The sequence below is a fragment of the Natator depressus genome, chromosome 8 (assembly GCF_965152275.1).
Source record: "Natator depressus isolate rNatDep1 chromosome 8, rNatDep2.hap1, whole genome shotgun sequence".
Lineage (NCBI taxonomy): Eukaryota > Metazoa > Chordata > Testudines > Cheloniidae > Natator > Natator depressus.
The window spans coordinates 100,319,681-100,449,442 of record NC_134241.1 but is presented as its reverse complement, the minus strand read 5'-3'; the positions used below and the strand labels follow the sequence as shown (position 1 = coordinate 100,449,442).

The 129,762-nt window shown below is 42.7% G+C and overlaps 3 protein-coding genes across 6 annotated transcripts; 1 reads left to right on the top strand and 2 right to left on the bottom strand.

Moving 5' to 3' along the window:
• Window positions 1–14,413: 14,413 nt before the first annotated feature.
• TAL1 (TAL bHLH transcription factor 1, erythroid differentiation factor) lies at window positions 14,414–33,131 on the bottom strand. Of its 2 annotated transcripts, none has more exons than XM_074961781.1 (4): window positions 32,780–33,131; window positions 26,001–26,420; window positions 24,550–24,641; window positions 14,414–17,672 (listed from the first exon to the last, which is right to left on the bottom strand). In XM_074961781.1, exons 1-4 carry the CDS (start codon window positions 32,791–32,793, stop codon window positions 17,254–17,256), a joined length of 945 nt encoding a protein of 314 aa, XP_074817882.1. In that variant the 5' UTR covers window positions 32,794–33,131; the 3' UTR covers window positions 14,414–17,253. The 2 variants fall into 2 exon arrangements, with proteins under 2 accessions (XP_074817882.1, XP_074817883.1); XM_074961782.1 differs by lacking the exon at window positions 32,780–33,131 and adding an exon at window positions 29,951–30,448.
• Window positions 33,132–40,419: 7,288 nt separating this feature from the next.
• On the bottom strand, window positions 40,420–77,757 carry STIL (STIL centriolar assembly protein). 3 transcript variants are annotated; one of them, XM_074961778.1, is made up of 17 exons: window positions 77,710–77,757; window positions 72,813–72,875; window positions 67,213–67,320; window positions 65,164–65,279; window positions 64,797–64,984; window positions 62,331–62,578; window positions 61,302–61,385; window positions 61,081–61,167; window positions 58,868–59,015; window positions 56,168–56,277; window positions 55,122–55,236; window positions 51,927–53,012; window positions 50,233–50,398; window positions 49,105–49,330; window positions 45,699–45,891; window positions 44,679–44,935; window positions 40,420–42,333 (listed from the first exon to the last, which is right to left on the bottom strand). In XM_074961778.1, coding segments are annotated over exons 1-17 (4,029 nt in total). In that variant the 5' UTR covers window positions 77,712–77,757; the 3' UTR covers window positions 40,420–41,501. The 3 variants fall into 3 exon arrangements, with proteins under 3 accessions (XP_074817879.1, XP_074817880.1, XP_074817881.1); XM_074961779.1 differs by lacking the exon at window positions 77,710–77,757 and adding an exon at window positions 73,408–73,484; XM_074961780.1 differs by lacking the exon at window positions 77,710–77,757 and having other exon boundaries at window positions 72,813–73,114.
• Window positions 77,758–79,141: 1,384 nt separating this feature from the next.
• CMPK1 (cytidine/uridine monophosphate kinase 1) lies at window positions 79,142–96,326 on the top strand. Its single transcript, XM_074961776.1, has 6 exons — window positions 79,142–79,423; window positions 88,790–88,936; window positions 90,035–90,187; window positions 92,163–92,239; window positions 92,318–92,414; window positions 93,997–96,326. Exons 1-6 carry the CDS (start codon window positions 79,253–79,255, stop codon window positions 94,036–94,038), a joined length of 687 nt encoding a protein of 228 aa, XP_074817877.1. The 5' UTR covers window positions 79,142–79,252; the 3' UTR covers window positions 94,039–96,326.
• Window positions 96,327–129,762: the final 33,436 nt, after the last annotated feature.

Here is a 129,762-nt window from a genome sequence, read left to right as displayed (position 1 = left end):
GCGGACGGGGGAAGGGTCGAGCACCCCCCACCCCCCAGCTAGAGGGGAAGTTGACACCTATGCTGAGGCAGACACCTTGCATGGGAAACCTGAGCCCAAACAATTAAAGTTTGGCAAAGTTATAAGCTACTGAAAACTGCATCTCATCATGGGACGTGTCAGGCCACCTTAGCCAATGGCAGTGCGGCTCTATTCTGGGCACTGCTGTAATGTAGTCAGACACTGAAAACAATGGTAGCTCCCCAGCAAATTGCCACTTCCCAATGCTATTCCTATTGCAGCCGTCAGAATCCAATTAAAACCAGCGGTCATACCAGGTTCCTATCCCCAGTGGTTTGACATAGTCTGACCTATAAAGACAATAACAGCTCAGACGTCTTAGGGCATGAAGATCAAGACCAGCGAATGAGCGTTTTCCTGTATGTGCGCACACAAAATCAGGAGTGAAACTGCCAGCTGGGATCATTTATAGCTGGTAAAACAATAGCCCAGGCTCTGTGCCAGGTTACTAGAGTTGCTATTTTTGTGCATGTTCAATTTGTTTTACGAAAACCTCAATAGTGGTTCCAAGTTCTTTTGAATTTCTTTAGTGTGAGAGACATGACTGGAGGGCCGACAGCACATAGATAAGGGGCGATAGCACGGTGGCTATTATACAGTACACTGTGTTGTTAGTTACCATGCATTGGGTTAGTATTTTCTATTATTAGTATTTTCAGTCTTTGGCTCCCTTTGTTATGCACCCGTTGGTATGCGTGTAGAATCATAGAAGATCAGGGTTGGCAGGGACCTCAGGAGGTCATCTTGTCCCAACCCCCTGCTCAAAGCAGGACCAGTCCCCAACTAAATCATCCCAGCCAGGGCTTTGTCAAGCCTGACCTTGCAATAGTACTGGGCCATACCGCGTCGGTTCATAAGCAGAAGTCCACACGGACTGCGTGGCTTAAAAGTTTCTGCTTAAAACTGAAAACCCTAAAGGTTGTGTTTACATTTGGAAGGATTCGATTTTTATCAGTAAACGTCGATTTCACTGTGCACCCCAAAAAGTAACCCCCCAAAATTATTTCTAGAGATAAGAACTGAAATGTACAGAGAGGCAAAGAAAGAAAAATGCTACTTGAGAACTTATTACAGTTTGATTTAAGGACATTTACTGTGTATATTTGACCTGCGATGTTGACAATTTGTGGTTGAACGGCTGAAAAACTTTAACTTTGTGACTCTCAATGCCTACCGGCATTAAATAATTATTGTCCGACACCTCCCACCCCCACCATAATCTCACGCAACTGTGAATAAAAATCTAAAAAAAACGCTTAAAAATAAACATCGATGTTATCCGCTGAAATTATAAAAAAACTAAAAATCTAGTCAGCCACATTGTATTATGCGCCTCACATAATATTTGCAGCCCAAATCTAGCCAGTCTCCTCTCTTTATCAGGAAGCCAGTGTTGTCTAGTGGATAGGACAGCGGAGAGCGAGTCAGGAGACCAGTTTCTACTCCTGGCTGTGGCAATGAGCTGCACTGGGCTAATCATTTCCCTTCCCCCTGCTATTTCCCCTCTCACCCATTGTGTGTCTTTTCTATTATACGCTTTTCAGGGCAGGGGCTGTTTCTTACCATGTGTTTGTACAGAACCTAGCACAACAGAGCCTGTTGGAGTCTCTCGGTGCTAGCAAAATAATGTAATTAACAATAGGGACTTCTGTGGCTCTCCTCCCTATAGTACGTCCGTGCCAGTGATAGCATAATGTCCGGTTGCATACGAAGAGCTGTGGGAAGCCATGTTTCTCTCTACAAGCCTGCAGTTTTGGTTTGGAGGGCAGGTATGAAATCGGAAATGCAGACCGCTGATTTGCAAACCAGATGTACAGCAAAGGGGAGTCATTTCAAGTCTCCATGTGCGTTTCCTGATCCCAAGCGGGGCTTGCCCATCCCTGCCCAGAACATCTGCGATAGCAAGTCGCTAACAAGATACAATGTGGCCCCGAAGGAAACTTCATACAACTATTCTCTGTATTTCCAGATCCCCTTTCCCTCTTCCTTGAGGAGAACGCAGACTTGGCACGCTGGAGAGAGTTGACACCACGTTGTGTGCTAGTTGCTATAACCGCTGGTTTTGGGTGTTAACGTTTTTCATTTCTGCTCCAGTGCCCTGCATTTGAATGTATTTCTAGAAGCATTAAATACCTATGCTCCAGAATGGTCATACCGGCTCTCAAAGACTCTTACATTCATGCGCATGCCATAGCACCAGATGCTATCAACTACCCTGTCTGAGGAGGCAGGACAGCATGTGAAAAGTGGCTTGCTCTGAAGCCCACTGAAGCTAATGGGAATCTTTCCACTGACTTCAACGGGCTTTGGATCAGTCCCAAAGCCCGCCATGTGTCATAGCAGATAATTGAAGGCTTTGATTAGATTGTGGGTCATGACTGAGGCTGAAAGGTGCATAAGAGCTGCAAATATCAGGCCGGAATCTGCTCACATTTGTACCAGTCATTTAGTCCCAGTGACTTTAGTTGAGCTGTACCTGATTTACATCTTGGTTGTTTCATAGCGGGTACATACGCTGTCTGTTTGGAGAGCCAGCTGTTACTGCTTAAGGGAAGTGTATATAAGATTGACTGGCAAGATCCGAATTCTAACTAACTAGTGGCAGGACTAGTTACATACAACCTGGGCCCTTTGAGTGGGAGGAGAGGGTAGGGTATCTAACCGGTCAGTTTGTGCACTGATTTGAAGCAGGGACAACCACCCTTGGGCCCAGAATTAGAATATCAGGATAAAGGTGCATTGGCAGAGCTGAGTGGCTGAGCCCAGAACTGAAAGAGCAGAGGTCGTGCAGATTCAGAGCATCCTCCGTCGGCAGGGCTGTAGAAGACATAGCAGGTTTGTAGCGCTGGCATAGTAAGGCTGTTGTAGGTCAGGAATGGGTTGGATTGGCAGAGCTATAGGGCAGGGAGGGGCTCAGTATGCAGAAAACCTTCTTGCATCATGCCAGCAGTACCTAAGGATTTTAGTGCTTATACTTTCCAGAGCACCCAGGTCAGAAGCTAAAAAAGAAATCATGTTAGAAAGGTGAGGGCAGTGTACAAAGTAACTTGAATAGGCATATATTGTTCCTTTGTATATTAATGAGGAAGTGCTGTCCAGCAGGAGGCACCCAGGATGCCTGGGTTCTATTTCCCAGTGCTGCCATGTAACTTCACTGTGACGCAAGCTAGTCATCTTTAAATCAAGTATGACAAATAACACCACCAAAAGAAGGTCAACGTGTGGCCATGCCGAGATGCGTCTTGAGAAGGGGAGTTCATAAGCAACTAAACAGAAAAGCTGGTTAGAGAAGCTGTTTTAAAGAGAAAAGTTAGCCCTGTGGTTAAAGTACTGGACTGAGACTAAAGGCATATAGGTCTAATTCCTGGCTCTACCACAAAACGTCCTTTATGACCTTAGGCAAGTCACTTAATCCATCAGTGGCTCATTTTCTCCATCTGTAAAATGGGGTTAATGATCCTTGCTTTGTCTTGTCTCTAGATTGTAAGATCTTTAAGGCAGACTCTGTCTCATGCTGTGTGCCTGGCCTCTAGTCACTGCTGTAATACAAGTAATAACAAAGCATCTTCAGTAAGCGTGGCCTGGAAAAACTTTAATGACATGAATAGTGTCATGATGTCAATGGGACAACCCATGAGCATGCCTCATCAGTGGGAGTGAGGGTTTTCAGGAGGCACCCTTTTGTGTGCTGGGAGTGACAATTCCTGGCACGAGGAATCAGCAGACCTCGCCACTGCGAGCCCAGCAATTGCACTGGAGCCTCGTCTAGACAAAAAGAAAAGGAGTACTTGGGGCACCTTAGAGACTAACACAAGTCCTCCTTTCCTTTTTGCGAATACAGACTAACACGGCTGTTACTCTGAAACCTGTCATCTAGACAAATCTCCCACAAACAGATCATAGTTCCCAGACACTTCTAACAGAGCTGCAGCCACTCCCTCCTCTTAACTGCTAGATTCCCAAGGGATTCCCTTTCCCCATATCAGCAAAACAGAGTGTAAAAATAGAGGCAAGTCTGCACAAAAACAATGGCAAATTGTTCCCCGGAAAGGTCACGGTGACTTCTTAGAACAACTCTCCATCACTAGCTCTGCAAGAAGCTAAACAAACAAACAAACAAACAAAACAGCGACAAACTTGAAAACGCCTCTCAAGGCCTCTATAGCTGTATTTCCCCTCCCGAAGTCAAAGGGAGCATTATGAACCTTTGGTTACATTTGATAATAAGGTTCCATTTCTAAATGGCTTTCAGAGACTTTACAGGCATGAGTAGCCTGTGTCCGTTACTCTGTGGTTGTACTAGGCCTACCACAGTGGGGCCACGATCTGGGCTGGTCGCTAGGCACTCCCATAATAAATATGATTAAGTGTTACAAATGGTTATAAGCATATCAGTACGAGGTGTTAAGGATCGTTATAATCCACGCTTATAAGCAACCTATTGCCCTGTTAGACGCCATAACTACCAGTAGCAATTGCTGAACCATTTATTATTATATATTGGGGGGCGGGGGAATAAGGAAATGAAGGACGCAGAGGAGAACCGGTGAAGATCCAGGGAGATGGCCCAATCCTGCATTCCAAGTGCAATTTTGGGGTGCTCGAGGATCGTAGAGCTTTGGAACATGTATCATGAAAACAGACCAGTCCTGCATCCCTAATTCATGCAACAAGGCCCGTTGAGGTCAGGGGGACACTCATGGGAGCCAGAACAAATGAGGTAAGTGAAGGTTGCAGGATTGGCCCCAGGGTTTCAGCACCCTCTGTTAGCGTTTTGCGGTAGCGTCTACATTAGATCAGTGGTTTTCAATCAGGGGTCCGGGGTTCCCTGGGGGGCCACAGGTAGTTTCAGGGTGTCCACCAAGCAGGGCCAGCATTAGACTCACTGGGGCCCAGGGCAGAAAGCTGAACCCCCACTGCACGGGGCTGAGCCCTGGGCCCCACCACCCGGGGCTGAAGCCAAACCCTGAGCAGCTTAGTTTCCCGGGGGCTCCTGTGGCCTGGGGCCCCAGGCAATTGCCCTGCTTGCTACCTCTAACACCGGCCCTGGCTTTTATATGCAGAAAAACCATTATTGTGTCACAGGTGGGCCATGGAGTTTTTCTGGCATGGGGGAGCCTCAGAAAGGGAAAGGTTGAGAACCCCTGACTTATATCATGGGCTTGATTCTCGGTTAGGGGATGTCCACGCAGCAAGGGAAAGGTGCGACTGTAGCACAGAGAGGCATATCCAGGCCCGCTTTAATCTAGCTAGCGCCGATCACAATAGTGGTGACGACATGGCCAGAAGCCCATGCTGCCACAGCTTCGCTGCTTTTGTTACCTGGGGTAGCTAATTAAAGCTGGCACATTTCAATCAGCCCATACAGCAATCACACCTTGTGATGGGGTGTACAAACCCCACACTGGGCAACAAGGGGTGAAGGGATTGTTCTGGGCTCAGCCAGCCCCACCCCGTCACACCTGCAGGAAATGCTCCATCTGCCGGAGGAATTAAAAGACAGGGGATTAGCTCACTGGGTGGTGGAGCTGGAGGTGAGCAGATCTGCAGCCCACAGCTCCAGCGGAGCGGAGCCGAGCCGAGCCGAGCCGAGCCGAGCCTAAGACTCCGACACAGCTGCCCAAAGGGGCCCTCCCTGAAGGAAGGGAGGACCCACCCTGGAGAAAACCACTAAGGTCATCAGGATACTTCCCTCTCTGGTTGTCTCCAGGGTGGGTCCTCCCTTCCTTCAGGAAGGGCCCCTTTGGGCAGCTGTGTCGGTTACACTGGTAACCCCCTCTTACTTATTGTGGTTTGGGTTTCCCTACCAGGGAAAGGGAGTGGAAGGGCCCGGGCTCCCCACCCCACAACCCTCCCCCCGGCAGTAAGGCGTTGTAGCTGTGACCACTAGGCCATGCTCCTCAAGTGAGGATTGTTACACACTTTCACTTGCAGGGCAGAGATACCCTCAGATGCACTCACTTTAAAGCCCCTTTACACATGCAATTATAACCATTTTAAGGCCTTAGTTTAACTGAGATTCAATGAGGAAAAGGCTCAAAACATTTTTTTCTTTTTTTTTTAAACTTGCATTTCCCTCACTGGCCGCCACCACCTTTATTAGCCATGCCCCAGTTCTTGAATGAGAGCTGATAGGATACTGATCTCTGCTTACTCCGGGGTCATCTAGTAAATACATCTGATATGGCCACTTCTTCTCCCCTGGGTCCAGTTAGTTTGATGCAGCTTTTGTCCTGCACTAGGAATATTGAGGCAAGGCAGATAACTAGCTGAGCTCTGTCAAGCGCATGGGAAAAGGGACATACTGAGTCGTTTCAGAGAGCAATAAATTACTCGGTCCCATTGCTGATTCTGTATAATAATGAGGAGGTAAAGCTTTCTCATCACTCTCGAGGCTGGGAGTGTAGGGATCCTGGGTTTCAGCATATTTTAATTTATGACTGTGGGAATCCCATTAACAATACAGGTACATGAAAAAAGCACTGAATGGCAGTTTAGACTGTCTTGTAACATGATCATTCCAGAAAGCCTGTCTTTTTTTTCCCTAATTGTATGCAGATAATCAAGCTTAAAGATGAAATCTTCAAAAGTCAGAGTGACCTTATTGTGGTTTTGCTTTTCTTTTGTCTGAACTAAGTATATTTACCAACTTCTCCTTTGTATTTATTTATTTTTTTAATCTAACCCCCATCCCAGTTACTTTGACAGTTGCAAGTACTAAATAAGAACATGGCACTGGGGATTAAATTGACAAAACCAATGGATTGTGAGGAAGGGCTTGAATATTTCTGGTTGGTTACACTGTGTATTCTGGTGCAACGCGAGACCTTTCTGAAAACGCCCAGCTGGCGTTCTATCACTGAGCTTTTAGGGCATTACATGGTAGACACTTGAATGAACAAACAAAAACAGAATGCATTTTTCATGCCTTTGAATTTTTGGGCTTAGAGTTTATGAAACAAGACGAGAACCACCGTTTGCCAAGACATTTCCCATGGTGAAAGCATGCCAAAATGCTGATCACCTTTGGAAAGGATGCACGTAGCCAGTTAATTTGTCCTGACACTGTTATTTGTGAAGGTTCATCTCACAGCCTCTTCAGAGAAGTCCCTCCCTCCCCATTGGAAACATTTACTCTACAAGTTGAAACTCAATATGTTTCCACACTGCCGTGTGGTTTATTCCCTTGTAGGGGAGACTGATGCCCTAAGATTCTATCTACAGGTCTCTAATCTGTTTCACGTAAGTAAGCATCAAAAAGAACAGTGATGCACATTGGGCCTGTGAATACATGTCAATTCTCCAAGCCCTGTAGTTCAAAAACCAAACAAATACAGCTGGTCAAAAGCTGCATTATTTTCAGTGGGAAATTTTGAAGTATTTGGGTGAGGTTTTTTCAGAATCCCCTGTGAAAACATTTTGCAAAAAACCCCAAAAACAAACAGAAAAAAACCACAACACCCTGCACACTTTTTGGTGTTCTAAATACCAAAACAAAAATGGTAAAAAAAAAAATTGGGGATTTTATTTTTCATCAAAATGCAGAAAATTTTGGCCACTATGACCATCTTCCATGAAGGTTTTCATTGAGCTGTTTTGAGTGAAAAATGTCTCCGCTCTCCAACACTAGACAAAGGTTTGTCAATAGCCAATGGCTGGAAGTTGAAGCTAGACAAATTCAAGCTGGAAATAAGGCATACATTTCTAGCAGTGAGGGCGATTGATCATTAGAGCAGTTTACCAAGGGTTATGGGCAATTTTTATATTAAGATTGGATGTTTTTTCTAAAAGATCTGCTGTCGTTCCAACAGGAAATAGGTCAGGGAAGTTTCGATAGCCTGTGTTATACGGGAAGTCAGGTAATATGGAACTAATATGGAACTCATGGGCCAAGCACACGTCTTAGGGGCCATGGTGATCAAGCTGGACAGTTGACAGCAAGCACCTGCGCTCACCACAAGCCCCACCTCTGTATTAAAGATGTGGACAGCTGCAATCTGTTCTTCTTTATACAAATAATGGGATTGAGCCTGTGTTCTCTGTGCATCCAAATTTCACATGGATTCCCACTGGGGGATTTGGGTGTGTACGGAATGTCAGACTGGACGCTTTGGAGCGTTTGGTAAGCAGCCAACGCAGCCTCGATAGGAGCCTGACCCTTGATTTCAGTGGGCTTTGGATCAGGACCTATGGAAACATTTGGAGGGCATTCTGTAGGGGCTCACTCATTTTCCACATGGGTTATTTCCAGCAGAGTGGGCTCTTCAGGCATTAGAGAATGTGGCACAATCAGCCAAGGCCCAGTAAAGAACTCCTGCCCCAGGGCACACCTTGCCACCCATGCTGACAATACACATTGGTTCTATAAGGCTGAATTCTTCCACTTTTGAGTAAACAGCTGCTGCAGACGTTTTGGGCTACCTCTACGTTGCAGGTGATTGAATTAAAGTAAAATCTGAATGATTCCCCAGTGTCCTGTTTTTAAACATGGCTTTACTCAGCAGTGCCACTCTGAACAGCAGCTAGGAAACCATCACAAATAAGAACATATTTGATTCTTTTTATAATGTCACTCATTTACGAGGAAGATGGATCCAATAGAGATGGGCCTGAACCAGTACCCAGAACGGAAAACTACCCCTTCCTTTGGGAACATTCTGTTACAAGCATGGTGCTGAATGTTGCTTCTCTGTCTTTCTCTAGATATGCAGGGAGGATTTGGACTGGCCCATTATAAACATCATCATACTTCTGGATCTGATTTTGCAGCTAGCCTCCTGGAACCAGATCATCCTATAGCCTGGCTTTGATCCTGTTATTCTAGAGTCGTAGGTTTTAAGGCCAGAAAGACGCACTAGGCTCATTTAGTATCTCATACTAAGCCTCCTGCATAACACAGGCCACAGAATTTCACTCAGTTCTAAAGTGCAGGGAATTATTCTCCCCTAGTATTTCTTCATTTCTAGTCACACTCCAGTTATGGGCTATCAGTGGGTTGAATTCTTCTCCTGGATGCATTCAGGATAAGATTCTGCAGAAGGGCGGCACAGGGTCTATGCGGGCACTACCTAAGCAGACAAGCTCCCATTAAAGTCCATGAGAGCCTCATATGCAGAATTTCTTCCCATCTATTTATATTTTTCTTTAGGCACTCATTTTATGCACATATCCTGGCCCTCTCTTATTTTCACATGTTCACCTGAGGTAGATACTCCTTCTCTTTAATGCAGTATTGCATCTGTAACCTGGATGTATATGAATTAAGATCTACTGCACTGGCATTTGTAGATTTGATCAAATCCTTTTTAAGGTCCTAATCCGGCAAAGCACTGAAGCACACACTTAGCTTTAAGCATGTGAGTAGCTGCTTTGAAAAATATGGAACTAGTCACATGCTTAAAGTGAAACACGTGTTCAGGAGCTTTTCTGGATTGGGCTCTGTCCTGGTCTGACTATCCCAGAGCACCCTCTCATGGCATGACACAGCATTTCATGTTGCTAATCATACCAGGAGATCAACACATCTGTGTCCGCTGGCCTTCTGATGACATTCGTTGTGTTAGTCAATAACACGCCACGGGAGCACCATCTGAATGCTGTTGTCTTGTCCCCATGTCTGAAATCTGGCAAGTCTTTTGGGGGTTGGGCTAGTGCTCTGAACGCATGCTCGTGAAATCCTGACTCACCCTGGAAAGAATTCTGGGATAAGGTGAAAGTCCCAAACAAACACCTGATTGCTGACCCCACGAAACAACGTACAGGCTTCACCCATCCCCAGAAACAACAGTCCACACTGAGCCATTTTAGAACATTGCAAAGCAGCCGCTGTCACCTCCCTTTCACCTTTGGAAGATGAGAGACAAGGCACAATGCGACTCTGGCCGCCAGTCGCAAACTATGGACCCCACTGTAAATCAGTGCCCACTTCGATCATTTGCCAGAGTTCTAACAAGCCACGCCCAAAGCTACCCACCAACTCTCTGATCTGGACTTCTCTTGCCATACAAAAAAGGACAGCACTTCGAGCCTCTACCTCTCTTTCCCCGGGACTTCAGTGGTGGTGACTCGGCCTGCCAGCCAGGTCACCCTTTAGTTCCATCCCTTCCAGGGTGTCAATGTCCCAAACAAATAATGGCCCACAAAACAATGGCAAACACCACTTCTTCAATGCCTCCTTTTCAGCCTCACTCTTCTTCCAGAGCAGCAGCTCCCAGCACTGCCCCCTGGAGTCCCTCAGCAACTCTCAGAACACAGACACGAATACAAGCTATGCAACTTCTACTTAGCCTGGGCTTGAGTTTTGAGGCCATCTTAGGTTCTCCCTCCACCCAGCTTCTGTCAAGCCCTTCTCACAGAGCAAGAACTCCAGCGTCCCTCACTCCTGGATCTCCTTCCCCTCACTGCACTGATCTCCTTCCTTTGCACTCCTCCCTAAGCCTGCTGATGTAAGGAGGTGAGGCTAATTAGAGCTCTAGGGATCTAGTTAATCCCTTCTTGGTTGGTGTGGGATTTATACATCCCACCATGGCATGTTAAATTCAGATCCTCACAGGGATTTAGGTGCCTAACTCTCATTGATTTCAATGGGAGATGGGTACCTAAACAACTCGGAGGATCTGGACCTTAGTCTGTTCATGGACTATTTTGTATGGGTTGAACTTAAACTGCTTTGCTAAGGTCCTGATCCCAACCCCACTGAAATCAGTGGGAGTCTTTCCATTGGCATTAGTGGGTTTGGGGTCAGGCCCGTTGTCCCAATGTTCTGATGGTGTCTTGCTGGTGCTTTTAATTCCTCGGTCTGATTATTTGCAAAACCAACAGCCCGTTCTCAAGCGCACGCAAAACAAAATGAGCAAAGGAGAACGGGATCCTGAAGGCAGTTAAGTTTAACAGAAATACACCGGGGAGGGTGAAGTTTTCCTGGCGATGAAGAGGGATGGGGTGAGGTGTCAGGGAGAGAGAGATAAAGTACATGCAAACTGTCAGCTCTTTTCCCCGCTGGTGTGGGATGACAGCATAGGAAAGGGCAGGGTGATAAGCAGCTGTGAGGCAGCGATCAACCATGCTACCGATAAACACGCAATGGGTGTTTGCGCCATGTTACTCACAGGCCAACGTCTCCTCCGCAGGCCAGTGAGCTCTCATACCAAAAAAAAACCAACTTGGACAACTGTTTAAAGTGAAGAGGAGAACATGAACACCGCCTGGCCCAGCTCCTCAGGGTGTTGCCAGCTGATCTCAGAAGGTGAAGATCAGCATATTCAGAGTGCTGTGCTCTGTTTCAGTCCCAACTGTGCCCTATTTTGGATGCTTAAGGGGTGCATAGACCTCTTGCTGCTAAATGGTGAATTTCACCGAGAAAAACTAAAATTAGGTATCCTTTTTTAAAATGAGCTTTCTGGAAAGTATACAAATCCAGGGAGCCTGTTTAGATAATTTGCTGCAAATGGCTAATAGAAGAATACTATTTTTAATCAAACAAATTATTATAGGATCATAGAAAGTGGAAGTGGAAAAGACATATCGCTAGTCCAGTCCATGTCACTGCAAGATTACACCACAGAATGCATGTGATACTAGCCATTATAAAATGAGCTGTGCTGTAAATGCAACAAAAATGATTAGGGGTATGGAATGACTTCAATACGAGGAAAGACTGGGACTGTTCGATTTAGGAAAGAGACGCATAAGGAGAATATGATTGAGCTCTACAAAAGTGTGAATGGTGTGGAGAATGTGTATAAGGAAATGTTATTGATCCCTTCATATAACACAAGAACCAAGGATCACCCCATGAAATTAATAGGCAGCAGGTTTAAAACCATCAAAAGGAAGCATTTCTTCACACAACAGACAGTCAACCTGTGGAACTCCTCGCCAGGGGGTGGTGTGAAGGCCAAAAGAGTTAGGTAAGTCCATGGAGGATAGGTCCATTAGTGGATATTCCAAGATGGTCAGGAATATAACTCTGTGCTCTGGGTGTCCTTAAATTTCCACCTGCCAGAAGCTGGGACTGGATGACAGAGGTGTATCACTATAAATTGCCCTGTTCTGTTAATTCTCTACAAAGCCTCTGGCACTGGCCACACTTAGATGACAGGATACTGGGCTAGATGGATTATTGATCTGACCCAGTATGGCTGTTTTTATACACACACACACACACACACCTAGAGTTAATAATTGTATGTAGCTTAGTTTGTAAGTGCTTTATATCAAGTGCTGTAGGCTCACCCATTTAAAAAGTATTTATTTCTACACATCACTTGATAATGATATATTTTAAAAAGCAATTACCCTCCTCATGTATTAAAGCATTTCTAAAGGCTGACTTTGTTTAAATGGAAGTTCAGTTCATTATGCAAAGTAATGCACTTTGGAAAACATAATCCCAACGATACTAATAAAATGATGGGGTCTAAATTAGCTGTTACCACTCAAGAAAGAGATCTTGGAGTCATTGTGGATAGCTCTCTGAAAACATCCACGCAATGTGCAGCGGCAGTCAAAAAAGCGAACAGAATGTTGGGAATCATTAAGAAAGGGATAGATACTGAGACAGAAAATATCATATTGCCTCTATATAAATCCATGGTACGTCCACATCTTGAATATTGTGTGCAGATGTGGTCGCCCATCTCAAAAAATATATATTGGACTTGGAAAAGGTAGAGAGAAGGGCAACAAAAATGATTAGGGGTATGAAATGGCTGCCATATGAGGAGAGATTAATCAGACTGGGACTTTTCAGCATGGAAAAGAGACGACACCAAGGGGGATATGATTGAGGTCTATAAAATCATGACTGGTGAGGAGAAAGTAAATAAGGAAGTGTTATTTACTCCTTCTCATAACACAAGAATTAGGGGTCACCAAATGAAATTAATAGGCAGCAGGTTTAAAATAAACAAAAGGAAGTATTTTTTCACACAACGCACCATCAGGCTGTGGGACTCTTTGCCAGAGGATGTTGTGAAGGCCAAGACCATAACAGGGTTCAAAAAAGAACTAGATACATTCATGGAGAATAGGTCCATCAATGGCTATTAGCCAGGATGGGCAGAGATGGTGTCCCTAGCCTCTGTTTGCCAGAAGCTGGGAATGAGCGACAGGGGATGGATCACTTGATGATTCCCTGTTCTGTTCATTCCCTCTGGGGCACCTGGCATTGGCCACTGTCGGAAGACAGGATACTGGGCTAGATGGACCTTTGGTCTGACCCAGTATGGCCGTTCTTATGTTCTCTCCACTGAGCCCTCATCGCAGAGACTCAAGAATAGGATGGCAACGCCATTTTCTCCATTGTTAAAATAATGTCAGTTTGTTTCATAAATAAGAGGTGAGGACACATGTGAAGGGGGAGTTTTTTTCTCCAATGGGAACTTTTAGCAGTCAAGCAACGCAGCTAATTTGCTCTCGATCACAATGGACACGTTCGAAATGAGCACATTAAAACAGGAGGGGTCCCTTAACACCTTCCCCCCTTCCTATTATCCTTCTTTCCTTCGCTTTTAATTTAATTCTTTCTCTATGTGTAGGATTTCTCCCCTTCTCTGCTCATGCTAAGAGACACAAAATATTTATCATCGGAGTTGGCTGAATCATGGAAGTTGGAAATAGAACAATAATAACTACAACTTATATAGCACTTTTCATCTTCAGATATCAAAGCACAGTACAAAGAAAGTCACTATTGTTAGTTCCTGATGGGGAAACTGAGGCACGGGAGGCACATGACAGAGCTGGGATTTGAACCCAAATCTCCTCAAGCCCAGGTCAGTGTCAGAGCCACTGGTGTCCAACATGTTGCACTTAAATGTAGCATGATGACCACCACAACTAATCGCATGAGTCTCCATGTTGCCAACTTTTGTGTGTCTCACGCTATTCGGTGTTTTTCTTAAATCCCCAGCTCTTGGAATCAAGAGGTGGCAAGAGAATCTCAGCTTTTATTTTTGAAAATAAGTGAAATTCTAGCCCTCCTGGTTGCAGAGAAGAGCTGGAAAAGGCAGAGAAAAGGAACAGGTTTTATTATTGTTAAAAGGATCTCATGATTTTTAAGTCAATCTTGCCTTTTATTTTTTTAAAGCTACACTCATGCTTGAGGTTGGCAGTACTGGACTCCCTACAGCTTGAGCTAAAGAGACTGCAGTTGACTCCCATCATCAGTTATAACACCCACTGACATCAGGTTGCAGTTACAGCTCCTGAAAATGGAGGGGAAAAAAATACTGAATGACAAGCATTAAGAAAAAAGAGCAGAGGCTGATTTGTAAAACTTTATTTAGAAATATTCTCGATATATTCATTATATATATATTTATATATACACACACATTACAACAAATGTGTTTTCTAAATAGCACATCCACAGTGGGTTGCCTAATCGGCTTTACAAAGATAATAAGGGTACCAGGTCTGGTTACTTAACTTCTGCAGAAAAATGCAGAAACCAAAGGAATTTTAAAAAAAGAAAAGAAAAGAATTCATCACAGAGTACAACACTGACCGAAAGTGCTGATTCCAAACATAAATGGGATGATGTTATATACACCAAGACATAGAGCAGGCAGAAGAAGAGCCGGAGAAATAGGAGATGTACCATTCAAATCACAATTAAAGTACAACTATACATACCTCAGCTATACTTAAGTTGTATTCTGCTAAGAGGCTACAAATATATGTGTTTTGTAAAAGGGTTATAAATTGTACCATTTTGTCTTCCTTTCAAAAAAAAAAGGGGGGGGAGGATTTCTAACATTTTAAATGACTTGTCTTGGAATATCTGCCCAAAAAGGGGTAAAATATCATTATTATTTCAATCCCTTTAAAAATGTAATAACACTTTATCTTTGTAACAAAATTTCTCTCCCTCCTCCCCCAGAGACTACGGATCCCCGGATCTTGCAAAGTGATGGGCGCCCCCTGCAGGAGCTGAGAGTCCTCAGCATCTCTCAGGCTCAAGTTCCAATTTCTTACTCCCCTATGTATTCCCCCCATCACAGAACGCATCCTCTGCCAGTGTCTGAGTTTTGAGGTCTAGCCCCTATTCCCATTGAAGTCAGTGACACCTCCCTTTGGAGCAAGATCTGGCCTTTAGATAATACCAGACGGTGAAACTGACCCTGTAATGCCCCACATAATGTAAGTCTCACCTGAGCCCCATTTGAGGACTTTATAGGTGCAATGTACTGGCCCTCTGCATAGGGGTGAATTCTGAGACCATTTACTTAAAATATCAATGGGGAACTCACAGCAAGGTGGTACACCCTCTTAATATTCCCACACACAACACTGAGAGAACCCAGCCTCGCTCATATTACTTCCAAGATAGTATCGACCCATTCTCATAAACGGGCATAAAAAAAAGAAGTGACGGTACCCTACAATAAAAATAGGGTCAACCTGGCTTTCCAACAGGCAAACTAATGGCTCTAAATGCTCACACACGGACGTCTCTGCATTACCTTGTACCTCAACACCTATAATAAATAAGAGACAGGGTTGTATAAAGTGTACTCATTCTAATTATTTTCCCTTACAAAGAATGGGGCTTTCTCGCATCATGTGGATTTTTCTGAATCTCTGCCGAGCAAGTGGATAATGAGATAGTTTGTTCTGGTGCGATTGCTCTGTCAATCATTAGCAAGTGGGAAAAAGAGAGAGTCCTATGTAGGTTCTGCTGTTCATGGGATATGCAGGGCCTAGCTCCTCAGTCTGTGTAAACAGGCATAGTATGGGAGTCAATGGAATGACCCTGGTTTACACCAGCTGAGAATCTGGCCCACGTTTTTTAAGTACTCTGCTTTTTTTAAAGTGTCCTTCAGTGGACATCTCCAGATGGAGGACAATTTCTGTTTCAAAGTGATCTGGTTGTATGTGGCCACCAACCTACAGTACGTCTGCATGCCTGGGAATTGCTGTATGTGTCACTAATAGCACTGACTCTCAGTGTAAATCTACACAACAAGAACAAAACCGCGGCTGTGAGTCTCAGAGCCCAGGGTGACTGCTTTGCTTCTGAGAACTCTAGAGATATCCACAACCTTGTGCAGACCAGGCTCCGGCGGAAGTCTTAAGTAGACAAAGAGGTAAGATCAAATCGGGGGGCTAATGAACAGACGGGGGGTGGGGAGGAGTTAAATAACCATCCTTTCCAGATGGGTAAAACCCAACAATCCAAAGCACATAATTAAATCTCTTTTATATCCCTTCTACACACACACACACAATTTGTTATTCCATCACTGCCTTTGTTTTTAACTAAAATACCAGGATGATAATTGCAAGGAAAATTCCCACTCACACATACTGAAATGTGTAATCCCTGGGTGACGTCATGTCCCCACTGAAGCCAATGATGAGATACCCATAGACTTCAACGGGGCCACGATTTCAGCCATTGCACAGTAGTTGGGAGGGAAGAAAGAAGAAAACATCTATGTACCTTTTCATTCAGTGGATACTGCATGACGGTTATTAAACAGAAGTAATTCCACATCATAAATACAACACCTCAAACAATCCAAAGTTAGGCTACAGTTTTGGGCTTTTTTGAAAAAAAAAAGTCTCGTTCCTTGTAATAGTTCTTTAGCGGGAGGCATTTTTCAGCTCTTTAAAAAGGTACAGTCAAAAGCTCTTGGACAACAAGAAGGCATTGCCCTAGCTTCCACACCAACAAGTTGCATATACGTCATCAGAATGGTTTGGAGAGATGCTGCAGAACTGTTAAGAGATTTTGGTCGTTTCCAAGTGCCACATGCAAATGGAAAGGACATGTAGCTTCCATTGGCAGTGAAAGAGGGAGTTGCTGCCTGTTTCTGATCCATGATTATTCTGCTTCAAGAGATCATCATCAAATCACTTGATATTGAAGAGGTGTCAGCAATGTTCCCTCCCCCCACCCAGCATTACATCCATGAACAATATGTACAATAAGATGACTTTTGTCTCCATCCAATCAAGTACCTAAATGTTGAATGTCCACTTGATTTGGTCTTGTTCTCCATCAACTCACTGTCATTTTAGTTCAGGGATTGTGACCTTTAGAAATATTGGCGTGAGAACTTGACGAGCTCAAGTTCCTGTTTTCTTTTTGGAGATGTACAGTTGGGAAAATAGGGTGTAATTCCAAGACCCAGAGACTGAGGGTTTACTTTCCCCTCTGTGTTTTAGGAGTGATCTGTAAGGTCATCATCGCTGGGCATTGCCTTCTACAGGAAGAATGGAGTGATGGAGACTCCTTGTATGCTTTGTATCTAATGTTTCATGTTCTTCTGTGAAGCTATCCGGGCTACCTGCTCCATCTAAAGAGCTTCCACAGCTAGAGTTTGGAGACAACATGTCCTGCAGGAGATCCTCTTGGACTATCCCAGTGTCTTTGTTCACTTTGCCCCTTTGGTTTCCTTCTTCTTCCTGGTCATTAAGCAGTTTGGCCAGGAAGTTGATGTATTTCATAGCCAGACGTAAAATTTCATTCTTGCTCAGTTTTTTGTCAGGTGGGTGGGTCGGAATGAGTTTACGAAGCTCTGCGAACGCACCATTGACATTCTGTTGTCTCCACCTTTCCCGGCTATTGGTAAAAATGCGGCGGACCACTTTTGTATGGGGACCTGAAATTACAATAGGGCATGATTAGGGGTAACATTAAACAGATTATTTATCATTTCACTTAATGGTCAAAATTTCCCAATGTGACTGACTAACTTTTGGCACCTACTTCCCTAGGTAGGTATCTCAACAGAAGTGGTCTGGTTTTTAGAACCGTTCAAGCCAATGGGAGCTGAAAATCAGGTCATTTCTATTTAGGCGTCTAACTTTAAGTCAGCTAAGTTTGAAAGCTTAGGCCATATATGTGATTAGCAGGCTGTATGCTTTCATCATATCCCAGTGATAAAGGACTGGTACAAGGGTAGCTCATGCAACTGCCTTATATTTTATACTCTATTAACTTCTCTTAACATTGGCCAGAACAGATATGACAAGAGACAACGTGAGAGAGCAGAGGTTTTAGTGGTTCTATGGTCAGGATGCAGACACTCGTCTAAATCATCTATTTGATACACACCCAAAGCTGGTAGGGAGCTTAAAACTGTTACGTGTCCATTGGATGGCCTATGTGAAATGAGTTGCTGGTACTCAGCCCAATTCCTTGGGAACAGGTAGCCACATTACAAAACCAGCCCCCCTCCCACGAAAAAAGAAACCCAACACCAAAACCAACCAAACAAAAATGAGTGCCTTTGTTGGAATTCTGAATGGAGACCAGGAATCAAATCATCCCAGAACTGCCCTATCAGCTTTAGAAGCTGTCTCTTCAGGTCAGCATTGTGGAATGTTGGCAGAGCAGCTGGAGAGCCCGACAATGATGCTGTGGTTGAGCATGCTTTTCCTGTCCTGTAGATACCCTCAACCTGATTCTATTTTGATTTATTTTTGTAGGAGGGGAAACGACAACAAAATACTGATGTTAATTTAGCCGGGCAAGCAGTGAAGTCCATTTAAAATTGCTAGAGTTTTACCCCATGGCCAGTTTTAGAATGAATGTGTTGAGGTAAAACAGGTGACGTCCTGGAAGACCAGATAGATACCAACATTGACTGTGTCTTCTCCTTTCCATGTGTGATCATAACGCCTACTGGTGTGGGGTTGTACGCATGGAGAGGAAGGATTTATGAGCAGGTCCTGCCATGCATAAGATCCAGGTCGGAGTGCAACCTCAGAATCCCATTTCCCTGGACCAGTGGAAGTATGTACAAGCGGGTACTCATTCCAACTATTGGACAGTGCAATATCTATCCAAATAGGACTCACAGAGTATATTATTATTACTATATATTTTGCTTTCATAAATTGTTATTGAAGGGACCTAGCAGGAGACCTCACGAGCCTCTGGAAGGGTTGCCATGGCAAAAACCACTATAAAGATGAGAGACATTGTGCATGCCTGGAAAAGCACAACACCAAGGGCCAATGTAGGTATAATATCTATGGGGGTGACATTGAATGACAGATCACATGGCCTTGTATAGCACATGACCACACGCTATACTCTTACATTCTGAAACCCCTTGTCTGATTACTGCATCATGGTGGGAATAAGTCACTGATCAACATGCACCTGCCTGTGGTCAGTTGTTTAGATTGCCCAGTGTTCCATCATCACCCAATGCTTGTGCCCACCAGTGGGATGCTTTGGCTCTAACCATGTGCCCACTTAATCATAGAATCATAGAATATCAGGGTTGGAAGGGACCTCAGGTCATCTAGTCCAACCCCTTGCTCAAAGCAGGACCAAGCCCCAATTTTTGCCCCAGATCCCAAATGGCCCCCTCAAGGACTGAGGTCACAACCCTGGGTTTAGCAGGCCAATGTTCAAACCACTGAGCTATCCCTCTCCCCCAACCAAACCACTGGGCGTGTTTTGGTTGTTAACATACACTTGGACTCCTTGGGTGGGGAGTTCAGCTATAGCAAATGGATAATAGACCACGTGCTCTGAAGCTCGCTTATAATATTGTTGCAACATACTAGTACAATGCGGCTGCCTCCTGATAAATCCACCCTCAAGATCAGAGAAGACAGAAATCCCAAACGCTAGGAAATGAAATGCTGGCTGGGGAAAAGAAAACACTGACACATGATGTGTTGCGAGAAAAATCCATTCCATGGGCTTTGCAACTGGAAACACTTCTAAGCAACCACAGTCATTGCTGCGACAGATTCAAGCTACTGTCCGCTCCAAACCAAATCAGCCACGTATAAGCAACAGACACATCTCACTCACATTACCAGGAGCTGCACAGTTCCAATGCACAATAGTCCCTTTCCCCTCTCCACCGTTAAAAATAAATCCACCCAAAATAACAACAAGAACAACCACAGAAAATGGGAAGGACTGAGGTCCACCACTGCCCACCCCAGATTCCCCCCTCCCCTGCATATGCAGGAAGTTGATCATGTGGGATACGCCCACCTGATCCTAACAGATGATCCCTGCTCAATGCTCCAGAGGAAGGCGAAAAAGCCAAGGTGTCTGCCAATGCGCTGTGGGGGGAAAATGTCCTTCCCGAACCCAAATCTGGTGATCAGTTCAACCCTGTGCATGAGAGCAAGAATCACCATGATTAAGTAAAAATTTTATTCTGCAACTTTCAGTTTCCTTTGGGGATCTAGCTATCTGGCAAGTTATTGGAGCCCCATCCCTGGAGCATCTAAGCATGAATGAATGAATTTACTCTCATGATTGCCCTGTAAGGTCAGAAGCACTCTCCTCCCCATTTTATAGATGGGAACAAGAGGCTCAGAGAGATGAAAGTGACCTGCCCAAGGTCACAATGGGAGTTGCTGGCAGAGCCAGGACTAGAACCCCCATCTTCACAATCCCAGTCAAGTCCCTAAGCCATGAGGCCATTCTTCCACTCCCAAAGAGCACCATAACTGAGCATTCAAATGCAGTTGTAAGGTCTTAAAGCCAGGGGTTGTTTCTTACACTGGATTTGTACAGCACCCTGAACTCAGAGTCCCCAGTGCTAAGTGGGGCATCCAGGCAATTCCACAACACGAGTAATGACAACAGTAGAGCTATTTGCACTGCTAGCCTATCATTAAAGATCTCTCCGGGTATGTTTACGCTGCACATTAAGCCCAGGCTCTGACTCAGGTTTGAGCCCACGCCCCTTTTCCATCCACATGCAAATGAGTCTGACTCGGGTCAGCAAGCACTCAGAAGCTGGGTCCTAGGACCCTGCTAGGGGGGTGGATCAGAGCCCGAGTCCTGCTGGGACTCAGGTCCAAGCCTTATCATTTTGCAGTGTGGACGCAACTCAAGCTGCAGACCTTGCAGAATGTGTGCCCTAGCACAGCTGTGAGACCCAGGTCCAGCAATTGCAAACCCAGGATTACAATGCAGCATGAACACTCCAGCATGGGCTTGGAAACACCAAGTGCACAAGAGCAGGTCCCACAGACCTAGGTTTACAATGCAGTGTAGACATAACCTCTGTGCTCCTATTATAAAGCCCAATTCCAAGACTCAAACATACTCCTCTAAGCTTAAAAAAAATATCAAGAAACATGGAAATCAGATTCTCATGCAGAGAGGGTTTTGTTTAATTTTACAAAATCTCTTTTGCTGTTTTTGAATTTGAGTGGGAAAATATTAGAGATCACTAGCCTAAAAAAAATTTAAAATACCAACAGTGCAATCTTGCATGCACAGAATACCCATTGAGTTCACTGGGGGGCTGGTGGAATCCATTCATAAATTTTTTAAAATGCTGTGATCATCTAAGATGACATCAAGCATAACGCAGACCATAGAATTTCACCCCGATTCCTGCATTGACATCAGACACAATGCAGGTGTAGAAATCCTGATTCTTGCATCAAACCCAGTAACTATGGTTGAACTGAAGAAAGGTATCTTTTAGAAAAACAGTCATCCTCTCTTGATTTAAAGATTTGAAGTGATGGATAACACAGGATGCTTTGTGGATAGGTCGTGAAAAACTGAGGTATTCTTCTAAATGAAATTTGTCCAGTAATTAAACCAGAAGATTGAATCGGGTTTGCTACATAATTTGTTAAATATAATACAAATCAAAAAGAGAACTGGTAGAAATTTTTCAAAATCCCAACAGAATTTTTTTGCAATCAGTTTTCAAAACTTTTTGTGACCGTTATGTATGTATTTATTTTGCAGCTGGCTTGGAGAGCGGTCAAAAATTTTGTAACACTGCGACAAAACATTTTCATGAAAAGGGGTTTTGATTGGAGTCACTTTTGGGGCTTTACAACTGTTCCTCTCTGAAGCAGCTCAGCTTGTGCAGTTCAGAGCTGAGCCCTGCAGTTGGGAGAAAGCCATCAAGCCAGGTGGTTTGTTATTCATGATCCAATAAGCTGAGAGGAGCGGGCGCTGCAGGCGGGGGAGACAGTGAAGAATTTGCCCAGATGACATCAGGAGCTACTGAGACTCTGGTTGCAATATATATTGTTTTCTTAGAATCTTCAGACATATTTCTGGGTCAGTGACTGGCCCTTCTGCTATCAGTTTCTTCTAAGTGCAGGTTTTAAACATGCTAGATGAAGCCACTATTGTGGTTGGCAGAGGAAGCAACTGAGAGGCCTAAAAATGGCCACCATACTGGTCATTTCTGTATCTTACTTATGCGCTGTCCAGTCCCCTGCCCCTGTGAATGCCAATTCTCCGCCTGCTCATTCTGGTTTGATCATAAATCGAACTGACGGGCAAGGCTTAAGAGCTGCCATTGATCCAAAAACTGAAATTTGCATACCTACACTGCCCCTATTTAGGAGAACTAGTCCAGGCCTATTTTGCCATTCTATCTCCCAAAGAGCTCTCCTAGTTTAATGTCTCTGTTTTTTTCCCCAGATGCCCCATGTTGCAAATCTTGTCAGATATGAAATACTCCTTGACAGACAAACCATAACCGTTCTGAAGACATTACACTTTCTTGTATCAGCGGCAGTCCGGATTAGTAAAATCCCTAATAATGATCCAAATATGTTCACACAGGAACCATTGACATCAGTGGAAGTTGCCTGTTCATGTCTAGGGGCACACTTTTGCCCTATTTACCTGACTTGCTAAATATAAATTTGATCCAAAACCCCTTGGGATCTTTCCACTGACTTCAGTGGCCTTTGGAGCAGGCCCTCTGGGCCTGCAAACACTCACCCATGTAACTTTAAGGTTATTCACATGCATAAGTGTTTGCAGGCTCAGGGTCCTAGTCTGCTCCCTGAGATACACGCCCACAAAACTATCCTAGTTCAAAGGCCTGATCCTGCAAATACTTAATCAACTAATTTGGGATACGCAGGATCAAGCCCAGTGAATATATCTAATACATTATCTAGTAAATACATATTCAGTTTTCTTTCAAATACATTAATATATGTCCTGCTCATCTAAACAGTTATTGTGTGTATTATATATAAGTAAAACTTAACATCTAAGCTAAAAACAAGTAAACTCAGCGGGAAGGTTAAAACTCTTGCTCAGACTCTATGACACCGATACACACTTGTGTTTTTATTTTTCAGCCTTATTATTTATATTATGGTAGAACCTAAAGGCCCCAACCAAGATAAGGATCCCATTGTGCTAGGTGCTGTGCAGATACATGGTGAGAGAGAGTCCCTGCCCCAATCAGCTCACAATAGAAATGGACAAACAGACAGAGGATGGAGGGAAAGGGTAGCACATAAATGCAGTGAAACTGGAGTGATGTTTTGCAAGCATTATGTTAGCTTCACAATTTTCTTTTGAAGTGTGGAGGACTGGGGTTTTATCTGGACAGATTAGATAGATAGGTTAGCTAAAAAGAAAGACAAATGAAGGGAACTGAATTTTCTGGCTTTTGTGGATTTCAATGTTTTATCATTTAAAATGTATTTTCTTTTTATCATTTCATCTCATTTATATAGCCATCTGTCACTGTGGAGAGCTTTAGGCTTTGATTTAAAAACTAAGGACCTTTGACTGGAAACATATACTCCCATGGAGTGTTTACTCACACAGGCATTCCCACTGAAACCAATGCACAGGGGTAGGTAGTGAGATAATATCCTAGGCTTTTTAATTCCTTCCGTACTTTGAAAGATTTTTAAAAATATGTTTTAAACTCTGGGCCATCAGTCTGGAAGCAGAACTGGTCAATTTCAAAGGGCAACTCTGCTTCAGGGCTTCTAGCAGAAGGCAAACCTCTATCTGGTGACCTTCTGAACTGTCTTTGCAATTACGGCACATCAGAAGAGTGGCCCCAGTTCAGCAAAGCACTCAAGCATGTATATAAGTCTCTCTCACTACAATGGAACTTAGGCCTGGTCTACACTTAATGCTTATACTGGCATAGCTATGTCAGTCAGGGCGTGAAAAAACCACATTCCCTAGCCAATGTAGCCATGTTGATAAAACCCCCAGTGTGGGTGCAGCTATGCTGACAGAGGACCACTTCTGTCAGCATAGCTAACGTTGTTCAGGGAGGTGGCGTTCCTACCCTGGCAGAAAAACTCCTTCTGTCTTGTACACTGTATCTACACTAGGGGGCTACGCCAGCATGGGCTCTGTAGACATAGCCTTAAACAAGTGCTAAGTGGTTTGCAGAATAGGGATGGAATTAAACACCTGCTAGAGTGCATTGCTGAACTGGGGTAATATTATTAAGTCGTTCATCATCAGACTGGTTACCAGATGGAGTAGGAGATATTGGCTCCACTATCCAGGAGTCAAGACCAGGACAGAAGCAAGCTATCAGCCAGTAGGAGTGAGAATCATAGAATCTCAGGGTTGCCTCATCCTTTTATTGCTTTGTATTTTACCCCAACACATGTTGGTCTAAGCAACCTTCCCATGTCACCAAGGAGCGGCAGGGGCGGGGGGGGGAATGGGATGGGACATTAAGCACCGGCTAAATCCCTTTGCACTTGATATACACCATCAGGGGAAGAAGAAAAGATTCTCACCGTCACTGATCTCCACTTCATAAGGAGACGATCTTCTTTTCATTCTATTGTTGTTGTAGATTGAGAAGGTATCTGGCTCTCCAAAAAACCCACTGCAAACAAGGTGCAAAGGGAAGGTCAGAAAAAAACGAGGAGGAAAACACACAGACACACTTCATGAAGGGTACTCACTTGTCGCCGGGGTTCTTCGAGATGAACGCTGCACATTCCCACTCGTGGGGAGCACCTTGGGCACCTGTGCAGCGGCCACCTGAAGAAGAACTATTAGATATTATAGGCCAGATCCTCAGCTGGTGTAAATCAGCGTCGCTCCACTGACATCAAAGGGACTTTGAAATCTATCGAGCTATGTCAGCTGATACCAGTTGAGGATATAAGTAGGCATGTGTGAGAGTACATAAATAAAACACACACGCACACAAGCATGTATACACAAATTATACATACATTTACATATACAGCATAACAGACATCGGTCTTAAGTGACCAGGATAAAAATTTGCAGGTCCTCCAATCAATGTGATATAATTCTAATACAGGCATGTGTATTTTCTGGCAAGTCTTTTAAGACAGGAGGCTACCTGATCTCTAGAACAGGTTTCTCTAGATGATTTATAACACGCATATGCTGAACTATTATTAATTTGTATTGAATGAGAGAAAATGGAATTGAATGGTATGATATAAGTGCATTGTAGGGTGTAGGCATATTTATTTATACACACTGCATACAATGCATATTCTGAAGCAATTCCTTCCCACTGTCATGATTATTTGTAGGGTCACACACATCTCACCCCGTGCATACAGCTGAGAGATTTTTTCAAGGAAACAAAAAACTTGCCCACTAGATAAATATTGCATTGGCTACATTTACACCTTTGCATTTAAAATATTACATTTTAATATGATTTTAATGTATGCAATATATATATATAATATCACATACGTTAAAATCATATTAAAATGTAATATTATATCTCTCTCTATATATATATAATTACCCTTGTTCCAAGGGCTACAATAGATGTTTTGCTTTGCAAAATTACATGCATCCAAACTCTCCCACAATTATCCAGGCACAAGAATTACATCCCCAGACAGAGGAAGGTTCCTTTGCCAGACAACCTCCTGTCCTTATGAACTTAGGATAGATAGATAGATAGATAGATAGATAGATAGATAGATAGACACGTGCAGGACAGGAAGACAGAGGGAGGTCGGAGAGACACAAGAGGAGAAACAATCCAGCAGTTTTCTGCAGAAACGGTACTAAAGGCTTCATCTCAGGATAGGACAGGGCGTGGGTGCTGCTGTAGGGCGCTGAGTGGGGAGACAGACAGAAGAAGACGGACAGCCTCCCGGAGACAGACAGACAGACAGCCGGAGCGAGGGGCAGACAGGCGGACGGGCGGGGAGATCGGGCAGGAGGCGGCGGGCAGGGCACCGACCTGTTGATGGTGCCCAGCGGCTGGCCGATGTTGTAGAGCATGGCTCGGCCGGCCGCCGGCAGGGGAAGCGCCGTGGGGCTCAGCTGCACCATGCGGGCGTCGCAGGCGGCCTCGGCCGGGGCTCTGCACGGCTCGGCGCCCGGAGCTCTCTGCATCGCCTCGCCGGGCGCCTCGCGGCCTTTTATGTCCCTGCGCACCAGCTCGATCACCGGCACGGCGGCGGCGGGGGGCCCGGGGGAGGGCCGGCCGGTCTCCTTGGAAACCCCATTGAGCAGCAGCTGGGGCTCTCCTGGGACCTCCATCCCCCCGCGGCTGCTCTCCGGCTCGCTCGTGCCTTCCGCTCCCGGATCGTGCGGCTGGGGGGGCCGGGCATCCCGCGGGTCACTGCGGGGCAGCTCCGCCGGCGGCCTCTCCATCGTCCTGGGGGAGAGAGGAGAGGAGGTGAGCGGGGTGGGGGGAGCCGAAGGCACCCCTGCGAGACAGACTGACTGTCCAGCGGGGGGGGTGGGAGGGAAAGAAAGAAAGAAAGAAAGAAAGAAAGAAAGAAAGAAAGAAAGAAAGAAATTGGGGGAAGGATGGAAAGAAAGAAAAAGATTGGGGGAAGGATAGAAAGAAAGAAAGAAAGAAAGAAAGAAAGAAAGAAAGAAAGAAAGAAAGAAAGAAAGAAAGAAATTGGGGGAAGGATGGAAAGAAAGAAAGAAAGAAAGAAAGAAAGAAAGAAAGAAAGAAAGAAAGAAATTGGGGGAAGGATGGAAAGAAAGAAAGAAAGAAAGAAAGAAAGAAAGAAAGAAAGAAAGAAAGAAAGATTGCGGGAAGGATGGAAAGAAAGAAGAAGAAAAGTGGGGGAGGGAAAGAAAGAAAGAAAGAAGAGGGGAAAGAGGGGGGAAAGAGGGGGGGAAGGAAAAGGGGGTGAAGGAAAAAAGGAACAGAGAAGAGGTGACGGTGACAGATGTTGCTAGTTTGACAGCAGCGTCCAGGCAAACACACCTCGGCAGCGAAGGAGCCCATTGTCCCGGCCTGGGAGCCAGAATCCCGCTGCAATGATTTATTAGCAGGAGAATTAGCCAAACGAGGCTTTGTACCAGAAGAGGGGCGAGCTTAGCTATTTGTACTGAAGCGCCGGCGCACAATCCTGCCTTGGTGGCTTCTCCGCCAGTGCAGGACGAGAGATGAAATCCTGGCCCCATTACAGTCAATGGCAAAAGTCCCCTGGATCTCCGTGGGGCCAGGATTTCACCCAGTATTTAAAAAGATGAGGGTTCACCGGAGCCAGGTGTGGCCAAGAGATGGGCTTGGTGCAATCCCCCGAAGCCCAGGGATCACTATTTGTTTCACCATTCGCCTTAGCTTAATATCTCTCTGTTGCCTATTTAAGCCTCACATTTAATCTTCTCCTTGATCCAGCATTTGCTGTTCCACCGGCAGGTGACTTAGCCACGGCTGGAATCAGTTTCTTTTCCATTAATTTTTTTGCAGCCCAGATAAAGAGAATAAACTCCAGGGTCTGAAGACGTGGGCTTGATGGTGTTTAAAGAATAGAACATTTTTATCGAAGGGTAAACCAAGAGCTTCGGATTTTTCTTTTTATTACGGCTAATGTTGACAAAAGGACAGGGCTAAACAGGTGTTTATTGGCGAGATTTCCAACGGAAACACCGTTTTGTTGCTACCGCAGGTTACACTTTTGAACTCAACCACCCTTCGTGGAAACTATTGATTTGAAGATGAATTTATCACGGCTACCAGCTATAAAGAGCGTGAAATAGCGAGTCTATGTTTTAACATTCCAATTCGAGAACAGTTCAAAGGGGCATTATATTTCTCTCTGGACACATACACACACTGGATAGCAGAAAGAAAAGGAGGACTAGTGGCACCTTAGAGACTAACCAGTTTAGTCCTCCTTTTCTTTTTGCGAATACAGACTAACACGGCTGCTCCTCTGAAACACTGGATAGTAGTATTTGCATATATGTGTGTATACTATATTATATATATATAATGTAAATATATATTTATATATATATAAATATAATGCTATATATTTGTGTATAAAATTATTGTAATGCAATATAATCGCCACACTGGCCCTGCATTTTATAGTGTAATCATTTTATGGTTACACTATAAATCAGGTTACTCCCAGTGGCAAAGGAGCGGTCACTTACCCCAGGTCAACTGCACTTCAGATCTTACAAGACAACGCTAATAGGCAATCCTATAATAAATTAACTAATCAAAGAATGGTTTCAGAGTAAAAAGAAAAGGAGGACTTGTGGCACCTTAGAGACTAACCAATTTATCTGAGCATAAGCTTTAGTGAGCTACAGCTCACTTCATCGGATGCATAAAACTGAATAAAACGGTTTCAGAGTAACAGCCGTGTTAGTCTGTATTCGCAAAAAGAAAAGGAGGACTTGTGGCATCTTAGAGACTAACCAATTTATGTGAGCATGAGCTTTCGTGAGCTACATCGGATGAAGTGAGCTGTAGCTCACGAAAGCTCATGCTCAGATAAATTGGTTAGTCTCTGTGGTGCCACAAGTCCTCCTGTTCTTAATCAAAGAATGATTAACTAAGAAGAAGAAATATATAAAAATGATTACACTATAAAATGCAGGGCCAGTGTGGTGATTATATTGCATTACAATAATTTTATATACAAATATACAGCATTATACTATCGTACTTTGCTATAAACATTGTATGACATTTTATTGCTTTAACACGGGACCCTGGCATTCTGCTGTACACACACATCACGTGTATATTTCTCAGCAAAGTCATGGTGGTAATTATGTTGTTATACAGGGAGATGTAGTCGAAGTATTAAATTCTACTCGTGCAACATAGTGATCACCATGACTTTGCTGAGAAATATATACCGGGTGTGTATATTTTTATACACACACACACGTTATATATATATAACGTTGCATGAGGAGAATGTAATACTTAATCTATATACAATGATTGCAATGTTTTGCTGAGAAATATAAGAATGTCGTGTTTCTGTATTAACGTAGTAGAAGACAGATAGATAGATAGATAGATAGATAGATAGATAGATAGATAGATAGATAGATAGATAGATGTGTGTATGGGGATAGAGAGAGAGATAGATAGATAGATAGATGTGTGTGTATGGGGATGAATAGATAGATATAGATAGATGTGTGTGTATGGGGATGGATAGATAGATATAGATAGATGTGTGTGTATGGGGATGGATAGATAGATATAGATAGATGTGTGTGTATGGGGATGAATAGATAGATAGATAGATAGATAGATAGATAGATAGATAGATAGATAGATAGATAGATAGATGTGTGTATGGGGATAGAGAGAGAGATAGATAGATAGATAGATGTGTGTGTATGGGGATGAATAGATAGATATAGATAGATGTGTGTGTATGGGGATGGATAGATAGATATAGATAGATGTGTGTGTATGGGGATGGATAGATAGATATAGATAGATGTGTGTGTATGGGGATGGATAGATAGATATAGATAGATGTGTGTGTATGGGGATGGATAGATAGATATAGATAGATGTGTGTGTATGGGGATGAATAGATAGATAGATAGATAGATAGATAGATAGATAGATAGATAGATAGATAGATAGATAGATAGATAGATAGATAGATGTGTGTGTATGGGGATGGATAGATAGATTAGATAGATTTCCTATTCATTTCAAACGACTAGCTTTGTCTGTAACCAAGATGTGGAGTCTGATCAAGTGTGCCTAGCAATGGGAAGTAGTCATATTATTGCAAAACAAATGTCTAGTCCGGGGCCCCGTCTTGAGTAAGGAGAGCAGCATCGGGTTAATTTGATGTTTCCTATTTTGGGGACATATTATACCGTCGATTTTTGTTTTAAGCAGAATGGCCCGTGGCTTTGGGCCGAACGACCCACGTCCTGCAGCTATACTACCTGGTCGTATCCAAAATGTGTTCGGTACATTTGAAGTCACTTGTTTAAAAAGCAATCTGTAGGCGCCTTCTCTATCCATTAGCCCAGGCAGGCAGGCTACAGGAGCCGTCCGCTGGGCAAGGAGCGGGTTAGTGTCTCATCTGCCATCAAACACATGGATGTATCGTTACGGGAAACGCATTTAACGCTGAGGAATTATTATTTCCATTTTGTTTCCTCCCAAAGTTTGGTTTGTTCATTTCCTGGCTGGTGTAAATAAAGGAGGCCCGGTGCTTTGCCGAAAGCAGATCTGATCCCAGACTCAGCCTTTCTAACCTTAATTTCCTTGGCTCCTGCGGGGCTCAGTTAAGCAGATCGTTTGTAGGGAAGACCTGAAAAAATCCCAGGGCGCTGGCCCTTTCCCAGCCACCTCTCCGGGAAGGATTCTAACGGTCTGTCGGGATATTGCATCGTGAGCGACCATTCACATCTGTCTCCTCGAGTGTCCTGTTCCAGCAAAAGATCTCTCCGGCTCAGGGCTGCCTTCTCGCCTCCCACCTCTAGGATACTTAGGACTTGACAAGGAGAAAGGAAACCCATATCGAGATAATAATTCCTGGGGGCGGGGGGAGATTTCTTACCCCAGTTCCTTTAGATCAACTGCGCATTGGAGCCGGAGAGATCGACATCAAGATAGCAAACGCTGATAGAGAGGCGTGTGGCTAGGGATGCCCGCCGTACACCCCCCCGCCCCAGCCAATCACAACTAACGAACGGGGTGGCTGGACCCAAATATAACCCCCCTCATGCGTAAATTGGGCTTGGAAGTTGGATATCACATTAAAAATCTATATTGTTTAGTTTCAATGTATATAGGGGTGTTTATATTATTAATAGGGTATATAGACAGAAATAAACCCTATCTATGTACACTATATTTATTCCCTTTAATTAAATTATATATATATTTACATATATATTACATATATTATACATTTGTTATATATACACATAATTAAAACAAAGTATTTATAAACGTTTACAATTATATATACACACACACATATAATATATAGATATATAATTATAAACTTATTTAAAAACGTTAAATATATACTATATGTGTGTATGTATATATAATTATAAACGTTTATAAATACTTTGTTTTAATTATGTATATATAACAAATTTATAATATATGTAAATATCTTGTTCTTCATATTCATATATTTCTATTAATAAAGGGGTTTAACATGGATGCAAACCCCTTACTAATATAGATATATAAAGTAAAGATTTCTCTCTCCATATATCCCATCACACATATAGGTCGAAATAAAACAAACGATTTATTTGTATTACCGGACTAGAGCTGAAAACAGGGTGTTTGTTTTCAGCTGGCATTTCTCAAACTGATGCCTGCAGGTTTGCAGACATGCTATTAAAAGTGCAGGGCCTAAAAATTAAATCTAAAAGCCAGTCGGAGATGAATACACAGGTTGAAGCTTGTATCTAGTACAGTCTTTGTCCGAATTTCTCACTGAAAGTTTAAGATGGAATCCCATCCTCAACATCTGTTATTTTCAGTCCGACCCACACAATAGAAATGTTTCCCTCCTTTAGCATAACATTCATTATGAATCAGTATGATTTTTTTAAAATCCCGTATTTGTGACTGCTTAAGGGACGTAACCCTAAAGGAGATATAAACTACCTGTGTCGATATCTCTGCCTAATACGTCTGTCCATTCCACATCTCTCTCTCTCTAAAATTGCGGAGTGGAAATATTTCCTTTTGGGGTCACTTTCAACGAGTTAAGCCATAATACAATAAAACAAGAAAGAATCGGCAATTTTAAACACATCCTTCCTTTCCCCTTCACAGACACACAAGGCAAAGTAACAGCTAAACACACAGAAAATTATCAACAAGCCGTTAGCCAAAGCGCTCTCTTTTCTGATCATTTCACAGAGCATTTCTCTGCAAACCCCCCCCCACACACACACACACACATTTCCCGAGCCTATTCAAATGCAATCGCAGAAAAATAATAATCGTTTCATTTTCCGTAGAAAGATAAATAAGTAACCCGCCCCAACCGATTTCCCTCTTTGCCTTCATAATATTTCACACTTTTAAAACAGCAACAGAGAATCGGATTGAATTTGCTTCTTTCGGAGTGAATTTGTTACTAGAATAACATGGGGGTGTGTGTGTGTGTGTGAACCCTATAATTTTAATGTCTTAGATTCCACTCTTCCTACGTAATTTGTGCTGGTTCTAACCCCTGTCCTAGATTCTTTGTTTAAAACTGTGGATCTGACGGGAAATTTGTACCCATTAATCCAAGTATTAGTTCATTTCCCTCCAGGAACAGCTACAACAGCAAAAATAGAATGAAATAAAACATTATTTGGGAGTTGCTTCTGGCCAGCTAGATTCAAGCAGGGCCTTTCCGACGAACTGGCTCCATAGCGCAACCAGATCCCGATTAAACGGAACAAAACCAATCCTACCCAGACCTATACACCCATATTTATACTTCGCTTCTGCATCTGCCCCGAAGAAAGGGTTGTTAATCCTGCCTTCTCTCTGCAGCATCAAATATCCGGCTGCTTTTGGGATCAGTTTGCTCAACGAAATTTCCCCAAAAGAAAAAGAGCCGTCCCCTCCCCCGCGCCTCCCCCCATTGAACAACGGAGAATTGGTTTTAATTTTTGTTGCGCGTTTTCCCATATTGCGCAACAAACGGGAAACTGCTCGCGCTCTCTCCAAAAGGAAGCCCTGGAAACAATGCGCAAAAAATACAACGCTTTCCCCTTTATGTGTACATAGATCTCTATACTCACCATTTGCTTTTCATTGGTAAAAGTGAGTGGAGCCATTTTGTGGCCTATTCATTGCTGCTATGTATATTTTTTTCCTTCCTCTCTCTCTCTTACGGTAGCGCTGGTAGTTCACTGGAGCAGGATCTAATTCCACATCACGTCCAGTTTCCTATTTAGTATGGAGAACGGAACACTAGAGCAATGTGGCCAACAGAGATAAAGCCCCAGCAATGGCCCGCCTGCCCTGATAAGCTTCTAAACCCATTATTTATGAAATGATTCATTATTATTTGGCAATTTTATCGAAGGAAAGCGGGAACTTATTGCAGGGATATGCATAGGAATAACTTTGGAATGCATGCCTTATAGCTTTTGCTGTGTGTGTGTGCTTAGATGCTCTTAAAAAGACACTGTAGAAAAGAGTAATAAAAAATGCACCATGACTTCCCACATTTGAATAGCAATTCTTTATTTTAGTCCTCTTGGAGGTTATTATGCCCCTGCATTTTTTTGATTAAATATGGAACACCTACTCAGTTCTTAATTAAATTTAATGAGCCAAAATAAATTGCTGGAGATATTGAGAGAGGAGGGGGGCTGTCTAGGACAATAGGGTAAATAAAGCAAATTGACAGGGAACATTTAAGCAAGATTCTCCCCCCCCCCCATATTTCTTCACTGCAGGCATAAATGGGGGGGGGGATCTCTAGTTTTAATTTAATCTGATCAGGTTTAGGAGGGGGTGGTAAAAAACTCTGCAATCCATGTGGGGCTCGGGGATTTATCGTGGGGAAGGGGTGTGTGAGAGAAATAAAAGGTAAGTCCTCGAAAATAATCAGCTTGAAACTGGGAAAACACAAAAGCATCTCGGATCGTGCTCGGTCAATATAGCTGGGCTGTGAAACGTGTGGTGGAAGGGACTGGGGGAGGAAGACAATCTTATTATTTAAAACTATAAGACATGACTGACAGAGAATGATCTGCCAAGATAGCAAGTTAGTGCAATTTTACAAAATCGAAGATCAGGTGACAAATGATCCCTGTCCTTGAAAGCTGGAGTGCAGCAGGGATTTGGGGGGTATTTTTCCCTAGCATTGAGAAGTACGTTGGCTTTTTAAATTCTAAACCATCCAATGTGCGCTGTATCAAGGGGATTAACACAGGGTAAAAAATAAATCTGGATCCGTCGTGTGGGGGAAGGGTCCACACTAATTTTTACAAACGTGCTAAATACCTCGATTGAAATACCGATCTATTCACTTTAAGTGTTAAAATGTAGCGAAGACAAGCCCACAGGCATAGCTCCCACACAAACGCTAATGAACCAGAATAATAAAACAATCACCGTTACAATACTAAGCGTGACACACAAATACACACACAAAACCAAGAAATAACTAGGTGAATAACTCAATCAAGTACACTCTGTGAGGCCACCCTGGTTGGTTCATTATTGTACCGTGCTTTGGTTGCACACGTGGTACCTTTTACAGTTGCGGAATGGCCAAGCAACCAGGGAAATGACTGCGAAACAGACCGTGTAGTGCTGGGAGACTAAAACCCCAACTCTGATTCATTTATTTTCTCCCGTTGGAACAATGTTGATGGCCGCGTGTGTCTCAGGGCTTTTCTGGTTGATCAGCAAAGGCACGAGGGAGGGGATAGTTGGTGATTTAGGTCTCTGTGCTGGATCACCCTAGGTAGAGGCTGCCTGGGTTTCGCCGGCAGTTGTGGGGGGGGGGGGGGGGGAAATCAGCATTCATTTTCTCTCTCTTACCCATATGCGGCTACCTGGCTACCTTCTGCTGCCCAGTCCTGGCTCTTTGCAAGGGACCCCATCGTCCCTTTCCTGCAGCCAGCCTCGTCAATGGCGCCAGGCAGAGCGGGCCTTAGGCTGCACCCACGGTGCCCGGGGCCTTTCAGAACAAAGGCTTCCGAGGACACAGGGCCACTTAAAGCCCCCAGAATCCTGGTCCTTTCACCCCCCCCCCCCCCGGTCAGGTGAGGAACGAGGGAGAGAAAAGATCGGGCTTGGCGGGCGTTTCACAGGCACCTTTGGGGCCAGTTCTCCTTCCACCCAAAGGCCGGTGGCTCCAGTTCTGATCCTTATGCGCGGGGGGCGCAGAGAGCCCCCAAAACACGCACACCAGAAAGAGGGGGGATGCCAGGCCGTGCAGTTTAGCGGAACCTGGCAAGCCCCCCAAGTAACGAACAGCGATTCATTGGTTGCTAGCATTAGACCCCCACGGTAGGGAAAGGGAAGGGGCGTGAGGGAGAATATGAATGTGATCCTCTCTAAGGGGAGCCAGGAGACCTGCCAAGAAGCAGGTTCCGTCCCCAAGCTTTTTACTTGGCCTCCTGAGACCGGGGGAGGCGGGCTCACCCCTCCTGGGCCCGATCCCGCTAGGCACGACGCCCCCAGGCTCAACCACAAATTGGGTCTCATCTCCCCTCCCCCCCTTTCCCTTCGGGGGCCCCCCCGCTCGGGAGCTCGGTCTGCCGGCCCCGCATTGCGCTCCAGCTGTGGTCTCATAGGAACGGCCCCACCTCGGGGTGGCAATGTTTTACCCACGTGCCCCCCCAGTCCAAACTGCTGAGAGGGGAAGGGGAAAGAGCCCTCGAGCTTCCTTCGTTTCCACTTCCCCGCAGCGGCTTTCCGAGGCCCCCCCGTGGGAGCGACGGCCCGGGACTGGCTGGATCGATGGGTTTCCTGCCCTGCGTTTGATGTTGAGTGTGCAGCGGGGGGAGCGTGCATGGGGCGGTCACGACGAGCGGAGTCTTTGCCGTGCCGTGTTTCGAGCTCCAGCCAGGAAGCACGATCAGTTTCAGCTGGGCTCGTCTCAGCAACAGGAAGCGTTAAAGATAGAACAGACGGGGCTGGGGAGGTGAGATTAGGAAGTCAAGCCTCTTGTGTACCTCCAGATCCACATCGCCACGGCTAGGGCCCCAGCAGAATCCATTTTACATCATTTCTGTACCATACACTGCATAGACCGACAGGGTATATACACCGCCTTACCCCAGCTGCACAATCCCCGGGCAGAGTGAAGGGGACCCGAGACGTAGAGCTTCATACCAACGTTGCCTTTAGTTACAATTACGGAATTTATTCTCTGCAGGGATGGACACCGACGGTGAAAGCAAGGTGGGCTAAGGGGTAAGGTAAAGGACCCGCATTTAAGAGACCTGGGCTGTAGTCTGTACTCTGCCACTGAGCCAAAGCCCACTGGAATCAATGGGAGTGTTTCCACTGACTTATAATTGCCCGTGTTCTAGGGACCTAGGGCAACTATTTCATCTATTTGTGAGTATCTCCCCTCTTCCCCTTTTAATACATTGTCCTAGTTAGAAAATAATCTAGCTAGGGCAAGGACTGTCAGTGTGTTTGTCTAGTTAACTTCAGAACACCAGCGTGCTGATCTCAGGGGAGATGCCAAGTGGCTCTTGCATCAGAGAGAAATATTAACACCTCCCCCCAGTGTAGCACAGAGCCTGGATGGATACAACGGTTACTCACCTTCTCCTAACCGTTGTTCTGTGAGATGTGTTGATCATGTCCATTCCAATCAGGCGTGTGGGCGCTGCGTACAGGGTAGCCAGAAGATTTTTCCCCAAGCAGTATCCGTAGGGTTGGCCTGGGCACCCCCTGGAGTTGCACCCTCATGGTACTCACTGTAGGGCCCTGCCGGCCTGAGCCGACTCTCCTTCAATTCCTTCTTACTGGCTACTCAGACAAAGGAGTAGGAGGGTGGGTATTGGAATGGACATGAACACCACAGCTTGAAGAACAAGTTATGAGAAGGTGAGTAACCGTTTTCTCTTCTTCTTCGAGTGATTGAAAATGACATGAACAATCAGGTGCCTCCCAAGTCTAAATTACAGAGGCGGAGTTGTCCACAGATTGGAGCACGCTCTACCAAAGGCTGCATCGGCTCTGGCCTGCTAGGTAATCACATAATGTTGAATTCAATGTTGATAAATGCAAAGTAATGCACCCTGGAAAACATCATCCCAGCTGTACATATAAAATGATGGGGTCTAAATTAGCTGTTACCATTTCAAGCACGAAGTGTGCGGGTCACTTCTCGGCATAAACCTGCCGCAATCAGAGCACGGCTATAAGCCTAGGGATTGAGGCATACCGTGGAGTTGGGGAAACATGTGCCAGGGTGTGGGGGAACCCCCAAAGGAAACTTATGGGAGAAATCAAATCTAACTATACACACACACACACACACTAGTGCAAAGCACACGCTTGCCGAGGCATTAGGAACAGGAAGTTCCGGCCATTACAGGCAGTAAGAAGGAACTGAAGGGGGGAGGGGGAGGTCAGGTTGGCAGGGCACTATATTGAGCACCATGAGGGCATGACTCCAGGGGGTGGCCAGGCCGATCCTACAGCTACTGCTGAGGGGAAATCTTCCGGCAACCGTGTGCACATGACATACGCACACCTGATTGGAATGGACATGAAGAAGCACTCGAAGAACAACTTATTTGACTCGGATAAAATAACTGAGAAATCCTTCTCTTCTTCACACTTTCACAACCACTGGTAGAGCTTGCTTGCCCTCCATCTATAACAGAGTCTCAAACTGGGGGTTGCAAGTTTATTACATGGGGGGGGGGGGTCATGAGCTGTCAGCCTCCACCCCAAACCCCGCTTTGCCTCCAGTATTTGTAATGGTGTTAAATATATTAAAATGTTTTTAATTTATAAGGAAGGGGGTCACACTCCGAGCCTTGCTATGTGAAAGGGTTCACCAGTAAAAAAGTTTGAGAGCCATTGATCTATACAATCTTACTGAATTATGAGTGATAGGGAACTCAGACAAAGATACACATATACACAGATGTAAGCGATTCTCTCAGTCATCGTAAACAATTTGAACAGTCTAAAAAAAAAGCCAAGGGTGCAAACATTTCCCATTCACTAGGACTAAAACATGAAAATTAGAAGCAACCGGAAAATTTATGCAACATTAGCTCCAGCTACCATTCCAAGTACAGCACAATTCCTACGATTTGGGAGTAAAATCTAACTGGTCAGTTGAGTTTGATGGCCCTTATTACAACCGTCTGTTCAAATTCTAACCTAAACCTAAGAAGAGCTAATCCTATTTCCTCCCCCCCAAATCCTTGATCTGTTTTATTAAGTCTGCACCAACATTGTCACTGTAATTCTAGGTGCTCTAGTAACATAAGGAACACAAGAATTGCCAAATGGCCACATTGGGACAGACAAAGGATGTATCTTATTTCCAAGCTGAACTATAGACTAGTGGTTCTCAACCAGGGGGTCGGGCGCAGGCAGGTTTCAGGGCTGGGGGTCCATCAAGCAGGGCCAGCATCAGACTCACCAGGGCCCAGGGCAGAAGGCTGAAGTCCGGGCCCTGAGCCCCACCACCCTGAGCTGAAGCCAAAGCCTGAGCAACTGATCTTTGTGGCGGCCCCTGTGGTGTATGGCCCCAAGTAAGTGCCCTGCTTGCTACCCCCTAACGCCAGCCCTGGCTTTTATATGCAGAAAACCAGTTATGACACATGTGGGCCGTGGAGTTTTTATAGTGTGAGTGGGGGGGCCTCAGGAAGAAAAAGGTTAAGAACCCCTGCTATATACTTCAGAGGAAAGCGAATCCTCTTCAAATTATGCACTGCTGTACTATGCAAGGAGAGATGGTTTTAATGGGATATTTCCTCTATACTAATTAATGTTCCACTTATTCAGGGTCCTGTCTATCCCGATTCGACAGTTTGTGGGACTTGCCCTAGAGCCCAACCCCTGCTTCAAGATTGTGCTCTAGCAGTTGAGCTTTTGTTTTAAAATTATCTTTCTAGATATAAAAAAAAAAGGTCTTCAGCATGTTGACAAAGTCTAAACCAATGCAGCTGGCATCTTCTTGAGTTTTCAATGGGAAATACTGAACAAAAAAATAGCTCAGAGGTATGAATGGCCTCATCGATGTTAACTCTGAAACCTAGCAAAGACCGCTTAAGAACATTAACCATTTTATTATTTGAGCAAAAACATCCAGATAGCTAGTGGGATTTACCTGATTGTAAAGGTTTGTACAATCAAAAAGGTTCTGAAGTGGTTTCAAAATATGTAGGCAATAGGGAAAAAGGTCCTAAGAGCCAGCAAATATTATTGTTGATCATTAAACAATGCACTTTGACAAGACAACTGGTCATAACATGTACAGAAATATGTACGTCAAAGACCACTGGAGTCTAGCTGATGCAATTAAATTTTTTGCTTTAAATAGCTAACCCATATTCTTATTCTTCCCTTTAGCCCCACTTGTTGGAGTATAATGGAGGACAAGACTGTAGCTTTATTATAACAAATTGCACACAAAAAATAACCCTGCTAGCTCTAAAAAATACCAACCACATCCAGCAGGGCCAAAGGTCATGAGATAGGTGCTTACCTCTAGAGGGCAGAGGCAGAAGGCTACAGCTGGAAAGTGTATCTGATCTCTTTGTTGCACAGAAGAAGAAATTGAGATATAAAACCCATGAGGCCATCTATTCATTGCCCTAGGGCACAATGCAGGACTCATTAGAGCATAGTCTCAGTACTTTCTCCAGTTCTAATTATCACTGGGTCCCAGAGCTTGGGCTCCAGCCAGAGCCCAGAAGTCTACACAGCAATGAAACAGCTCAAGCCAGCTGGCACAGGCCAGATGCAGCTGTCTAGTTGTTGTGTAGACACACCCTCCGTGGACAGCTTGATGTTAACAAGCAGACATACGAACCTGTTGAAAGACAGCCCGCTCCCAGCTACCACCCCAATCCCCCCACCTTCGCCCAGCTCTTAGGTTGAGGAAAGTTGGACTCTGCTGAGAAAGGGTCTGATTTCTCTGCAATACCAGTATATTCCACTACAGATAAATACTTCAATAGTAATCATGGGGAGGTGTCCAGTTCCCTCATTCCAATCACTCTTTCGCTATTTATGCACAGTGGAACAGCTTCAACAGGAGAGATCCACATCAGAATATCCCTTAACTCAGTGGTTAGAGCATGCTCCTGAGAGGTGGGAAACCCCTGTCAAATCCTGCCCCCCCTTCTGCCAGAGGGGGCAATTTGAAGCTAGGTCTCCCACATCCCAGCTGAGTGCTCTAACCATTGGGCTAAAAGTTGAGGTGTGCACCTCCTCCAGCTGTTTTGTGTAGAGCAAGACAGACGCCTAATTTATTACGGCAAGAAACTGTAGGCTCCTAAGACGTCCGACTCCGGGGAGCTGGTTCCTGTTCATGGACTGCTAGCAGCAATAGGTGCCTATCTGTGAGTGGGGAGGGCTTAGCACACAGCCCTCTAATCAGTATCTTTCATTGGCTAGCTTCAGCAGCTATCCACCTAGCAAGCTGGCATTTGTGGATCTCATTCTTAGGCATCTCCCTTGGTTCCTATTGAACATGACAATTAATAGCTTCTGCTCAGGACTCCAAAAACAGCAATGCTGCAGGTCAGAATTAACAGAGCTCAGGAGGAACTGTTTTTACATGGCTGGACAGCACCTGCTAAAAAGGTAGGTAGAGAGGTTACCATTAAAGTCAGTACACAAAATGCCATTTTCTGTTATATTTAAGATTGTAAGTAATTTAGTAAGTGATGCTAGTGACAACAGCAAAAATATTGAACCAACCCCCCCCCCCCCAAAAAAAACCCCAACAACTAAAACCTCATTACAGAAATGGACCAAGTGAGAATGAATAATTTATTACAGATTCATGAACTCAACAAATGTATAAATCTTATAGGATTATAAAAAAAGGTTATTTCAGTAATGCACTCCAGAGCATTGATGACAGGTTAATTTACATATTAACACAGAACAACAAAGTAAACAAGTTAGTTTGCTTGTCTTTATTGAACTCAGAGTTGTTAAAAAGTTTGAACCATGTGAAACAGCATACTTGCAATAAGGTTAGTCACTCGTTTAACAATTAACTGTGATTGCTAGATTGTAAGTGTTTTAACAAGGATTAACCACCACATCAAACATAAATAAGCAACAGATCAATAGGCCAGTTTTGTATCTTATGGATTTGCTTGGCCTTTTATGATTAACATGTACTTTTCAAATAAATAGAAGACACTCATTCAGAAGAAAAAAAAATCATTAAGTGCTAATTTTACTGATGTCCTTGTTAGATTTTCATGATACATTTAATGTCTATTATATGTGCAACTGTGGCTGAATTTTAAATAATTTTATACTAATTAAAATCAAGGTTATGCTTTTCCACATACAGTAACCTGCCACATGCTTGAGTAGACTTTAAAGTCAGTAAGTTCATTCTATTTGACTTTAAACTCCCACCCACACATTATACCCTACAGCTCAATGTTGGCATAAATGTATAAAAACATCAATGATGCTTAAAAAAAATGCAATAATTGAAAAGTTAAGAAACAGGCATAGTTAAAAATATATTGGAGCACAGCTTATGTCCAGACTATTCTGAATTGATTGACCTTTTGGATATTAAAGATGTATCCAAATTGTAAACAAAAAAGTACATATGTACTTTAAAATCTGTCAGACAAATCCTGGTCAGCTGAGCACCTGGTGGACCAGCACTGTATCACATACTCAGTTTTGTTAGTCATTTGTTGACGAGAAAGCTAAGTGACCTATAAAGGCAACATAATCATTGGCTTCTTCTAATCTTGTTCAACCTTAAGAAGGCTTCAAATCCAAGAAATGCTCGTTGCCAGTCTCTCCCCCAAAAAAGGTTCAGAACAACTTTGGCAACTGTCTGAGGTGTTTTACATCAAGAAAGGTACCAACTGAACTCATGCTGTCTGTCTGATTTAATGTCTCCAGGGTGGGAGTTTGTAGATTTTCAGGGAAGAGACGAACATTTCCTAGGTTCTCCCTGTCAGGTTGCTGAGTGAACTCTACTTTCCCAGCTACAAGTTTGGGTTTTGGCTTTAAATCCTTCAGAATCTGCTGTGAGTTCTCATGAGGTTGATGTAGTATTTTTGGAGGAAAGACCTCATTTGTAATATTTCTCAACACAGGACCATCGGATTCTGACAAGGAATAACTTCCAGTTGACTCCTTGTAAGGTTTCTGGTTAATGGATAATCTTTCACAAACTCCTTCAGAAGATTCTTTCCCGAAGTTAAAGCCCTCCGACATTGGCTTAAAGTTAGTCTCTAACACATCTTCACACTTGCCAATACTAGAGATGCTGCAGTTCTGAGTTTGCAGCTCCTCTTCATCTTCACTATTGTCACTACTTTGTAGGAGCCCATATCTTTTCATGTACTTCTTGGTTGCAAAGGACATATTGTTTGGTGAAATTAAGCTAAGACCCATCATGCTCTTGTCCATGTTTGTATGCAAGAGGTTTTGGAAAGATGAATCTTGAGGGGTTTTTTCACTTGTGTGACTGAGAGAAAGCTGCGTCAGTTGACTTTCACTTAGATATTTGAGTGCTATTGCATTTGCTTCCATACTCAGATCAACTCCATTGGGAGTTAACCCACTCATGCCGACATTAACAAATGACATGTAGTTTAGTCCAGGGACCACTGCTTCAGGATTTATGCAGGCCAATATGCTAAAACACAAAGCACCGAAAATTAAGTTAATTTAGCTTTATACCGTGTGAATGTTCCATGGTCATTTCAGAATACCAACACAGTGAAGCGTATTCCCCACCTCTTAACCCACCCCAAATATCTGGCTTTTAAGCAGGCTATTTGTTCACATAATTAACACACACCTTACATAGGAAGATAGTGCGTCTTACCTAATAGTATCTGCATTACAGAAAAAGATCCACGAGTGGATTGAGAATAATCATCCCTGATCCAATGCTGATCATAACTTCGGTAGTGTCACATGGCGACAGGAAGCCTCAGGCAGGCTTTAGGGCTTTGTAAGTTAAGACCAACAGTTCAATATACCACCCAGAAACTAATTATTAATAGTTAGTTGATTCCTGCCCAGAGATGCAATGTGTCCTAGTGGTTAGAGCACTGGCCTAGGACTCAGAAGACCTCGGTTCTATTCCTAGCTTGGTCACTGACCTGCTGGGTGACCTAGGACAAGTTACAGCACTTCTGTGCCTCAGTTTCCCCACCTATAGAATGGGGATCACATTGGACTCTTTAGTGATCGCTTTGAGATCTACTGGTGAAAAGTGCTATGTGAGAGCTGGCTATTATTTATATATGGCTATGTAGCCCAATATTTTTATCCAGATGGAAGACAGCCTCTCTTGTGAGCCCAATAACTGGTTAAGGATTGCTTTTTTGTCTTCATGTCAAAATAATACCAGGCCATCTAGAGATTTTTCCAACATCCCTTTTCAGGCTTTTGGAAATGGGTAAGTTTTAAGAGACTTATTGTTACTCGGAAGGATATAGTTTTTCAAGACCTCTTTCAGTCTGTGAAGGAAATTCACTCTTTCCTGTCCTTGTTCCACTAAACTCTTGTAATGTCTAATTATAAAAATACACAGTCAAGACAAGCTCCAAGATACTGGTGCTCATTACTTCATCTATTACAGGCTACATGCGTCAGATTAATAAATCCAGTTTCCCCAATATCAAGAGAGACTAAAAGGCATCTACCCACGTACTCCAGCGAAAGACGGACTTGAGGAAAATTTTTGGCTCAAAAAAAATAGACCACCAAAAAAATAAGCAGGAGGGACCTTGTTCTTAGCTTGTTCCCTACTGTGTTGCAGACAATTGTGAAAGAAGGTCTCTTTGGTTAGCCACAAAGATGACAGAAGGAGGGGAGGATTTTTTTTTTTTTTTTAAAGAGGTATATCAAGAAAGGAGACCTCTAGTTTGTTTTATAGTTTCACCCCTATTAGCATGTTAATGGAACATATTAATAGAACACAAGCTTGAGAGTGATGGTGGGGAAAGTTTGATACAGCCAGTAATACAGGCTGTCTTAAATTTTGGTAAAAAGCACCTGCTGCAACGCAAGTTAGAACAATTCTCAAACTTTTTCCTACTGGGGATAAGTTCTTGAGACAGACATCTCCCCCCTGCCTGCCTGATACTATACCTTCTTTGCAGCAGCCAGAACTCTTAGTTTACATGAATCAAGAAACACGGTCTCACTAAAGATGCATAAAGATGAAAACAAAGCTTGCTTTAAGTGCAGCTGGGTTGGCTCCTTGGTAACCTTTATTTTCCCACCCTCCATTTTTAATTTATGCCCTCTCCATGGGTTCAGGCCTGGACCTCTTCTCATTGCCTCCAGTTCCCCACTGCTCTAAGCTCTCCACGTCTCTTTATTGATTGGTTCTGTCCTCATCTCATGTGTTTGCTGTCCCTCCAGTTTTGGTCTCATGCACAAGTCTGATGACAACTAAACTTACACCAGTGAAATACAAGACAAAGGAGGGCTCAAAACAGCCAGACAGCATACAGAGATGCTTGATTTTATTTTAAAAGTTTCATTGGCTAAGAAAGCCTCTAGCAATCCTCAGAGTTTTGCACTGGGATACACCTATCAGCAAACACCACTCCTTAAAGAACAATATGGTTTTTTAACCTGAGAGAGCAGGAACTCCGTGGTTTAGCTAGATGCACTCCCCAACCCAAGTTTGAGAACTGCCTTTAAATTTTTCTTATTTAAAAAAAAAAAAAAAAAAAAAAAGAAAAGAAAAGAAAAGAAGGACTATCCTGTATCTAGTGCCTGTGTAAATATCTGGATGGAGTCCAGCCTTTCCCATCATTCTCTTCTAAACAGCCTTAGTAGTGCCTAGCATGAACTAGACTGAAAAGATCAGACTAAGCGTGTGTTCCCTGTGGACAAGTATCAAAAACGTGGTCCTGGAGGTGATGCATTAGGCCCTTTCTGCATCACTTCTTGCCTGCTTTTGGTCCCTATTAATCTTTCTATCTGAAATAGAATGAGCAGTGAAGGCTAACACTTTACCTGGCATTCTCTACTTTGTGTGCATTTTTCTTCATTTTGTCGGGAGATTCAATTTTCACTCCAAGGTTCCTTAATTGCTTAAGGGTTGCACTAATCACGCAATCTTTATCTGTCAGGCCTGGGTCAGATACTGAACTCCTTTCTTTTGGGTTATTTATATTCCGACATGTGGTACTATCATTGCCGACCATTGTTTGTTTTGTAGATGGATAACCACTTTCTTCAGAGGGTGACTTTAAGAAGTGATTTACTTGACCCTACATAGGGAAAAAAGCATAAGCACATGTGGACCAACTAGTCAAAATCACAGGAACTTGACAAAGGTGTTTACTACAGAATCCTGTTGTGTGTTATCTATGGCATATTTACTCCAAATCAAACTATCTTACAGCTAGATCTGAAAAACTTATTCTGACAAACAAGCCAAGTTAACTCTTAGTATCACTAAACGTTGTGTATTACTTGGTGTGCAAAAAATAAAATACAACATTTATGCATAGAAGGGAGTGAATGGCAGAATGAGTATTTAAACCTCCACGAAAGGGAAGTCATAAGCTTGCCTCTCTTTTGCACCACAGAAAACATGGAGAAGAGCTGAGATGCATGTGACAACCATACACAGTTTCAGCCATGTGAAAGCCAAAGTAGTGTATTGCACAGAGCCTATTCTGGTTATGAGAAACACACTATGAAGGACAACGAGGAGTCCTTGTGGCACCGTAGAGGCTAACAAATTTATTTGAGCATAAGCTTTCATGGGCTAGAACCCACTTCATCAGATGCATGGAGTGGAAAATACCACTCCAAACATCTGATGAAGTGGGTTCTAGCCCATGAAAGCTTATGCCCAAATACATTTGTTAGCCTCTACGGTGCCACAAGGATTCCTCGTTGTTTTTGCCGATACAAACTAACACGGCTACCACTCTGAAACCTGTCACTCTGAATGACAAGTGGCAAATAACTGTAAGATATGAAAGACTGCCAGATATTAAAATGTTTGTTTTAAAATGCTGTTACCAATATATCCTGGTAAAACTTTTGATCATCGGATGGGTGGCTAGGCAGTGATGGACCAGCATGCTCAGTTTTTGGTTCATTTGGTGCCACCATGTGGTTGTTAGCCCCTTCTGTGGGTCCTGTCTGTAAATACATGCTAACGCTTTCTTCCAACAGTGAATTCGGAACACATGCTGGGGAAACTGGCTCATTTCTGAAGGAGACAGAACAATGAGTTAATACACCATTTATTTTTTACCTTGTTTGAAAGTAATTTATGAATCTAAATCTTGGAAAATGATATCATCTCTCAATTTCTCTTAATGTTCTCCAAGATGTTGAAAGATTGGAGTGGGTGGAGCAAAGAGCTACAAAAATGATTCAGGGGCTGGAAAAAAGTGCCTTACAGAGAGGCTGCAGGAGCTCAGTTTAGCTGGTCAAAAAGAAGATCAAGAGCTGACTTGATTACAGTATATAAGTACCTTCATTGGGAGGGATATACTGGTTACTAATCTACCAAAAAGAAGAGCACAAGAATCAACAGATAGAAAGTAAAGCAAGACAACTTCAAACTGGAAATAAAGGCACAATTTCTTTAAACAGCGAAGGTGATTAACAATTTGAACAAGACACCAAGGGAAGTGGTGGTTTCTTTGTCTCTTGAGGTCTTTACTCCTGGGGGAATTCTGCCCCCCAATTTAAAAATTCTGCACATATTTTAAAATTCTGCAAAATTCCACATATTTTATTTGTCAAAACACCACAATATAATCATGCTGGTTTCAATTATTTTGGTAATTTATTTAAACTACAGTACAATGGATGGAGAATGGGAGCTGGCCTAACAGTAACGTAGCTAGGTTTGACACTTTGTTTCTAGTTATTAATTAACAAATATATGCAGCCATATGCTCTGTGTTACATCATAAGCAACTAAAGAGCAAGTGAAGGCTGGGGGATGAAACTCACAATTTATATTGGCTACTGAGCCACTCCAGAAAGGTCAGTAGCAAAGAGTTCATGGAGCACATTTTGATAGGAATGTTTTTCAGTCCAAAAATTTAGACCAGGTCTAATCACAAAAGCACCATAAGCATTTTTAAGGCCACTGTCCTTTACATTGCCAGAGTGATGTAAAGGAGCCTTAAAACTTTTACACCTGTTTTATACTCCCGTGGGGAATTCACAAAGAAAATGGGAACAATTCACTAAGCAGGCAGGCTGCTACATTCTGTTCTGCCTGACGGGACAGAACCTGCCCCACTCCTCAGAAACACCCCAAAGCCCTGCCCCTCCACACCAAATACGCTTCAATAATGAGCAAGAGGGACAGAGTCTCTCTCTCACGACTTCCCAGCCTTCCTCTCCCCGGCGGTGATTTATGTCTCTACCGGCTGCTCCAGGCACCTGAACTGACCTGCCTGCAATGCCAGGGAGGGGAACGTGGACTGCTCTTGTGGCTTCCCTTTGCTTCCCTGTCAGAAGCCATTTTTCTCTGGAGAAGCAAAGACAGCTGCGGGGGACAAATTCTGTGCACGCGCAGTGATGAAGGATTCCCTCAGGAGTAAGTATTCAAAACAAGACTGAATGCTTGTCTGATAGATATACTTTCATTATGACAACATTGTGTTGCCTGTGTTACACAGGAGATCAGACTAGATGAACGAATGATGTCCCCTCTGGCCTTAATCTGTTTCACCTGCTGCATCAGAGTTTTCAAAACATCAGCAATTTTTTGCTTCTTCAAAGCCCTTGGGACTTTTTTGTTTTGCTTTTTAGTTCAACATGAAGTCATTTTAACACTAATATTAGTAACAAGAATTGTTACTATGTTTTACTGTTAACACATACCGATATTTTCGCATACTATAGTTTTAAAGAAAATATCAACCTGGCTGAACGGATGGCATGTTCACAGTGCTATGCACTCAGCTGGTTTCTACAATAAGATAAGTGAAGTCCAGACTGAAAAATTTCACTGTTACTGACATGAATAGGAGCTTCAGGAAAGAATCTGATTCCAAGTCTTCACACATCAGAAAGGCAGATATGCCAGAGTGAACTATCACAGGGCATGGGGAAACTACTGTATCTGGGTGTTATCTACAAATGTGTAACAGTTGAGGCTAGAAGGAACGATAATGCTGGGGTCCCAGATAGATCTCTGTGTGACCCCCAGAAACAAACATGAACGATAGCGAAAATATCGGAACCCAAACCAATCAACAGTGCATGTTGAAAGAGATAAGATTTAAATCATGTGCTGTGCCAGATAGTCAATGCAGGTTATCAATTACTGCAAGGAGAAGCAATTCATTATCCCCAGCAAAAACAAACAGGTAAAACCCAGTGCTACTGTGCATTCTTCCTATGAAGAATTCATCAAAGTACTTCACGTGTATAAAGCCAAGTTAGAGTTCTCTCTAAAACAAGCCATGTTAGAAAAGGACTGATTGAACCAATGCTCACATTTAACTAAAACTACATGCATATACTACTTCCCTAATTCTAATTCAGAGCCCCAAGTTAGTTTTAAATGTAAAGAAATCCACAGTTTATCAATTTAATGACTAATCTTTTTCTAGTATGACTATTTTTAGACATCTAATTTAATCTGACCTGAATGGTCTTCTTCACTTAGCTTTTTACATCTGTGAAATGTACTGGATCAGAATTTTATATTTATGTAGCTATCTGAAAATGAAAACACTTGATTCTTTATCAAGGGAAAAGACTGAGAATATCTATGCATGGAAAACTAATCTCATTCTAATACAAGAAGTGCTTTGAGTTAAATTTTCTTAACATCATTGTAAAATTGTGAATGGAGGTTTAAAAGTAATCAAAATGGCTTATTCTGGTGCCACATTAATAGATTCTATATTTTGACTTAGTACAGTGAGAACACAAGGGAAAAAAAAGTCAGTGATTAGGTGTGAAACATAGAAGAATCCAGGGAGATACTCAGGTCATATGACCTTCAACCCTTTAGTCCTGGGGATAAATCAGCCCCAGAGAACCATAAGCAATTTTAACGCTGGCAGCGCAGAGCTCATGTAGGAAAATGATAAGCAAGTATAGCAGTGTTTCCCCTGGTGATTTAAGGGGAGGATGAGAATATTGCTTGGAAGATCTCTGCAATTTTTTAAAAAAAAGTTACCTAAAGGGCTTTTGCTGCCACCAGCTACAGCTGCCACCAAAGGTGCCTGACTGCCAAGGGCAACTATATTTGGTACGCCTGCACAAACGATTTTGTAGACAGGGGATTAAAGGCAAAAGGAGGAAGGAATTATACAGAAGATTTAATTAAGTCAGATGCCAACTGACGAAGTTCTGTAAGAAAGTCAGTCGCTTCTACAGACATTACTTTAAACAGTAAACAAGTACTATCAACCCACAAACAAGATTTTTCAAATCAAATATTTACCTGAGTCCAGTCTGGTTAGTTCCTTCTTCTACAAGATGGCTACTTTCTACAAAGCTGGGTATGTCAACAGCCTTTAATGAGGAGGCAATACTTGTATTACTTGTATCTTGCTCAGTGTTCATAGAAATGCTTATATCTTCTTTAGATATTTCAGTGTCCTCTTGTTTAACTGGACACACAGAGTCGTCTTGCTTTTCACGCGGTGCGTTCCAAAATAAGCTAGCACCTAGCAGAGGAAAATTAATGCAGTTTGTGATTTTAACAGTTTTGAAAAGGTCATTTGGTTTTCAAATACATTTATTCTCTACAGTTACAGAAATTAAAGCCATTGCTGTGTTTGGTTTTATTTTCTCTAGTTTTATTTTGCTTTTGGTTTTAAAATGACAAGTTCTAAAACACTGTTCGGAAAAAAAATCTGAGAAACTTGCCTTTAGTTAATGAAATAACTGCCAAAATTAACATTGTTACTTTATGTACAATAGCAAATAATGCTGTGTTTTATTTAACAAACAAAATGACTAGATAGAGGTACACAAGACTAATTATATTCCTAAATTCATTTTGAAGAAAGGGATGTGCCCATCTCCCCCTCCAAACCAGCCACAACCTTGTAATAAAGGTTAATAGGACCAGATACATTAGTTTATGGCCTACTGGCTTCAGTTGTGTGACTCTGACATTAAAGGGAGTCAATTTTCCCCCGAAGATAGATATGACATCAGTACTTAGCATATAGTATTGGAGAAAAATGGAGAACCTTAAAGTTGTCCTGGATAAATATTTGATAGTACACCATACAGGATTCAAACTATTACACCTAAAGCAAGAGTAGGTACACGTATAGAGAAAGGGACCAAAGTTTTTGTGACCAAGTCACGGGTTGAACGCATAGCCTTCATTGCCTTGTCAAGAAGAACTCCTGTCTGACCTTGCATGACAATTCCCAAAGGACAGGCCTGATTTTCTGCGGTGCTTAGCCTCTAACAACGGATTGACTATGACTAGATGGGTGGGTGCTCAGCACTTCTGAAAATCAGGCTCAAGAGAGAAGTCTAAGCAATATTAAGAACAGGTTTATATCATTGTCATTCTGAAAAGGAATTAAAAAAAAAAAAAAGAGGGGGTTACCTGTGCTTACAGCAATGCTCACACTTTTTCTCATGTGTAAACCTTGGGAAGACTGTGTTTCCATGGCAACAAATTCCAACTGCTTCTCAGGCGGTAGGGCATTGTTACCTATAGTTGTTTTCGTAGAACAAGGCTGAAGAGTTTGTGCTTCCAACAAACGCTGGATCTGGAACAGTTATCAGGAGAGTATCACTTGCATGGCAAGTATAATAAACTCAAGACACTAGCTGACAGTGAGTTACCATACTAGACTTTCATTTCTGAAGATCTGGATTGAAATTCTGATTATGTTGCAATACAAGACTAGTTTAATGGTATTTTAGTTACCATCAGAGAGTTTGGCATGATTTAAAGGGTCTGTTTTCAGCTTGGAATAGCAGGCAAATGAAGGTCATGCCGGAAGAACTACACCAAAAAGCTTTCATGCACCTATTTCCACTATACCTTTGGTGCACCTCCCCCCTTTCCTGGGGAAAAACATTGTTTAGGTTGCAAAGCTAAGTACATGAAAGCTTGGAAAGGCCAGATTTACCCCCTTCTGCATCCATCCTGTTCACTGAAGGAGGCCGGGGTACTGGTGAAAAACAGTACATGATCATGTAATTAAATACTGTGTCATAATGCATATGCATAAGGGGGCAGACTTAAGGTTTCACGGGCAACCAAAAATCTAGCATCAACCTTGGAGGGCTTAACCTTTGCAACCTAAAGAATATTCTTTCAATGTCATTTCCTAGTTTTTTCTTAAAACAGACAAAAACCAGATAAGTTCTGTTATTGCTACAGTCCTTCCATTTTCCTCTTGCATCATCTATTGGGTTTGAACCCTGAAGCTTCAATTTGACGCTTGAACTACACTAGCTCGCAGAAGGAGGCGGCTATCATCCTGGAGGCCAGGCTGAGGGAGAGAATGGGCCATTGGTACCTCATGCTGAGTCCATGGTGGGGGAAAGGGGTGTAATCAGGAGGTGGAGGAGGAAGGGAACCTGGCTTGGCTCCACCTTCTGTTACTACAGCTGCTCTGTAAGCAGCCTGGCTCTTCAGAATGATCTTGTTCATTTTGGGAGGCTGACAATTTTCCAGAGGAATGCAAGTGACAGAAGGGAAATGAGCACTTAATTTATCCTGACTGGAATTCCATGGGACAACCGAAAGAAAAGCACAAGTCCATCCCCAGTGCTTTGACCCTGCTGAATTTCAATGGCATGTTGCAAACAATGGAGATATTCGTGCTTCTCAAAAAAAGGTCACACAAGTTTGTTATAAGCTATTAAGTTATGGGAGATGAAAACACATTAGATTGCACTGTGCTTTCACCATATATTTATATTAATTCCAAACTAGTTCATGGCTCATTAAACTGTGCAGTTAGCTGTCTCTACCCACCCAGAAAGTAATATCCTAGGAATACTAAACAGATTGCTGAAAGCAGAGCAAATATTTACCTGTGTTACTTGACTGTAATTCCAAAATAATTGAATGAGAAAAATCAAATCACTTTCAATTTTCTTTAACGGAGACCAATCAGCAGAGCTGCCTACTTAGAGAATTGGGTCCCAATTTGACAGGATCCCTTCTTCCAACCAAAAAGATAGCTATAATCAAGTTATTTCATTAGTGTTATTTTTAGAAAATATTTACCAGAAAGTGTATTTATCAGTAAGAGGGCAGAGGAGAAAACCTCCCAAACAAACCTGAGCTTGAAGTAATTTCAGTTGCCTGTCTTGTTCTGTAAGAATCCTGTAAGCATCTGGAGATAATCCCATCATTCCATTATCTGATCCCATTTTGGGGGCAGGTGCATATGTGCATGCTGAATGTGCTGCACCAGACTGAAGATGGCAAGGGCTTGGATGTGAAGCAAGTCTTGATCCAGGTGATAAGCTGCTACCAAGGGGAGAACAATTCCCCATTTTCCCATTGTACCCATGAGTTACAGAACTAGTTGGGGTATGTATTGGACTACAGCAAATATTTGGACAAGTGACATTTTGATGGAAAACCGAATATGTGCTCTCTTGAGGAACATCAGATTGGATTTCCGCATGATTGGTGCCCATTTTAACCAGTCCTTGCCAAGCATTTGTTGAACTGTATTGGATATGCCCATGAAGCTGACAACTACAGACACTGGCAGGACAGCAAGATGGCACTCGAGGGACAGGCACCTGCAGTTCTGTTGGTCTTCTTGAGTTCTGGGGTGAAAAAGCAAAGTTGTACTGGAGAGGCTGTGTGGCACCAGGAGGCTGCTTGGAATTAGATGTTGAGGGTCTCCTTGCTGGAGGTTCCCCTTTTCTTTGTGTGGCTCCATCAGGACTAGATACAAGTCTTTCAGATGGCATCCTGGGTTGATGCACAGACGTATCAGGAGAGGGACCACTGCGAGGTGTTGAAGGGGAAGGGGATGATGAAGAGGAAGAAGATCCAGAACTCTTTCTTGTTTGAAGGCCAACTCTCCTACAATTAGACTGGTGCTGTAGTGGCAGCTGCTTTCCTCTGCTAGGTTTTAAAGTTGGAATGATCTGGTTTAATTGGCTCGGTAACCTTCTCAATGAAGAATGTCTAGCGTGGGTGCTGATGCTTTGTTTATGGCTATCAGAGCATTGATTTTGGTATAATGGTCCTGTTGAATAGGTCTTTTTTTTATTAGGCTGAGGTACCAGCAGTGGTTGATTTTTGTTATTCATAGTCTCCATAGGCTGAGACATTGGTTTCGGTTCTATGAAACTGCCATCAAAGACAAGGGAGAGTTCAGGAACTGAAGGATGGATCTTAGTAACCTGAATAGGAGACAGTTATAAGAGTGAAGTCAAGCTAGCTTAGGAACCATCATGTCACCTTATCTGATCTACATGAAGCACAACTTCTCTGCCACTCCTAGCCAAAATAAATATGGGACAGATAAAAATGTTGCTTTTGGTCAATAAGACTTCTTCCCCACCCGCTCAAGGTATTATTAACATACGCAATAGGGAGCCAAGAGTGGGAAGACAGGAATCATGTAAAAGCCCTGTTTTGAGGCAAAATTTTAGCCATTAAGGAGGCCCGGATGTTGTGTCTAACAGAGTCAGTGTGTTACTCCGGGGGCTGGATGTTTGGGAGAGAAACAGCTGCAAGACTGCTCAAGTAGCGCGGTCCTTCCCTTTCAGGATGGAGTGCGCCCTTCACAGTATTCCCAGCCCAGGCAGCTAAAAAATCCCTAGAGTGGGGACTTTAAGTAAGTGTACTTAAGTCTAGAATGACTAGGTATTTCCTGATTTCTGGGTATTTCTTTAAGTTTATAAAATGCACCTATTCAAAAGCTTTAGGAACACAGAATAGAATTTAGAAAACAAACAAACAATCCTGTTAACAGGGGATGACTAAGGGGAGCGTTATATCTTCCCATCCAGAAATGTACTGTTTAGTCAGTTTTTCTGCTGCCTCTACCCTTGCCAAAGAGGAGAAGATACTGCTGTTCCCTAACAACTCTAGGGAGATATGGTTCAGCTGGCTTTATCCTGCAGGTTATAAGACTGCAGGTTCAAGTCTAACACTAGAGTTTCTAGTTTCTATTCACAAGTGTTAATGCATTTTACAGTTTTTCATCAGAAGGAACTTTATTACCAGCAATAAGGATTAGACTGAATTTGGAGTCAAGATTCTTGGGTCCTCCAGTTCTGCTACCAAGTAGATAGCTTAGAAAAAAAACCTCATGTCTACCTCCCCAAAAAGTGTGGTGAAACTTTATGTTTATCAAAGCATTTTGAGATCAGATACCAAGGCCAAAAGGTAACATTGCGATCATCTAGTCTGACGTGTATAACAGGCCATAGAACTTCCCCAAAATAATTCCTAGAGCACATCTGTTTACCCCTTTAAAAAAATTGTACAACATTAGCTTTCCTCCAGAACTTCCCCAGTGCTCCAAGACTTATTGAAAATCAACATTAATGGTCCACCGAGCTCCTCAGCTTGCCTCCAACAGTTTTAAAAGAGCTGGTTATCTGGGACTTGCCGATTTAAAATATCTAACTTTAGCTTCTTTAACCTCCAGAGCTACTAGTGGAATGGAAAGTGCGTTACCATAATATGATGAGATTATATTATCTGTTTTCCCTCCCAAACACAGAACAGAAACATTTATTGAACACTTCTGCCTTCTTTGCATTGTTATAGAGAATTCTACCATTTCTATCTAGTAATGGACCAATACTATTGTTGGGATTCTTTTTGTTCCGGGTATATTTAAAAAAAAACCAACCAAACAAAAAAAACCACACACACACACACACACACACACACAACCCCTCTTTACTATTCTTAACTCTGCTGGCCATAAATTTCTCCTGGTCTCCCTTTGCTTCCCTTATTTTCTCCAATTCCTAACTTTGGATTTATATTCATAACTACCAACTTCCCCTTTCTTCAATTATTTTTCAGTTATCTTCATTCTCCTTTAAATCAGGTTGGTTTTTGAAACAGAATGGTCTTCTTCCTCATTTGTGTGATTGTGACTTTTGGGGCATCTTGTAAGATGTTCTTATATGATTCTCAATTACTATTCACATTTTTCTGATTAAGTTTTTTCTCCAGCTGATCTGGCTCATAATTGTTTTCAGCTTTGTGAAACTGTCCCTAGTAAAGTACCAAGTTTATATATCACTGGTCTGGACTTGATCGCATTTGTATTGTACAAGTAGAATAAAGTCATGATCACTTAAACCAAACCTACCATTAATTTTTAGTTCTCTGATCACTTCCTCTTTATCTGTTAGAAGTATAATATAATATCTGTCAAATATAGAATTCCCCTGTTTTCCCTACCACACTTTTTGAGTTAGGAAATAGTCATCTATAGCGTTTATAAATTCCCAGGATGAGAGGCAGTATAGAAAAACTGAAGTTACCTGTTGACTCACTGGATGAGGACTTGGAATTGGTCTTGGAGATAAATCTTCATCTTCCACACCTGAGTCACGATCACTTATTGACAATTTGCTGGGGGAGGAGCCTTGAGGAGAACTAAAAAAAAAAAAAAAAAAAAAAAAAAAAAAAAAGAGACCTTTTTGTAACTTTTCTATTTTAAAATGATACGATTGACAGAGTGCATTAATCCTAACAACATTATCTATTTCTCACTTGTGGTCCATACCAGGAGATCTACAGAGCAGTACTGTTACCAGTTTGGAAGAACCACTGATAAACATGTCTCTCCTGACTGGCTAGGAAGTGTCAGATGGTAAAGAGATCTACGGATCACAAAAAAATGTGGAAAAAATAATTATCCCTTTCTGGATTATCATCCAGTTTTTAGTCAAAGAATCTTTGACAGATACAAATATTTCACATGACATTTTAAGCCAAGCCACTGATTTATCAGGCCCACTGTAAGATACCGATAGGGAAGAAAGAGTTGAGGAAAAAATACATAATATGGCTTTAAGCAGAATAAAGGCCATCTTATTGTTAGAGACTAGCTTTGATGACAAGGTAGAGTTATAAAATCCAAGATTCCTGCTATGCACATCTCCCAGCTTTGACAAATAAGGAAAAAGGCATTTTACTAATACAGGTAGTTTTCTGTTACAGATTTCCTCCTCGGACAACTGGAACTCACCAACACTAAGCGTCATACAGCACACAAGATGAGATACATATTTTAGGAAACATCCACTTAAGTGTGTAAAAAAGCCTTTAATGCCAATAATCTATCTAGTGTAAGTACTTGCAAGAGTTTCTCTAGAAACATATGGTCAACTTGTAGACCTTACTACATGAAAAGCCATTAAGTTAGGTAAGGTGCAAGTGATCCATAATTAATAGACTTTATGGCCAGATAAGACCATTTTATGGCCCTCTAGCCTGACCTGCGTAACACAGGTTAAAGAACTTCACCCAACAACAGATGTTGGAAATAGACTGTGTATAAATATGACACTTGAGAGATTTTCACCTTCTAATGGAAAGGTTCGTAGAAACTTTGCTGAAGAACTCAGTTTCTGCATTTTGTTTTTCCGCATTCAGCTCAAATTGAATAGGGTGCTTGTCTGAAGGTTCAACATTCTGAAATTAAATAATGGGTTGCATTAATGAAATTTGAAGCAAGTCAGTGGCATCCAACCTGCTGCCCCAATGTACTACATAATGGCTATCAAAAACGTAAGAACATTTGTATTTGGTTACCAACTGAAAGATAAGTTCTTTGTACAATGCCCTGCAAATCTGTCACTCAAGTGCATGATGCAGGATCATCACTACAGGGAGTCAGTAATGATGCCCCCCACCTGTCTCCCATTGCTTCCCCTGCAGCCCTAGAGGCAGATCTGGTGAGCCATGAATAGTGACAGGTTTCAGAGTAGTAGCCATGTCAGTCTGTATCCGCAAAAAGAAAAGCACCTTGTGGCACCTTGGAGGCTAACAGATATCACACAGGAGGCTCTGGATGACCTTGTAAACTGGAGTAATAGTAATAGGATGAAATTTAATAGTGAGAAGTGTAAGGTCATGCATTTAGGGATTAATAACAAGAAATTTAGTTATAAGCTGGGGACGCATCAATTAGAAGTAATAGAGGAGGAGAAGGACCTTGGAGTATTGGTTGATCATCGGATGACTATGAGCCGCCAATGTGATATGGCTGTGAAAAAAGCTAATGTGGTCTTGGGATGCATCAGGAGAGGTATTTCCAGTAGGGATAAGGAGGTTTTAGTACTGTTATACAAGGCACCGGTGAGACCTAATCTGGAATACTGCGTGCAGTTCTGGTCTCCCATGTTTAAGGAGGATGAATTCAAACTGGAACAGGTACAGAGAAGGGTTACTAGGATGATCCGAGGAACGGAAAACTTGTCTTATGAAAGGAGACTCAAGGAGCTTGGCTTGTTTAGCCTAACTAAAAGAAGGTTGAGGGGAGATATGATTGCTCTCTATAAATACATCAGAGGGATAAATACCGGAGAGGGAGAGGAATTATTTAAGCTCAGTACCAATGTGGACACAAGAACAAATGGATATAAACTGGCCACCAGGAAGTTTATACTTGAAATTAGACAAAGGCGTCTAACCATCAGAGGAGTGAAATTTTGGAATAGCCTTCCAAGGGAAGCAGTGGGGGCAAAAGATCTATCTGGCTTTAAGATTAAACTCGATAAGTTTACGGAGGAGATGGCATGATGGGATAACATGATTTTGGTAATTAACTATTCATGGTAAATAGGCCTAATGGCCTGTGATGGGATGTTAGATGGGGTGGGATCTGAGTTACCCAGGAAAGAATTTTCTGTAGTATCTGTCTGGTGAATCTTGCCCATATGCTCAGGGTTTAGCTGATTGCCATATTTGGGGTCGGAAAGGAATTTTCCCCCAGGGCAGATTGGAAGAGGCCCTGGAGGTTTTTCGCCTTCCTCTGAAGCATGAGGCACGGGTCACTTGCTGGAGGATTCTCTGCTCCTTGAAGTCTTTAAACCACGATTTGAGGACTTCAATAGCTCAGACATAGGTGAGAGGTTTTTCGCAGGAGTGGGTGGGTGAAATTCTGTGGCCTGCGTTGTGCAGGAGGTCAGACTAGATGATCATAATGGTCCCTTCTGACCTTAGTATCTATGAAATCTATTTGAGCATAAGCTTTCGTGAGCTGCTGTCCCTTCGTTGTTGTAGCTGCTCAGCAATTCCCCTCCTGGCAGCCTTCAGCATTGCAGGAGACAGTAACTCAGGCTGTCCCTCTACCTACTTCCCTGCTAGGATGTAGGAGACCTACTTGGAGCAGGCCAGGAGCTTGACTGGCTCAGCCTGAGCCCAGGGAAGAGTTAAGGTATTGATTGTGGCCCCTTAACCTTTCTTGACCACAGGCTGAAAAGCCTGGACACTACTGATGCAATTTAAATTTCTTTGAAAATATTACAATGAAGATATACTTATATTGTTGCATGCAGTGTAGTTGTAGCTGTGTTGGTCCCAGGATATTAGAGAGACAAGGTGGGTAAGGTAGAATCTTATTGGATCAGTTTCTGGACTGACCTCAAAAGCTTGTCTCTCTCACTAACAGAAGTTGTCCAATAGAAGATATTACTTCACCCACCTTGTCTCTCATGTACTTACATAGATAGCAGTTGCACTTTTAAAACAGCAAGAAATCCACAAACCAGTCACTATTCCTGACATTTTCCCGTTTTTGCTCAGTTCCTAGAAAATGGAATGGGGTGGGACAACACAATTTACTACTCCTTCCAGAACCATCATGCAGCAGCCAGGATTGTTCTTCCACCATGTACATGGGACGCACAAACTAGTGTCATAACATTACTCATATTCCTTCTAAACCTGTTACATCCCAGAGTTTTGTTGACCAGACATAACGATGGGTTGTGCCATGACAAGTTAACTTCTTGGTGTTTGTCCATAAGCAGAGCGCTTTTAAGCACTTACTATGATTAGACAGTTCCAAAGTCAGCAACTGTTTGTAAGACATCTTGGGTTTTAAGTCTCTTATAACTTAGGAAATTAAATTACTGTAATTAACCTAGATTTAGAGTTGAACAAATATAGTGCTAGTGTAAGTCACATTAGTAATTTCTAACTTTATGCTACAATGTAGCTTTTAATTATCAAAATACAACATAATCTTGAAGATGTATTAGTCAACCAAGCCACTTACTTTGAAGAGATGTAATGTTTCTTTACTTGTTAGTAGCTGAAATCCTAGTTCAGTTTGTCCACTGCAAGGAAGGCACTCATAAAACTCTGGTGCCTTGTGGGTCAGCGAATAGAGAACAATAAGGAAACTCCCAGACTCTGAAAGAACCCTACATAAAAGAATAATTTTAAAAAATTTAAGATTTATGTATTTTAGAAACAGGAAATATCCAGTTGGCCAACTAAACTGCCTATATGGTTCACTGACAAATGAGGAACCACTGGCTAATCAAGATGATATATGTCAATACTCATTTTTAGCTGAGTTCTGTATGGAACTGTATACAAAAACAGTGAGACCTTTCATGGATGCTGTATATGGAGAGGAGAACAGTAAGGAGACCGTGAGCTTTTTAACAAACAAACCATTTTAGATTACTTAGCATCCTAAACGGAGGAACTCATTCACAGAACAGATGTCAAGACAGAACTGCTGCGCTTTAGGGTCCAATGTTGTAGCATCTTAGCTGATTGCTAGGTTGCTTCTAAAATTCAAGCAGTGAACCTCCATTTTAAAGCATTTCAATTGTTTCTACATACTCAGTACAGCTCTTCTATTGAAAATACTGAAATGAATGCTTGGGGAGGAGGATAATTTAATCCTATAATATACCAACATTTTCTACAGCTGAAAAACACTGGATGTTTAAGTCCAATTCAGCATTTGAAACAAATAAACCCAAGATCAAGAACAATGAAAAGAGTTATGTAGATTTGGAAGGTAACAGTACAGTTTACTCATGAGTTTATTTTCACGATATTTGAAAACTATTTCATTTGAAGGTTGGCTTTTTTTTTTTTTTTTTTAAAAAAAACATTTGTGAGAAGTGAGCAAAGACAATCAAGAGGGAAAGTCAAAATTTTGACGTGGCTAATGTCAAAATTCCAGTAAGTGATATAGCACCCTTAAACCAGGGCATCCCGATTTAAAAAAAATAATAATAATAATAATAATAAAGTTAATTTTCTCCCCCATTGAATGTCTAAAGGTCTTTTTGGTTAGACAGTTTACCCCCTTGCTAACTTGACTATACAGAGAAAGAGTGCACTATACGAAGTGCAGTCAAATACAAAGAGTAAGCAAAATGGATAGCAAAATCTTCCTCTAAATTTTCAGTTTAAGTAATTATAGATGTTACCGTTACAAAATTTCAGACAGTTCATATTTACAACAAGTGTTACTTGTATCTATTTGTAAGTTGACTGTGTTCCTTCAGGGTAGGGTGACCAGATGTCCCGATTTTACAGGGACAGTCGGGATTTTTGGGTCTTTTTCTTATATAGGCTCTCTATTACCGCCCACCCCATCCTGATTTTTCACATTTGCTGTCTGGTCACCATACTTCAGGGGCAGATAATGACAAACTGTTTTTCAAGTTTAATTTCAGGGCAATAATAAATTCTAATTTTAATGACTGGTACAAACAGGTCACAGAACTCTATTCTTGGCATTTAATCACGTAGTGCAATTTTTAACCCACGGAACACAGTAGCACTCGGTCCCACAAGGATTAGGAAAAAACCCTACCAATGACAAATAGCTAAGAGGTCTGTATTGCTAGTGTTAAGACTCCCAGCACTAGAAGTCAATGCTTGCTTTGAAGTTCTTGGAAGAATATGGGACAGGAAAGGACAACATGAGTTAAAAAAAAAAAAAAAAAAAAAAAAAGGCAGACAACAGGAGAAGATCAACCAAAAATTGGTACACAAGAAAAAAGTACTAGGAACTGTTAAAATAAATGTCTCTTTTGAGGAGGGGAGTGGAAAGGAGAAGAGAAGAGATCAGCTGCCCTAAGAGTCAGGAAAAAAACAAAAGAAACCAAAATACAACAACCTGGGAGGCATTCCTCCATTTTAAAAACTAACACCTATTCTCCCCCTCCCAAAAGTCATTAGACAGATACTGACCCAATTTGCCAATTTTCTGAAATTTATATTAGGAACATTAGTAATTTATTTTTATAATAATAGATGTTAAGGCCAAAAGAGACCATTACATCATCTAGTCGAACTTCCTAACTAGCACAGGCCTCACAATGTCACCCAGTTACACTTATATAGAGCCAACATTCCATGAAGGGGTGCACATGATCAAACCAAAAGCAAGTTTTCCACAGCATCCCATGTTAAGTAGCTCAGACAAGACTTTTATCAAATAAAGTTTAAGTCATTTACCTTTCTTGAATTGAAGAACTGAACAAATAACGCAGGCAGCAGGCCCAGACCTGTGGATTGTATATATGAGTGATGCCACTCAACCAACTAAAGGGAAGAGGAAAAAACATACCATTAGAAATGGATTTGTTATATCCTTCACTAAACACTCACCCAAGTACATGACAAAACTATAGAAGCATCAGGAAAAGGCATTATACAAAAACCAACCAAATACTTACATTCCAACCAACGGCAAAGCGTAAGCCTTGGGATCAGATTCCAGCACCAGAAGTAGTTTTCGGGTTTGGTCCATTGTAAGGTATCTGGAACATAATAGGTTAAGTGTTTGTTCTAGGACTGAGGAAGTCCAGAACAACATTTAAGGTAAGAAGAAAATCCTGTGCTGAAAGTGTGCTTTCAGAAGATGCTCTGTGAAGGCTTCAGGTGGCAAAAGTACTCATGTCTTGGGAAAGAATGGATATTCCCAAGCTTATTTCCTAGCTATCAACAACCCACCAAGCTGTTACTGAAGCCACTACAGTCAGCTTAATATATTGGTTGCTCTGATGAACCCAGAAAAGTAGTAAGATGTGTCAAATTTTAAGTCATAAAAGAAGGAGGTTAGGAGAAAAAATAAAATAAAAATATACATTTTAAATGGTCAAAGATCCAGGACAAAAATCCTGACAGCACTGAAGGCTCAAACTACTTTATTTTCTGACGTAGATCATAAATGAAGTTCCCAGTGCATCCAATTAACAATATAACAATCAGACAAAATGAAGAGTTTCTAATGTTATCTTATTGTGAGTACTTACAAATACTTTTAAGATCGGTGAGCTTGGAATGAAATGGCCTGATTGTCACTTCTGGGTCTAGCACTGATATTATTTATATGATAATCTAAAAAACTGCAGACTGTTTTTAAAGCTAATAAAACTATCTATAAATTGTTTTTCTTTTTCCTCCTGTAGACTGATCTGTCCCCTACTAAAGTCAAAAGCAAGAGCTCTAGTTGAATATAATGGTGCAGAATGTCCCGATTCCTGTTCCAGGAGGACCAGCTCCCTGTGTAAACTCCTTCTAATTCAAGATACTGAAAGCTAAATCAGAAATAATATTCTTTATACTTCAGCTGTCTTTATGAGGAAGCAGGAAGCCTGAGACACTGACACTAATGGGAGATAATTTCCCTGTACCACCTAACTGATCCTAGGACATTCAACTGACCAGCACTTCATGCCTGAAAGTTTTAACATTGAACTTACCCACATTTATAAGTCCCCTGAATCTGTGCAATATTCATATGACCACTCAAGTTTCTTGCCAGGGCTGTAGGAATAATTGGGACAGATTTCACAGGAGTGTATTCTAAAGCATTTGTTATAGTAACAGCTGCCCAGTGAAAATCAAAGTTTAGGTTGTCCATGTTCTCTGCTGAAGTAATGTGAACTCTTATGGTGAGCAGTCTGGAAAGATCCAAAGAGTCTCTACTGCATAAACTGTGTTGAAGTCCCTAGGATATGCAAAAAAATTGCTGAGATTAGTCTTTATACACCTAATTTATACATGACAATAGGTGTATTACAGTAATGCCTAGGCACCTGTGTCATGAATCAGGGCCAACATTGTGCCAGGCATTGTTTAAACACAAAGAATCGGCCCCTTCTTCAAACAGCTCATGACTATATTGAACACAGTGAATAGTAATAGGAAATGCATCATATATATTATATATGAAAATGCGTAGTTAGTTATGTTAAATTGGAACACAAAAATCCATAAGGGCAAACGGAGGGTCCAAGAATTAGTTTATCAAAAACCGAGCAACAGGACAACTGCTTGCATCCAAGAAACACGCATAACACAAATGGATGTGTCACCACAAGGAGATTATTCAATGGAACATAAATTGCTTTTTCTAGATATGAAAAACCACCCTATAAATACAGTCACAGGGCAAGAGTAGCAGGAAAAAAATGTTTAGCTGCCCCAGATCCTCTGCTTCCTTGAACAGCAGCTATACTTACTGAAGCATCCCCTTTGGAGAAAACAAATATCCCTTCTCTCCCAGAAGAGTTTGGCAAGGAAGGTTTAACTTAAGCTAGGCTTAAAATATTTAAAGATGTACAGCTCCCATTTATACGGTTTGTAGAAATGGAAATTGGTTCAGCTGTAAAGCCTATTAGATTTACATTTGTTTACAAGTAATAGCCTATTTACACACATACTCTTGTGAGTTTACCACATTACTTCACAAGTTATCTATGTAACTTAATTTTTTGTTTACGTACCATCTCTGTAGTTACTGGTATACGGTTTCTACACACTAACATTTTAATGTTTTTCATAGTCCAGATAACTCTCTCAATACTTTGTGTATTAAAAGCTGCACAAACCATACAAGGTGCAGCTTGCCCTACCAAAGAATTCCTAATATTTTTGTTTTAAATTAACTGGGTCCTAAACCAATCATACAAACCTGTCTTGGGGTCTGATCTTATAAAGATTTAAGCATGTGTTCAGCTTCAAGCAAAGGAATATTATTTCTTTAAAGATGAACGGCAGAGAAACTTATTGCTTATGCCTATTACTATGCCTTTTGATGCAAAAAAGAATGAGGTATTTTTCTGCTTTATTTTTTAAACCGTGGGGAAAAAAACCAACATCATCATGGCTTGCCTTACTCATTTTGCTTGAAGGACCAACTGGAGAACTAGAGAAGGATAAAAAAAATCCTAACAGACTGAAATTTAAGATTAGCTCTCAGACTTCAGTTGAAATCAGTTTGAAATACAATTCTCAAAACCGGAAAACTAATCAGTGTAACTAGATATCCTGTCCTATCATAACTGAAGGTTTGGAAAGCTACAGCTTATCTTGCAGTCTCTTGCGATGTAATTATTTCAGGTTTCTCCAGCAACAAAGGGTATGCCTACATTGCAATGAAAAACCCACAGCTGGCCAGTGCCAGCTGACTCAACTTCACGGGGCTGTTGCATTACAGTGTAGTCTTGAGGGCTCGGGCTGCAGCCCGGGCTCTAGGGCCCTGCAAGGTAGGAGGATACCGGAACCCAGAAGTCTACACTACAATGAAACAGCCCGAGTTGGCTGGCAAGGGCCAACCACAGGTGTCTAGTTGCTGTTTAGACATACCCAGAGAGGGTTCTTTACTTCCCTTTGGCTTTTTGTAGGCGGGGCTAAAGAACTGATGTTCCTGATATTATATATATATATATAAACAAAAAATCCACCCAAATCATGCATGACTTTCTTTATATACTGTAAATCAACTGATAAAGAGGGTGTAGGGTCTGGATGGTTTTGGTTTTTTGGGGGGCACTTTGCGGATCTTTTGATTTCAAGAGAATTTACTGTTGAATATTGCCTTGCAAACTGAAATAATTATTCACAAGAATGATTTGGCACCATCAACAGAGCAAGCTCTCCCCATATTATCCCACCATTCTGGGAGAGAGTTTCAGCTAGGAGCAAAAAGGAGTTTTGTCTTCATTCTCATTTTGTCTTCGGAATTTCTACTGAGACTGCCAATAAAGGAGCTTATTGGTGACAATCATGATGTGGCCTGAGAACAGCTCACTTCACATAGGCCATTAAATGGTAACCTTCTGGCCTTTCCTCTTCTGGTCTGGATTTAGATACTGAAAGCCATCTAGTCTCCTCTCTGTGTCACTGTTTTAAGAGAGATAAGAAAGTTGCTAGGAGTGGCTTACCTTAAAAGCTAAGTTGAAGTCTTCAGAATTGTGCACTACAACATCTCCGGAGGAAGATCCCCAAGCATTAATTGTACATGGAATCAAAAAGTCTCCAGGAAGAGGTGCTGTGGGGACTTTCTCTGAACCATCAGTTACTTCTCGACCAGGATCAAATCTGTCTATTGTCAGTGATACACCTTCATCGTCTGGGGGGGGGGGAAAAAATAAGAGTGGATGTGGAGAAGTATACTGTATCTTTCATACCAAAACCATCAAGTTCAGTTCATTGACCGAGGCTTGCTCAATCACCAGAAATGCAGAAAGAAGCAAGCCAGTGCAAACGATTTAATAAAACATTCATGTAGGTTAAAAAAAAAAAAGTTACCTTCATCTACTGCAAGAGTCCCAAGCAAAAAACAGGAAAAGAACTTTCTTTCACTCTGCTTAGCATGGCGATAGGCAAGACGAAGAGCCTTCTCCATCATCAATATTTTGGGATTTCTGGGCGGGAGGAGGAGGGAGAAAGAGAAGAGAAGAGAAGAGAAAAGACAATGAATGTGTTTAATAACTACATTAACAATGATTTCTAGGTATATTATATAAACAAGAATATTTTAGGTATAGTTAGGAAGTTTTAATATATATAATCTTTTGTCCTGAATAAACTACTTCAAAGAATAAACCAATATTTTACTACAATGAAACAATCCCATGCCTTAACAGGAAGAGATTTGGATATTATAGTAAAGGAAGAATAGTAGAATCTAGGTGCAATCAGCCCCTTAGAAATTTTTTTAGCTTGAAGCTGCATGTCTAGTTTGACCGTGAGCTGTCTGTGAAGAACATAAGGATGAGAGATGACTGTAGACTGAAATGGTCTGTGAGAATGCTATAATGCGTGTCCCAAATCCTACCTGGTCATGGTTAGGAAAGACTTAAAATGTAAGTCTTTAACATACATTTTTAACCAATGAATGTCTATTTTAGAACTACCCTGTAAAGGGTTCAGGAATACTGTGAGAAAAATCCATAAAGGGCAAAGGTGTAACAAAAGTACAGCCTAGTCAACTGAAAAGGATCAGGTCTATCAACTACTGCAATGCCCCTTGTACACTATGCCTCACTTTGTTCAATGCTTAACTTCACAGAAGATTTTGTACAAATCTGATTAATACTCCATTAAAAGAACATTTTTCCGTCGCTGACAGGCATTTATCTACATTTAATCTTTTTGTTGAAGCTCCCATAGCATCTCTAGGCTGCCCAGAAGTCTGACATGTTGTCTTCAGCTAGTACTCACCCCTGGCTAGTAAAAGAGTATTCTCTCTGCTGTTGCACTGCTGAGTTGCAGGATTTTTCCTCTCCTAATGTTAATGGACTTTGTTTGAATAATCAAACTTTTTGACACCCTCTTTACCATCTGACCCTCTTAAATCATGAGGGTCGCAGTTTTTATTCTGAAGCGCACGCCAGTGCAAACATGCCCCAATCCCAGGTCTGACACACACGGCCCGAGGAACTGAGGAAGGCCAGGATTTGCCTTTTGACTTATTTTAAAGAGAACATTTGTCAAAACTTTTGACATGTTAACAGGACTGTAAACATTTTACTTAATTAGGATTTCCAGGTTGAGTTTTGAACTTAGTTCAGCATTTTGGCATTTGCAGGAAAGAGTGATCCTGACAAAGCAGACGTGTGCTGGCAGAGGACAACTAGCCCATAGAAACAAGAGATTTGCCATCATCTTTGTACCTTATAGTTTCCTTCCACCTTCTCCCTTGAGGGGCAGATATTTTTCATAGGGGCCTCTCAATCCTGTTGATTGTGCTGATCCACAAGGAAGGGACTCCCCAATCCTTCAGAGGGAAGAAACCCTCTAGCTAGATATTTATACTGCTCTCACTGTGATTTCCTCCCCCTTGTTTCTCTGCCTCTCTGGGAGGACAGTTCCTACTAAAAACATGGAAGTGATGCAGCGTTAAGCAAACCCCTTTTCTGTCCTCACGAGCGCAGGCAGAGAAGACAAGTACTTACTGCTTCTGACTAAACTAACAAACATAGATATTTGCTATTGGAGAAAGAGATGTTGTCGACAGCCCTTCCTTGCAGCCCCACCCTGAGATGCTGTAGAGTTCCAGCACAGAGTTGCTTTTGCAGGGGTGGGGTTAGGGAAATCAAAATCCCCTCTGTCTGTGGACATGTAAAGGATGAACAGATCCTTACAAAGGTTAATCTTCCTCAGCACAATAAAACTCAATAAAGCTTTATACAGTCCACACATGATTAACTGATCTTGGAATAGTCTTTAACAGGGTTGAAAGAGTAATACGCCATACCAGGACGTAACTTGTGGAATATTGTTCTGCACACACTCATAAGAGCCCCTTCTACTTTAATTATTTGTATCTCGAAGAGAAACTAGTCTTACTCATACCTGTAATAACTGATGTGTGTGCCAATAACATCTCCCACAGGTGTTGGATCCCAAAGTGCACATTTTGATAGAGGAAAACTGAATGGTACCATCCTGCTTGAAGCAATTCTGCAAAATAAAAAATAATCAGAAAGATATTAAGCCTTATCTTTTTAGCTGCACTTTATTAGTTCACCTTCCAGAAGATGAAGGAAGAAAAAAACAAAAAAAAACCCCCAAACATTTCTTTTAAGAATGTCAAAATGGTGAAGCAGAAACTTTTCCTATGAAACAGACAAGATGAGATTTTCATTTATTTTGCCATTTTAAAGGGCTAATTGCTACAGTTCCTTCATACAGTCTTAGGTGTTAATGCAAAGGCAGTAATTATTTTTAGATAAAGCTTGGGAAATGGAGCTGTTCTAGATAAAACTTTGGAAAGAATAAGACATAACAGGAAATAAGTGATTTTCAGTTCACTTTAAATTCAGATTAAGAAAAAACTTGCCAAAAGGTCATATTTCCAGTTTCCTTGATAGTTTTACAAAGGGATTTGCTCCATTAAAAAGCAGCATGTTTTGAAGAATATTTAAAGAAACGTAATTATATCTGAAGTCAAACAGCATATCACACAGAAAGAGTATTGCTGTGAGTGTTGTGACCACAGAAATCCAAGTTCACAGCCACAAACAGGACTCAAAAGATGTTAAGAAACTGTAGCCATTCAAATTTCTTAACGAAGTCTTACAAATTTTATTTTAAGATTTCTCCAAGTTGACAGAAATAATCTTTTAGTAATCCATATAATACAGTTCATAACCCACTGCTGATATTTGACTAAAGACCAACTCAGGACTTCCTTAAAATATTTTACGTTAATCAAAAATATACATTTAAATCTCCCTCACACAGCACTGCCTAAACTCTGTCAAGTTATTTTTTCTTATTTCCTTTTACTTTACGCACTTCTTTTTTTGAACACTTTTAGTTGCCATGGGAAAGAGATTTCTCTATTCTCATGCCCTACCTCAGTCCACTCACTAGTCTCACATGCCGGTTATGATGGAGGATTGGTTCTCATTAAAAGAATGCTCTCAGTCAATTTAAATTTTTTTTTAAAGTTGCAACGCCCAACAAGCTCACAGAAATGTTTATTAAATTTTTAAAAAACAGTCTTGTTGAATTAAGGACTAATATTTCCCTGTATTGTTTACAACCCAAACACTGCACTTCAGAAAGTGAATTAGACACAAAAGCACCCAGTTATGAGTGTTGCAGACCACATAAGCACCTAGATAGGTAAAAGTAAAACTGATTTGTCCATTGGTTACATTTTACTTGAGAGGACAAACAGCATAAATGGTGAAAAGTAGATTAATATCCTGTCAGTGTTAAAAATAAGCTAAGATAAGGAAATGCTAGATTAAAAAATTAACCGGTAGGTATTCCTTTAAAAACTAAGGGCCCAATCCTACAAAAACGTATAAAGATGCTTAATATCAAACATGTGAGCAGTCCAATTTAGTTTGATTTAAATCAAAAGAAGATTTTAAACATTTGAATTAGCAAGCAGGAAACCTTGATTTAAAACATGAGTTTTAATTTGTGTTTTACATTTGTACTTTTTAGTTATTTTTCCTAAAGAAAGGTTGATAACCATTAAAACATGTTGATACGCAACTAAATATAGTCTTTACATTAAATGTAATGCTTCTTTTTGCTAACCGTCAGGATACACTATATCTATGCACATTTATTTAAAAAATTATACATGTTAACTTATCTTTATTAAGATTTTTAATTGTTATATTTTGTATTATATTAGAAAATGGTGAAGGATGCATCTCTTATTGCTAGATGGTAAATTCTTACTTGTGATTATGTCTAGCTTTATTTGAATGGAAATTCAGAACAATTAAAAATGCACACAAACAACGTCTTAAATGTTCTGATTAAATAAAATGGACTTAAGCGTACTGGACAAAAGAAAAATTTGTCAGCAATGCTTTGCATTGAAAGCTGATTAAACAAAGGAAGTATTAGCTGTAGTTAGTGAACTGAACTGATTGTTTCTGGTCCCCAGTTCCTTCAAGATTTTAGAGCTAGATCTTCTCCCCTCACATCTAGTTTTTATTCCTAGACTGGAAGAAGAGACATACTTTCCTGCTTTATCTAACTCCCAATTGGTTTCTTAATTTTTAATGAACTAGGCATGGAACAGAACAAACTAAAATGAAGAAATATTCTCTCTGTACTTGCAGAAGAGCCAACTGCTGTCAGAAGCTGGTACTCCAGTACCAGGAGTTTAGCTAGTGACTTCCAACAGTTCAGTGGTTTGACTCTTTAAAACTTGGCAGCAAACATGTACTGCTTAATATTATTTTGCATATTTAAATTTAAATTATTTTAATAGAAAAGTTTAACAACTTATGTTAAAGCCTAATTTTAAGATTAATTTTAAATTGGTTTTTAAAAAACCCACACATATTTAAATAAAAAGAATTTAAAAAAAAAATCACAAATTTTTATTACGGCTGTCAAGTGATTAAAAAATTGCAATTAATCGTGCAATTAATTGCACTGTTAATAAGAGAATGCCATTTATTTAAATATTTTTGGATGTTTTCTACATTTCTAAATATATTGATTTCAACTGCAGTGCAGAATACAAAGTGTACAGCGTTCACTTTATATTTATTTCTGATTACAAATATTTGCATCGTAAAAAACAAAAGAAATAGTATTTTTCGAGTACTGTAGAGCAATCTCTTTATCATGAAAGCTGAACTTGCAAATGTAGAATTATGTACAAAAAATAATGGCCATTAAAAATAAAAAAATGTAAAACTTTAGAGCCTTCAAATCCACTCAGTCCTATTTCTTGTTCAGCCAAACAAGTTTGTTTACATTTGCAGGAGATAATGCTGCCAGCTTCTTGTTCACAATGTCACCTGAAAGTGAGAACAAGCATTCACATGGCACTTTTGTAGATGGTGTCGCAAGATATTTACATGCCAGATGCGTTAAAGATTCACATGTTCCTTCATGCTTCAACCGCCATTCCAGAAGACATATGTCCATGCTGATGACACATTCTGCTCGATAACAATCCAATGCAGCGTGAATCGATGCATGTTCAGTTTCACCCTCTGAGTCAGATGCCGCCGACAGAAGGTTGATTTTCTTTTTTGGTGGTTTGGGTTCTGTAGTTTACACATCAGAGTTTTTCTCTTTTAAGACTTCTGAAAGCATGTGCCACACCTCATCCCTCTCAAATTTTGGAAGTACTTCAGATTCTTAAATCTTGGGTCGAGTGCAGTAGCTATCTTTAGAAATCTCACATTGGTACCTTTTTCGCGTTTTGTCAAATCTGCAGTGAAAGTGTTCTTAAAATGAACAACATGTGCTGAGTCATCATTGGAGACTACTATAACTTGAAATTTATGGCAGAATGCAGGTAAAACAGAGACTGAGACATACAATTCTTCCCCAAGGAGTTCAGTCACAAATTTAATTAATGCTTTTTTTTTTAAAAAGCGTCATCATGGAAATATGTCCTCTGGAATGGTGTCTGAAGCGTGAACGGGCATACGAAATGTTTAGCATATCTGGCATGTAAATATCTTGCAATGCCAGATACAAAAGTCCCATGTGAATGCCTGTTCTCACTTTCTGGTGACATTATAAATAAGAAGTGGGCAGCACTATAGGCACTGCAGAGATTAACTTCTTCCATAACAGTCTGGAACAACATGATGGTAGATTGCTCAACCAATATAGGGAGAAAATTCCATACATAGCAAGGGATGGAAAAAGAGACAGGAATCGAACAGTGGCCACGCTGGTGAAAGGCAATAGCTTGAGACCTCTGGAGATTGAGGTCCTACGTTCACCAAAGAAGTAGCACACCACTGCAAAACTTCCTCACCATTGTTTCCCACTATTTATTTAGGAGGTGCTACTTCTAAGGGAGGCCACTAACTAACAGCAACTTTAAAATCTTAGGTTTCAGAGTAACAGCCGTGTTAGTCTGTATTCGCAAAAAGAAAAGGAGTACTTGTGGCACCTTAGAGACTAACCAATTTATTTGAGCATAAGCTTTCGTGAGCTACAGCTCACTTCATCGGATCCACAGTATGCATCCGATGAAGTGAGCTGTAGCTCACGAAAGCTTATGCTCAAATAAATTGGTTAGTCTCTAAGGTGCCACAAGTACTCCTTTTCTTTTTTTAAAATCTTAATTTTTTTTCTTAAGAAGCCAGTGTACTACTGAATTCTGTTTGCCCAAGTAGTGTCATTTGTCATCTTATCTCTATGCCTTCTCTCCTCTTCTACCCCTTACCTGTCACTAAGGATGAAAAGTTCTCCCCATCTTGCTTTGTCAAGCTCCCAGTCTCTCCACATTCAAGTCTCACTACTTCCATAGCAATCAGAAATAAGCAAAACTTTATAACTAACAACAACAAAAATCAGTTTCAACCTTTATTGAATCTTTGCCTCACTGCTTAGATGCATACTAGGATTTGAGTCGTGATGGTTTCTGTATCACCACACCTGTGTACTAGAAAATGGACTCCATACACAGCTTTCAATGGGTATTTAATGATGGAGCCCAATTCTCAACTAAGTTTTTTTTTTTTTTTTTTTTTTTTTTTTAAACAAAAAGTTATGGTTAGCGGACCAAGCAGTTAAAAAAAAAACGTACACTACCTGGACCATCCTACACTTGCAGGTGAATGGACTGGATATAACTATAGAAGTTGTATCCCTCTCCTATGCACAAATGTTGTGCAAGTATGGTCTGAACTTCTCCAACATGTAAAAATTCCACCAGCTAAAATGAAAAAAAATAAGCTGGGAACAAATAAATATGACACAGACACACCCTTCCCCACGCCTTCTATACACTGTTACTAACAGGTCCTGGTCTTTAAGGGCAAAGCTAAATGGGTCACCAAACTCGGGGCTTGTCTACACTTACATTTTATAGCGCTCTAATTTGCTGGCTCGGGGTGTGAAAAATCACCCCCCTGAGCACGGCAAGTCTGAGTGCTCTAAAGAGCTAGTGTGGACAGGCTCCGAGCTAATCCCCTCATGGAGGTGGATTACCAGGAACACTGGGAGAGCTCTCTTCCAGCGCTCACAAGCGACCACACTTGCGTTTCAAAGCGCTCCTGCAGCAGCGCTTTGAAGTTTCCACTGTAGCCATGCCCTTAGTCATTTTAAACATAAGAACTCTGACTAACTACAATATTTAGGGCCCAATGGTGAAAGCTGACCTGTAAGGATTAGGCTCTGTGGAGGCACAGGGACCCACCTGCAAGGATCAAACTGCAGAACAGGGCCTTAAATTGTAACATCTTCAGAGAAGAGGCTGCCATTTAAAGTCTATTTGTGCATCAACCTGGACAAGGGGGCCCTCAACCGTGATTAGGGTCTCCAGGCACTACTGTAATGCATATAATACAATAGGGCATATCATTCATTGCAGAGATAATAAAGTTGTGTTATTTGTAGTCCCAAGAATCGAGAGATTAGTGCTTTCTTTGAACTCCTGGTAAGGAAAAATATTAAAATCAAAAGCTTTCCATAAAGTAATTTCTCTACAGAGAAGCAGATACCTAGAATCTATTTGGTGATCTGAAACAGCAGAAATAGCCTCCATGACTGCAGCCTTCGACCCCCTGCAAGGAAAATAGAAGAAAGAAAATTAAAGAAAGGAGCCCTAGTCATGGGTCAGGGCCCCAAGGCACTACAGTAACACAAACAACAAACAAACCACACACATCACATCTTCTAAAGTAACTGATTTACATCAGAGCGGATAACCAGCCGAAGGCTGTTGCAAGGTCATTGACACGGGTACTAAGGCCGACACATGAATCCACCACAGCCTACGCGTGACCCCCGCGCGAATAAAGTCAGCCCAACTTGTACACCCGCACCCCGCGTGCGGGCACCCACGCAGGACCAGGCTGGGGGAGAGGGCCCCGGACCGGGAGCTAGCTGTAGCTGGGAGGTTGGCATCCCCTCATCCTAACCCCCCGGGAGGCCAGCTGATCCGTGGGCCAAGACCCCAGCGCCCGGAGCTCTCACGGTCCCCACCCACCCCACACCGGGCTGGGGCGCCCCCACCGCGTCCCCGGGCGCCCCCGCCTCGCCCCGAAGCAGAGGCAATGCCGCGGGTCCAGGCGGGGAGCTCGGTAACTGGCTCACCTGGACCAGGCCCTTCAGCCTGTGGCGGCTCCAACGGCGGCACCGCCAGCCTCCCACCCCTCCAACGCCCTGCAAACAATGAGCGCCGCGCCCCGCCCCGCCAGGCCCTCTCGCCCAATCAGAAGGCGCAGCCTGCACTCCGCCCACTTCTTTTTGCGGTTGCTCAATCAGCACGCCGTTTCCACTCGCCCCCTCGGCCAATCAGGTGACACCCCGGTCAACCAACCGCCCAGCGCGCGCAAGCGAAGGGGGATTTAAAAACGCTACCGCTTTAAACGGTCACCCGAGAGAGAGAGCGAGCGCTACTGCGCAGGCGCACTGGTTGGGGACGGAGATGGAGGCGTGGTTTGGATGCCACAGCAACCGGCGAGTTGGCCGAGGTTAGAGTTTTAAAGAGACACACCCCCTAATAATTTTATAAGAAACCCAAACACTCCCATAGCGTTTACACAGGACCCCTCTCACCCTAGGAAGTCTAGAATGTGAGGCTATTGAGTAGGCGTGAGCGGCAGGATGGGGGGGAAGGTACCACTCTGGAACCCTTACTGCACAAAGAGGTTGGTTGGTTTGCTCGCTGAGAGGGAAAGGCACACTGGAGATGGGAGTTTCATTTGCACAATTGTCCCCAACACGTTTTTTGTCTGGGGTTTTGTTAAACCCATATTCTGGCCTGGGTGGATCTTTTCAACCTTCCAGCAACTGGAAACATAATTTCTTCCTGCAACAAACAAGGGGGGGCTAACTCATATTGTGAGTTTTGAAATGCTTTGATTATTGACCAGTCCATTGGTAAACCAGAGAAGGGAGTAGTTTTCCTTACAGTCCCCGCTCCCCCATAATCGCCCTGGATGGTTTCCACTTTGTTCTGAATTTTATTTTGAGATTAAAGGGTTGTGTTTTAAAATGTTCTCTTCTTTAGCAAACTGATAATGTTTCGTTCTACTCCAGAATAAGTGCAAGAAAATAATACTGTGATTACTGATTATTATCATAGAATAATGGGGTTGGAAGAGACCTCAGGAGGTCATCTAGTCCAATTTCCTACTCAAAGCAGGATCAACACCAACTAAATTATCCCAGCCAAGGCTTTGTCAAGCTGGGCCTTAAAAACATCTAAGGTTATCCTACTGGTCTCTTTGGCCTTTTAAGAGAAAAGGAGAGAGAGAGAGAGAGAGAAGACCTTACTTTTCACAGCACAAGAGGAAGGAAGGAGAAAGGCAAATAGAGAGAAAAAGACCAAATTACTTGATATTACCAATTTGCAGTGAAAGTTACAGGCAACTCTGGTATGAAGCCCCAAATCATGCACCATGTCCTGTGTGGAGCTCAGCACAGGCATGCACTCACCTGGAATAAATTGCAAGACTGGGACCTCAGATTGCACTGATTTGCCTCAAAAGGAAAAGTATGAGATATATACTGTGTGCAGCATTTTGCCAAGTTACTGTATTAAATGGTCCAATGAAAAGGAGCTGACTATTAATAACTTCTCTAGAATACCAAAACCTAACAAGTTGAATCTACCATTACACTTCCAGCACTAATTTACACAATTTTACAAATCTGGATTATTTACACAGTTTGAATTATTTCTCCCTCCCCCCAAAAGGAAATTTGTCATATTCAAAGTAAAGAATTGTATGCAAGTCATATCTAAAGAGTGTAATAGTAAAATAACACAGTTCTTCCATCATCCATAATAATACCCACACTGACATTTTGCACACTACAAAGAGCTGTCTGACACCAATGCTAAAACCTAAAAAAGAGAAACAGTTAAGAATTATTTTAAATATTTAACTTACAATATAAGTAGAACCTTATGGGATTAAATCTAAAAAAATAAGTGATTTTTTTCTATTATACTCTATTTTTTGCATTTCTCTTAGCAATGAAAACAAACTACTCAGTAAAAAGAAAAGGAGGACTTGTGGCACCTTAGAGACTAACCAATTTATCTGAGCATAAGCTTTTGTGAGCTACAGCTAACTTCATCAGATGCAGCTTATGCTCAAATAAACTGGTTAGTCTCTAAGGTGCCACATGTACTCCTTTTCTTTTTGCGAATACAGACTAACTCAGCTGCTACTCTGAAAACTACTCAGTTTCACTTTTGGTTGTAATCAGCTTTTAGTCAATTTCATGTTCTCATGCACTAGCACAATGTTTGGATTACAAGCATTGTAGGGAGATAGATATCTTAACTATTTACACTGGACTTTTAAAAAAAGTTAGGGAAACCATTATATTGGCATTAAGCAGTTATTGAACAACAAAAACATAACAGCTCTTACCAAATCTAAAGTATAAGTCAAAATTTAACACTAGATAATTGCTTTATTTTTATTACTAGTAATTTAGGACCCAATACTGCCCACACAAATGCATAATTAAGTTTGATGACATGAACACTCCAATCAAAGCTTCCAGCTAAAATGATATTAACCACTCTTACACAAATATAAGAGTGTCCATATAAGGGGACCAATTTAACTAATTAGATTTAGAAACCAATTTAGTTAAACAAGTGGAACTGGTGTGTATAGACCAGCCCTTGCACACATGCTTTACTTTACACATGCATTGTGTGGAATGGACAAAAACACCAGATCAGAGCCTTATATAAGTTTCCAAATGTTAACTAGTCTTTACAATATCCTTACGAAATAGGTGTTATGTCTACTTTACATATGGAAAAATTGAGATAGAGGGGTTAAGGTCCGGATCCTGCAGACACTTAACGTAAGTGCTTAACTTTACAAATGTAAATAGTCCTATTATTAAGTGGAACCATTCATGTGCATAAAGTTAAGCACACATAGGCTGGATAAGGGCCCAAGTGACTTACTCAAGTCCACATAGTAAATTACGGACAAAGCCAGGTTTAAAACCAAGTACCTCTTGGGTCCCAGCACTCAGCTTTAACCACCAGACCAGATTAGCTCTCTATGGGATGTCAAATGCCATCAAAATTGGGTATGTAAACAGGATTAAAAATATTTGTATAACAAAAATGAAATGCCAGAAATCAACTAAAACATGGTCACCTCACGTGCAGGAAATATTGATGACTTTGCTATGCTGGTGATTAAGAACCAAACCGAATCAGTACTCACAACCAATCTAGTGAAATTAGGTTAATAAGCAAACCATAAGGAAAGCTTCTAAAATTAAAATGTAAGTTGTTAATCAAAAAAATCAACAGCATAATTATATAGTCTGTCTTATATCTTAGATATATCCTTGAACAACCTAACAATAGCACAGCTGTTGTCCCAAAAGACCATAACATTCACCTGAGTATTCATAGTTACCTTTTACACAGAACTGGTAACTTTCTGTATTATTTGCTTTATACTACAATGAACTTTGCACTATTCTGACTTTTGCTGTCTCCAAACAGCAGCCTATCACCACAGGTATGTTTTAAGTAGTTATTTCTAGGGAGAACTATATCTTACTGGCTACATGTTCTGGAGATGGGGAGTTAGTACAGGTGGACCATCGGTGCAAATGATGCAGATCTATATTAAGACAAGCCTGAAATCGGAGATATGTAGAAACCCCAGCATTTCTGAATCAAAGCTCTTGTATGCATACTGCATACCCATCATCAGAAAAATAAAAGTCACCGAAAGGCGGTAAGGTCAAGCCCTGAATCTGCCCTTATATCATTCCTCCTGAAGATTCCCTGGCACTTATACAGGTCTCAAGTGTACGGTATTGCTTTTATGCAACACTGCTCAGACTTGAAATTCCTGTTAGTTGCGTGCTCCCGAACAGGTGCTCACTGAGGATCAGGATCCTCTCGGATGTCCTGGCATTGTGAACCCATAACACTGAACAGCTGGCACGGCAGTGCCTATTGGGCACTTTTACTGATTTCCCAAGGCAGCTAGAGTAGTGTAAGCGGGGGAATAGTCCTGCTCTTGTGGGGAACTTTCCTGGCTTCAGCACTACCCCGGTGAAGTGGGCTAGCGAAAGGATCCGAGTCCTCGCTCCCACTTCCTTTACCCAGTGGCCTCCCTGCCCTTGAGGACTCCCCTTCCACTCTCCTGTCTGGCAGAGTCCTCATAACCCCAACAAGGCTGGGCCCAAGATTCCTGGGGGGCTCGACCCCCAACCCTGCTGTGGTCACCTAGGACAGGGGCTAAGGTGTCCCCACTCCAGGGTACTCTCTCTGCACTGGGCACTTCTCTGACCCTCTGACCATTACATACAAGTTAAAGCAAATGCAAGTTATTTAATCAACAATTAATTTTAAAAAGAATAAGGAAAAATGGGAAAAGTTAAAGGAAATACATCAACCCGCTCTGTGGCAAGGAACATCACAAACAGTGTCTCTGGAATGTCTGGGCAGTTCACAGTCTGTTCCTTGTAAGTCCCAGGCCTCCTTCTCCGGCCCTGGCTGTGCTGCAGGGATGCTGTGGGTTGGACACTTGCTCTGGTGGTGGCCACACGCTCTCATGCTCTAAGTGGTAGGACCCTTCTTCCCAGTGTCGCCCCCACCCTGTCAGGGTTATGATCCAAGCCTGGCCTGCAGAGCCTCTTGGCTGAGGCGTCTCCCTGTGCTGGGCCTGCTGCCCAGGGTCCCCCTCGCTCTCCCCAGCTGCTCACCACACCCAGCTCCAGACTGCTCCAGCCCCAGCTGCACCACTCGGTCTCTGCACGGCTGCTGCTCTGCCTCCAGCTCCCTGGGCTGCTGCTTTGGCCCCTCTGCCTCTGGTTGCTGCAGCTCTGCTCCCAGGACAGGTCTGCTCTTCAGGCTGCTTCTGTGACTCTGCTCCCTGACCTGCTTCCTGGCCTGCTTTTCTGGCCCCTCTGGCTCTGGTTGCTGCAGCTCTGCTCCCAGGGCAAGTCTGCTCTCTCTGGGCTGTGCCTCTGGCTTTGGGGCTGCAGCTCTGCTCCCAGGGCAAGTCTGCTCGCTCTGGGCTGTGCCTCTGGCTTTGGGGCTGCAGCTCTGCTCCCAGGACAGGGTCTGCTCTCTCTGGGCTGCTTTTCTGGTCCCTCTGGACCTGGCACAGCTCTGCTCCCCAGCCTAGCTTGGGCACCTGCTTTCTCCTTAGCTCGGCCCCACTCAGTCTGACCCAGGCAAATCCAGCTCACATGGAGGACGGGAGGGGACCTCCCTGGCCTCCTGACTCTCTGATTAGCCTGCCCGCCCTGTCATTCAGGCCAACCTGGAGCATTAGCCTCTCCCCATTGTTCTTAGGGACTGTCAGTCTCAGGGTCCTGATTCCCCATCAACCCTTCCCCCTTTTAGTATTGGGAGCTTGCCAACCAAAACACCCCCACTGAATGTTAGTAAGGGGGGCAACAGTCCCCTTACAGTAGCTACCTCAAAAAAGGGACAGTGCTGGCTGGGAACACGTGGGCGGCGTGGGGGGGAACCCCGTGTCTGAGCAGATCCGCAGCCGTCTGCCCAGGGGGGCAGACTAGGTCTTGTGGTGCAAACGGGAGTGAAACCCACTACACCTTGGGCTTTCGCAGGGGTACCGCGAGCAGCGGTCCGAGAGCAGTGAAGGGAGCCAGAAACCCCCGAGCTCAGCAGCGGGCTGTGTCACTGCTCCCCCAGGGATGGTGTCTGAACACCCGCCAGGATTGGCCTTGGGCCGCGCTCTCCGCAGGCGCCTGCTGCCCCGGTGCCGCCCGCGCGCCCGCCAGGTGTCACGTCACCACGCCCGCACCCCACCCCAGCCCAGCTGCGGACAGCGCCCCGCGCGCCCCCGCACCCGGAAGCACTTTCCCTCCCACGTCAGCAGCCGGCGTGTGACAGCCGGTGGCGGTTGGGCGGCCTGGCCTCCCTCCTTGCCCCGCTCCCTAGCCGCTCCCTCGCGGGCCGTGCATGTTCTGTCGCTGCCCGCTGGTGGTAGCGGCTCGCCTCAGCCCTCGCGCTCGCTGCCTCCGAACCGCCGCCGCTCCGCGCCGCCGCCTCCTCCTCATGAAGCCGCTGGTTGTGTTCGTTCTGGGCGGGCCCGGGGCTGGCAAGGGGACCCAGTGCGCCCGCATCGTGGAGGTGAGAAGCGCAGCGGGGAGGGTCTCAGTGTCCGCAAACTCCCCCTCCCCCCTTGCCGCCGCCTCAGAGAGCGAGCGGACTACACCCCCCAGCATGCAACGCGGCGCGGGGCTCTTGGCATTTTCCCTGCGAAGCGGTGCGGGGCATGGCGGGACTGGCAGTCTTGTGGCTCAGCCTGCGCGGGGTCTCGTTTCCACGGCCCTGCGGGGGTGAGCGAGGGCTTGGACATGGGGCCCCAGGGAGGGGGGTGGGAGGCGGCCCGTTATAATGGTCTCCCTGGGGTTCGGTTTCTATTTCTAGGCGGTTAGGGAAGTTCTAGCTCTCAGTCTGGGTTAAAGGTGCAAAAGGCTATTTTTGGTGTATTTGAAAAGAAACCCACTTGTTTCTCCAAGTGCACACTGGAGCCCCCACATTTCCCTTCTGGGCACCCAGACTGAAGTCCCAGCCTCTAGGGCTCTAGCTCCTCCAGTGCAAAGCTGGGGAAATGGGCATCTCTGCAAGGGGGGTGTGTGGTAGAGGCACAGACGTACCTACTAGACTCTGGTGTATGTAGGTCAAGTTCTGTGTCTGCATGTTATCCACAGGACCATGGGCAGAGTTAAGATTGGGGGTGCGGGTGGTATTGTGCAGGAAGATGTTCACGATTAACAATAATCACAGACCTAGTTAGAGCTGATTAGTGTGCTTGCCAGAGTCCAGGGACCTGTGTGTCCTATTTCCCCTTACCTTTCTGCCAGGGCCTCTTTGGATACATCCACACTGCAGTAAAAAACCCTTTGCTCTGAGTCTCAGAGCCTGGGTCAGTTGAGGCCTGGTCTACACTAGGAAATTATGTCAATATAACTACATGGCTCAAGGATGTGAAAAATCCACACCCCTGAGCGATGCAATTAAACCAACTCCCCTGAGCATAGACAGTGCTAAATCAATGGGAGAATTCATCTTTTGCCCTAGCTACTATCTCTCAGGGAGGTGGAGTACCTACTTCAATCAGAGAACCCCTCCCACTGGAGTAGGTGTCTCCACTGAAGCACTACAGTGGTGGAGTTGCAGTTTTTTCAGCATAGACAAGCCCTGATTTGAGTTGCAGGGTTAAAATTGCAGTCTGTAGACATTTGGGTCCAGGCTCTGAGACCCATCCTCCTTGTAGGGTTTCAGAGCCCAGGCTTCAGCCCAAGCCCAAATATCTACACTGCAATTTTTAGTCCCATGAGCCTGAGTCAGCTAATTCAAGCCAGCTGTGGCCATGCTGCAGTCTCTTTTATTGTATTGTTGGCGTACCTTCTGTGTCCCCTGTTTCTTACTCCTTTCCCCAAGGTATCTTTTGTATTTGTACAGCACCTAACACAACTGTGGTCCCCTCCATGGTCCACTCAATGACTTAATTACCTCCTACTGTTTATAGTTCCTGGAAAAGCTGTTGGTAACCCTCCCTCATGGAGTGGAACACAATCATACATAAACCATTAATAAATTTAAGAGAATGTCCCTCAGAGATACTGTGGGGGGTTGCAATATCGGGTACAACGGGTTTATTATTCCAGAGGTATATGGTGCTTTCATCATCACCATGTTCCTATTAAGCCTCTGGCATTTAGGGCAGTGATGAAGCTCCTACATTCCTGTCTGTTTCTGGCAAGTCTTTCAATGGTTCCCTAGCTGTGCCCCAATTTTTTCAGCTTGGCTTCCTTCGCCAGGTTGTTGTCGGGCAGCCTCGTTTTCACTTGCCTTCAGGTGTCCATCTTATTGCTGCTCTCGTGATAGAATCAGTTTCTATCCGAAGCACATGACCGATCCATCTCCTCCTGGCAATGATGGTGCTCTAGATCTTGGTTTGAGACATGGGGCCCCAGGGAGGGGGGTGGGAGTTGCGTACTTTCAACACTATAGTGCAGAATGCTGGGGAATGAGAAAGTATGACATGTCCAAACTGTCTTCATTCCATACAACCTGCCTCAGAAAAATCCTCCATATCTATTGGCCCAGAACAATCTCAAATAAAATATGGTGCTTTACAGTAGTGTACGCTGTAAATTGAAAATCAGATTGTTATAAGCAAAAATAGAAGTGAAACTGCTCAGCAGCTGAATGTGATGGAGGTCACAAGTTGTGCAGAGTGAGTCTTTATGTGCTTTAAGTGTGTCCTGTGTTAAATTAATCATTGTCTTTTCTGCCATCAAAGATTTTCAAACTGGCATTAAGAGATTAATTACATGATTTAATTATAGAATTTCACACAACATTTCTAAATATTTCAAATTCTTTTTAGTTTAACAGTACTTTAAGATGGAAAAGATGTTTAGAAGAGGGGCAGAATAGCTGATGGTTAATAGCTGACAATTCTTTACATACAGAAGCAGACCCCTTTAAAAATCAGGATGATGAAATTCTGATCGGTTGGATAGTTATGGTGTATTTAAGGCTAAATGCCTCCAAATAGAGCCTTTTAGGAGTAGACTTGGATATTTCATGCATGATGAGTGCCATAAATGATGGGGGTTTGTCCACACCCACATGAAAGCAATGACTAAGAACCATAACAATGCCCACATTGCTTAAACTTCAGAAGGAAAAACCGCAAGTCCTGGCACTAGCATTTTTGTTTCTGTTTTCTAGTGATGCGTGGTGGAGAAACTATAACGGTACTCTACTGTTACATTATACCCTAGTTTTCCATACTGTATAACTTCGTTATAAAAATTTAGTCCAGACTGAAAACTGACATTTAAGATTGCATAAAGTGTTGTTGGAGCTGTGTTGGTCTCAGGATATTAGAGAGAGAAAAGGATACTGTCTCTCTAATTTAATATTTAAGCCATAATAGGGTTTTCACCATAAATTATGAACTCTAACTCAAACAGGTTTTCTTTTTTTTTTTTTTTTTAAATTGTGGGATGTAAGGCTAGTAACTTTCAAAAAGCCTTTTTGTTACTTTGGATCAAATCCTGCCCTTGGTACACAACAAACAAGCTTCAACCATAGGGAAGTTTTGTAGTGCTGGAGGGAATATAATAGCAAGCCATTAATGCAGCCTCTGGGCTGAAGTAGCTTCTGTGGCTGCTGCCCCATACTTAGAAATGTAAATCATTTTGGTTTGGTATCCTAAAGTAGTTGGATAAAGACCACTTGAGGAGGAGGGAGTCAAATGAGTCACTGCTGCTTGAATTATATCCACTACCAGAAAAGTATTACATGTTAACTTTGCTAGTATTAAACCTAGGAAGGGGAAATCCTTAGGAGTAGGCAGAGATGAAAGTAAGCCAGTGCGGGCCAGTACGGCATACCGGTAAGAAAGTGGCCACCGGTATGGGCTGGTACATAGCTGACGTTAAAGCATTGCTGCGGCAGCACTTTAAGGGCCATACCAGCAGGGCTGCTGATGGGCGGGGGTGGAGGGGGCAAAAGGGGCAGCTGCTCTGGGGCCCGGTGATTTTAAAGGGCCCAGGGCTCCCGGCAGCGGCTGGAGCTCTGGGCCCTTCAAATCACTGCCGGAGCCCCAGGTGGCGCAGGCCAGGCAGTGCTGAAGGGCTGGCTAGGGGAGTCTGGCCCCAGCCCTGCCCCTTCCGCCCAAGGCCCTGCCCCTTCCGGGGCTCCAGAGCCACTGCCTCTCCTCCCGCCTGGCCGCCCTGCGTACAGGTAAGTCCTTTAAGTTACTTTCACCCGTGGAAGTAAGAGACATAACAAAAAGAACTAAGGCTAAGTCTACACTGGCAATTGAATGCCAAAAGTCTCCTACCCCCAACAAGCGGGGTTAGCTTTATTGGCAGGAGAGCCTAACTTTTGTCTTTCAGAGGTGTTAAAAAACACACACACAGGCACACCCCGAAAGACAAAAGTTTTGCCGATGACATTTCCTTTCCTGGCTTCTGGGAGAGAAAATAAATCTCTTTAGCTCCAGTTCATTTTCTAAATGCTTGCCTTGCATGAGACAACGGAGCACTCCTCTGAGAGCCATAAAGAGATAGCTTCATGAAGACAGGCAGCAACCGGTTGAGTATCATTTCTCAGCAATCTTCTATTTAAAGATTGGAAATCCAGATTCTTTGTCACATTTATTTACAAGATTTAAAACTAAGTGTTTCCTTTGGATTTTGATCTCATCAAAGTCAACGAATGGAAGTTTTGCCATTGAGTTACTATAATTTATTATTTGCATTACCAAAGCACCTACGTGCCTCAATCATGGATCAGGACCCCATGGATGTGCTAGGTGCTGTACAAATAGAACAACAAGATGGTCCCTGCTCCAAATAGATTACAATCTAAGTATAAGACAATAGACGGAAACAGTGAAACGGAGATACAATGAAACAATGAGACAGCATCGTAGGCAGTTGTGTTAGCAGACTTATAAGTTTTCCATAGACATCTCAGTGAAGGAGAGTTAGAAGAAGGATAATGAGGTAGCTTTATGGATGTTTGCAGGGAGCTCCTCCCAAGCATGAGAGGCAGCATGGAAGAAAGCTGGAAGGTGTTTGAAAATTTAACAAATTCTGGAGGAGCAGGCTGTCTGTTATGTAGCTCAACTAATCCATTCTGAAAAGCATTCCAAATTAGAATTTAATGTAATTAGAAACATCCCTATTTAACAAGCTCACTTTAAAATACTTCTGTCTCGCTCTTTCCTGTTCATCTATTTAAAACTATTTTAGTTTGCTGTTGTAAAGAGAATTCCAAAGATTGAGTCAGTATTTCTTCTTGCATGAAAAGAAAAAATGCTGAGGAAAATTAAATGGTGCTGTAATCCCATGAAACCAAGGGGATTATTTTGTCTTCCTCTTTTCTCCTTAATGTTTAACTTAATGTTAAAAATATCATAATTCTTTAATTGTAGCAAGAAGAGCTACATGTTAATTTTGGGTTCTGGAGAGTAAAACTTCTTGCTTATAAAAAGCTTTACTCTGGTTTATGGCTTCTGCAGTTCATAGTTAATGTGTAGATTTACAATTAAATAAGCATATCTAAATGCACTGCCCATTTGAACAAAAATACAGTAAGGTAATAGAGAATGTAGCTAGAGTTTCTCTTCATGGTCATTTAGGGCAAAATCTTGCATGCTTTATTTTTTTCTCCAGCTGTCGGCAGTTTTTTGGGGATTTAAGTAATTATATCGTTTCTTAAATTGTGATTATAGCAAAACTGCCTTTCCAGGCTTCTGTGGGTAGAGCTGGAAAGCAACTAAATATTTTTAAGCTTGCTTGGTGAGTTGTGTAATACGTCTACTGTATTTATTTAGTAGCCAAGGTTTTAAATCCCAAGATCACAGCCATAAAAGGGAAGTATGCACATTACTATTCTGCCCAGGCTCCTTTGTTGAAATTTGCTGTGGCTATCACCGCAGCCAAGCGGATAACCCTAAACTCTGTTTTGTTTTGGTGTTTTTTCCGGACTAAAACTTAGAGTAAAGATATACCTACATACTCTATTTTGTATTCTTAGAATTGTAATTTAATTTTGGTATGTTCCTAGGTTATGTCTCTAATACCTGTTTTCTAGAACTAGCTGTGTGTAATCTTGTTAAAGTTTTATGTAATATTAAAAACTTACTTTTAAAAAAGACCTTATGTACTTGACATTTCTGTAGTTAACTGACACTAGTACAACTAAAAAATTCTCCTTTTCTAACTTGCTGAGATTTATCATTCTGAACTCTGAAATCTGTTCTCTGTACAGTATGAGCACATATGTATTTTACTTCTGGTGTCTAAATTCTATGGTGATGGGTACCTTAGAAAAGCATAGGTCTAACACATGCTTTTCCGTGAGGGTTTATGTTAGAGTATTTTAATGTTTTTAAAATGCCTTAATTGACCACAAAATACAAGAGTGATAGATGTTTAGACTAAATACTGCTATCTGTATGATACGTTTGCATACAGACTCCCTGCTGTATTTCTTTCTATAGAAAGAATATAGTATATTGAGAGATTTCTAATAGCATCAGTCTAGCTGCTTAGCCTGGACTGCCACATCAGCACTAGGGGAAGACACTAGCTTCTCTCATGGATTACCCGTGTCACATCCTGACACTCTCCGTGGAGACTGCCACCTGGCTCAACATATGTGCTCAGTTTCCTGGTTTCAGTGTATGCATATAACTGAAATGCATACAAAACAGGGATTTTTTCTTTTTTTTGAAAAATAAGAATAAAGAAACCAGGACAACTTCATCAAAACTACCTAATATACATATAGTTCCTACTACTTAGTATGTTACATCCCCAAAGCAATTGGCGAACATTAACTCCTTCTCACACGCTGTTAGGCATTTGGTTAGTAATGTTATCTCCATTTAGCAAATAGGGAAACTGTGGAGTACAGCTGGCTGAAATTTTTTGACGAAAACATTTTTTGGCAAATATGCAGATTGGATCACACCAAAACGTTTTGCCAATTCATGTTGATTTTGCCAGATTGTTTTGGTCAACAACAAAAAAAACACCCCTAAGAAAAAATCAAAACATTTTGTTATGACATTTTGTAAATGAAATGTTTCCAATTTTTTTTATCAGTGGGGTAGCCATGTTAGTCTGGATCCACAAAAACAATGAGGAGTCCAGTGGCACCTTAAAGACTAACAGATTTATTTGGGCATAAGCTTTGGTAGGTAAAAAAACACTTCTTCAGATGCATGGAGTGAAAATTACAGACACAAGCATATACCACCGACTTCCTGAAGAAACTACGGTGATTGGTGATCTTCCTAAAAACACCATCCTAGCCACCTTGGACATACAAGCTCTTTACACCAATATTCCACACAAGGATGGACTACAAGTATCCCTGATGAGGCCACAGCACACCTGGTGGCTGAGCTTTGTAACTTTGTCCTCACCCACAACCATTTCAGATTTGGGGACAACTTATACCTTCAACTCAGCGGCACTGCTATGGGTACCCGCATGGCCCCACAGTATGCCAACATTTTTATGGCTGACTTAGAACAACGCTTCCTCAGCTCTCATCCCCTAGCGCCCCTCCTCTACTTGTGCTACATTGATTATATCTTCATCATATGGACCCACAGGAAGGAGACCCTTGAAGAATTCCACCTGGATTTCAACAATTTCCATGCCACCATCAACCTCAACCTGGACCCTCCACACAAGAGATCCACTTCCTGGACACCACAGTGCAAATAAGTGATGGTCACATAAACACCACCCTATACCGGAAACCTGCTGACCACTATTCTTACCTACATGCCTCCAGCTTCCATCCAGAACACATCACATGATTCATTGTCTACAGCCAAGCCCTAAAATACAACCACATTTTCTCCAATCCCTCAGACAGAGACAAACACCTACCAGATCTTTATTAAGCATTCTTAAAATTACAATACCCACCTGGGGACGTGAGGAAACAGATTGACAGAGCAAGACAGGTACCGAGAAGTCACCTACTACAGGAGAGGACCAACAAGGAAAATAACAGAACACCACTGGCCATCACATACAGCCCCCAGCTGAAACCTCTCCAGCACATCATCAACGATCTACAACCTCTCCTGGAAAACAATCCCTCACTCTCACAGACCTTGGGAGGCAGGCCAGTCCTCACTTACAGACAGCCCGCCAACCTGAAGCAAATACTCACCAGCAACCACACACCACACCACAGAAACACTAACCCAGGAACCAATCCTTGTAACAAACCCCATTGCCTACTCTGTCCCCATCATAGGACCCAATCACATGAGCCACACCATCCGGGTCTCATTCACCTGCACATCTACTAAGTAATATATGTCAGCAATGCCCTTCTGCCATGTACATTGGCCAAACCAGACAGTCTCTACGTAAAAGAATAAATGGACACAAATCAGACATCAGGAATGGTAACATACAAAGCCAGTAGGAGAACACTTCAGTCTTCCTGGACATTCAATAACAGATTTAAAAGTAGCCATCCTTCAAAAACAGACTTCAAAGAGAAACTGCAGTGCTACAATTCATTTGCAAACTGAACACCATTAATTTGGGCTTGAATAGAGACTGTTACTGGCTCATTACAAAAGTAATTTTCCCTCTCTTGGTATTGACACCTCCTCATCAATTATTGGGAGTGGACCACATCCACCCTGATTGAATTGGCCTTGTCATCACTGATTCTCCACTTGTAAGGTAACTCCCTTTTCTTTATGTGCCAGTATATTTATGCATGTATCTGTAATTTTCACTCCATGCATCTGAAGAAGTGGTTTTTTAACCCACGGAAGCTTATGCCCAAATAAACATGTTAGTCTTTAAGGTGCCACCGGACTCCTCCAATTTTTTATTTGACATAAAGGAAATTTCAAAATTAAAAGTCTTTTATTTTAAAAAGAACTAAAAATGTAAAAAAATGCTCAAATGAAGTGAACCATTTTGTTTGGCTCACAGCTATTTTTAGCAGTTTCTTAGAATTGCCAACAGACCAAAAAAATCCATTATTCACACAGCTTTTACAGCTGAGTAGAAGTGATTTGTCCAAGACCACAGAAGATGTCAGAGTCAGAAGTAGAATGCAGGTATTTCTAGCTTCCAGCACTGTGCTTGGAGCATGCTCCCTCTCTAAATAAAGAACTCTTAGTCTAAACATATAGTAGTCCCATATCTGCAGTAAAGGTAGGTAATTATTTTAAAATACAAACCTGCCTTCAAGCTTACCAAGTAAAGCAGCTGTTTTGACTCTTTTTCATTTGCTAAATTAAAATTTGATCTACTGGCTAAAATTGCCAGTGAATTTCTAAATAGCCATGTATTTTGGGTGGAACTGTAACATGTATCTTTTAGTCTTTTGGTTTACTTTAATCATCTAATTCATTACAAGAGGTAACATTTTCAAAGGTATCTAAGTGACTACGGGCTTGTCTACACTTAAAGCGCTACAGCAGCACAGTGTAGACATGACCTACGCCCATGGGAGGGGTTCTCCCGTTGGGAAAGATAATCCACTCCCCTGTGAAGCAGGAGCTTCAATCTAGTGCTGTCTACATGGGGATTTAGGTCAGTTTAACTAAGCCACTTGGGGTATGTGGATTTTTCTCACACTTGACCAATGTAGTTAAACCAACCGAAGTTTTTAGTGTTGACCAGGCCTAAGGAGCCTATGTCTCATTTTCAAAAGTCACGTAGGCATTTTTGAAAATTTTTACCCAAGGTGCAGCAGTCTGCCAGGCTTCCTGCACATATTGGGTATACTGTGAAATCATGACAGAGGCTGAAAATAGAATGCTTTTTATCCAAACTGACTATTTTTGGCTGTAAATTTGCCTTTTTATTAATAGGATAATGTAATTAATTTTAACAGCTAGGTTAATTTAGGATATGTACTTACTCAAAGGAGTCTTCATCTGCTTAACACTTGTTATACGTATTTCAGAAATATGGGTACACCCACCTTTCTGCAGGCGATCTCCTTCGAGATGAACGAAAAAGACCAGGCTCTCAGTATGGAGAACTAATTGAAAAATATATTAAAGAGGGAGCAATCGTACCAGTTGAGATTACTATCAGCTTGTTAAAGAGGGTAAGAAAAGTGAATGTTGTTGTCTTGATGGTTCACCTTTCCAAACAAACAAGGTAGTGGGTGTAGCCTGAGAAAACATTTCCCTCCCTTTGAAGTCAGCAAGAGGAAGATGATAGGCAATGGGTGCATGTTGTAAACTTGCTTTTCATTAAAATCACATATGGCTATGTTATGGTCCTTACAGACGGCAAGAGGCAATGCCTTTCATTACATAAAGCACAAAGAGGGCACTTGATACATTTTATTATTTTTATAATGTTTTCTCTGAAGCTTTTAACTGAAACTAATTCAAAACCAAGTACATTCAGGGCACATTGTATTTTGTGAGAGGTCTCTGTCCTCCTGCTGCCCCGGCTCCCCCTGGCATATGGAGATACTTCCAGATGCTGCCTGGTACAGCGCAGCTTCTGTCTGGGAGCGTGCAGCTGCCTGGGACTGTGCAGCCGCTGCGCGGGGCAGCGTCCCAGGCATCGTGGCCCAAAGAGGAGAGGCTCTGGCCCCGCCCCTTCATCTTCCTGGCTGCTGGTTCCTTCCCCCCGCCCCCGTGTGACCCTTTGGGGCCCTTTCTAATCCTTGCCTCTTTTTTGTCCTATGACTGCAGAGGTGTTAACTGGCCACTTCATCTTGAATGGTCTCTTACAATGTATTAACTCCTTATGCTAAACAATCTGTTCCACTTTGTGTTCAGCTGTGAAAGTCTGAGTACCTTACTTCATAGAATCATAGAATATCAGGGTTGGAAGGGACCTCAGGAGGTCATCTAGTCCAACCCCCTGCTCAAAGCAGGGCCAATCCCCAATTTTTGCCCCAGATCCCTAAATGGCCCCCTCAAGGATTGAACTCACAACCCTGGGCTTAGCAGGCCAATGCTCAAACCACTGAGTTATTCCTTCCCTCAGTGGTTTTTCCCATACTTTTCCCATACCTGAAGAGCTCTATGTCAGCACCAAAGCTTTTCTCTTTCGCTAACAGACGTTGGTCCAATAAACTCTCATGTTAAAAGTTTGTAAATCATGTCAACATCTGACCAAAACTTAATAGACAAATATATTATTTTGTGTGTAAGAAGTTATTGAACTGAACTCTGCTATCTATTAGGCTATGGATCAAACAATGGCTGCCAATGTCCAAAAGTACAAATTCTTGATTGATGGATTCCCCAGGAACGAAGACAATCTTCAAGGCTGGAATAAGACTATGGATGGAAAGGCAGACGTGTCTTTTGTTCTGTTTTTCGACTGTGACAATGAGGTATTGAAATATCATTGCTGTGTACTGTTCTCACATGTTGTATGATGAGAGGCAGACAGCGAGAACAGTAAAACTGTGGTGGAGGTACTGAATTTTCCAATATTCATGAGCATTAGCAACATAAGGAAGTCCTGGGGCTATGACTACTGAGGATTTTTGGTAGTTCACTTGGCAGCTATAAAACTTCTTGTGTAAAATGGGGTTAATAATCTAACCTCCTTTGTAAATTGGTTTTAGATCTAGGTATTGCTATTACTGTGTTCTTCAGAATAGCAAATGTCCAGTTGCGTTAAGAAATTATATTGAACAACAATTCTGAACAATTTAGTTTTTCCTTAAGAACCCTTTGAAATCAAAAGGATTGTGTCACATATCTTGTGACAAAGTTCCTCCTCTGTCTTGGTGGATTATTGGTGGAATTGCTCGCCTTGGAGCTTCACAGCAGCCCTCAGTTTGGCCATTTTCGTGAACCCACAGTCCAGGTCAACTCCTCCTGTGTCTGACCAGGAGTTGGGAGGTTTGGGGGGAGCTCGGGTCCGCCCTCTGCTCCGGGTTCCAGCCCAGGGCCCTGTGGAATGCAGCTGTCTAAAGTGCTTCCTGGAACAACGGCGCGACAGCTACAACTCCCCGGGCTACTTCCCCATGGCCTCCTCCCAACCCCTTCTTTATTCTCACCATAGGACCTTCCTCCTGGTGTCTGATAGTGCTTGTACTCCTCAGTCCTCCAACAGTATGCGTTCTCACTCTCAGCTCCTAGTACCTCTTGCTCCCAGTCCTCACACACACACCGCAAACTGAAGTGAGATGTAACCATTAGAGCTAGTCAGAAACTGAAACATTTAAAATGGTAGGTAGATTGACCTTCTGGGGAACTTTTTTTTTAATTAAAAAATCTTTTTCATTTTTTTTTTTTTTTTCAATTTTAAAATTGCACATGTTCAATTTTGGAAAAAAATCTCATAGTTAAATTGATCAGTCAAACTTGGGAATTCAAAAGATGACCAGCTGAAAAAAACATGATAAAGAACAAACAGGCTAAATTGTTTCATCAGAAATTTCTATCAATGAGATAAATTGGGGGGGGGGGGGGTAAAACTAAATGAAAACTTTCATTTTTGAAAAAAAGATAATTTCTTCCCCTCCCCAAAAGTTCTTGATCAAATTTGTCTGACTAGTTCTAGTAATCTACAATAATATCTGAATGGCCTTTTACTTTATTTAAGTTAAATCAGCGATGTATTCCATATGAAAAATTGTTTTAAAAGATCCCTCTCTTGCACCTTGACATATATAAAAAATTTGCCATGTATTATCAAGATTATTCATTTAACAATAGAATGTAACCATAACTTTATATGTATTTAGTAACTATTAACCAGTTATACTTTGTGCACAATATATATATATTACAGATCAGAATAATTTAATAAATACATTGATATTGACTGAGCAAAAATTAAGACACTTGTCATTCAGACCTAGTAAGTTAACATTTAGTTTGTGTACCTTAAATATTATAGGCTTGTATTTTCAAAAGAGACTAATGGATTTTTTTTTTTAATCGTTTTTAGTGGCTAAACTTGACAGTTAGAGTCTGATTTTCAGACAGTGATGAGCATCTGCTCTCTGAAAGTTTAGGTATTCAATCTTAGTGTCTCAGATTGGGCACCCAAAATCATTAGTCACTCTTGAAACTGTAAGCCATCACCTCCCGCCCCTCCTCCCCCCCATTTCCTAAGCCACAATTAAAAAGGCAGGTGAATCAAAAACTAATTCATAATACTGTCTAGATCTAGCTAATCTTTTGTAAAATATATGCACTGAACTAAGTGCACGCAGGTTCACTCGCCCTCAAATCGGTTTTCACATTAATGAACTAGGCCTATTGAACAAAGGTTTGTTATTGCGTCTTTCTTCAGATATAGAAAGATAATGGTCACATGCTTTTAAGAGTTCATTCTGTGTTTGTTGGTAGATATGTATTGGCCGCTGTCTTGAAAGAGGAAAGAGCAGTGGTAGGAGTGATGACAACCGAGAGAGTCTAGAAAAGAGGTACTGTACCCAGAAGTTTTCATAGTTATGTTTCTTGTTTTCTTTGTATGATGTGAGACATCTTTTTCTGTCTTACAGACTTCATACATACCTGCAGTCAACTAAGCCCATAATAGACCAATATGAGAAAATGGGAAAAGTCAGGAAAGTGGATGCCTCTAAATCTGTTGATGAAGTAAGTTTCAAGGACAAATAAATTGTTGGGCTTACAATAACATGGTATATATTTTTGGATCCCTTCTTCTGAGATGTAGAGTCAGTGATATCCCTTCTCTCCATCCCTTACATATAGTCTTCGTCTTTTTGGTCTGCCTATGAAATGTCAAATATAATGATTATTTCTTTTTAGTGGTAGGGTTCTTACAAGAGCTCCCCATTTATCACCTTTAATCACCTCCTTTTCCTGCTTCTCAAAAGCTGCCTTCTCACAGGAAGATAGGAGGGCTAGAGAGGGCTCCATGTAGGAAGTCAACTGGGGTTATGATGTGCTTCCTGTTCACCCTGGGGCTGAATGCATTGCATCACAATGCTATTAACCTTTGCGCGTTCAGGACCAAGGAACCAAGCTCTAGTTCTTAACACTGAGACCCAGTGAAACAAGGTATTGTGCAATCCCAGACCAGTCACCAGACTGGATCATAATATAGATTTTTCCATCTACTCTTCCAAGAGAGTTCTGGGGAGCAAGGGTGGATCATGATTCACTTACCTAAAGTTGAAGGATGGTTGAAAGCTGGGTGTGTGTTTGGCTACATCTCTAATTGAAATGGACTATGTCTCGTCAAATTTTGCCCAGAATTTAGAATTTGTAAAAATATATTTTTTATGAAACCTAAAACCAAATAAAATGTGTTAAGAACTGATGTAAATAGCATGTGAAGGAAGACATTTGCAGTGCACACAACCGGAAGTTTTATTGCTTCTACAAAACCCAGGAACTATGCTTCATATACATTAAGCTTTGTCTACTGCCACCTTGACTATTAACTAATTGTTTACATATCCACAGATAGAGCACTCCTTTAACAAAATGTTTCCATAAATTGAATTTTTTTCCTCCTCAACTGGGAACCAGTTTTGCTTCAAACAAATATTCCCATACAATCCAAACACTGCAGTTTTTATACCAGTGCATGGAAATACAAAAACAAAGTAAAATAGAAACTAACTAAAAACGAAAATGAAATTTATTAGTCTCTTTTCATTGTTGAAGCTGAATGAAATGCAAAAACTAAACATTATAAGTAGAAAAAAGTTCTGGTTTTACTAATTATTGGTGTTACCCTCACATCATAAAGGTTGGGAAATTGGCCCTCCATTTTGCAGTTAGTTCAGTACATACAGACCACTTGTAGTCAAGCCACAAGGGTTCACCTATCTGGATCTGCTTGTGACAGGGGCCTGTTTTTTTTAACTGTGTTTTTGTTTAGATTTTTTAAAATGTGTAGTAATCCCTTTGAAGAGTTTTCTGCTATAGATGGTTTGCTCTCATGCTGCCACACAAAAAGAAAATGTAATAATGTTGATAACCTAAACAAAAATAGATGGAGATGAGAGACTGAATAGGATTTGGTGCCAGATTCCCTCACCTCTATTCTGATATGCACGTCTTTAAAAAAAAAATAAATAAAAAATGAACTACGTCTCGTACATTTTAAAAAATACTGATTTACCATCAATACCTGTGTGTGGTCATCTAACTGAAAATGGCTGAATATTTAATGTTCCATAATTTTAATTAAATGTTTCTCTTTCAGGTTTTTGGCAAGGTTGTGAACATTTTTGACAAAGAAGGCTAGTTCCATTCTTGAAAGTTCTCTTGAAATTGTGCTTGAATCTTGCTTTAATAGCTGCTACTAAATTCAACACTTTTGTAATCGTTTTAAAGGTTTTTTTAAATGTTTCTTGTGTTCACAGATAGTTGGAAAAGCAATTAATTGAAAATCAAATTGTTTTTAAATAGGAATGGATTCATTTATTGTGGATATAGTGGACAATAAATTTCAGGATTCTTTTCTAACTTAGTTCAGTTACTTACAAAATAAAGATTGTAGTCAAAATCGATCTGGAGAGACTATCAATCCTTTTACAATTTGTGCCATGCATGGGCAGCCTTTCTTATCCCTTATTGCCATAAATCTGTTTTTAAGAGTCCATAAATAGCAATGCTCAGTGGCAGAGCCTACATATCTTTTTTTTAAAAAAAAAAAACTCTCAGCCTGTTTTTGGACCAAACTTAGGAAACTTTTTCCAAGTAAAATTTTATGCAATTGATAGTCCTTTTATCCCACAGCTAAATTCTGTAAGCAGAACTGTAAAATTAGCATGTGCATTTGTTTTAGAACTTTTCGTCTAACTAATTTAATACAGTGTGAAGCTGTTAAGCAATAGATGTACAAAGTGCTTTGGTAAAGCGGTACTCTCTTAGGACTCTGGGTGCATAGCATGTGTTGTAATTTATTGAGTACTTAGAGAAAATGTACCCCCTTTGCGTAGTCCTCCTGTGCAAGGGGTTAAGAATAGAATTGCAGAGTTAGTTTAGTGTCTAAGCACTCACTTTGTGATGGTAATTATGCTCTTAAGTACAATGAAGTCATTAGACAGTGACAAACCTCCAAGCAGATGTGTAGTAAAACTATTCTTTTAACAGTTCTGTTTTTGTAACAAATGAAAGGGCATTTCTGTATTATTGATTATTGTATTGTTGAATACTTTAAGGTTTGTTATATAGGGAAAGAGATTTTTATGGTTAAACTTGTAGTTTCCCTAAAATTGTATAATTTTAATAGTTTGTTTTAAAAAGTTTTTTTAATTATTGCACTTCGTTTGACCAGTTTGAATTTTTTTAAATGTTTCATTCCCTTAAACAAATTAGTTCATGCTTTATGGCATTAGTGCAGTGCAGTCGTCAGCAGTAATAGTTGGAATTAACAAGTGACTGGTTGAAACAAGCCATCCTGTATTTAAGTACTGTGCAGCTGTGATATAGTTATGACTTTCTTTTGTTAAATACCATTTTTTCCCACAAGCTTTAATGCTCCTAGACCTATAGGGGTCCAATCCTGCATTCCTCAAGTCCCAGAACTTTCATTAAAGGACATCCAGAAACCTGAGGATGAGTATTTTAACTTTTTTTTTTTTTTTTGGCATTATCCATTAAGGTTATTTTTGCTACATCAGCTGCTGCTATAATTAGATGTGATACTCTAACAGATGTTGTGATGTATAGGGAAAAATGGTCTTGAATTTTTGGGCTTCAGCTCGTTTTTAAATCCTACTTGGGGAAGTCACAAGTGAGTTAATAATAGTTTTGATTTAATTACAACTACTTTAGTCCTGATCCTGCATTCGGATCTGCTCAGGCCAACTCTTGCATGAAACTCTGTTTACTTTACTGAGGCTTATAAGACTGCGAGTTCAGAGTTTTTAATATGCAATGGAACATAGCCACTGCTAAAAGAGATTTTTTTCCCAACACATTGGATGTTTAAAGTCAGACTATTGAGCACAAATAATATAAAGCTTAGTAACACAGAAAATATGGACCATGCCTTGTTCCTGAGAATTTGGAAGATTTTCACAAAATCCTTTAAATGCTTTCACCTGATTAATTCCTCCCCTTTTCAAAACTACTGAAACTGTTTTCCATGTCTAAATGTGCTGACCTAAGACAGGATGAAATGGAACTACAGTTCTGATATAAAAGCTGAAATCAAGACTCCTACACTTTTTTGTAGGCAGATTGAAGAAATCTGTCTGAAGATGCAAATATTTATTTTGGTGGTGTTCTAATAATACTGGCTTTTAAGAGTTCTGATAAGAATAGATACTGTTTCCTCTCATCATATACCTTACTATGTATTTAAGAGCTGAAGCCAAATAAGTAACAGTTACTTAGGAATAAGTTTTAAAAAACACTGTTTTAGAAACAAAAAATGTTGGCAATATTGAATTTGGAGTAAATTGTGCATTGTCTGTACAATTTGAGTAATCTTGTCCTTCTGTTTATTGAAGATGCCATTAATGTGGCACTTGGTTTTATTTAAGATGAGACATAATTAAAATTAAATTCAATAAAAAAAAATAGAAAGTAATATATCAATGTGTCTTTTCCATGTAGCGGCATTCTGTATAAAGAATTTGAGTAGTTCCTCCAATACATTTTGCTGTGTGGCTTCATCCAAGTTCCTGGCTTACATTTATGATCTGCCATGAAAAATGACAAATTAAGGATATATTCCTATATAACACACAGGTTCCAAGGTCAGAAAATGAGGCCCCAGAGACCCTACTCAACCCAGGTTAAGATTGGGGAGCATATAGTATTGGAAAATATGGCTTCTCTCTGATGTTATCTGATCATGCAGTGACAATTCATCTGATCCGTCTGTAAAAGAAAAAGGACCCATCAGTGTGGGCACGTGGATCAGAAAAGCTGTTTCTGGTCTACAACTGCTATAAAAGGGCTCGTATTTCTTTCCCTTCTCCCCCCTCCCCCCCCCTTGCCCCCAGATTTATTCAGCCATTAGCTGCTCTCTTTGGTGCCAAGGCACTGCAAGCTCCTGTAGCATCTCTGTGCTCTCAAGAAACTTTTCACCATTGAACAGGTATGGATGTCCTTTCACTGACTGAGTTCCCCCATAATTCTTTTCAATGGCACTTGGTCTTCTCAAAGTGTCGGCCCCGTGCGCAGCCTGTTGAGTCTTAGATGCCTCATAAATCTGGCTTCCTCAATAGAACACCATTATTGGCTGTAGATGAGACATTTGTGATTCATTTTTCCACTTAAGAGTTGTATTTTTCTCCTTAGAGCTTTAAAGGCACTATTTCAGATGCAGCAAGGTTGAACTTGCTTTTAGGTTTAGTCCCAGACCCTGATCCAGTGGACATGAATGGTAAAACCTCATTGATGTCAGTGGGAGTAAGATTGGTTCGTTGGGCCCCGAACTTTTTCCCCCCTCAAATGGGATCTGCTTGGAGGTCTTAATTTTTGATGTCAGGAACTGCTATAGCTCTGGTTTAGGTGTTCAACTGCTGAAACCCCTTCTTGAGTTGAGATTCAGTGCAAAAAGTTGCCAGCTTTAAAGTGAAAAAATATTTAATCATAGAATAATGTATACAGATAGTTAGTTGGTTATTGGTTACTTTACCGCATATTCCCAACGGGAGTGTTTGTCATGAACCTAAAAAGAGAGTTCATGAGTATAACACTGAGTTACTCTGCAATGTACTCTGATTTATGCTGCTGTGTAAACTTGTTTACAGCTAACCAGGAGGAACTGAGTTGAGTGAGGAGAGTTTTAATTATTTGCATGGAAAACCTTCGCTCAAACTGCAGCAGTCATCCATGATTATTTTATTCAGCTGGAAAGGTGACATTTTAGGAGACTAGATTTCTACTTCAGACGTGACTTGAAGTCCTTGCTGAAATGAATTTTATACCAGTGCTGTCTCATATGATACCAAGAGGTTCAAAAGGACTGCCTATAACAGAGTTGGCATTCTGCGCTCACAGGAAGTCAGTACCTGGTCCCTCACCTAGACAAGGTCGTTTCTCCAGAACACAGATTTATAGTGCTTTAGCACTTAGGGGCCAACCAGGTTGGGGCCATATTGTGCTAGGTGCTGTACAAACACACAGTAAATCACAGTCCCTGCCCCTAAGAGTTTATATCCTAAAACACAAGATATAACAGGTAGATATGATAACCAGGCAAGTAAGAGTGAAGGGTACAGGAGACAGAGCAACAAAAATAAGATAATGTGTACATTCTCTTAGCCAATCAGTGACTGTAGATTACACTAACCAAGCAGCTATGGGGATTCACTCAGTTTCCATGCAGTACTTTGTATATCAATTTTAACAGGGCTCAGGACTTCACTTGCATCTGCCTGATATCCCCCAACCCTTAACCTTCACAATTCACAATTCTTTGGTGGTGGGAAGGATATACCTGGGGAAAGAGGAAAGGAGAGGTATTCAATTAATTCTAGTACCGTCCATCAGTCTCTTCAGAGCACACTCCCTTTCACTGACACAAGTGAGGGAGATCTACTGTCCCATATCAAGCTGTTAACTAAATGCCAATATAATAAACTTGATACTTTGAATTATATAATATATAGTCTGTTTATAAATGAGTTACTGTGTTTTCTCCAGTGCAAATGAGATCAGAAATGCTCCTGTGTGCCTGTTGCAGCTTCAAATTGGCACATAGCAGACATTGCATGGGTGTACGTCCATTTCCTTGTATGTTTAGCAAACCATAATCTATTGTGCTTGGACTGAAGTGAATGAGAGCGAGAGAACCAAAAGGCAGCTCAAGATCTGTGCATTAAAACGGAAAGCCTCCTAGAGCCATAAATCCTACATCATAAATAGGATTTAAGCCTTCCTGGAAGCTTAGTTTTCAGATGTTTACCTGTTAATCTAAAGGCAAATAGACAGTGTCTGTCATATCTTTTCCGGTATATACTGTGCCAGAGAACCTTCTAAATGAAGCATCAGAAGGTACACAATTCACTGGGTGTCTTCACTCATTATCCAAGTCCCTTTGGATTCCAACAAGCTGCCATGGCAAATTCAACTTCGGGCTGAGCCTGTTGTACCTGGACTGAATGAGATAAAGACAGACAGAGGCACTCCTGATGAAGGAATAGCTCCTGTGGATTTATTAACCAGGAGTAGCAATTCCAGCCCATTTTGTAATTAGGTTTATTATTGTAGTTATTGGCAATAGCAGAATTTTTCTCTTTCCCTTGGACACATGATAGAGGGATGTGCTCAAAAGTTTGCTTTTGTCCGAAGCCTTCTTTACACACAATTAACCATTTAACCCTAAAGCAAATACTGATTTGGGCTGCTCATACCATACAAACTCCTGTGTGTGTAGTTTTGTTTTTTGTAATAGCTACTGAAGGAAGACAGCTCTTGGAAAATAAGGTGGAGCCAGCACAAATGATTTGTGCCCTTATCTTGAGTGGCTATTTTGAAGAATTAAAGTGTTTGCTTTTTTTCAGAAAATGGAAAGGACAGTGGGTTTCAGTGGGTTTCTCTGCAAGTAGCAAAGGAAATGTGACACTCAAATAGTGTGTCAAAAAAAATCTTCCGCTGAATGGTTCAATGAAGTCCACTTAATCCATGAGTATGAAAAAGCAGCATGACAGCATACCGCTAAGTCCCTTGGGCTTGACGCTACAATCTGTGTTAGACTCCATAAGCGGTGGCTTCAGCCATCTCCTTGTGCTGGGAACCATGGCCGATCTCAGATGAGAAGCTGTATCTGTCTAAGGCCTTGGCTACACTGAAAAGGTTTGCCAATATAGTTATACTGACCAGCTTTCCCAGAGTAGATGCAGTTTATACTGGCAAAAAAGTCCTTTTGCTGGTATAGCTTCTGCGTGTTTCCCCAAGCAAAATAAGCTATATTGGAAAAAGGACTTTTTTTGCCATTATAATTCGAGATTACACATTAGCCATGTTGGCAAATAACCACATCCGTAAAAGCCATAGCTATGCCGGCAAACCTGAATGTATAGCAGACCTCAAAGTCCCACAGGGAACACATGAGTACTGCAGGAAGGGGGTACTGGTGGTTCATTAGGCAATGATCTGCTTGTCTGATTCAATGCAGAATCAATACCTCAAATTGGTAGGAGGGATGCTGCAGGCGTGGTCTTCTAGAGACACAGTTGAGGTCATGACCACTCCTGAAATAGCACGTAATATTTCTCTCACACTCATACAGATGCCAATGCTGAGGCCCATTCTCATTTCCAATACAGGTAATTACATCCTTCCAACCTAAATTTCCTCTCTAATTTCATTTAGATATGATTGTATTCTACGATGCCTTCCTAAGGTATGGTGTATTGATTCCATACACAGTTAAACAGTTGCAGTCTTCCTCACTTTACGTAAAGAGGCTCCCTAGTAGTGGCATGATACTTATTTTCATCACAAATTTAAGCAGTCATTGCTTGTAAAGTGATTTGGAAGTTAAATCCTTGGCACATATTTACAATTTTTGGTAAAATGGTACATTATTTCAGGCCTAGTCCCTCTTCTGGCCATTCATTGTAGTCAGTGTTAAAGTTCTACCAGGCTTTCATTTAGATTGTAGGCTGTTTTGGGCTCAGATTGTCTTTCTCCTGTGTGCAGCTCTGAGCACAGTCATTGCTGTTTAAATAATAGTAACAAAAAGTCTCAAAACTCTTTCTGTGCTAATCTAGCCTATATCTGGAATAACTCTGTTGAATTCTGTCAAGTCAGTGTTCAATGAAGGTGAAATTTATATCTGTGTGGAGAACCAAGTGAAGCCCTCTGTATTACATAAGATCCTAAAATAAGATTTGAAGAGATATCTAAGACCTGTGTTGGCACTTTGCATGGGGTGAATTTCACTCTGGTTGAAGAAGTTGAGATAGTTAAGTCCAAAGCTGCTTCAGAAGAGGGATCTCACAAAACTCAATGGCTGGACAACCAAATGGCAGACGAAATTAAATGTTGAGAAGTGCCAAGCAATGAACACTGGAAAACGTAATCCCAGATATACATACAAAATGTTGGGGTCTCAATTATCTGTTACCACTCAAGAAAGATCTTGGAGTCCTCATGGAGAGTTCTCTGAAAACATCTCAATGAGCAGCATCAGTCAAACGAGCCAACAATGTTAGGAACCAGTAGGAAAGGGATAACTAATAAGATTGAAAATATCATAATACTACTGTCTAAATCTGAAACACCCACACCTTGAATACTGTGTGCGGTTCTGGTTGCCCCATCTCAAAAAAGATGTACTAAAATTGGAAAAGGTACAGAGAAGGGCAACAACAATGATTAAGGGTTATGGAACAGCTTCCCCATGAGGCGAGATTAAAAAGATGGACTGTTCATCTTGGAAAAGAAATGACTAAGGTGGGATATGCAAGAGGTCTATAAAATCGTGACGTGTGGAGAAAGTGAATAAGGAAGTGCTGTTTGCCTCTTCACATAACACAAGAACAAGGGGTCACCCAATAAAGTTAATAGCTCGTTAAAAAACCTAAGGAAGTACTTCAAGCAATACACAGTCAACCTGTGGAACATGTTGGCAGGGGATGTTGTGAAGGCCAAAAGATAACTGGGTTAAAAAAGAATTAGATACATTCATGGAGGATAGGTCCATCAATGGGCTATTAGCCAAGATGGTCTGGGTTGCAATTTCGTGCTCTGGGTGTCCATAAACCTCCAACTGCCAGAAGCTGGGACTGGACAAGGGATGGATCACTCATTAATTGCCCGGTCCTGTTCATTCCCTCGGAAGGATCTGGCACTGGCCACTGTTGGAAGACAGGGCACTGGGCTAGATGGACCATTGGTCTGACCCAGTCTGGCTGATCTAATGAGTCACTGCCAAAGCTGGGATGAGACACTTGTTTGCTCCTGATTTTCTACACCATGCTCAGATCGCACCTTTCAATCACAGGAGCACATAAAGCATAGCTCAGTTGGGCATGCATTAGCCTGAAGATATAAAGATCTCTGGTTCAATGCTGGGCTTTGGTAGCTCCCAAACCTCCTTTAGGTCACACTAGATGATCTTGTGGTCCTTTCTGGCCTTAAACTGTATGCTAAAACTGGAATAAACAGGAGCCTTAATTGTGTTATGCTGGTCTAACCAAGCAGAACTTGTATTTTGCAGTATTCTTCATATAGCAGTTTTCCTGCACTGTTTGTTTTTTGTTCACCTCTGGTTCCCCCACCCCATATTTTTCTCTGTTGGATAAGTCCCTTTTGTTTAAGCAAAACAAGCAACTTTTATAGAAGCTAGGCCAAAATTTACGACCTGGGATTCTTGATGTTAGGCACCTAAACCAAAGGAGCCTGGTTTTCAGAGGCATTGAGCGTCTACAGCTCCCTGGGGTGTCCTCTGAATCTGTGAGTGCTGGGAAATCCCTGAGAATCAGACCATTACATTTGCAAGTGCCTAAATTTACTTTGTAAACTGCTGCTTTCATGCTGTACATTCACCCACTTTTCTACAGGACATCTTTCCCACTCCATGTACTGCTGTAGCATTTCCTTATTTATGATTAGGAGGACAGAAGGTGGTCCTCCTTTAGCCTCATTGGGTTGCACTCAATGGATCATGTGGAGAGGTTTACCAGGTTACCACTTGGCCAACATCCTTCCCAAAGACCAAGCCACCTTACTTCTTTAGGATGGCTACACGTCTCTAATACGGGCATTAGAATCCCATGAACTCCCACCTGTTCTCTGGCTATCATTCTAGTTTGCTTTCCTTATACTAGGTTGGAATTTTCCATTGAAATGGCTTTGCAACAAAAAAAAAACAAAAAACGGGTTTTCAGCTCAAGGTACAATTTTGATTTTTTTTCATTGAAGTCAGCTGACTGCCCCACACCGAAAAAGTTCTGTTTGGAAATGCTGCCGTGGTGCATCATGAGAGATGTCGTGCCGGTGCCTCATATTTCCCCAGTCTCCTCATAGAACAGGCTGGACTACACCTTCCATGATACGCCATGACCAGGGTCTCCCATGATGCACCACCCTCACCCAAAGGGGGACAACCAAACAAAGGAGGCCAGACCATAGGAGACAATGAGACCATGAGGCACTGTGGGAGCATTTTCAAATCAAACCTTCTTGAATTTTGGCTGAAATGTTTTGACATTTGAATTTCTGTTGAAGAAAGCAACAATTTCCCTGCAAGACAGAGAGAACCCCCCCCCCCCCGCCCCGCCCCTGTTTTCACCTAAATTTTCCATGGTAAGAAAGAAACCAATTTTGACTAACTCCCCATAATGCTGATGTCAGGGCTTCAAATGTTCTTCAGCAAGAAGGCCACCCATCTTGCCTATAGTATGTGACTTGTAAAAGGTCCATGAATCTGGGATGCTGCTTTTGCCAGGGGTAGGAGGCAGCTCCCAGCAATAAACATCCCACAAAATTATGTATGTTCTTCAAGAAATGTACCAGGACTGTCTGCTAATTGCAAAAATACATAATGGATGCCTACAGCATCTGTTATATATTCTAGCACAAAGTTTCATCCATAAGTAAACTCTGAACAAACCGTAAGATTATTTTTCAGAGTAGCAGCCGTGTTAGTCTGTATCCGCAAAAAGAACAGGAGGACTTGTGGCACCTTAGAGACTAACAAATTTTTTAGAGCATAAGCTTTCTTCATAAGCTACCGCCCACTTCATCGGATGCATAAAATGGAACATATAGTAAGAAGATATATATATATATATACACACATACAGAGAAGGTGGAAGTTGCCATACAAACTGTAAGAGGCTAATTAATTAAGATGAGCTATTATCAGCAGGAGAAAAAAACTTAAAGTAAGATTATGTAATTTTAAGTGTTCCAATGTGTCTGTCACCCATGCACCCTACAGTTTAATTTTATTTTAAAAATACACATATATTTGACTTGCAGTGGGGGAGAGAGTTGTTTATCGTGCTCGCTTGTGGAAATCCAACCCCTGGAAAAGTCTTGTCCTAAAAGCTTTGCTAGATTTTTAGCTGCGTTCCTCTGGAAGCAAGGACCATATGGTCTCTGAAGGGATCAGTTATCTCATTGCAATTGTTCAAATTCACCACCAGAGGGGGTGCTGGGTTCATAAAGAAGCGACACTGGAGGTGGTAATGTGTAATTCATAGTGCACGCTAAAAATGTGTGTAACACTATGTCCTGGGATATAAGAGATGTATGATTTTTGTGTTCGAGCACATGCGAAAATATTTGTACCCAATAAACAGGACCGACAAGTGATGTATTTTCAATGCTGAGAGAAATCTGCTGTATTTAAAATGGCAATAGTTAGTATTTGAATGTATTTTTGTCAATTTATTACTTTTAATAGCAGTGATTAATGAAAGCCAATTTCTTTCTAGAGGGCCACTACCACCATGATGCAGCTTCTGTTGTATATCTGCTAGCCACCTGGCCTTGATTAATAAACTAGGGTGAAATCTACCCCTTGGTGAAGGACACCCCACAAAATCTTCCTGCATTGTGCAAATGCCATGATAAGGCTGCATGGAACAACGGGGTCAATGAAGCCGATGGGGCCTGGGAGGTGCACTCTGTGTTGGATGTGAATAGGTTGCTAAAGAGGGGAGTACTGGATGAGATTGATCAGGAAATGGTGGGGGGGGTCCCCTCCCCCATGAAATTTTTTTTAGAAAAATGAAATAAATTGATAAATCAAAAACTTGTTTTGCCTTTCAGCTACTGAAAATTGATTTTTTTTTTCACAATCCCATCCTCCTCCCCACCAATGGGCAGTGTCCATTTTGATGAAAAAGCCATTTTGATGGAAAATTTACAAATAGTTCTACTCCCAGACCATGCCTGCCTGTGTCCATTGATTGGGAATCCCCACATGAGTGCGTCCCCCCACCCCCCACGCCAGCTGGAATAGAGATGCTGCTGCAACCTCCCATAGCTACAGTCCCCTCCCATTCTAGAAATGAACAGAACCCCCTGCTTTTTTTTTAAAGGTCAAATGCCTTTCATTGTTGCAACATCAGCGTGTCTGCTAGGTAGTTAGTATATCCCCATTTTACAGATGGGGAAATGGAGACCTGTGGAGGTGAAGTGACTTGCCCACAGTCATGTTTACTGCTGTTTCACGCATTGCAGAGTCTCTGTAGACTTCCCAGTGCTGCACTTCGTGAGGCGCTGCACAGAGATAGCCCCTCGTCCAGCCCCTGTGCAGCTGGGCCAAGACGACTGCCCTGGCTGTCTCCCTCCCTAAGGAGTGATCCTGCTCAGACAGGTGCTAGTGTTCACTTGGTGCAACAATTCAGTTATTCCTTTACTCAAGCAGCTGCTGCTAATCCAGAGCCCTGCCTTCCACAGTGGAAATGACCTTTGGTCTCTGCAGCCACACCCTGTGAAGAGCTGATGTGTAGACCTCTACAACAGAAGCCATTTGCGGTGCACAACGCCACTGTATTGCCAACCCTAACCATTCAAAAATCATGAGTTTTTGGGGGGTTTTTTTTGAAATGATACATTTGGGGTTCTTCCTGAGCCTTTAAGATATGGTCAGGCCATGTTTTCTAGTTTTTCTCCACAACCAGGGCTAGGAACTTACTTTTTATAAAGGAAAGCTGAGAATCTCCGGTAATCACCTGACTCCGGGAGCTTGGGATTTAAGCAAAATACCAAATATTGCAAGTTTCACAATAAAATTGCAAGAGGTGGCAAGAATGCAGTAAGTTTTATTGGTTGGACAAAACCCAGGAATTATACTACATTTTCTTGAGCTCCAGCTTCTGGTAGCTTGTCTATTAGCTAATTGTACATCTATACAGCTAGAACACTCTTGCAGTGCGTCCCAACTCCTTACAAAAACAACAGCTGCTCCACGCAATACCTATCCTCATATCTCACAGCTCAAACTTTCCACATGTATCCTTATTGTTTGCCACAAATTAAGCCACCTGCAGCTAATATCAGAGACTAGGACTTGAAAATAACCAAGTCTACAAATAGGGACTGTAATAGCTTAGGGCTTTATCATAAGTATTTTACTGGATACAGGAATTAGCAACTGCCTCAGTCCACCTTCTCAGAACCCCTATGCTTTTTAATTTTCTCAGCCTTGTTTCAGTACAACTCCTGCAGTGGTCTGCATGTGGATATTTATCCCCTCTGTGGAAGAACATTAAATATAAGGTAAAGGGCTGGGGCTAGCCATCTGGCTTGAGGATATCGCTTAGTTCACATTGAGTGAGGGGAATATGAAGCATAAAATCCGGACCGAAATACAGAGTAAGAATTGGAGCTATCTGGAAAATGGAAATCCCGTCCTTCAAAAACTTCTGCATTTTTGGGAAGAAAAAAAAAAAACTCATCCCAAATCAGGAGGAAAAGTACAAAAACAAAACCCCACAACTTTTGGCAGGAAGGGATTTCCAGGAAAAGAATCCATTTTGGAAGACCTGAAATAGTATTTGTCAGCTTCTCAGCTGCCTGCTTGGAAGAGTAGTGTCAATTTCTCTCTTTTTCCCTGCAGGCAGAAAGTATAATTGATTAAGGGCTTTCCCCACTTCCGGGCAGTTGCCTGAAATTGACAAGCGCTTTCCAGGCGGGGAGCCTTCGTTTAATTTTTCCCCATGGAAAAGCAATTTTTATTTGCATAATTGAAATTTTCCCACAGAAAATTTTGATTTTTGCAAAAAGGGCATTTTTCACTGAAAAACCATCCTGATGGAAAATTCGCAACCCGCTCTAGTAAGAACAATATTCTACACTTACATAACCCCTTCTGTTCAATTATTTATTATTGTGCCAACATTTAATGACTTCAGCCAGGAATCAGGGCCCCACTGTACTGTGCAGTGTACAAACAAATAACACATAGATAGTCCCTGGCCCGGGAGCTCCCAACCTAGGATTTTAACACCATGCAACAAGTGAATAAACTTGCATCTGGGATGTGTGGGGGAGGTAAGTAATAGTAGAGACAAGTGCGTTCGCCTAAATCTAAGCAATGTAGAGTGCTTAACCAAGGTATGGTGCATTATCCCCCATTACAGATGGGAAAACCGAGGCACAGAATGATTCAGAAACTTGGCCTCGGTCACAGCCTGAGCCAGTGGTGAAGCGAGAAATAAGTCCAGTCTACACACAGAAATGGCACTGAACTGGTTTCTAAATCAATGTAGTTAAATGGATGACGCTCCATTGAACATATTTACATCATCTTAAGAGAGCCTTATATTGCTGTAGCTTAATTCATTCGAAATGGTTTAAGAGTTAGTTACAGCAGTTTAACAACAGCGATGCAGGAAACAGATATTGGTAAATTGCTGCAATTCCTTTGTCGACAAGACCACGGATTAGATTAGATTAGCAAAGGGTGAACCACCAAAAGTTTGGTTTGTGCTGAATAAACATCCAGAGGCTCTGATTTTTGTCCAAAGTGCTTGGTGGAGACATTTAGCTGGGAAACTCACCAAAGCAGGCTCCCTGGTGAGATTGCCTGTGTCAGGAGAGACATACCCTGAGAACAGATTAATGGGAGTTATATTCATAGGCTGAGAACAGAAGTAAGACCCCCCCCCACCAAAAAATAACTCTTCTTATCTCCTCACCTTGCCTGACCCACCCCAACCACCGAGGAATGAAAGACTAGATAATTACACTTCAGATGACGTGTATTTTAAAGTGAGTAAGGACATCATTTAATTAAACCGATAAGGCCCAAGTGACCTTAATAAAAAATTGGGAGATAACCTCAGTCTTCAAAATTAGGTAAAAAGTGACTGAGTGAGGACTACAGCTGACCTTCTGATAGAGATTATTACAGGCGATAGTGAATGCCTGCAGGTTGGGACAATAGGTTAATTTCTGCCACATGGTTATGTGTAGGGGGTCACCATTGCTGTTAACAGTAGTAGACAGAAGGCATATTAAGATGTACAATTAACTTGGTTGTCATTCTTCCATCAAGAGTGATTAATTAACTGGTGTCTTATCTTGCCTGCAGTTCTCTTCTGGACTGGCCAGCTCTGCAATAAGGTGGGATATGAAAAAAAATAAAATAAAATAAAGCCTAGGTGGGGAGGGGAGGGGACTCTATCAAGGAACCTGATCCTGGCAACTTTATGTAATTTACCAGTGGCTGTATTGTGTGTCCCTCTCTGTGCTTTCTCCACAGAGGATAAGAGTTTGTTGCTAAGCAAACTTTGGTCTTTAGCTCAAGATGTAGCCCTTTGTGCTTTCAGCTTGGAAGGGCACTGGATCAATTCCTGATGTGTTAGCCAAGATGATGACGATGCAGGCAAGCCTATTGTGTAATGAGCTACGCATAAGGGGCTAGATGCACAAAATGACTTAGGTGCCTAAATCCCAGAATCCAATGGGATTCACAAAACCACTGCTCAACTGCCCCCAAAGCTTTGCTTGGGGCTTAAATTTTTGCAGTCAAAATGCCCGAGTTACCTGTGTTTCTGCCTCTGAGCATGAGCACGGCAGCCCCATGCCAGGCATCCGGATGCCTAAGCCCTCATGCAATGCAGGGAGCAGAGGGAAGATAGCTGTTCCTTCACCTAACTTGCCTGTGGGCATGGGCGGTGAATGAGCTGCCTGTCTGGGGCGGCTATCCCCCGGCCCTGCCCCTTCTGCCCGAGGCCCTGCCCCTCCCCTGCTGGAGTCCTGAGCCCCCCACAACTGGCCTCCCCACCCCAGCTGCAGGCACCCAGAGTGCCCCCCCCCAGTCCCAGAGCACCAGATGGCATGTCCCCAACACCCCCAGTTCCAGTGCTTCAGAGCACTGGGTGGACAGCCCCAGCGCTGGGTGACCCAAGCACCGTCCCCAGCCACCCCAACTCCTGGGCCGCAGACCAGCCCACCTTAGCCTCAGCCCCAGCCTGGGCCATAGGGGAAGAACGGGAAGCAGGAGGGGGCCTTGGGTCAGAGCATGGGTGGGGCCACGCCTGGCTGTTTGGGGAGGCTCAACCTCCCCTGGCCTGCGATACCCACCGCCCATGCCTGCGGGACCTGTTCCGGTAAGTGTGCTCAAACTTTGTCTACTGGACCGGGTCCTTGCTGGGGGTTGGTGGGAGAACCACCTCCTGTATTAATGCAGATGGAGTACATGGGTTCGAAGAGTCAAAAAGTGTTTGACCTGACTCTGAAACCGTCCAACATGAAACAAGGTTCAGGATGTGGTGTTCAAAGATCTCAGCCTGCAAACTAGGGCAAACGGACCATTAAAAATCTTTTTAACCTTTTATTAAAGATACAAGAGAGAAGAAAAAAGAGCTGACGCATTTGAAATGTAAAGTATTAAGTAAGGCTTTCAGTGTAACAACATAACCTGTTTCCTCTCCCTTTAGCTGGAGAGTTTTTAGATTAGAGTTAAAGAGGTGATCATGGCAAATACAGGCCAGTGAGCCTACCTTCAGAACCGGGCAAATTGGTGGAAACTATCATAAAGAACAGAATTATCGGGTACATAGAGAAACACGATATGTTGGTGAAGAATCAACATGGTTTTTGTAAAGGGAAATCACGCCTTACCTGTCTATTAGAATTCTTTGAGAGTGCCATCAAGCATGTGGAAAAGGATGATTCCTTTGGTATAGTGTACTTGGATTTTCAGAAAACCCCTGACAAGGTCCCTCAGCAAAGACTATTATGGAAACAAAGCAGTCACGGGATAAGAGGGAAGGCCCTCTCATGGATCAGTAACTAGTTAAAGGATAGGAAACAAAAGGAAAGAATAAATGGTCAATTTGCACAATGGAGAGAGGTAAATAGCAGGGTCCCCCAAAAGATCTGTACTGGGACCTGCGCTGTTCATTAATGATCTGGAAGAGGGAGTGAACAGTGCAGTGGCAAAGTTTACAGATGTTACAAAATTATTCAAAATAGTTAAGGCCAAAGGTGATTGGAAGAGCTACAAAGGGACCTCACAAAACTGGGCAACAAAACGGAAGATGAGATTTGACACTCATAAGTGCAAAATAATACACATTGGAAACATAATCCCAACTACACATATATAACAATGGGTTCTAAATTAGCTGTTACCAAACAGGAAACAGATCTTGGAGTCACTGTGGATAGTTCTCTGCAAACTTCTGCTCAGTGTGCAGCAGCAGTCAAAAAGGCCAACAGAATGTTAGGAACGATTAGGAACAGGATAGAAAATAAGAGAAAAAATTATAATGACACTTTATAAATCCCTGGTGCCCCAACACCTTGAATATTGTGTCCAGTGCTGATCACCCCATCTCAAAAAGAAGATAGTGGAACTGAAAAAGGTTCAGAGAAGGGCAACAAAGATGACCAAGGATCTGGAATGGCTCCCATACGAGGTGATACTAAAAAGATTAGGGCAGTTCAGAGTAGACAAGATATGACAGCGAGAGGGGGTATGAAGGAGATCTATAAAATCATGAATGATGTCGAAAAAGTGAATCAGGAAGTGTTACGTACTCATACCCACAATACAAAAGCCAGGGTCACCTGCACTGTCCCCTCCAAGCTGTGTGCGTGCAAACGGATCCTAAACCCCGTGCACGTGGCGAAACACCGCGCGCACAAACATTTGCACAGAAGCACAACAATTTGCACAGAAGAAATTTTTTGCGCACATGGCCTGTCAAAAATTAGAGGGAACATTGGTCACCTGGTGAAATTAACAGACAGCAAGTTTAATACAAACAAAGGGAAGTTCGTTTTCACGCAACACACAACTAATGTGTAACTTATTGCCATGGGATGTTGTGATAACCAAAAGTATAGCTCATAACTTCATGGAGGAGAGATCTATCTGTGGCTATTAGCCAAGATGGTCAGAGATGCAACCCCATGTTCAGGGCAAGCCTAATCCTCTGAGTACCAGAAGCTAGGAGATAGATCACTCTGTAATTGCCCGGTGGTGTATTCTCCCTTGAAGCTCTGGTAAGGGTCACTGTCACAGACAAAAAGAAAAGGAGAACTTGTGGCACCTTAGAGACTAACCAATTTATAGTCTCTAAGGTGCCACAAGTACTCCTTTTCTTTTTGCGAATACAGACAAACACGGCTGTTACTCTGAAACCTGTCAGAGACAGGAGACTGTGCATGGGGAGCACGTGACTCCTCCATTTGGGAAGTCTGGGTGCGCCCGGACTGTGGCCCCGCTCTGAGGCCCCCCCCTGCTTGGCCTCCTCCCCCTGAAGCCCCACCCAGGCGCCACCTCCAGCCTTGCTCAGCCCCCTCCCCTGCCGCGCATGCCTTTTTGCTCCCTTCTGAGAGGCCCCCATGTGGGCAGAGCAGAGATGAGAAGAGGCGGAGGGAGGGCAGGGCCTCTGGGGGAAGAGGCCAAGTGTGGGCAGGGCCACAGCCGGGGCCCTCACCCTTTCGGTGGGCCGGCTGTTTGGGGAGGTTTAGCCTCCTCTGGCCTCTTATGCCCACTATCCATGATACTGGGCTAGATGGACCATGGCCTGACCCAGGGTGGCAGTCCTTATGTTCAAACATGTGAACAGTCCTACTGAAGTCAGTGTGACTACTCACCTGCTTAAAGCGGAGGTGTTTGCAGGATTGGGACCTAAACAGTCAAGAGAAAGACAATATTATCCCCGCTCCACAGGTGTGGGAGGGGTGCTGTGTAAACACGGAACAGTCCCTAAAATGAAACCCAAGTGACGTCTCTGGGAGTGGAAGATGCCACCAATAAACAGTGGAAATAACTTTTGTTTTTTTGAAGGCTAATAAAGCCAAAAGCTTTTTATTATTTTAAGGGAGCCTCTCCAGGCCTCTGACCTTTAAGTACATATTGAAGACTAGCTGCCATAAAGATTTAGTCTGGATCCAAATCCCGTCACCTCTTGCTTTTCTTCCCTAGAATAGGAGCTGTCATCAGGCTGCTGAAGCTTTTAAGTCGGCTTGAATGCTGGTTGTCTCTCTTGCTTAATAAAAAAAAAAAAAGACCAGAGACGGCGCATGAGGTCATCGTTCTATTTTAAGGTGGCTTTTCATATTTACCTGCTCTCCACCTCCTTCTGATTCAGGTGAACAAAAGTTCCTGATGAAAGGCTCATCTGACTGAAAGGCAAAAGCAAGGCTTGTATCTCCCTGAATAGAGCCGTTGTTCCCGACACCGAGGCCTCCCGAAGCGAATGTCGTTTGGGGGAGCAGGGCGGGAATGGTTTGTTGTAAACTCTTTGGCTCATCTGTGAGCCCCCTCGGTCCGGGTCTGGCTTCAGAAGGAGCTATTGACCAATGCCTGCCTTGCGGAGGAATAGATTGCAGAGCCGTGGCAAGTAGCCAGTGCGTTCCTCTCTCCTGCAATTGACACAGGTCCTGCAGTCAATGGTGCACTGGCCAGAAATCCTTCATTCGCAGCTCCGGGATGAAAACCATTCCCACGGAAACTGTTGGAAAATATTATTTAACACATCCTAGATAATAAAAAGCAGTCACCAGTGAGTAAGAAATTCTCACTGACAAAGCAGCTGATGATTTGGCCTTGATCTCTTCATCGCCAGACACTACCAGGAGAGCAACTGGTCTGGCTCAGGCTATAACAGGATGTGAAACATGTAGCCCCTGGCTACAGCAACAGCTATTGCAGCATGCACATCTGGTAATAATCCCGCTGTCCAGCCACCAGACCGTCTCTTTCGATAGCCATAATCTGAAGCTATCAGTTGAATAGACAGAGAGGAATTAAGGCACTGGGCTGGCACTTGGGAGAACTGGCTTCCAGTCTCGCTCTGCCACGAGCTGCCTGTGTGACCATGGGCAAGTCACTTCGTCTCTCTGTGCTTCATTTGCCCTGCTGCAAAAAAAGAGGTGATAATACCGACCTTGTCTGTTTAGACTGCAAGCTCGTTGGGGCAGGGACTTTCTCGTCCTACGCATATGTGCAGCGCCCAGCACAATGGGGTCTTGACCTCGCCTGGGGCCTCTAGGCCCTACTCATAGACAAATAACGAGGAACAATATTATTCCTGAATACAAGGAAAACCCATTCAATAAATGTCCACTCTGCATTTCTGATCCTTCTTGTGAAAGATCTCAAAGCATTGTGCAAACATGCTAATTAATTTATCATGGGGGGGGGGATTCTCCTCTTTGCCAATGGTAAACTGAGGCACAAAACAGAATTATTTTTACTCATTATCCCTTGGGGCAGAGTCAGGCATAGAACCCAGACCTTTTGATTCCCATTCCTGATCCTTAGTCACAAGACCATTTACTTAGATTGTAAGCCTCTTGGGGCAGGGATCTAGCTTTTTGTTCAGTGTTTGTACAGCCCTTAGCACAATGGCATCCTGGTAAGGCTCCTAGGTGCTATGGTAGTTCAAATAATAAATCATCATAATCCTCCCTTTTCAAATACCTCTTGCTGTTGCATCCCTATGCCGACATTATAGGCATGGCAATGCCCGGTATAGAATCCTTTATAAAATTCATGATGCCTGATCAGCCAGAGCTATTATTGATGGTGGAGGCCTGATCAGCTGGAATCAGATTTAAATCACTACGCCATTTCATATAGGTCATTGAACCAAGGGCTACAGATCAGTTCTGGCTACTTACTTTGCTGACATGGGCTGAATCCTAATCAGGACCCAGAGGTGAAAAGTTGTGTGCAGATGGACACCGCAAAAGAGCAAAGTCGGGTTAAAACAGGAATCAACCAAACATGCACTATATATTAGCAAAAGAAAATATTGATGGCTTAGTAGGTGTACTTTTCTTGTAAATTACCAAAGCAGCTGATTAAAGCATTGGTGATGCAGCCCTAGTGGGCTCTGGCATATACGCAGCTGTCCAGTGAAATCATTCACAGGTAAAGAGACAGCATGGTCCAGTTTACATGGGCACTTGGAAAACCTGGCTTCTGTTCCCAACCCTGCTACTGCCCTGCTGGGTAACCTTGGTCAAATCCCTTTCCCTCTCTGTGACTCTAATCTCTCTTCTACTCTTCGTCAGCCTTGTCTGTTTAGTCCTTACCCCAAAGAACCGATGATTGATCTCTTAATGTGTTTGTACTTTGGATAGCATGTTGGGAGCTCTGTAATACCAATACATACCTGTAGCTCTGTAACAGGAGGACCGAAACCCTAGGATCTAAACGTCCCTGAAATTTGCAGGGAGAAAGAGGTCGAAATTTGAGGGAAAAATGTTTCCATTTGGAGCAAGTCTGAGTTTTGCAGCTTGGTATGATCTCTATCATAAACCCACTTTTAGACTTCTGTTTCTTCAAAATCATTTAACAAATCCACTGGATGACAATACAAATAGTGAAATGCAAACAGGAAATGTTAACAGTCGGCTAAGTTTCCAAGTGCCCTTGTGTCAAGAGAGTAAGAAATAAGTGGCCAAAGAGTCCATTAAATGAATGGCTTGACAGTGAAATGGGGATTGCTTAACTGAAAACGAAAATAAAAGGTCATCTGAGCTCTGAACAGGACCTGGCAGCTTGGACAAAAGGAGAGATCTTGCTGCCTTTGGTGTGTCAGACTAATGAGAGGTGATCTCGCCAGGTCATTCAGAAAATCGGGTTTGCTGGTACAGGAAGAACAGAACAACATTGAACTGATGTTATTGTGGTGTCTGTGTATGCAGTGGAGGAGGTAATTTATCAAGGGACAGAGGGGTAGCCGTGTTAGTCTGGATCTGTAAAAGCGGCAAAGAGGCCTGTGACATGCATCCGACAAAGTGGGGATTCACCCACGAAAGCTTATGCTCCACTACGTCTGTTAGTCTATAAGATGCCACAGGACTCTTTGCCGCTCTGATCAAGAGAGAAATCAGATGCTGGATTCTAGGGGTTGGGGGCCTGTCCTGAAACACCAAGAAACTGTATCCTTTAGTCACTTTTTGGGGAGTGGGGAAGTACAAAATGCAGCTGCCATGCACCAGAGGTTATTGTGAATCCGTCGCTCCAGGGCCAGATCTGTGTCCTGCATATACTTAAGTCTCTTGCTGGACTGGGGCCAGCAAGCTCAGTATCATGTAGGATAGAACCCATGGGAAAGGAAGAGCAATAATGGGCCTCAACACTATAGGGACTATTTAGATCTACACCTTGTTTTCAGATACATGTGAATAATAAAACATCTATTCATGTTAGGTTTTGTACACCACCAGCCCCACTTCTTTTAAAAGAAGAGCTAATTTTTTTGGCATGAAGTATTGTATAATGAGCTTGATCCATGACCCTTGAAGTCTTTAAACCCTGATTTGAGGACTTCAATAGCTCAGACATAGATGAGAGGTTTATTGCAGGAGTGGGTGGGTGAGATTCTGTGGCCTGCGTTGTGCAGGAGGTCAGACTAGATGATCATAATGGTCCCTTCTGACCTTAATATCTATGAGTCTATGAGTCTAAGTCAATGGGAATTTTCCTGTTGACTTCTATGGACTTAGAGCAAGGCTAATGTCCCTTTAAAGTTCTAAACCATATGGGCCTGATTCTACTGAAACATGCTCAGATTTAATCTAGTTTGAGAATCAAGAGTAACTGCCCTGCAGTATCGTAGGCAGTCCCATGGCCCTCATTACCGTGGCAGCTGAGCATCTCACCCTCTGTAATGTATTTACTGGAGCCAGGCGGAGAATGCACATTCCACTTCATGGAGGATTTGAAGATTTTTGAGGTTTGTTTTCATTCTGATCAGCAATGAAATCCCCACATTTTGAAATCTCCCTGAAATAAAAGGTTTTTGTGTTGGGTCGATCAAAATGTTTTGTTTCGACAAAATGAAATGCTTCGTGTCAGCATTTCCTTTTTCGAATGCGTCGTATAAAACCACATAGAAAAATCCCTGAAACAAACAGTGATTTTTTAAAGGAAAAATGGAACTGTTTCATTATCGTGAGACTTCTTTTTTCCCCCTCCAAAACAAAATTTCAGCCAAATTGATGTGAGATGTCAACAAAACTGACTGTCCAAGATATTCCAACCAGCCTGTACCTTCACAACTGCTTTGTGAGGAAGGGAAGTGCTGTTAACCCATTTTACAGATGGGGAACTGAGAGACAGCGTCAAAATGACTTGCCCAAGTTTTCACAGAGAGCCTGTTTGAGAGCAGAGAATTGTAGGTAGGTCTATCCAAGTTCCAGATTAGTGCTCTCACCACTGGATCGTTCTTACACTTATGTAGATCGGAGGAAGTGTCAAGAAAACATGACCCACCGTAAGTAGGAATGAATGAAAAATTGATGATCAATATGTGTCTGGTGGATTTAACACTGCAAATGACATTTCCCTGTAGCAGTAACTATAACGTATTGGTTTCTTATTAAATGATATACGGCTATTTTTTCTAAAAAGAAGAAATTGCGTGACTAGAATGAACATTCTGAACTTGCTTGCCTTTTGTTAAGCAGCCGTTTGCTATGCTTGCAGAAATATGGCATTGTGTTGTACAGCAGAGTGTGTTGTACAAAGCGGGGGGTGGGGGGGTAGGGGGCAGAGAGAAACCCTGAACAGTAAAAAGCAGCATGATTAATATGCTGCCTTTTTATAAAGTAATCTGGAAATAAAATATGATTTGGTATTCTGTGTTCAGTTTAATTATTTCATCTGAATTTGCTCTCTGTTTCTATGCATCCCCATCAATTCCACATGTTTCCACTCCACTTCTCGCCAATAAAACTGTTTGAGTCATCAACTAGATAAATAATTGGCATCTTACAAGAGCAGCCCTCCTAAATCTTCCTAAGCTCCAGTTGCTGGTAGTCCTGGCATAGCTTGGCTGCTGATGGCTGTTTATAAACCGTAATTTTTAAACCCTAGTAATTTGCACCAACCTCATGGGACAAACAAAAGTTGGACTGTGTCTCACTGAAACCATGTCTTGGCTCATCTAGTAGAAGAATGTAACACATTGCTCTGGAATACAATATTAGTATTTACCAGGCTTTATAGCATCGTAGCACTTCACATATATTTAGCCTCACAACACACCATAGAGGTTGGGAAGTACAACCATCCCTATTGTACAGATGGGGAACTGAGGCACAGAGATGCTAAGTGGCTTGCCCAGGTCATGCAGGAAGTTTGTAGTGGAACAGGCTGATGAACCCCTGGCTAATGCTCTAACCACTGGAGAAGCCTTCCTCCCCGAAATTATTATATTGCCTAGTGGCCCTAACCAAGATCAGGACCCCATTGTAAACACCAAGGCTATGTCTACACTGTAAGAACGACAGAAGCCCAGCTGTAGCACTGCATTGTAGACACTTACTCCGGCGCCTCTCTACCACTTCAGTGTAGACACTGCCTCTGGCGGTGGGAGGGGTTCTCCCTTGATGTAGCTACCGAGAGGTGGTAGCTAGGTTTTTGAAAGAATTCGTCCATCAACCGAGTGCTGCCTAGGCTGGGGGTTAGGTCGGTGTGGATTTCCTCTGAGAGACATAGGTATGCCAATTACATTCCCAATGTAGGCCAGCCTAAATCTACCCCCTCAAGCAGCAAAAGCTCGGCTGACAGAAGAATTCTTTCATTGACCTAGCGGTGTCTACGCCATGGCTTAGGTTGTGTTAACTACATCTGTCAGGTGTATTAAGTCAACCTAAGTTTTAGGTATAGAGACCGTCCCTGGCCCACAGAGCTCACGGTATAAATAGAAGAGACAGGCAAAGGAAGGATCCTTCTTTCTCTTTTACAGACAGGGCTCTCAGTCACAGAGAGGTTAAGCAACTTGTCGCACAAGAAGCCTATACCAGATCAAGGCCTTGACCATAGATTTCATGAGTCCTAGGCCACATGTCTATCCACAAGACTTGCTCTCCCGCCATGGAAATGGCTTATAAACATGGATCATAGACACTATGGAAAATCCTAAGTCAGACAGTTCAATGACATTAAAATGGGAAACAGATTCAACCATATTTTGCAAAGCTTCCAAAGTTCTGGTTCAAATGTCAAGTGACAGTTGTGGGGAGGGAGGCTCTGTTTTATTCAGCTCGCTCACCCCTCTCCTCTCACCTGCCTGAACCCTTCAGTCGCATTCTGCCCTCTCTTCACCACCGCATTCAGTACTGACAATCGCCAAACCTTCGGTGGCCTGCCCAGTTTTCCTCGCCTTTGTTATAAGGGGCTGGGAACCAGCCATCGCCTGTGAACTGGAAGTACATCTGAGCTGTTGGAATGATGAATGTGTAATTTTAATTACATATACACAGACTATAAATTGGATGAGATGAAATATTAAACTATGGTGGCTTGGCTGGTTTGTATTGCAATTACTTCTGCTTCTCCAGAGACGCTCTTCTATTTGGTGTGAGATAACCTGATGGCAGGAAGTTGCACATGGACCTATAACCAAGGGGAAAGGCAGGAAGGTCCAGTGGCTGGTTAGAGCACTAGCCTGAGCCACAGGGATCGTAGGTTCAATGGACTGCTCTGCTACAGACTTTCTGTGTGACCTTGAGCAAGTCACTTAGCCTTGCTGTGCCTCAGTTCCTGCATCTGTAAACTGGGGATAATAGTGCTTCCCTCTGCCTCATAGTGGTGTTGTGAGGATAAATACATTTAAAGATTGTGAGGTGCTCAGAGACTACAGTGACAGGAGCCATATAAGACCCTAAGAGAGAGAGGGCAATCCTTATATCACATGCTTGTTGTATTCTATTTAGGTTCTTCTGTCTCCCACATCACCACCGTGTCTGGGTGCCTCTCTGCTGTGCATTAAGCAGTGTGACTAACAGCTGTCCTGTGTGGTTTGTGCTTTCTCTCCTCTTCTCCCCAGGGGGAGAATTTTGTGTGCGGGTTCTGTTTTATTAGGGTGTACAGTATATATATACACATACACGTGTTGCTGTGTAATATATGGGCCAGCTCTTGAGCACTGGTGATTTACAGCTGGCTGAGAAGCTGGTCTGTTTTTCAGAAATCTTCCATGTTATAGCTTTCTCCGAAGTCTCGCTGGCCAATTTCATGCCCCTAAATGTGTGCTCTCTTGCCAGCCTCCCAGCTCCTGCATGTGATCAGCCCGTGAAAAGATGAACGGAAAAATGGAATGACTAGGCGCAAGCAGCGGTAGGAAGAGCGAGGCATAGAAGCAGCATTGTGTGTACCCAGGTATTAGGAAAAAAGGAGTACTTGTGGCACCTTAGAGACTAACAAATTTATTGGAGCATAAGCTTTTGTGAGCTACAGCTCACTTCATCGGATGCATTCAGTGGAAAATACAGTGGGGAGATTTTATATACACAGAGAACATGAAACAATGGGTGTTACCATACACACTGTAAGGAGAGTGATCAGGTAAGGTGAGCTATTACCAGCAGGAGAGCAGGGAGGGGGGAACCTTTTGTAGTGATAATCAAGGTGGGCCATTTCCAGCAGTTGACAAGAACGTCTGAGGAACAGTGGGGGGTGGGGAGCGATAAACATGGGAAAATAGTTTTACTTTGTGTAATGACCCATCCACTCCCAGTCTCTATTCAAGCCTAAGTTAATTGTATCCAGTTTGCAAATTAATTCCAATTCAGCAGTCACTCGTTGGAGTCTGTTTTTGAAGTTTCTTTGTTGAAGTATTGCCACTTTTAGGTCTGTAATCGAGTGACCAGAGAGACTGAAGTGTTCTCCAACTGGTTTTTGAATGTCATCCAGACCACTCCACACGATCCATTGTCTACAGCCAAGCTCTACGATACAACTGCATTTGCTCCAATCCCTCAGACAGAGACAAACACCTACAAGATCTCTATCAAGCATTCTTACAACTACAATACCCACCTGCGGAAGTGAAGAAACAGATTGACAGAGCCAGAAGAGTACCCAGAAGTCACCTACTACAGGACAGGCCCAACAAAGAAAATAACAGAACGCCACTAGCCGTCACCTTCAGCCCCCAACTAAAACCTCTCTGACTCATCATCAAGGATCTACAACCTATCCTGAAGGACGACCCATCACTCTCACAGATCTTGGGAGACAGGCCAGTCCTTGCCTACAGACAGCCCCCCAACCTGAAGCAAATACTCACCAGCAACCACACACCACACAACAGAACCACTAACCCAGGAACCTATCCTTGCAACAAAGCCCGCTGCCAACTCTGTCCACATATCTATTCAGGGGACACCATCATAGGACCTAATCACATCAGCCACACTATCAGAGGCTCGTTCACCTGCACATCCACCAATGTGATATATGCCATCATGTGCCAGCAATGCCCCTCTGCCATCTACATTGGTCAAACTGGACAGTCTCTACGTAAAAGAATAAATGGACACAAATCAGACGTCAAGAATTATAACATTCAAAAACCATGTTTATCCCCACCCCCACCCCCCACTGTTCCTCAGATGTTCTTGTCAACTTCTGGAAATGGCCCACCTTGATTATCACTACAAAAGGTTTTTTTCCCCCCCGCTCTCCTGCTGGTAATAGCTCACCTTAAGTGATCACTCTGGTTACAGTGTGTATGGTTCTCTATGTATATAAATTTCCCCACTGTATTTTCCACTGAATGCATCCGATGAAGTGAGCTGTAGCTCACGAAAGCTTATGCTCAAATAAATTTGTTAGTCTCTAAGGTGCCACAAGTCCCCCTTTTCTTTTTGCGAATACAGACTAACATGGCTGCTACTCTGAAACCTGGGATACAGCAGCTCCACTGGCCAGTGCACTGACAGAGAGAGACTTGCCCTGGCTGGTCCTGCGACCCTTCCCCCCTTTGGAGTGAGAAGCTCCTTTACTTCCTCTCACTGCACTGTGTGGCCACAACAGAGCCTGAAGTGTGCATCTGGATTTTGAAAGCCGCCCTGCAGTTTGCAGGTGCATAGAGCAGGAGTTCCAGTTTGGTACCAGCTCTGCTTCACTCTTTTGTATTCCTCGACTACAAGGCCAGAAGGGGCTGTCATGGTCCCCTAGTCTGATCTCCTGCATCATGCAGACCATAGAACTCCAGTCAGTTACTATCAAAAAGGGTTTTTTGGAGAAGGCTGAGGAGATGATGGCTGGAAAGCAGCTTTTTTGTAGCTAATTCAGCTGGTTGGTTGCGTTGAGTTAATTTGTTCCTATTTGACTGTTTGTTTGTAATGCTTCTGGGTGTACTGTGCTGGTTTAAGATTGTCCAAAGGGCTGTGTATAGCAGTCTGAGCTTAATATTACTTAAGTCTAAGTAAATTCAATATACAGATCATTAGTTATGCCTTCCTTTAAATTAAAAAGTGAAGCAAGCATCCAAAATCATCCTTATTCTTCTGGAAGCAACATCTGTAAAGCCTTAAAGTTTGAGGGCATGGGGGAAAGGAGATGTATAACCCCCACTGAAATATTGAAACAATTTTATTTCTCAGCAACGTAGCTGTGCTTAAAACATTTTTGTTTCCCTATTTAAATCACTCCACTAACATTTTCACTGCCATGTTTCATAAATTTTGTCCTTCTCTGAATGCAGGAGCGGAAGATGCTTTCTTAAGAGTAAAAAACCCGCATTTGTGTAGCATGATTTCTTTCTGGCAAATCTAGACGAAACCAGGAGTAAACAACTCCATGGGCGTGAGCCTAGGCTGAATGCCGGCTGTCCACAGGAAAATATCATGTACAAGAGACAGATCTCGCAGACCTTGGACAAGTCTGCTGTTTGACACCAGGGTAAATCAGCAGTAACTCCATTGCCTCCAGGGCAGATTAATCTTTAAGCCGTGGAGCCATCTGAACGAAGAGGAAGAGTGAAATATACATAGCTTGGCTAAGGAATGACTCAAGAAGGGGGTTGGGTGGAGGACACCTATAACAGCTTTCATATAATTGAAGGGTAGAAACACAAAGGAGAGAATGGAATTATTTAGGATAGTAAGAGCGTGGTAGAACTAGAAGTCGTGGGATGACATAATGAAACAGATGTAGGCTGAATATCAGGAGCTACTTCCAATCTGTGGAACAATGTCCCTAGGATATGGTGAAAGCCCCATGCCTGGGCACACTTAAAATTAGACTGGAAACTACAGTACAGTAAAAGTACTGTAGGGGGCAGTCCCTGCACTGCCAGCTGTAAGAAGCATCAGGGGCCCGCAGCTGAACCCAGCCCCAGTTCATTGCCCTGAGCTAACAAACCTGGCCTCCTGATTGGCTGAAGACTGCAGAAGGCCTGGCATCCTGGCTGGTCAATAGTGCTCTATGCCCACAACTGTGGTTCTCCTCCTGCTTCCTGATCCTGCTCTCATCTCCCTTCTTGTTCCTGGTTCCACGCCTTGTTTTCTGCTCCTGGTTCCAGCTCACGCCTGGCTCCTGCCCCTGCTCCCTGGACTTGGTATTTGTATTTTGACCATGGTTCTGACCCTTGCCTCCTGGTTTCTGGTTCTTGGCTATGGCTTTCTCTCTGGACTTGGTATTTGTGTTCTGACCACGGCTCTGGCCCTTGGGTCCTGGTCTCCGGCTCTCAGCTCCAGCTCAACCCCCACTTGATAATTCAGCTCCTGATCTGGTCACTAAGCCTGGCTACCTCTCTTCCAACCATTAAGCCAGCCTCCCCCCCGACCATTAGGCCAGGCTGCCCACAGCCTGGTTGTTACAATAAGCCCTTTCCACTTCTAGATTCAGTGACTATGGGGAGCAAGCTGTAAACCCAGTCCACTGTGTTACACCTCAAGCACTTGAAATACCAAATTTGTGGTTTGGATGAAGTCCCAACCCAACCTTTCCCCTCCATACATGCTGCCCTGCCTAGGCAGAAAGAGTATCTAACCCTATTTTCACTGAAGTCACAGCTATAATGACATTGACTTCTCTGGTGCCGGACTGGGCTGGTTGTGAATTGAAACTGACGCCATGGTCTCACTTATATCCCTGCACCATTGCTCCACATTTATAGTGCATTCCCTTCCTCATTGTGAACAAACGATGAACTGTTATCAGTGGAAATAAGAAAAAACAAAAGATGAAAATAGCTTGCGGGGAAGGTGGGTATGGTGGAAATCTTGTGAATTTGCGGTTCTCAGTCCAGTTCCTAGAGCCTAAGAGGCAGATCCTCAGCTGATAGACGTCAGAGGTGCCACACTGATTTACAGCAGATGAGGATCTGGCACTACGTAAAGCACATTTTGGTTTGGATGCTGTACGTGAATGAGGATCTGCCCAACAGTCAGGGATTAGATCAAAATCTTAGCCCAGAATTCTAACTTTGATGGCATCAGGAACTAGTCCTGAACACCAGCGGGGCACCTGTTCCAAATTTTCTAGCTGCCTTCCTAAACTGCGTCAGGGAGATCTCGGGGACCAGCGCTGGTCCATGGACCGGTCGTTGAGAAACACTGCTGTAGAAGGCCTTGTAGCTGAGAGAATCACTGTTTATGTGTGTGTTATGTCTGTATTCATAAGAGTAAAACAAAACAACCACTCACCAGCAAAAGCTATCATGTTGTTTGTATGAATTATGTGCCAGTGAAGGTGACGCATTGATAGCCCTGGAGACTAAGGGTATGTCTACATTAGTCCAGTAAGAACTGAACTTCGGACCATTAATTTCAGGCAGGCATTTGATGTGAGCAACTTTTGGTCACTACAGATCCTGGCTGGCTTTGAAATGGTGATTTAGAGCAAATGCGATGATTTTAAAAGGTGTTTTATCGGGATAAAAGGTTAAATAGATTTATTATTCCTCGTGATTTGCACAGCGCTGAAAGTGGACCAGGTGCTCACCAGACAAACATGCAGACACAGAGCCTGATTCCCCTGTCTCTTGCAAAGGTTTTACACCACGTAACACCAGTGACTGTAGCAGGTTTATTCCTGATTTACTGGAGTCCTTATCCCAAAGACCGTAACATCTGAGAAGAAAGCTGGCCTTGGGGTAAAGGCATTGGACTCAGGAGATCTGTGCTGTAATAATACGCCAGGGCATCAGCAAAACTCAGGCATCCCTTTCCCTCAGGCTCAACACCTGCTGATGGATGGCAAGTTTCAGGGAAATGCTGTCACCAGTAATACACGGGTATAGTTTTAAATGTTGCCCCAGTAGCCAGAGAGCGGGAATTGTTATGTCATTAATGACGGATTCTGTTCTGTTTGAACTAGTTTACGATGCTGCACCCCTCACCGTGTTACCCAAACACCGACATACGCCCATAGCGTCCTTTCCCACGGCTCTTTCTGTACGGTCAGCCTCTGTAGGTTTCCTTTATGCACAGAGCACTCCCCATCATGCCCCTACCCCATTATTGATCATGTATCACTTACATTACAGTAGCACCTAGAGGCGCCAACAGGGTGTTATTTGTTCTGTATAGGTTCTTCACCCCTTTCATCGCTGTAATATCTGAGCACCTTCAGGCCATGCCTTAAGTGACCTGAATAACATCTGTCACATGTGGTTTGTTCGTTCTCTTATACCCTAGGGGATAATTGAGTGTGCAGTATAGTAGTTTTTTTAATACGTACAGGCAATTTTAGTGTTCTAGATTCTGTACGAACACATAGGAAGAGACAGTCCCTGCCCCAAAGCAGTTACAATCTAAATAGACAAAACAAAGAGTGGGAGGGGAAACAGAGGTACAGAAAAGTAAAGTGACTTGCCCAAGGTCAGACAGTGGGTCGGTGGCCAAGCTAGAAGTAGGATCCAGGTCTTCTGCATCCCACCTATTGCCTTATCTCATAGGCCATGCTGCTTCTTCATGTGACTCAATCAACGTGACTTAGCCTTGACCTGGAGAAATCACCTCCGAGTCTCCGTTGGCCATTCATCCTTTGCTGTGGACAGTAGGAATTAGAGGGCGACCACCATCATTTTCCCCCCTCTGCATATGCCACCAAAGAGTCATCCAGTGCTAACAGCTTTTGGTCACTGCGGACCTAGGAGCGCTTCAAACCAGCAATCTAGGGGTGAAGGGCAACGTGTTTCCCTGGCATGAGACGTTTTCATGGACGTCTGTCCTCCTATCTGCTCCCAATCCAGGGGTAAACGGTTTGACTGAAAGATGTTACTAAATGCCTTCAGGTTCTTTTGTGCTGGGAAATGCTACATGGAGTGTGGGAAGGTCAGTTCTGTTTTCTTTGCAACTGTCAGCTGCAGTTTGGCTGTACGAGGTGCTTGGTATTCGATGGGGCATTACATAATCCTATGCAGTGGGGGGAATTCTTTGTGTTTATTATTATTGTTATTATTATTTTAAGAATAATATTGGGGTAGCTGACAGTTAATCTGAAATTGTGGATATCTGACATTGAAATGAGAAAACAAAACCAGCACTTAAAATGCCAAGCTCAGCCTTCAGGACTCATTTGACCTTGTAACCAGACCTCCTAGACTGACTGACAGCCTTTTATGGCCAAATTAGAGCTTAGCTGACCTTGTTTATCCTGGGATCCACCTGAGAGAGTGCAGACATTCCCAGGTATGTTAAGTCGCAAGCTGAAAATGTTTGCTCAGGTATTACGGACAGAGTTAATTTAGACCTCAGATCCCCGCTGTGGCACCGGCTACTGTTCTAAGGAACAATGTGCGGAGGGGCCAATGTCAGTTGTTTTGGACTCTCTTTAGAAATTGGTGTCATTTTAAAGGAGAGTTGGACAAAGTCTGGATTCAGTTCTGAACTTTTTCAAAGTTCAGTGGCTGTGTGGGCCCCTGGCTTTTGTTAGCGATGGTTCTGCGCTAGGGATAGGCTCTGAACAGGCTGTCCTCTGTGCCCCTTCTGTCATTAAAGCCAGGAGAGCATGTGTTCAACAGTTATGATGCTTTTATTCTTGCTGTGTAAAACATCTAACATACGCAAGCTAGACCCTGCCTGCCGCTGCATCCCGCAGCAATTTGTTCTGCTCCACAGCCACTGAGCCCTTCCTGCCAACATACAGGGTGGCCTTTTAGCTCATCAGCTACTTCCCACATCCTTACACAGTGACACCAGCTACTCCCTATTTGGGTGAGGGGCAAGAGTGCGGGGAAAATGCCACCCCCCTGTGCCCTGGCCCTGGTGCTAACTCATTGGTAGGTCTCTTCCCTGCTAGTGCCCTATAGCGCTAGATGCCTGGAAAGGGACAGGGGTGGGGTAGGGTGAAGGCAAGGCGCCGACACAGTATGCCGGAGGATGTAAGCATGCAAGTGTGTGCTACCAGAGATCCACGGCAGGAATTCTCGCGGAGTCAGCCAGGATTTCTCCGAGGAGCCTGGCTGCTGTGAAGCACCATCTGTCCCGTCAGTGCCATCTTTGTGTTAATGTAACCCTAAAAGCCTAACTCCACCTGCGACAGAGCCCCTGCTTATAGCAAATTCATATCCCCCCGTGCCCACAGAGCAAGCTGCCTAAAGACCACACGATCCTCTCATTTCCTTGCCGTGCATCTAGAATTTGATATTCGCTGCCTGCGGGAGTCCTGCATGGACAGGGAGAAGCAGGGTGTCAAGATCTGCCATGTGGATCCAAGAGCAGCATTTTGTCCTGTAACTCAGCTGCCAACGTTCACACCAGAACTGCTGCCTGAGCCCAGCGATTGGGAAGCGATTAGGGGCTTTCACCTTGATTCACGGTGGGTGGAGTTGAATTCTATCCCAGTGTGTCAAAAGCAGCTGCCTCTCTCTGTATAGAGATCACTTGTGTTTTCGGCTCCAGATGCCTCAGCCAACTTGGCTTGTAGAATTTCTGAATATTTTGTTTTGGGGGAAGCAGCAAGCGATGAGAAGGAGCCTTTCCTGAGACCCCTGGACACAGACACATTTTGGGCCCTAACCGTTTACACAGGTGTGATGTTCCCCTCTGGTGTTATCCGGACCAGTGATCTTCTAGGTCACTCCAATCCTTGACTCTGGGAGCCAGCCTTACCCTGCTGGGATGTTCACGCACAGCCTCTGGCATGTAAGCTGCTCCTTAGATTGTGCGACCGAATGACACTAGCCAATATCTCCAGTCCCGGATACAACCCTAGGATACAACCTCCGTCTTGCAGCGTCCAGTTATGCCTGCTGGATGCTGCAAGCTTATATGAGTTTGTCAATTTAACAAAGAAATTGATATGTACCAGGCTTGTTATCCCAAGGGGAGTCTCTGACACGCTTCAAAGCAAACGCACTGCTTCAGGTAGAATAAACAGATTTATTAACTACAAAGATAGATTTTAAGTGATTATAAGTCAGAGCACAAGAAGTCAGATTCGGTCAAATGAAATAAAAGCAAAACACATTCTAAGCTGATCTTAACACTTTCAATGCCCTTACAAACTTAGATACTTCTCACCACAGGCTGGCTGGTTTCCCTTCAGCCAGGCGATCGGTGCTTCAGTTGCTTGGTGGTGATGGTGTCTGTAGATGTAGGTGGAAGAGAGAGGAAGAGCATGGCAAATGTCTCTCCCTTTTATCATGTCCTTTCTTCCCCCTTGGCTTTGCCCACCTCTCCTTCAGAGTCAGATGAGCATTACCTCATTGCAGTCCCAAACTGACCAAAGGAAGGCGGGTGACTCACTCGAGAGTCCAACAGATGCTTTGTTGCTGCCTAGGCCAGTGTCCTTTGTTCCTGTGAGACTGGGCTGGGTTTGTCCCATACATGCCCTGATGAGGTGTGAACTGTCCCTCTGCTCTTGGAGAGTTTTTGCCTGGGCTTGTTTAAAGCCATGAGGATGCATTTTCAGCCTCATAACTATATACATGAAATTACAACCTATAACATTACTATAACATTGCTCAGTGCATCATGAGCCTTCCGAAGACACCTGACATGACAAACTTTGCATTGGATACCACACAATCATTTGACAAGGATGAACATGGGGGTGCTAGGTGTTCCCCCGAGGTACAGAGCATCACAACAGGTTCTGAGTCTGTCATGTGCAGTTAGCGCTGAACACCGCTGGGTGTCTATCAGCAACTGACTCCGCTTCCATAATGCGCCTCTCCTACTTTAATGGACTCCACTGCCTGTTAATTCAAAACAATTTTGGCATCCCAGGGATCTCTTGTAAACGGCTTTGTGCTAAACCCACCAGGCAGAGGTCACATCTGAAGATGGTTATTGCCATAAAATCCACAAGGAAGTGATTATTACACTTCCGGCTTCGAGGAGAGAACAATCAACCGATACAGAACAAGAAGGGAGGGTGGGAAATGTAGCCACAGCTGTTATAATCAAAACACTGCAAACCACACACGCGGCTTTTCCCTCAGTTCCTTAAAGCTCTGACTATGGACCATCCCCTTCTTAATTTGTTTTTAACTGTTTGCAGTCATTCGACTATCGCCCCCTCCCCTTTCTTTCAAAAAGCCCAATTTCCATCTCGGAAGCCCTAACCACTATTCTTGCTCTCCCAGCGTGACGGTTTCTGTAAAGGGAAGGAAGGGCCGTATTAGGTATTTTTGTCAGCAGAGTCTCGGCGACCTTGATCCGGCATTGGGAAGGATCTGACACAAGGGCGCTTCTTGCTGCTTTGCTTTGAATTGGGCTCCTGGGAGCTGGAACGACAATGAGAGAGAAGGATGAGTTTGCAATTAAGATACAGGACTAGAGCGCTGGGTTCTCTGAATATTTTAGTTTGGGGGGAAGCAGTTCTGGAGTGGAAGGGAAGAGAAGGAGCCTTCACTGAGACCCCTGGACACAGATCCTGTGGTTTCCTCTGGCTCCCTAGCTAGCTGCCACCTCACTGGGCCTCTCCAAGTTCTGGCCTGGATTTATCAGTCGTGGGAGAGGCTGAGTAGCTGCTTAGCATCTTCAGGAAGAGTGTTGGCCAACATTTTGGGCCCTAACCATTTCCACTGGGTTTTATTCTGGCATATGCAGTTAGCGCTGAACACCACTAGGTGTCTATCAGCCACTGACTCCACTTCCACAATGCTGCCTCTCCTACTTAAATGGACTCCACTGCCTTTTAATTCAAAACAATTTTGGCATCCCAGAGATCCTGGTTTCAGCAGAGGCTGCTGTAGTGTGACAGCCCTCACAGAAAGAACATGTTTCCTGATATCAAACCTAAAGTTTCCTTTTGTTAATTTCATCCGACTTCTCCTTCTACTTCTATCGCCCCAAACATTTCCTCTTCCAGATTCCACCTTACAGAGACTCTGTAGATCGTTTGAAAGAGCTCGGATAACTGTGTTCTCCCTTTATCTTTCATTTGCACCCTGCATCTGCACAGAGCCAGAACAGAAGGCCAAAATGCCCAGATGCTGCAAAAGAGTTATGGGTCTGTTATGGGATCCCCTGCAGAAGCAGGAAGTGCCAGGAATCTCCTGAAGAAGCATCTCCTTGGAGTTCTCTAAGTCTGGAGAAACATCTCCATCTGGGAGCTTTGCCAGTTCACCTGAAACGTGAGAGCCCCACTAGGTTTCTTCACCTTGCTAGTTGAGTTCTCAGCCCATTCATAAGTCCAATTATTTGTTGTCCGTGAGTCCTCTAGCTTTTGGGAGTTCAGAACATCTCTTTGAAGAGATCCGTACCCATCTCTGAATGTACACTATGCTCCGGTAAATAAAGAGACTTCAACAGGAGGCAGTTTGTCCTGGATCCCAAAATTCAAGAGCATCCCAATGTTAGGAGCTGTATGATATGGCAAATAAGGACTGGAGAACTGGACCGTTGATGAACAGTAAGAACATAAAAATGGCCATACTGGGTCAGAATATGGTCCATCTATCCTGTCTTGTGACAGTGGCCAGTTCCAGATACTACAGAGGAAATGAAAAGAACAGGGAAATTTTGAGTGATCCATCCTCTATTATCCAGTCCCAGATCCTGGTAGTTGGAGGTTGAGGGGTATCCCAGAGCATGAGGCTCCATCTCTGCCCATTTTGGCTAATAGCCATTGATGGACCTTTCCTCCATGCAATTACCTAATTCTTTTTTTAACCCAGGTGAACTTTGGCCTTCACAACATCCCCTGGCAACAAGTTCCAGAGGTTGATTGTGGGTTGTGTGAAGAAGTACTTCTGTTTTTAACCTGCTGTCTATTAATTTCATGGGGTGATCCCTAGGTCTTGTGTTATGACAAGGAGTAAATAACACTTTTTCTCCATACTATTCATAATTGAAGCCTCTGTTGTATCCCCCCTTACACTGATTTCTGTCCTTCTGCTTGGGGGGCTTCAACACACCAGGGATTGAACTGTGA

Excerpts from the sequence above, each read along its gene's own strand:
- TAL1 (XM_074961781.1), bottom strand. Across the intron at positions 24,642-26,000 it reads CCGCTGGGCACCATCAACAG|TGGGTTTTTTGGAGAGCCAG; the intron begins GTCGGTGCCCTG and ends CCTTGTTTGCAG. Across the intron at positions 17,673-24,549 it reads TGAAGTGGAGATCAGTGACG|GTCCCCATACAAAAGTGGTC; the intron begins GTGAGAATCTTT and ends TTGTAATTTCAG.
- STIL (XM_074961778.1), bottom strand. Across the intron at positions 50,399-51,926 it reads TGAAATTACTTCAAGCTCAG|ATCCAGCGTTTGTTGGAAGC; the intron begins GTTTGTTTGGGA and ends TAACTGTTCCAG. Across the intron at positions 45,892-49,104 it reads ACTAACCAGACTGGACTCAG|AAATGAGCCAGTTTCCCCAG; the intron begins GTAAATATTTGA and ends TGTCTCCTTCAG.
- CMPK1 (XM_074961776.1), top strand. The coding sequence starts at position 79,253 with ATGTTCTGTCGCTGCCCGCTGGTGGTAGCGGCTCGCCTCAGCCCTCGC. Across the intron at positions 79,424-88,789 it reads AGTGCGCCCGCATCGTGGAG|AAATATGGGTACACCCACCT; the intron begins GTGAGAAGCGCA and ends TACGTATTTCAG. Across the intron at positions 90,188-92,162 it reads TTTTCGACTGTGACAATGAG|ATATGTATTGGCCGCTGTCT; the intron begins GTATTGAAATAT and ends GTTTGTTGGTAG.